The following is a 118760-nucleotide window of genomic DNA, read 5'->3' as shown; positions in this document are numbered from 1 at the left end:
TGTGGTCAACACAGTCAAAGGCTTTTGCATAGTCAGTGAAGCAGAAGTAGATGTTTTTCTAGAACTCTCTAGCTTTTCCATAATCCAGTGCATGTTTGCAATTTGGTCTCTGGTTCCACTGCCCCTTCTAAATCCAGCTTGCACTTCTGGGAGTTCTCGGTCCACATACTGCTTGAGCCTTGTAGAATTTTAAGCATAACCTTGCTAGCAATGTGAAATGAGTGCAGTTGTGCAGTAGTTGGAGCATTCTTTTGCACTTCCCTTCTTTGGGATTGGGATGTAGACTGATCTTCCCCAATCCTCTGGCCACTGCTGAGTTTTCCAAATTTGCTGGCATATTGAGTGTAGCACCTTAACAGCATCATCTTTTAAAAATTTAAATAGTTCAGCTGGAATATCATCACTTCCACTGGCCTTGTTATTAGCAGTGCTTTCTAAGGCCCATTTGAGTTCACTCTCCAGGATGACTGGCTCAAGGTCAGCAACCACACTACCTGGGATGTATCTTTCTGGTATAATTCCTCTGTGTATTCTTGCCCCCTCTTCTTGATGTCTTCTGCTCCTGTTAGGTCCTTACCACTTTTGTCCTATATTATGGTAATTTTTGTATGAAATGTTCCTTTCATTTAGTTATATAGTGGTATACAAATATTTTTATAAATAAGTAAATAATAAAACAATACATTGGCATTTATTATTGTCATCTGAAGCTTTATCTCTCATTCTTTATGGGCTCTGTAACTTCAGAACTGGATAGTTAACTATTCCAATACGGTTTAATGAAGAGGAAACTGGCAAAAGAGGTGGGGGGAAATTGTTGAAGAAGAAGCATGGTTGTTCTCATATTGGTAACAGGATTTGACTGATTTCTATCTATGGCACTACAAATAAGGTTTTTAAACACCAGTAATGGCTAAAAGTATGAACAAATTAGCCGTGGGGGAAAAAATGGATTTTAAAAACAGTTTTTCTTGCTAGAATGCCCAGCACTATTCCCACTACTTTGCCCTCCATGGGAAGTGTATTGGCTTGTCACTGCCAATTATCACTACATTGAGATACCTTCCAATAACTCTCTGAAACAAAGTACATAATTATGGAATTATGGAACTCAATGAGTTTCGGGGGGGGGGGTAGAGATTACTAGTGGATATAAATTGTTATTCTTGCAAAGGATTATTGCATCTGAACCAGGAAGCTGTATCCTGATTCTTTTTCATACATAAGAAGAAAGGGGAGGCTTCAGAATACCAGTGTGTGCTTCTCTATGAGTATGTTTTACCCATAGTGAATTGAGCAGAACAGAAGGTGAGAGGTAGCAGGGTGCCAAATTATGGGTTCACACAGGGTGCTGCCAACATTTGAAAGATCGAAGTCTGCCCATGGGTCCAAGGAAGGGCTTCTTGGCATTTTTAATTTAACAATTCTAAAATTGTTGTTGTTGTTGTTGTTCAAAATATAGTAATCAAATTAATAGAATTTACTATGAGTTTCCTTGTTAAACAATATACAACATTTATGCAGTCACTGAAATTTACTTTCCCTATTTATACATGCTTACAAGGAACAACTAGGCTTTGAAACATTTTTATGTTTTAAATTATATTTTATTAAGTTTCAACATTTTTAACATATACAGTCAAAACACAGTTTCATGTTTTATTTTTGTTGTCATCCCCCGCATTTTCCATGGCGTTGTTGTTTCTCTCCTCCTGCTGCACCCTATCTTCTACCTATTAAATCATAACCACAATATTATAATCTAATCTATTATATTTCTAATCCATTTTTGAAATCTGTTTTTCTTTTCCTTCAAGAAAAATCTTTTCAAAATCAGAACTTCATTCTATAAACACATTTTTAAATAGCTCATTAATTTCATAATATTGAAACCAATCCATTACCCATTCTATGTTTTCTTCAAACTTTTTCAATTTGCATACATTTCCAGAAAAATACAGTATGTCTCTATATCTGCCCCAATTCTCCATCATATTAAGTTTCTTTTGTCTACTGGTTTCTATAGGGGATAGCCATGAAGGTGTTTCCCTTTCAAGTAGATCTTGGAATCTTGTCCACATTCCATATGCTTTGAATCATTTCTACTTCTTAGATGCAGGAACATGATGGAATTCATTGATGTCATTGTGTCTACTCTGTTTCTCTCATTTTTTGGCAAATGGATTTATACCACTATCCTGGCTAAACTAAAGGGCTTCACTAATTCTGAGCTATTCCAGGGCTAGCTGGATGCTTTCCCAATCTGTACCCACAATCACTCTTCCAAATTCAGTGGAAGAATCCTTAGTGGAGAACTATCTTGCTCTGCAGTCACAGATCCTGTGGAGAAGAAGGGATAAAGCTCCCCAACATCAAGTGTTTTATAAGAGTGAAATTTCCTTTTACTGCAGACATCATAAAAAGATAAGCTCCCAGCTGATTTATCTAGGAATATTCCTAATCTTTTAAGCTTTCCGTTCACTTTCAGGCGGGTCCAATGCTCTGTCCGAGCCCAGTAATCTTTCCCATCATCACATCCTATGACCCAGTAGCCATTCTCAGGTGACAGGGTGATCTCCCCCTTTCTAGAAGCGGTTGCAGAGGCAACTCCCAAGTCCCAGGTTTTCTTCTGACCAATCTCCACCTCCCAATAATGTTTGCCTTCTGAAAATCCACATTTTGCCAGAATGAATGTGCGGGAGTCAAACCGCTCCTCCCAGTCAGAAACCTTAGAAACATTTCCTGTGTTCCAAACACTTTTGCCATCTTCAGACACTTTTAGCTTTGGGTGAGCTGTCCTGGGGTCCAAGATCACATCAACTGCAGCAAAAAGAAAGACCTTGATTCAAAGGCACAGATTTAAATGAAGCGTATAAATTAATGTATAAATTAAGTAAGGCTGTCTGTGGGCATCTCTCTTTTAAGTCTCCCGTCTATGGACCACAGTCTCAACTTTATGTCAGACAGATGCATATTCCTGCATTGCAGGGAGTTGGACCAGCTGATCCTCAGGGTCCCTTGCAACTCTACAATTCTAGAATTTTATGATATGTTGACTAATACAAATATCTATCCAATTTTTTTTTGCATTGCATGATTCACCCTCTCTCTACAACACTCTCTAAGCACATTCTGGTCACATTAATGATGGTCACCCTCACTTTTGCATGTGCTTACCTGTCAGTCCATTTCCACATTGATCTACCCTTCCCGTATACCTATTAAAACACATTGTATAAAGTGTTTCCCCTCAAAATGTGCATTTAAAAATGTCCATGCTTTTCTTAAGCCAAACAGTATTAGATAAGTAAACTAGTCCAGTAGTTGTGGATCTGAACTAAACTCCAGTCAGCCCCAAACAGTATGACCAATAGCCAGGGATGTTGGGATTTGCAGTCTAGCACCAAATGGCAGTACACAGGTTGAGCTACCCATTATAGGATGATTTGAAGAAGCCAAAATCCAATATACATTCTGCACATGATTTTGTATCCTCCTCACCTCTGTAGCAGCGGGCATCCGAGAATTCTGTGAATAAAATAATGAACAGAAAGTTTCATTGGCAAAAATGTGATGGGTACTTTTACCAGTGCTTTCTTTCTTTAAAAATGTTTGGGGTACTCTCATTTTGACTGAAGAAAATCACCATTTTATAGTTCAAATTGGGGTAATTAAATACAGTAAATGGACAAAAGTACAAAGATTCACAAAATGTTTAGGAGTATGTGTAGTACCCCTGCGTCCCCCCAGAAAAAAAGCACTGACTTTTACTCATTCTAAAACCTACAAAACAGGCACAATTTATTTTTTTGCTCAGCTACAATATTTCTCCTCTACCCTTCCATGGATCCTAAGGCAGTATACAAAAGGGTGAATAAACCTATTCACACATCACATCAACGCCATGGGTCAGATCCAGATTTAACCATGCTGAGAACATACTGTTTGAAATCAGTTGGGTTTAACTTAGTTCTGACTCAATTACATCTTTTTGATTTCAATAGGTCTTTGCTATGTATGACCCAAGCCTTCTTCCACTGTGGTAAAAGTGTGTGGTGGGTCAGGAGGTGCATGTGTAAGCCCCACGCCCCCACATCCTTGTGTTCATGGGCTCCTATCTGATTCCAAGAAAATCAGTTTGTAATCTAGAATTAGTAACAAATACTTGTACCCAAAGGACCCCTTTCACAGATGGAAGTCTTCTTCTGTCAAATGTCTAATTTATGTTTTGAATTTTGTATATTGTATATCATTGTTGATGCTTTGATACCTCTATAGGATATACATTTTATAATAAATAGGATACTCCTTCCATCAGAGGAAAGGAACCTTTGGTTCAGGTTGAGTCAAAATTGAAGGGTTTGCGGGGAGGAGGGTAAAGGGAGAAATGTTTTAGGTTTCATGTGTAAGCTCCACACACCCTTATGTACATGGGTTTCTAATTTAGTCATCCCTTTGAAGGTCTAAAGGGGGCTTTAATCTGCTTTCAGATGAACATACATGTAAGCTTAGTGTGCAGCTGAGAACTCTGCCTTGTTAGGGCAACGGATTTGGATGATGTTTAATTAAATGCTCAAAGAAGCTGTCTTCAAACCATTTTCACCCCATGCACTAAGTTCTGGAAGATCCTGTATGTGGATGGATATTGTGGGTGGGTGGGTGGAGTTGTTTGTGTTTGTTTGTTTGTTTGTTTGTTTGTTTGTTTGTTTGTTCAATAAACCACCATTTATCAAAGGACCACAATCAATACAATTATAATAATACATATTTCATTAAATATATATATTCTAAAAGCCTAAGTTAGTGTCTACTCATCTGAGGCACAACTATAAAGCATAATATAATATATTTCTAAGATGAGGAAAATGCAGCACTAACAGCTTTTTCAAAACTCTGCACAGATACAAAATGAAATTTAGCAACTGCTCAAATCCCCTTATGTCCAAAACTGATGAAGATTTGAAAATGCAAAAGTAAGAAGTGTATCTCCTCTTTGAAAGACACCTTTTTTGGTTAATTCCTGGACTAAGTGCAAAGAAAACGGGGGAATGAAGTGGTTGTGGCATGTGTGGTATTTTTTATGATTCAGGAATATTTATTTTCTCAACACATATACAAAACTTTAGACTACTTGTCTTTTTCGATCTTCAAGATTTTTGCAAAGGAAAATTTGCATGGCTTACAAATGAAGAACCTCATTCAGATTAAAAAAGAAAATCATATTCCAAAAAAATCATTTTATAATGTCTTCGATTATCAAGTTATCTAGAATTAGTAACAAAGACTTGCACCCAAAGGACCTCTTCCACTGACAGAAGAAGACTTCTGTCAAATGTTTAATTCATGTTTTAAAATTTGCATATTGTATATTTTATTGTTGTAAGATGCTTTGATACCTCTATAGGATATGCATTTTAAAATAAATAAACAAATAAATAAATAAATAAATAAATAAATAAATAAAAATACCCCTTCATCAGAGGAAGGGAACCTTTGGTTCAGGTTGAGTCAAAATGAAGGGGAGGAGGGTAAAGGGGAAAATATTTTAAGTGGGTGCATTGCTTGCATCGGTGATTTTTTTCTTAAATCTTCGGTGTCAAACGTGCCTCTTTTCCAATTTATAGAGACAGAGAGCACTGCTAACTGCCATGTCAAGCTGCTCAGTAAACATATATGGGATGGCAAAATGGAGGACTTCACTTGGATTCTGCACGTTCAAGAATGGAAAGATTTTCCAAGACCTACCTTTGTCTGCTACTAATTCATCTGCAAAAGGGGGAGGGGTATGAAAAAAAAAAGAATTACTTTTCTTTTCCAATTTATAGAGACAGAGAGCGCTACTAGCTGCCATTTCCCCTCAGCAGTTTATGACAATATCACTGTGTCAGTATGGCTGCTTGGCAATGACAAAGCATTTGTTGTACAGAACCAAACTAAACTGGACACATAGTTCTGGGGCATGCATAAAGTTCCAGCAGACCCAAGGTATTCCCCCCAACACACACCTCCTACCACATAGGATGGCAAAATGGAGAAAGTCATTTAGCTTTGCATTTTCAAACCTGAAAGATTTTGCAAGACTTTGCAAGATTCTGCACTAAAAGCAATACAATGTGAGTACTGGTAACCATTCAAAATCAAGGTGCCTGTGACACATCAAAATTGGAAATACACTTTGGAGGAATCTACACACATATAAAAACCATATGCTATAGCTCTGGGACAAGTTCAAAGTTCTAGCAGACGCAAGCTGCTCAGTAACCCCACCCCACCCACATCCATAGGAAGGCAAAATGGAGGAAGCCACTTGGATTCTGCATTCCCTAAAAGGGAAAGATTTTGGAAGACTTACCAATCCTTTTCTTTAATTCATCTGCAAAAGGCGGGGGGGGTAGAAAAAAAAGAAAGAATTACATTTCTTTTCCGATTTATAAAGACACGGAACACTCCTAGCTGCCATGTCAAGACCAAGTATGGCTGTTTGGCAATCACACAACATTCATTGCACAGATCAAAACCAAACTAGACACTTGATGACCCCATTTTCATCAGATAAATGTTGGAGGGTATGATATAGTTCTGGGGCATGTTCAAAGTTCTAGCAGACACAAGCTTCTCAGTAAACATATATGGGATGGCAAAATGGAGGAAGTCACTGGGATTCTGCATGTTCAAGAACGGAAAGATTTTGCAAGACTTACCATTCTCTGCTACTAATTTACCTGCGAAAGAAGCAGGGGGAGAAAACAAAGAAAGAATAACTTTTCTTTTCTGATTTATAGAGACAGAGAGCACTACTAGCTGCCATTTCTCCTCAGCAGGTTATGACAATATCACTATGTCAAGGCCAAGTATGGCTGCTTGGCAATGACACAGCATTTGTTGCACAGAACAAAACCAAATTAGGCACGTAGTTCTGGGGCATGCACAAAGTTTCAGGAGACCCAAGCTGTTCCCCCCAACACACACCTCCTACCACATAGGATGGCAAAATGGAGAAAGTCATTTGGATTTGAATCATCTGGAAACGGAGGGTGTGGGGAGAAATAAAAAGTGAAATGCACTAAAAACAATACAATGTGATTACCGGGGACCATTCCAAAATCAGGGTGCCTGTGACACTTCAGGATTTATAGAAAGATACTTTGGTGGAATCTACACACATATAAAAACTATTCCGGAATTGCTTTTTTAAAAAGAGTTTTTTTAAAAATACATTGAATTTTTCATAAGGCTTACCATTGCCATCTAGCGTCACATTGTCTATTGCACTTAAAACGTTTGATTAGCAGCTGTATAGCTGAGTCTTTATCTGAATTAGGAATTTATATTAAATGATTTTTTTCTTCTATTACTATTAAACATTGTTCATTATGAAAATAATAAATATTTTTTTTATAAGAAATCAATGTCCCTGAGCCCCAGGTCTTGATGATATTTCATAAATATTTTAGATATTTTCATACAATCCCCCACCACCACCACCTTAGCCTCTGATATATAACATGCAAAATTCCCCTGCAGAGAGGTCCGTCCTCAAAACCCAGTACAGTCATACCTGAAGTAATATGCTTCAGGATAAGTTGCGCTCCACGGTGACTCGGAAGTAACGGAGCACGTTACTTCCAGGTTTCACTGCTCGCGCATGCGCAGACGGTAAAAAATGCGAACGGGGCTCCAGAACGGATCCCGTTCGCATCCCGAGGTACTACTGTACTCTGAGAAGGTCTAGCTATATTCAATTCAGTGTGCAAGAGCCCCACACACTCTGTAGCCAAACTTTTAAAAAGAAGAAAAGAAGAAGATGAGGAGGAGAACTATGAAATACTGAAATATCCTCAAGCACAGCATTAGACTTCTCTAGTGCAATGAAAAGTTAGGAAAATATATGAGAAGAAACAAGTGACTAAGATGTGAGGTCAAGCTACACAACTGAAAATCCACATTTTTTCTTTATGAAAATTCACCAACATTTCAGTCCTTATTTCTCCTAATATACACATTTTTGAAGGCAATTTCCTTTAATATGATGCATTATTTTCACTAATATGTGTATTTTTGGGGTAGACGTTCCTCTAATGTATTTCTGGTTGAAGAAATGAATCCACATTAAAATGTAAACCACATTGAATTTCCCAACTATCCGTTGGGGAAGTGACTCTGATTGCCTGAAGCAGCTTTTAAACTGTACTCATTTTAGCAGTTTAAGGAGCAATTACTGGCTGTAGTAAATACGTATTGATTTAACTGGTAAGCATTTCTTCTCTCTATCCAAAAACACACCACTCATTTTTCTAAACATAGGTACAAAAAAGGAAGGTTTCTGTAACAGTTCACATCTACAGTTAAATGACGTTAAGAAAATGATAGATTTAAAATACTTACGTCTCCTTTTGTGCTTAAGACAAAGAAGAAGGCAGATGGAAAGCAACAGAATTATTAGGAAGGGTCCTAGCCAGGGGAAAGTGGTAGGATAAAGGGCACCTGAAACACACATTAAAATCTCAGTTACAGCCACATATTTCTCCTGAAGAAGATTTCAAGTTGCAAAACTAACCTAACCAGAGTCTGCCTTTGCCACTCACCCTCATTGCCCCAAACTCTCCTGAACTTCCTATTTTGGGAGGGATTGATCTGAAATTGTGCCGGGGGGGGGGCTTCAGCTGTGACCTGCCTGCCTCTCTGCTGAATAGTGGATATGGGATAGAAGCCAGATGACACTTCAGCCATTATCCCAGATGATAACTGATGAAATTCTGCTGAGCAGAACTACAGTGGTACTTCCAGTTACTAACTTGATCCATTCCGGAGGTCTACTTTTAACCCAAAACTGTTCTTAACATGAGGTGCGCTTCCACCAATGGCGCCTCCCACTGCTGCCACACCGCTGGCGTGTGACCTCCGCACACACCCCGGGGCAAAGTTGGCAACAAGGGAATCTACTTCCAGGTTAGCAGAGCTCGTAACCCAAAGCATTCATAAGGAGGGTGGTACGTAATACAAGGTTCCACTGTACTGTCATAGATAGTCTGGATAATCCATTCAAAGAGCCTGGTGTACTTCAGACGCATCAAAATCAAATAAATTTCCCAAACTCTCTCTTCCTATAGTACATCTACTGAAAACACATTGAAAGCCTTTAACCTCTTGGCACTTTTGCTTCACCCCTACTCACCAGAGATCAGGATTTTCGATTCACTCTCCATCTCTAGCAGTTCATTGATGATATTGCAAGAGGCTTCATGGTCAACTCTTAATTCTGTTGTAATGGAACTGGAAACACTGAAGTTCCCTGCCTTGGTCTCTGTGATTGTAGTGTCTGACTGCTTACTTCAGACTTTCCCTTCACTTTCCAGCCAGAAAGCCTTGGGCTCTGGGTACCAACCATTGGAGCTGCAGGTGAGGCCAATCCCCCAGCCTTTATAATCCACCAAGGCAATGGTGGGCTCTGTTCCTTTTGCTGCACAAGAAGAACACCACATATTAATTTTCCATTGCTCCAAGTATCATAGAACCTGTCTAGGGTTTCTGCACCAGGAATGATACTTTATTACAGTCAGTTCTTACAGTACACATTTTCCATTGCTCCAAGTATCATAGAACCTGTCTAGAACACATGGATCAAAGATCTGAAGAATAGGACTATACCTTTACCTTTACCTTTACCTTTACCTTTACCTTTACCTTTACCTTTACCTTTACCTTTACCTTTATTTCACCACACCAGCAGAATGTATGTATTGACTAAAGCTGTTTTCTATAGGCAAACTTATCTGAAAATGAGGAATGTGGAGGATTTTACTTTTGTTTTTATATAATATGTTTTATGTTCTTACACTATTTCAGTTTAGATCTGATAAAAGAAATGTATTGCATATATAGTTATATATATATATTTTTCAAAAGCTATCTGTCTCTATTGCAAGTAGACAGATTATGTTTCCCCCTCCCCACACACACACACATCTTGTCAGCATTTCAGATAATCGAATACACTGCTCCAATATTGTTAAACCACAATACTAAATTTTAAAAGTTGCAGGTAAATTGTGTTGTGTAGCACCATGTGTGCATGTCACACAGTTACTGCTCTTTCTGTTCTACACCACTCACTAATCCACTTTCCTCATGTAAATGTTGATACAGAGTTTTTCACAACACAACATATTGAGGTATAAGAAACATTCCCAAAATAGGAAACTGCATTCTCTAAAGTGAAAAACAGGTTTTGTAGAAAGGGTCTAGAATTGGCTGGTAATACATATGTACTGAAATGAATGACTATGTGGGAGATCCATATTTAACTAAAGAGCTTGAAAAGCAGGACAAACCCTTCAAGTTGAGAGATGGTCAATGACATCCCCAGCTGAGAAGACCAGGAACATGAAGGGGGAAAGTCTGAGACGTACCATGGCAGAGCTAACTCTGTGTGCCAAGGGATAAATATCACTTGCTAGTGTCAAATGGGAGTGGCAAAGGAGCAGCCATTTTATGTCCATTACAAATGAAAGAAGCAATGACAAGCATTCAGGATTGTGTGGCTAGGAAGGATCTCTGCAGAAAGGAGCATGTTGCCTTCATTCTTCCTTCTCTCAAACACACACACACAAACACACATTTATATTTGTAAACTTACATTTTGCATAGAAGCCCCTGAAATTCACTATCACAAATATATTTGCAAATGTGGCTTGAAAGTTTCTACATGAAGGTAAACTAATTCTATATATATCCTAAATGGAAGCAAGTGAAAAGCCTTGCTCCTTTCACCTGACCACCAATTCATCATTAAACAAACACATTCCAATAACTAAAAGAATGAAATGCAATTTTTTCTTACCTTCTTAGCAAACTGAGATTTGTTCGTCAGTTACTGTACCTTCCTCCAGCTTCAGGTGGATCTGTGTTACGTTAATTATTTACTTTTATTTTCCTGCTCTGCATCAAGATAAGTAACTGCCAACAATATGCTTTACGGTTAATGGCCCTGTGACAGTCAGCACCTGCCTCCAAAGGATAGAGTGTCCCATGCAAACACTAAGCTCCACAGATACTTGTAGAGCTAATGCAGTGATGACAGGGCTTCATTTGAAAGGACAGTCCTATATGAATGACTCTATCCCAAGTCTGGTTTAAAGATAACCTTAAGAAGGGAGAACAGAGACCTTGAAGTACTGCAGCAACAATTAGCCTCAGGACAACAGCCCGACAGTCACACAAGTCTCCTGGTCACGTCCCTCTTTTCCTGATTTGTTTATGCTACTAATGTTAAAGGAGGAGATTCAGCAGCATATGCAGGCACACAGCTCATTCATTCTAAATCACGATAGACCAGGCAATCTGAATTAATGCAGTGAATGTGCAGCTTAGCCCTGTTTATTGCCTTGCTTGCTACAAATCTATTTCTACTCAGCTATAGTTTCTTCTCAATAATTTGATGTGATTGGCACCCACATGGAAGAGTGCGCTTTCAATAGTGAGGTCATCCTGTTGGAAAGTTACAGTGCCTGCTGTGGCAACTGATACCAGGGACACATGTTTTCCTGTGGTTGTACTGCTGTAGAGGCTCCATGGTGTTTATTCTCTCTGTGCTCCTCCTAGCAGTTATTCCTCCTCTGGTCACTGCTGTGGATGTACAACCTGACTGTCTGACTCTAGGCACTGCGGTCATCTGCAAGGGATTCCGATGTGACTGGGTTAATGTTGGCAGCCTTCATGTCACACCTACAGACATGTGATATACACAACTACATTTACTCTTAGATCCTGAGATTGAGAAATGGCATCTGTCAAGAGCACACAATGTCAAGTTCTCATGGGCTTTCCTTCTGGAGGTATGTCTCATTGTGCCACCACCAAGGGGTTCTTTAGAGCAGGTACAATGGAAATGTTAGCGCAGCCCAAGGTGTACTTGCTGTTTACAAGGTAGAACAGCACCTGAGCCCTTGAACTGGTAAGCAGTGGCTTTGCAGGATGGTTCCACTGTCCCCAATGAGATCCACTGATGGATACCTCTTACAATAGTCTCCTGCTGGTGGAGAAGCCTATTGGCTCTCTCCACTTGTTAGAATTCAGAGTCCAACATCTTCTGAAGGGTATCAGGTTTGAGAAGGCTGATTTAAATCCATATGACAGATTTAGCTGTGCCACTCTCTTATAGTTTACCAGTATATTTAAATCTCTGCTTCTAAACACACACTGTCTTTTGTTGTGGGTGTAAGACTTTCTAGTAACTCCCTTTTCACTGTCCAGCTTTCAGATACATGGTTCTCAAAGTTTCCTTCAGAACTTTTATTTTCTTCACCTTTTTTGCTCAATGGTAACATGACATGCAGCGCACCCAGTAACTAACAAGGCTTTCAGCTAAACAGCTGGTGAAATCCAGATATGTGCTTATGTAAGATTTACTATGTGTAGCTGCAATATATATGTGACTTGTGGACTTGTTGGATATTGTTGGTGTGTGTGTATAATTACTAGAACCACATTATATGAGAATAAGAATGGACTCATTTCCTATTGGCTTGCTAAAGTATTATCATTATCATTGTTGTTGTTTTGTATTTGAATTTCAAACTTCATGAGTCTACACATTTGAAAGTGAAACCGGGGCACCCACATTTGTTGCTGTCTGTAACCCCTGTCCCTGAACTGGCAGGTGAGTGTGGGCACAGGTTTTGAGAATTAGGCCCTAAGTCACATGATCATGCTAGATTGCATTTGGAATAAGAGTATGCCTTGCCTTGCCCCATCATGTCCCTACCACCCCATTTTAACTCTTACACTGGCTTATGTTTCACCAGTGGGGATTTATGTTGATATATTTCTCCAGCTCAGCCATCACAGGGAACTTAACCAGCACTGCAATGGCTCAGCTGGGAAAATCTAAAAATAATAGCAATAATAATATATTTATATGTCACCCATCTGAGTTACCCCAGCCACTCTGGGTGGCTTCCAACAAATTAAAACACGATACGACATCAAACATTAAAAACTTCCTTATACAGGACTGCCTTCATAGTTGTTTATTTCCTTCCCATCTGATGGGAAGGTGTTGCACAGGACAGCCACAACTGACTAGAAGGCTCTCTAAACTCTCTTATATGGACAAATCCTGGGCTTGGACTGCACTGCTAATTTGGAATATAGGATAATCTCCAACATTCTCATGTGTGAAGGAGAGATTGGTTCCTTCATCTTCCTATATAACAAACCAATAGGCAAAATACATTTGCCACAATTTCTATGCTTCCTATGATATCCATATTTATAGGCCTAGGATGTCAGCAAGCAGAATTCCCAGGTATTTTTCATAATTCCATCTACCTGTGGTTACATCATTTAACCTTTGACATTACCAATGACATTGCAATCAGACACAACCAGGAGGATATGGTAGGATTTGAAGGTTAAGTGTGCATAACAGTGGGAAACCAAAAAAAGGTTCCTTGCATGGTTAAAAGCAGGAAAAGAGTAAATAAAATAATAAACAAAAAAAATCTGATGGAAGTCTTCTCAGATCTTCTGGGGGCTGTAAAGCTTCCAAATTCCTCCAGCTCTAGCACTTGCAAACTTCTTCCATATTATCAATTCCCATAAATTGTCATGCATTGTGAGGATGCAGCATCGGCATGTGAAATGTTTGAGGTCTCTCAGGCAGGTTGCATGTACAATGGAGTAATAGTTGCATAGGCTGTTGTTTCTATATTTCCAGATGGTGATGGCTTGGAAATTTGAAAAATAATAATAATAACAGTTACCTACTGATATTGGCTTTTTGACAGAAGTAATTTGGGGCCAATTGTTGTTATGGCAAGAAAAAACTGCTAACCTACCCAAAGAATATCTGGAATATACTTGTAGTTTTACACAGTATTCCAGGGTCCTTAGTACATAGGAGGGGGTGTGACTGGGGCAAACTACAATAGCCTACTGGCAATACCAGGCCAATGCAGAGCTTGTCTGAGGACCAGGGAGGGAGTTTTGTTAGAATAAAGTTTTCGGTATGACAGTGTAAGTCCAGCAGGTCCCTGGCAGGGTTCCCCAGCTAGCTTAGCCCTCCGAGTCCTGGAGCAAGTGTAACAGACAGCCCCCTACCCCTGAACAGCCCTGGGTAAACTAAACAGAGACAGAATTGAATAAGGTCTACTGCACTAAGACAGATCACTCCAGATTTGGCTGAGACATTTTACTCACTGCTGTTTGGAGGAGTCCTGTAAGTTTGGCATCTGAAAACAAATTCAAGTTAGTCTAGTCACACAGTAAAATTTCAAGGATGTGTATAAGTATGTGTTCTTATATGTATGTGTACAATCGTAACATGTATCAACCTTTTTTTTAGGAGTGGTTCATCCCTAATCATCAGGCTCCATCATTTGCTTCAAATACAGCAATGCCCACGCAGCTCCTCAAAGGCCACTGCCATCACTGACTCCTCCTGCTAGTAATGAGCTTCTTCTTCAGGGGAAGGTGCCTGAGAATCAGTCAGCACTGACACAAACACACCTCACAGGCCCCATTCACTCACCAAAGTGCCAATTTGCTTTCCCAGTTTGCTTTTCCAGAGCAGAAACACCTCTCGTTTACTATGTCAAGACTGGTTTCTGCTCTACTCTTCAAAAAGAAGAGGCAAGGTGTGTGTAGCTCCTTGGATCAATGTCTCAGCTCACACTTAGCCATACAATTCACCTGCTGTACCTTCACTCTTGCTTTTCCTGGGTATCACCCAGGTCTATGCATTAAAGGGTTTGACAGAAACAGAAAGTATGAGTTCTTCATCCGACAGTGAGGGTCAGAACAGGCATTTTGGCAGGGTCTGATGAGAGTTATAATCCAACAGTGTGTGGATGGTTCTTCTTTTTCTTAAATAAGGGAAATGTTTAAAGCATAATCTTCTGAGATTTGTGTATAGGTTTTTACATTAATCGAACTTTTAAAGTTCACTTGTAATAACATGAATATGTCTTTTAAAATAGGTAGGAGTATAAGATTTTGTGGACTTGTATAAATAGGTATAAAATAATGGAACCAGGAGGGGTAATTGGAAGGAAGTCAATTAAGATGTATTATTTTGATTGTTGCATCAACAACAACAACAAAAACAGTGTCTGAATGGAGGAGCTATCCTAAGAATGCATCTGACTAAGAGGTCAGAGAGGGCAACAGAAACAGTTGTATACTATAGGCCTGCAAAAATAGCTCTCTGGAAATGAGTAACACATTCAAATTCAGCGGTTCTGGTAAAGCTACATTGAGAGAAGCCTTCCAAAACAGCTATGTGGGCATCTGTGCTTGTTGAATCTGTCATGTGGGTGAGGAACCACAGCGAGAGCATTCTCTCCCACAGCCCACAACTTCTATAAATAAGCCCATTCTACCAAATAATGCGTTACAATTTTTGTAGGCAGGCATGAACCAGAAGCTTCACTTAACCGCAGAAAAATCTAGTTTCTCCTGGAGACATAAGGGTTTACATATGAGCTTATTGGAATGCAGCAGCATAACAAAATAAAACCACTGTACCTTTCATTAAGTTTGGAGAGTGAAAGGGTTTTTTAAAACTTAATTAAATTTGTGGTTTTCATGTTCCAGAACATAATATTTGTATCCTAAAACTAAATTCTGCCTTTCACACAGAAACCTTCAAGGGATTGTATAGCAATGCTAAAAAGTTACACCTGAATTCAAAGTTCTTAATCATTCATCAATAGGAGTACAGCATCTAGATCAAGGGAAGTAATAGTGCCACTGTATTCTGCTCTGGTCAGACCTCACCTGGAGTACTGTGTCCAGTTCTGGGCACCACAGTTCAAGAAGGACACTGACAAACTGGAACGTGTCCAGAGGAGGGCAACCAAAATGGTCAAAGGTCTGGAAACGATGCCTTATGAGGAACGGCTAAGGGAGATGGGCATGTTTAGCCTGGAGAAGAGGAGGTTAAGGGGTGATATGATAGCCATGTTCAAATATATAAAAGGATGTCACATAGAGGAGGGAGAAAGGTTGTTTTCTGCTGCTCCTGAGAAGCGGACACGGAGCAATGGATCCAAACTACAAGAAAGAAGATTCCACCTAAACATTAGGAAGAACTTCCTGACAGTAAGAGCTGTTCGACAGTGGAATTTGCTGCCAAGGAGTGTGGTGGAGTCTCCTTCTTTGGAGGTCTTTAAGCAGAGGCTTGACAACCATATGTCAGGAGTGCTCTGATGGTGTTTCCTGCTTAGCAGGGGGTTGGACTCGATGGCCCTTGTGGTCTATTTCAACTCTATGATTCTATGATTCTATGATTCATTTTAGATATTTCAAACACACATTACAGTCACATGATTAAGTGAAGCGCATATCTCTCTTCCTAGTTTTTTCAGCAGAAACATGTATATACTCGGTTTTAGAGCATTTTTCCACAGTTCAAAGTCTGCAAACTTAACTCATCAGACCAAAAAAGATAAAGTTGCTAAACATTCTGCAGATCCTCTGATTGTGTGCTAGACTTGTGGCATGATTCATGATGCAAGTGTGGTTGTCATGCCCCCCGGGCCAAAGAGAGAAAAGAATTATCTTACACTGAACTTCTTCAGAGATCAGGTTTCTGCTATTGTCCTTGACTGCAGTTTCTTCCCTAAGAAAAACAAGAGGCAAATGCATTTGTGATGCTGCATATTTACTGGTTCTGTAGGCAGAAAGCCTTTTCTGAGGATGAGATCTGCATTCCTTCACACAACCATGAATGATACAAAATGCAGGAGATCTGAACTTTTAAACTTGGTTTAGTCACATGAAGCTTTACATCTGATAAGAACAGAAGCTTCAGTATGTAAGTGTTTAGGCAACAGCAGAAGACTCTTGTTAGTTCATTCATGTATTTTCTTCCCCTGTACCATGTCTCTCTGCTATTTGTCCAACAGTGGCAGTGGGGAGATGCAGGAACCTTGCCAGAAAAGAGTTTAGGAGAAAGTGTAAAAAAACAAGAAGCAAAAATCCTCACACATTCTCAACAATAGGGTTGAACAAAGTGCATGAAAAAAGATCATTTTCTATGTTACTATGAACTTGTTTTTGGAGTGCTTGAAATATATTCCCATTTTCTTTGTTTCTAAGCTGCTCTGAGCATGATTTTTGTGTGTGGAAAAGCAGCAAACAAATAAAGTGAATGAAGAAATGAAAATCTTACACATAATCGTAAGGAAAGTGTTCAGTATTAGCTCTGTCCTGCCTTGAAGATCTCTGAAGACACAGCACTAAAACAAAAAAGAAGAAAGGCAAAGAAGCTGTCATAAATTAGGGCTGACATATGTCTGGATTTCCCCAAACATTACTGGGATTTCAAAGGCAGAATTGACGTCCAGGTGGAATTTCTGAAAGGCGGTGCTTTGTCCTGGATCTTAGGCTAGTCAATCAAAAAATTGCTTTCGGGGGGTGTTTTAGTAAAGGCAGGGGGCAGTTCCATGAAGGAGGAGTGGCAGTTGAAGCCACTCCTCTAAATGAACAGTCCGTCAAATGAATATAAACTATTTTCCCTAACAGAATTCAGTTTTGTACTTTCTTTTTGCTAACATATGGATGTTTGTGCACAATTTCTCCCACACACAGATCTATGCACACGGATATTACTCTCCAACATTTTTGGTTGGAGACGTGCATTGCAAGTGTGTGTTTTGAAGGAAAACTGTGTTTCAGTTCACATATTGTTCCTGTAAATGTGAATTAGGTAAGGTCACTTCAAATGGGAACACTTCAAATGGGCTGCTGCTACATTGTGAGTGTTTGGAGTGTAAGGCCTCTCCCTCCTCAGGCCAATTCCATCTGGCCTAGGGGGCGGGGCCCAGGCTCACCTTCGCCACGGCTTTAAGAGGCCTCATTGAGGCCAGGGACATCGCTGCTGCTGCATCGTGAGTGTTTGGAGTGTAAGGCCTCTCCCTCCTAGGCTAACTCCATCTGGCCTAGGGGGCGGGGCCCAGGCTCACCTCCGTGATAGTTTTAAAGACACTGGTGCTGCTGCAGCAAATGCTAAAGATGTTTTATATATTTTAAGGTGTTTTAAACGTGTTTTTATTGCTTATTTTGTTGTACCACCGTGAATGGTGGTTTTTATCTATGTATTTTTGTTTTGTTCCATCGTGTTTTGTTTTGGGGTGGGATATTGAGTGGGGTGGGGATTGGTTTTTGTTTGGGCATAATTGTTTTTTGGTTGTTTTGTTTCTCTATTTTGTAAATGGAGGTTATTAGGAGGCTTGGGATTGCTACCGTGGAGGGGCGAGGGAAGTTTGGCGGTGGGGGCAGATGTTATAGGCGAAGGGGATCGAGATACGGATATGCTCGTACCCCTTCCAATCTGCGCCCCATCCTGAGAGACGAGGGTAGGGTGAGCAAGGATTACTCACCTCCTTCACTGGTGTTGTGCAATGCCAGGTCTATAGGCAACAAAACCGCCACCCTGCGAGATTTCTTTACCTCGCAGGGGGTCGACCTGGCTTGTGTGACGGAGACCTGGGTGCGCGAAGGGGTAACTGTTACCTTACGAGAGATGGCGCCCCCGGGTTTCTCCGTCCTCCACCAGTCACGGACTGTGGGCCGGGGGGAGGGGTGGCATTATTAATCCGGGAAGATCGTTCTTTCAGGGCTCTACCATCGCCATCGATCCCCGGCATTGAATGTGTTGGCCTAGTGTGGGGCAACGAGGAGAGCTTGGCTGTCTGGCTGGTATACCGGCCACCTAGCGCACCAGCAGCCACCCTGTCAGGCCTGCTGGAGGCGGTGGCCGGCTGGGCCTTGGAGTTCCCTAACCTATTGGTATTGGGAGACTGCAACTTCCATGCTGATGCCGCTCCCTCCTCACAGGCTCTGGACCTGGTGTCTTCCATGGCGACACTAGGGCTCTCCCAGTTTGTTTCGGGCCCCACACATCAAGCAGGCCACACGCTGGATTTGATCTTTGGTGCTGGTATAGATGTGATCATGTTTCCTTCGATGAAGGTGCCATGGTCTGATCACTACGCTCTGAAAGCCAGGATTGACTTTCCACCCCCACCCTGCTTAGGTGGTGAGCCGATTTGGGCTCGCCCGCAGAGGCTGATGGACCCTGATAGATTCCGTCAAGCCTTGCGGGACCTTGCTCCCCCAGGCGACTCATTGACTGAGCTTGTTGAGGGCTGGAATACCCAGCTCCTGGCAGCCATCGATGAGATCGCACCTAAGCGCCCTCTGTGACCCCGCAGAAACCGGGCTCCCTGGTTTACCGAGGAGCTTCGGAAAATGAAGCGGGACCTCAGACGGCTAGAGCGAGTATGGCGGGGTGCCCATGACGGAGCCTCAAGAACATCTTATAGGGTTTTTATGAAAACCTATGAGATGGCTGTGAAGGCCGCTAAGAAGTCTTACTTCTCGGCCTCCATTGCATCCGCTAGCTCTCGCCCGGCGCAATTATTTAGTATAATTCAGTCTTTAACGTCCCTTGAAGGACAGCCAAATTTAAATAACAATCTGACACACAGTTGTGAGGCATTTGCGAGCTTTTTTGCGGAGAAGGTCCTGTTGCTCCGCCACGACCTCCCTGCCAATTTGGATAAATAAAGGAACTGGAGGCCCCTCGACTGTCCTCGGGTCCAGTATTGGACCATTTTGACCGGATATCCCCAGCCGATGTGGACAGACTCCTCCGAGCTGGAAAGCCCACCACCTGTCCTCTTGACCCGTGCCCATCATGGCTGATTAGAGCGTGTCTAGACAAGGTGCGGGCCCCCCTGGGGGATATCATCAATTTGTCCCTTGGCACCGGGATATTCCCAGGGGAACTGAAGGAGGCAGTGGTGCGTCCGCTCTTAAAGAAAACATCATTAGATCCCTTAGATCTATCCAATTACCGCCCGGTCTCGAATCTTCCATTCCTGGGTACGGTGATTGAGAGAGCGGTTGCTGAACAGCTTGGTAGGTTTCTGGATGAAACATCTGCTCTGGATCCATTCAGTCCGGCTTCCACGCTGGTCATGGGACCGAGCTGGCTCTGGTCGCCCTAACAGATGATCTCCGCAGGCAGCTGGATCGAGGCGGGTCGGGGCTGCTGATTCTTCTAGATCTGTCAGCAGCCTTCGACATGGTCGATCATGAACTCCTAGACCACCGCCTTGCCGACGTGGGGATCCAGGGCACAGTATTTTAATGGCTGCGCTCGTTTCTCTCTCATCGGGGACAGAGGGTGGCGCTCGGGGGGGAATTGTCATCGCGCCACTCCTTGGTATGTGGAGTGCCTCAGGGTGCGATTCTCTCCCCAATGCTTTTTAACATCTTTATGCGCCCCCTCGCCCAGCTTGTCCGGAGTTTTGGGCTGGGTTGCCATCAGTATGCTGATGACACCCAACTCTATCTGTTGATGGATGGCCATCCTGACTCGGTCCCAGAAACACTGGCAAGATGTCTGGAAGCTGTGGCTGGATGGTTACGTGGGAGCCGGTTGAAGTTAAATCCTTCGAAGACAGAGGTCCTCTGGCTGGGGCGGGACGATATGGGATTGAGGGGGCAACTCCCATCTCTTGCGGGGGTGCAATTAGTGCCAGCACCGTCCGTCAAGAGTTTGGGTGTAATCTTCGATACCTCCCTCTCTATGGAGGCGCAGATTACAGCTACAACAAAGGCGGCATTTTTTCATCTCCGCCAAGCTAAGCAGTTGGCCCCTTATCTCTCTCGCCCTGACCTAGCCACTGTGATCCATGCGACGGTCACCTCCAGACTGGATTATTGTAACTCGCTCTACGTGGGGCTGCCCTTGAGACTGACCCAGAAACTCCAGCGGGTGCAGAATGCCGCGGCGAGACTCCTTATGGGGTCTTCGCTGCGAGATCACATTCATCCGGTACTATACCAGCTGCACTGGCTCCCAGTGGAGTACAGGATCAGGTTTAAGGTGCTGGTTTTAACCTTTAAAGCCCTATACGGCCTAGGACCCTCGTACCTACGGGACCGCCTCTCCTGGTATGCCCCACAGAGAAACCTACGGTCTGCAAATAATAATATCCTCAAGGTCCCAGGCCCCAGAGAGGTTAGGCTGGCCTCAACTAGAGCCAGGGCCTTCTCGGCTGCGGCTCCAATTTGGTGGAATGCTCTGTCACAAGAGACTAGGGCCCTGCGGGACCTGACATCCTTCCACAGGGCCTGCAAGACAGAGTTGTTCCACCAGGCCTTTGGTCAGGGCGCAGCCTGACTCCCTCCTCTGGCAACCTGCACAGAATCTTGCTTAATCAGTTGCCATTAATTTGATTTTAATTGATTTTTATAATGAAATACTTTAGAATGTTGTGATTATCTGATTGATTGATTGATTGATTGTTTGATTGTTTGATTGTTGTTAGCCGCCCTGAGCCCGGCTTCGGCTGGGGAGGGCGGGATATAAATAAAATTTATTATTATTATTATTATTATTATTATTATTATTATTATTATTATTATTATTCCTCACCCCTACACAGTTATCAGATTTGCTGAAACTTGAAAAATCAACCCTTTTCATGGTAGATTATCATAGTTTCAGGTTACCATCACTCACCTTTCTTCATCACTCACCTTTCTTGACCAAAAGGTAGATCAAAAGTACCAACACCAGAATGGCACCACCCACACCTCCAAATATAATTCCCCAATTTGACCCTGCTAAAAAAAGAAGAAGAACCTGAATTAGATCAAAAAAGAAAAGGGAATATTCATTTAGTTTCCCTCACAAAGCCAAAATTAGCCCCACCTAAATCAGGCTAGGCTTGCCATACGTCTGGAAAATTCCAGATATGCAAGGAAATTGGATGCCTAAGATGCCGTCCTGGGGGAATTTTTTGAATTTTAAGAGATGTCTGGAATTTACTGTAAGTATGGCAACCTGCCCCCCCCCATTTTCCCCCATTGAGCAGCAGAAGGAATGACCCCCCCCCCTTATGTGGGAGACCCAAAGCGTGCTTGTGCTCCCCACCTCCCCATATGCAGCATCCCCAACTGAGGAGTAGAGGAGCATGGAGGAAGGTGGGAAAAGGGTGAGAGTAGCCCCGAGCTCCTGCCAGCCTCCAGGGAGGAAAAAATAGACAGTTATTCTACTCCCACCTTCTTCTCCCCTCAAGAGCCGCAGCGTCCATAGCTGCGGCCTCAAGGACAATTGCTCCCCTTTCCAGGACACAGAGCAGGAGGCGACGAGCCCATCAAAAAGGGAACAGGGCGCCTGTGGCTACTTCTTTAGATTTTTTTTTTGTTTGTTTGTTTTGGGGGGGGAGGCTGGGGTGTCAGGAATTTTACCTTTAATGGCAAGACTAAATCAGGCAGCACTACTCCCTCATATCTTTTGAATAAATAAAATATTTAGCCATTTTTCTCTGTATACCAAACTGGCTCAATTGATGGCAATCATTGGTCAAAAAAGAAGATAAAAATCAGACACTAACATCAAGAGTGCTATCAAACTTTCTACAGTGACAAAAAGATTCTATTAATGTGGTCTTAGGGCATTAATGGTCTCTGTTGGGAAATGATAAAAAATATGTTTTATTTTCATGATTGTGTTTGAGTATAAATTGCATTGTGTTGTTTTTGTGTTCAGATTTAAAATGGCAAACAATCAAATAAACAATCAATCAATCAAATAAGTATTTTTACGCACTAATGCTGCTTATTTACCACTGGAATCATTATAACCTGGGCAGGAGAAAAATGGAAAATATCAGAAAAGCATGGCTCATCATCCCATCAAGAACAGCAAAGCTCTAATTGTGCTCTATCAAGTCAGTGGTGCCAAACTGAACTGTGGATCAGAATTCAACTCCTGATTGGATCACACACTTCTCTGGATTTTGTAATGCAGTTTTGCCACAAAAGGGGCCCACAGAAATATGTTTTTTAATATAACATGTGTATGTTATTTGGAAATGCATTGAAAAACACTGAAAAATGCATATTTTGAGGAATGCATACAAAATGTGTATATTAATGTGCATCATAACAATGGATTTGATTTGAACTAAAAAAAATCAATGGTTATGACTAAGAACCATTTGTTTCATTGGGCCTACTCAAAGTATAACTTAGCTGGAAGGAAGAACACATGTAACCTTTCACACACTCTTTAGAAAAACACGATGTGCCAAAAGAAAAGAAACAAGATGGACTTAGGCTGATCTAAGCCCCATCCCTAGAGGCTAGACACATAAATCATGAATATTTTTAACAGGTTACAAAAGCATCAAATAATAATAATAATAATAATAATAATAATAATAATAATAATAATATATTATTTATACCCCGTCCATCTGGCTGGGCTTCCCCATCCACTCTGGGCAGCTTACAACAAAATATTAAAATACAATAGTGTGTCAAACATTAAAACCTTCCCTAAACAGGGCTGCCTTCAGATAAGCTGTCTGACAGTAATACCTATTTTTAATACGCCATTAAGCAGTGTTCCTGGAGAAGTGCTGTCATCTCCATGCTATTGGCCAGATCCTCCTACATCTGTTGCATAGATGCAGAACAGCACCTACTTTCATTTAGATAAATATATGAATGTGCTCCAGGGAAGTCTGAACATGTTCTGTGGCTGTGATTAACTTTTGTCATAGAGGAATAGAAACCAAATGGGTGGTGAATTAAATGGACAGTGCTGAAATATGGCATGACTGGCTAGTTGGAACTCTAAACGGGACTATCCCACCATGCAATGTTCTCTTGCAGGTCCCTTCCTAGTCTCATCATTTCTACAACCTTACCTGGCTGGAGAATCAGATTCTGAGCAACACTGAGGGCAGATGTCTTCACTTGGTTCTTTGCATCCTTCTGCTGGTAACCACAGGAATACTGGCCAGCATTCTTCAGCGATGCACAGACTAGGTATTGAGCACATTGAGATGTTGCTTTCTTGAATGAAACAGGAGCCTCATCTTTACATAAAAAAAATCTGGTTGGCACAACCTCTGATGGAGCCACACATAGTGCTATGATAATGTCCCCTTCATGAACCAAAGTTGCATTCAAGAATAAATCAGGAGCAGGAAGTTCACCTAGAGAACAAACGAACGGAAGAAATAAAGAGCATAAATGAATACATAGAGTAAGTGGCAATGGTTTTGCAATAGAGAGTGAACATTTGAGTAATCATGTGGAATTAGATTGCTTTACAACCTTTATTTTTTGTCTTATTGTATTTCTTTTTAAGCACTGTTTTTTCCCCATAACTGTTTGCTGTATACTGCCTTTAACTATTTCTTTTTGGGGAAAGTGTATCCCAGTGTTCTACTCTGTTTTATATATTTAAAGTATTTTAATGCCACCTCCATTTTAATTTAGAAATTTGGGATTGTAAATAGTTAGGTAAGAAAAAGTATCTTATGAGGCAATCATATATCAAGTTTCCAATAGGATGAGTATTTTAGGATACAGCAACTCTCCAGCTCCAGCCCATAAAGGTAAAGCGACCCCTGACCATTAGGTCCAGTCAAGACCGACTCTGGCGTTGCGGCGCTCATCTCGCTTTATTGGCCGAGGGAGCCGGCGTACAGCTTCCAGGTAATGTGGCCAGCATGACTAAGCCGCTTCTGGCAAAACCAGAGCAGCACACGGAAACGCCGTTTACCTTCCCGCCAGAGCGGTTCCTATTTATCTACTTGCACTTTGATGTGCTTTCAAACTGCTAGGTCGGCAGGAGCAGGGACAGAGCAATGGGAGCTCACCCCGTCATGGTGATTCAAACCGCCAACCTTCTGATCAGCAATTCCTAGGCTCTGCAGTTTAACCCACAGCGCCACCCGCGTCCCGAAATTTAGCATTAAACATTGGGTTCGAGTAGAGGAACACACCCACCATTCTCTGCAATCCTGCACACACTAGTGTATACAGTCTTGCACAGTCTCAAACTTACCTGCAGAAGTGCAAAGCTCTGAATCTTTGTCATCACCCAAACACCAGTGCTTTGCAAGCAGAACACCTGCAATAACATCCATGTGATAGGTTTATAATATGTTTTAACAAGTAAACACAAGGGCAGAGCAATTGTTTAATCATTCTCCTGACCTGCTATTTTTTCTGCAGCCTTTTTGAACTGGCTTAAGTGTTTTCTAGCAATCCCTGGTAGTTTCCAATTATGCAAACAATACACATATAAATAAGAGTCAATACCATATAATTGCCAGAGCACCTCCTATTCTGGTGCAGTTGTTGTTGTTTTTCTGGGTGCAAAGGGAGTGCATGGTGTGTGAAAGAGATTAAACAAGCATGTGCAAATGCAGAGCTGAGGGGAAACCAATGAAATTGCCCTTTCCCCTGTGTCCATGCTGTTCCTTCTACCAACACTTCTGTATTTCTATATTTACATTATGTTGTGTAACCCAGTCATCATTGTTAAACTGAAATCCTTGGTTCTCTTACAGATACTACTAGAAGAAGAAGAAGAAGAAGAAGAAGAAGAAGAAGAAGAAGAAGAAGTTAGATGTTTTCATGAAATGTCCTCCACAAGTTGAAGAGGAAGGCCTTGTTTCAGTTTATTTTTTAAAATGTATGTTGAAAACAGCTTGGCTTTTCTGTAGTCCTCAGGGGCAATCCTATCACAAGATCTAAAGACATGGGCAGCTTAGGATGCAGCAGATCTCTCCCTCAGTTGGTCTCACAATGCAGAAAGTCCCTCCAGATCAGATAAAGATATGCTCATCACAGCTCAGATAGTTAAACTGAGTCCTCCAGAAGGCTGTTGCAGGGATGTGGCAAGCAGCAAGTGACTTAGACTGAAACCTAAGCTCATTCAAATCAGTCTTGAGTCCTGGTAACCTCACACAGAATAGTATTTTTAAGGCTTCTTTTTCCACTGCCTCACGTAGGCAGAGCAGGAGTCCTTCTGTTGAAAATGGTTTGGATCTGGTGCATTTACAACTTACCCTTTTCTTTCTTTGTAGGACAGCATTCATATACATTCACACACACACATACACACATTGTCTTTTAAAAAAAATACATTAGTGTTTATAAAGAGAAATACAAAGACCATTGTCAAATATCTATTTTTAAAATCCAAACTAAAACATTAATCCAAAGGGGGGAAAGAAAGGAAGAACAAGGAAGAGATAAAGAAAAAATAATAATAAAGGAATTAAAAGAGGGAAAAGTTAAGAAGCTAAAGAACTTCTGATTCTTCATCTGATGCTACATAAAAACATCACTCATTTCATCCACTCCAGTGTAACACCAATAATGCCACCCTCTTTAAACCATTTTCTTCAATCCTCATATCCAAATGACATTATTTCATTTTCTTTTCCACACAAAAAGTATGGGAGAGGTTTCTAATCTTTAGTAAATGTTAAAAATGGCTTTTCACTGATAAAACATGTCAATTTCGCCATCTCAGCTAAGTTCATTAATTTTGACAACCACACATACACAGACTTCTAGGAAAGCTCTGATGGGGATTATGGAGTTTATTTTCCCCAGATCTTTCAAGAGGTTGACCATATCCATGAATTCCCTTCCCAGTTTCCCAAACTTACAGAGAACCCAGAAGAGATTCATCAGGGCAGAGCAGAAGTTGGCTTCCCAATCCGATGTTTGTCCACTCTTCCCCACCTCTGACTCTCAGCTCCTGCTACTTCTCTCACAGATGAGACGGAAATCATTAAGACTTTTGCAGCATGCATGCTTCTATCCCCTCCCCTGGGGAACACCCCCACATGTAACTGCAGTTACCACTTAAGGATGTATAATTTTATATCTTTCCTTCTGGTGAACTATTCAACGTATCTATGACCCTCAGGCACATTCATTTAGAGATAATATTTAATGGTCAGAAAGGCAGCTTTTCATCTGTTATCCTATTTCCCAGCACCAGAAACCCGTCTGAATATGAGTAGATTAATTCACATGATAGAGAGAAGATTCAGACATGAATTGCTGTGAAAAATTCATTCTAGGGAAAGAAATAGGAAATCACCCTCCTCCCACCGAGGACAGTATTCCCTCAGGATAAAGTGGATGGGGCTGCACACCAGCATCTCATGCCCAAGATGGAGCTAAAGCATGTACACACCCATGCACACAAACCACCCCCTAGGTAACATGGCCTATAAAGAGGGGAGAGTGCCTGGGCTGCATTGTGTGCGTGAATATTGGGTGTGTGAAGGTGTAGTCACCCTGCATGAGATAGAACCCCCGGGTTTCTCCGTCCTCCACCAGTCATGGACTATGGGTCAGGGGGGAGGGGAAGCATTGTTAATCTGGGAGGATTGCTCTTTCAGGGCTCTGCCATCACCATCAATCTCCAGCATCGAATATGTTGGCCTAGTGTGGGGCACCAAGGAGAGCTTGGCTGTCTGGCTGGTGTACCGACCACCTAACACACCAGCAGCCACCCTGTCAGGCTTGTTGGATGTGGTGGCAGGCTGGGCCTTGGAGTTCCCTAACCTACTAGTTTTGGGGGACTTCAACATCCATGCTGATGCCACCCCCTCCTCACGGGCTCTGGACCTGGTGTCTTCCATGGCGACATCAGGGCTCTCCCAGTTTGTTTTGGGGCCCACACACCAAGCAGGCCACACGCTGGATTTGATTTTTGGTGCGGGTATAGATGTGATCATGTCCTCACTTGTGGAAGTGCCATGGTCTGATCACTATGCTCTGAAAGCCAGGATTGACTTCCCGCCCCCACCCCTATTTGGGCTCACCCGCAAAGGCTGATGGATCCTGATGGATTTCGTTAGCCCTTGTGGGACCCTGCTCCCCCTGGCGGCTCACTAGATGGCGGCTCACCGTTCTTGTCAAGAACTGGAATAACCGGCTCTTGGTGGCCATGAATGAGATTGCACCTAAGCACCCTCTGTGACTCTGCCAAAACTGGGCCCCATGGTTTACCAAGGAGCTCCAGAAAATGAAGCTGGACCTCAGATGGCTAGAGTGAGTATGGCGGCGTGCTTGTGACGGAGCCTCAAGAACATCTTATAGGACGCTTATGAAAGCCTATGAGATAGCAGTGAAAGCTGCAAAGTTTTAGATCTCAGCTTCCATTGCATCTGCTAGCTCTCGCCCGGCACAACTTTTTAGAACAACCCTAGAGGAACAGCCAAATTTAAATACGAATTTGACCCATAGCTGTGAGGCATGTGCGAGCTTTTTTGCGGACAAAGTCTTGCTGCTACTCCGTGACCTCCCTGCCAATTTGGATACAGTAACAGAACTGGAGGCCCCTCGACTGTCCTCGGGTCCAGTATTGGACCACTTCAATCACATACTCCCTGCTAATGTAGACAGATTCCTCCGAGCTGGAAGGCCCACCACTTGCCCCCTTGACCCGTGCCCGTCCTGGCTGATTAGAGTGTGCCCAGACGAGGTGCAGGCCCTTCTGGCTGAGATCATCAATCAGTCCCTTAGCACAGGGACTTTCCCAGGAGAGTTGAAGGAAGCAGTGGTGCGTCTGCTCTTTAAAAATAATAATCTCTAGATCCTTTAGATCTATCCAATTACTGACCGGTTTCGAATCTTCCGTACCTGGGTAAGGTAATTGAGGGTGGTTGCTGAACAGCTTGGTAGGTTTCTGGATGAAACATCGGCTCTGGATCCATTTCAGTCCAGCTTTCGCTCTGGTTACGGGACCGAAACAGCTTTGGTCGCCCAACAGATGATCTCCGTAGACAGCTGGATCAAGGCGGGTCGGGACTGCTGATTCTTTTAGATTTATCAGCAGCCTTCAATATGGTTGATCACGAACTTTTGGACTACCACCTTGCCGACGTGGGGATTCATGGCACAGTCCAACAATGGCTGTGCTCCTTTATCTCAGGGTGGGGACAGAGGGTGGCGCTAGGGAGGGAGTTGTCGCCGTGGCACTCCTTGCTGTGTGGAGTCCCGCAGGGTGCAATCCTTTCCCTGATGCTTTTCAGCCCCCTTGCCCAGATTGTCCGGAGTTTTGGGCTGGACTGTCATCAATATGCTGATGACATCCAGCTTTATCGGTTAATGGATGGCCGCCCTGACTTGGCCCTGGACACACTGATCAGATGCTTGGAAGCTGTGGCTGGATGGTTGCGTGGGAGCAGGTTGAAGTTAAATCCTTTAAAGACAGAGGTCCTCTGGCTGGGTCGGGACAACATGGGGTTGGGGGGCCAACTCCCATCTCTTGCGGGGGCTCAGTTAGTACCAGCACCTTCTGTCAAGAGCTTGAGTGTAACCTTCAATGCCTCCCTTTCCATGGAGGTGCAGGTTGCAGCCACAGCAAAGGTGGCATTTTTCCATCTCCACCGTATCAAGCAGTTGGTCCCTTACCTTTCTCGCCCTGATCTGGCCACAGTGATCCATATGATGGTCACCTTCAGGCTTGATTATTGTAACTCTCTCTACACGGGGCTGCCCTTGAAGCTGACCCAGAAACTCCAGTGGGTGCAGAATGCCGTAGCGAGGCTCCTTACGGGGTCCTTGCCGTGGGATCGCATTCATGCAGTGCTTTAACAGCTGCACTGGCTCCCAGTGGAGTACAGGGTCAGGTTTAAGGTGCTGGTTTTGACCTTTAAAGCCCTATGCCGCTAGGACCCTCACACCTATGGGACCGCCTCTCCTGTTATGCCCTGTGGAGGACCTTAAGGTCCACAAATAACAACACTTTGGAGGTCCCAAGCCACAAGGTGGTTAGATTGGTCTCAACTAGGGCCAGGGCCTTTTCAGTACTGGCCCTGACTTGGTGGAACGCTCTGTCACAAGAGACTAGGGCCCTGTAGGACTTGACCTCTTGATCCCTAGTCCAGCAGTTTCTGATCTTGGAGTGGAAAGAGCAACAGTTTTGTAAGGCAAGTGACCCTGGTCCTTCCTGCTGTCTGGCTACAAGTTTCATCTTATTACATTCTATCTCAGCTGTGAAGGATTCAGCCATTCTCTTCATATCCCCATGGAAAGGGGCTCCAGCTTCCCTGGAGATGTGGAAGTAGTAATTTCTGTAAGCCTTTAGATTTGTTTCTTTCTTGGGAGGAATGAGGTGTGTAATAAGAATGCCTTTGTGGAAGAATAATAATTTGTAGATGAGAACTATTTAGGAGCCAGGAGGGAAGTTGCCAGAGGCTGGATTGGTTTTACACTGGTGTGGACAGTCTGCAATCCATGAGCACAACAAGCCCATCACATCTCCTCCTTTGGCTGACCAAATTATGGAAGCCCTATCCACCCATCCTACAATAAACATCCTCAGCTTGTTTCTGATTTTAACCTTTTAATATGGTTTTTATTATATATTTTTCTGTACAATTGTTGTAAATCACTCTGATATTTTCATATGACTATCAGTATATCAATATTTTTCTAAATAACTAAAGCCAGGCCTTCAATGGAACAAATGGGAGCTTCACATGGGCCCCCAGTTGTCCCTTTGCTGGAGCAAAGCATGCCTTGCTCAAGGAGAGGGGAGAAGCTTCTCCTTCCCAGTGTAGCTCTTTGAAGCCATGTTGTGCTGTTCCTTTGAGTCCTTAGTTTTGGAGGTTGAAAGGAGTGTCATGAAGTGGCTTACAAAACATAGGGCTGCCAATTCCCCTTTCTTTGTGGTTCCCATGTTTGGATAACGTCTGAAGGGATTTTAACAGAATTATGTCATGTGATGGACAGGTGGGATGCCCAGTCCATCTATCAAAGTTGGCTAATGGGGTTGGACCCCAAAAGGTTCCCCACCATGATCTACCAGCTGAGGATCCCTATATAATTGTTTTTCTATCTGTCTACCGATTTCTCTACTCATTTACATAGAATGTGGTCTTTGTAAACATAGCACACACCGGGTGGATAACATATTATAGAAATACAGCACAATACAAAGCAACACAATAGGTCAACAATTTACTTGGCAGTAATACAAATAATATTTTAAAACATAGGCATGTTAAAATAAGCAGAAAATAATATAAATCCCAGTAGATAAAAGGCTATACACTGAAGATTTCCATTAATACTATGCAGAAACCTTTGCTGTATTGCTTTCAGTACCTGCTGTAAAAACTTCTGGCAAGCTAACCAGACATCATGAACCCAAGCCATTTATTGGAACCTTAAAGGTCAAAACCAGTACTTGAACTGAACTTAGTAAAATACTAAAAGCATTATTGTAAGTGAATAAATGGATGAGAGAAGGAGGGCAGACATAGAACAGTCTGGAGGCATTTTTTTTTTCTTCCAGTGGGATTTCCTAGTTTCTAGGTCCAGCCAAGGAGCAATTATACTTCTCCATGAAACAGGTGATGATTGGTGCTGAGACCAGGAGAAGAAGCACCAATGAGGAGCAGAGAATCCAAATATAGGGAGATATTGTCTGACCTGGATCGAATAGAAAAAGATCAGAAAGATTTGGGTAGCTATTCAGATATGACCAGAGGCAGGGAGATAAATCAACAAATAGACATTAACAAGTTCCCTATGGTTTGATTCTTGTTGGAAGAATGTACAAGTGTATCATAGCACTTTCCTACTCTGATTATATAACCCTATTGATTCTCTCAAATACTATCTATCTATCAATCACTCAATCAATCAATTTTTATTGTATATAGCCAAAGGCCTTTACAATGGACAACAGAGAATAAAAGGAAATTTTCATCTAAAATCATACACGTAACCTGTAGCAGTTTGCCACATATAATAAAATAGTAAAAGAAGGGCAGAGCAATGATTTAAGAATTCTCCTAACCTACTGTTTTTACTTCAGCTTTTTTTGGAGTGGCTTAAATGTTTTCTAACAATCCCTGGAAATTTTTAATAACCATATTCGTGAATTCCGTTCCTAGTTTCCCAAACTTACAGAGAATCCAGAAGAGATTCATCAGGACAGAGCAGGAGTTGGCTTGTCAATCTGACGTTGCCACTCTTCTGACTCTCAGGTCCTTCTAATTCTCTCACAGACGAGATGGAAATGATCAGGACATTTGCAGCATGCATGTTTCTGTCCCCTCCCCCAGGGCACACCCTCAGATGTGGCTGCAGCTACAAGTCAACAATGTATAATGTTTACACCATTCCTTCTGGTGAACTATTCAATGTACAATGGTACCTCAGGTTACAGACGCTTCAGGTTACAGTCTCTGCTAACCCAGAAATAGTACTTCGGGTTAATAACTTTGCTTCAGGATGAGAACAGGAATCGTGCAGCAGCAGCTGGAGGCCCCATTAGCTAAAATGGTACCTCAGGTTAATAACAGTTTCAGGTTAAGAACGGACCTCCAGATCGAATTCAGTTCTTAACCCGAGGTACCACAGTATCTCTGACTCTCAGGCACATTCACTTAGAGAATATTTGATGGTCAGAAGGGCAGCTTTTCATCAATCATCCTATTTACACACACACCCCAGAAACCCCTCTGAAAATGAGTAAATTAGTTCACATGATATAGAGAAGAGTCAGACATTAATCTCGGTTGAAAATTCCTTCTAAGGATATAAATAGGAAACATTTTTCCAGGATAAAATGAACGGGGCTGCACCCCAGCAGCTAATGCCCAAGGTACACACCCATGCACACAAACCACCCCCATGTAGCATGGCTACCCCCATGCCACAGGGCCTTGATCCCTATTCTAGCAGTTTCCACTGAGAAACTGGGTAGAGCAAGTCCATTCACCCTTTTGGCGTGGCAGCATTGTGGGACAGCAGAGGCTTCACTAAGGCCTCAACAAGGGAATTGTGACATCAGTGTTCCATCAAAATAGGTGACAGAGGCATAAGCTCTCACCACCTATCAAGAGTCGAACCCCAGCCTGCACCCTGGATAGGCAAATCGTGATGCAGGCTCGGACATGGGCTGGGCCAGGGGGGCAGGCTTCCCTTGGGTCCGGTCGCTGGTCATTTAAACAGCCCTCACCTGGGGCCCTACCTGCTTTTCCTTCGTGGAGTTCTATCTGCCCTTTTTCACCTTGTGACCATGGCTGCGCCTTCAAAAAAACAAACCCCGAGATCATTGCTGCTTGTTTTGCCTCGCCTCACCAGAGCAAAATCACACCTGAGCTGAAATCACTTTAAGCTGAACCAATTGTGAAGTCATTAGCTGCGAGGGTTTTGAGCTCCAGCTCTGCCCGGTCTGCTGGCTTCACAAGCAGCAGAGAGTGGTGCCGGAGCGATCATCAGTGGCGTGGAGAGTGGCAACAGTGGCATGTGCACTTGGGCTTCAGGGTAGCAGTGGTGTAATTATTTTGGCCAAGGAGCAGCAGCGGCTCAGCTAGTGAAGTCTCCATTGTGCAGTCTTTGAGTGTTCGGCCCATGGGCTCAGCTGGCTGGAGTGGCGCTACTTGCCTTATCAAAGCAGGTGATTGGCAGTAAACAAGAAACAAGAACAAAGTGTCCTGTGATCGGTCAGCGCCATTTTAGATTTTTTTATTTTTTGTTAATGACTTCTTACAGTTTTATAGTATGACTTTATGTTTGATTGCTATATGTTTGTTATATATATGTTTAGTTATTTTGGTGATATATATTTAGTCATATACAGTGGTACCTGGGGTTACATACGCTTCAGGTTACAGACTCCGCTAACCCAGAAATATTACCTCGGGTTAAGAACTTTGCTTCAGGATGAGAACAGAAATCGTGCTCCGGCGGTGCAGCAACAGCAGGAGGCCCCAATTAGTTAAGTGGTGCTTCAGGTTAAGAACAGTTTCAGGTTAAGAATGGACCTCTGGAACGAATTAAGTACTTAAGCCGAGGTATCACTGTAGTGGTATACAAATATTTTTATAAATAAGTAAATACTGTAATAAAACAATACATTGCCATTTATTATTGTCATTATTATTGTCATTTATTATTTATTATTGTCATCTGAAGTTTTATCTCTCATTCTTTATGGGCTCTCTAATTTCAGAACTGGATAGTTAACTAGTTAACTAGTGAATATTCCAATATCGTTTAACCAAGAGGAGACTGGCAAAAGAGGTGGGGGTAAATTGTTGAAGAAGAAGGATGTTGTTCTCATATTGGTAACAGGATTTGACTGATTTCTATCTATGGTTCTACAAATGAGGTTTTTAAACACCAGTAATGGCTAAAGGTATGAGGAGGAGTTTGGATTTGATATCCCGCCTTTCACTCCCCTTCACGAGTCTCAAAGCGGCTAACATTCTCCTTTCCCTTCCTCCCCCACAACAAACACTCTGTGAGGTGAGTGGGACTGAGAGACTTCAGAGAAGTGTGACTGGTCCAAGGTCACCCAGCAGCTGCATGTGGAGGAGCGGAGACGCGAACCCGGTTCCCCAGATTACGACACTACCGCTCTTAACCACTACACCACTATGAGCAAAGTAGCAGTGGGAAACATTTTTTAAAAAATGTAAAAATGGATTTTAAAAATGCCTAAACAATTTTTTTACTAGAAAGCGTGTTCTCCTTCATGGAGAGCACGTGTTGCGGTGGGGGCCACCAGGACACTCCAAAGTTGGGGGCGGGCTAACTGATCGTTGGCCACTGATGCAATTGGGGCTTCCCTTGTTGTTGGGAAGAAATTAATGTTGCCATTTATTGATTGACAGCCAGAAATGCTAAAACTCCTTGCATGAGGCTAGGGGTTCCTCTTTTCGCCCGTGCAGTGGATTGATCACAGCGAAGGGAGACGGTTGTATTTTTCTACAAATTACCTTGTGTCTTTGGCCTGCTTTAATTGCGTTAGCTTCTATTTAATTGATATTTTAGTCCTATTAAATTTTCTTTTTTCTGTGTAATATTTTCTTTTACTTTTACTCTGCTTTCCCCTTTGGTCTTTTAATTCCACCCTCCCCCCTCCCCCCCAGCTTACCTTAACGTTGAAGCCTTGGGCAGCCTTTGTTAGGCCTTTTTCGGCGGCGCCTGGTGCCTCTGGCCTTGCCAGGCCCTTAGGAGGCCTTGCTGTGAGCTCCGCCCGCCCTATTCCTTAAAGGGCCGGTTTTGGCCTTGTTAGCCTGGCAGGCCTTCCCTGCGAAGCAGGGCGGCCTGGTGTCTGCCAGGGCTGCAGGGAGGCAGGCGTGGCCTAATTGGGGCCTGGGAGCAGGCCCCCTTGTGATCGCCACCTTCCCTGCTTCTTTTTGGCGGGAGCGCCATTTTTGAGGCCTAGTTTGCTGGGGTACTGCAGCACTTGTTTTTATTGCATTATTTTAGGCTGACATTGCAGCCTGTGTAATTTAATTGTAAAGAAAATATTTTAGAGACGAGCCATTGTGGCTTAGTGGCTAGAGTGCAGGACTGGGTCCTGGGAGACAGGGTTCATATACTTCACTTAGCCATTGTTATAACAAAACAAATCAAAATAAATTTGGGCTTCTTGAGGGGGTGCTTCCCTCTAAAAGGGCAAGCAGGGGTGTCTGGACAGGTGGTGGGCTGCCTCAAGTCTGTTACCTCATTGGAAACATTTATATCTGGCCTAGCAGGTGATCCTAGGGCTTTGCTTGAGAATTCGATAACCTCTGGCAGCAATTTCCGGCCTGAATAGCGTCCCCATGTGGTGCACGAAGCATTGGTTTCACCGGTTCCTCACATTGTTTAGTTTTTTGCAGACTATGGCAGGGCCTTTGCAGATGCCTCCAGAGCTTGTCTCTCCTGCAGAGGATGACTTGCTGATGCCCCAGGTGCCTTCTTCCAGAAGGAAGCTCTTCGGAGGCGGCAGTCCAGAAGGAGTGCAAAAAGGAGCAGGGATGATGCTTACACTTCCTCACAGGTACTTCATTCCTGGGCTCTGATGACGATTAAGACGTCACCTTGGACCTCTATGGGGTCAGGGTGAGGCTGTCCCAGGTTTTTAAGGATCATCCTGGTTAGCTCAGTGGGTCAGCACATGGTGCCAGTAATGCCTAGGTTGCAGGATTGATCCCTGTATGGGACAGCTGCATGCTCCCCCATCGTTCTAACTGGACAAAAGCCGGGTTGCAGGGGGCCGGGCAGAGGGCCTTCTCGGTGGTGGCACCTGTCCTGTGGAGAACCCTCCCACCAGATTTCAACTACCAGACATTTAGAAGACATCGGAAGGGAGCCTTATTTAGGGAAGCTTTTATTTTTTTATTTTTTGCAGTTTCCTTTTTTTTTTAAATAATTTTTTATTGATTTTCCAATTTTATCAACACAACAACACTAAACAATACATACAACAACAGACACACACAAAAACATAAATCCTACTTTCTTAACCTCCTTTTCGTAAGCCTCTTTTCTCGGACTTCCCCATACCTTCCCCTTTTTGCATCCTAGTTTTACAATTTTTCAGCAACTCTTTTAGCCAATTAAAATTTAAACTTATTCTCCTTTTCAATATCACATTAAATCAAAAAGAATAAATATAGCTGTAATTATACATCTTCCTTTCCCTTCACACTTTAACACTCCTCGATTTTATAGCGATTTTTAAGATATACTTTAAACTTCTTCCAATCTTCCTCCACCGTTTCTTTCTCCTGGTCACGGATTCTGCCGGTCATTTCTGCCAGTCCCATAAAGTCAATCACTTTCGCCTGCCATTCTTCCAGCGTGGGTAGCTCTTGTGTCTTCCAATACTTTGCTAGTAGAATCCTTGCTGCCGTTGTGGCATACATAAAAAAGATCTTGTCCCTCCTTGGCACCAGTTGGCCCACCATACCCAAAAGAAATGCCTCTGGTTTCTTATGAAAAGTACATTTAAGTACTTTCTTAATTTCATTATAAATCATTTCCCAGAAAGCTTTAATCTTCGGGCAGGTCCGCCAAAGGTGAAAGAAGGTACCTTCAGTCTCATTACATTTCCAGCATTTATTATTGGGCAAATGATAAATCTTAGCAAGCTTGACTGGGGTCATGTACCACCTATAAATCATTTTCATAATGTTTTCTCTTAAGGCATTACAAGCCGTAAATTTTATACCTGTGGTCCACAACTGTTCCCAGTCAGCAAACATAATGTCATGTCCTAGGTCCTGTGCCCATCTAACCATTGCTGATTTAACAGTTTCATCAATTGTATTCCACTTCAACAGCAAGTTATACATCTTTGATAGGTTCTTAGTATTGGATTCTAACAATTCAGTTTCTAATTTCGATTTTTCCACCTGGAACCCAATTTTCCTGTCTTGTTTAAAGGCCTCCATTATTTGATAATAATGGAGCCAATCTCGTACCTTGGACTTTATCTTCTCAAAGCTCTGTAATTTAAGTTCGCCACTTTCTATTTCTAAAATCTCAGAATATTTTGGCCAATTAATTCTCGTGTTTAGTTTCTTCACCTCTTTAGCCTCCATTGGTGATAACCACCTGGGAGTTTTGTTTTCCAACAAATCCTTATACCGAGTCCAAACATTATATAGTGCTTTCCTGACAATATGGTTTTTGAAACCCTTGTGCACTTTAACCTTGCCATACCAGATATATGCATGCCAACCAAACATGTTATTAAAACCTTCCAAATCCAGAATGTCTGCGTTTTCAAGTAGTAGCCAGTCTTTCAACCAGCAGAAAGCTGCCGATTCATAGTACAGTCTTAAGTCTGGCAGGGCAAATCCCCCTCTTTCTTTTGAATCAGTAAGTATCTTAAAGTTTATTCTGGGCTTTTTGCCCTGCCAGACAAATTTAGATATATCTTTCTGCCACTTCTTGAAACAATTCAGTTTATCCACAATTTGTAATGTCTGAAACAAAAATAACATTCTAGGCAATACATTCATTTTAATCACTGCAATTCGTCCTAGCAAGGTAAGCTTCAAGTTCGACCATATTTCTAGATCTTTCTTAATCTCAGTCCAGCATTTATCATAATTGTCTTTAAATAAATTCACATTTTTAGATGTCATATTAATTCCCAGATATTTCACTTTTTTTGCCATAATTAGTCCAGTTTCCTCTTGGAACCTCTCTCTTTCCACGTTTGTTAAGTTTTTTTCCAAAACCTTGGTTTTTTGTTTGTTCAACTTAAATCCTGCTACCTGACCAATATTTAGGGAAGCTTTTAATGTCTGATGCATTACTGTATTTTAATATTTTGTTGGAAGCCACCCAGGGGAAGCCCAGCTAGATGGGCGGGGTATATTTATTTATTTATTTATTATTATTATTATTATTATTATTATTAGGGAGTAGACTAGAAGATTGTTGGTGTCCTTTCCAACTCTATGATTCTATAAGTAGCAATTCACTATGATGGGAATGTTAGATGCAGGGCTGCCATCATCCCCACAGCTTGCTGGGATCGCAGGGATGGGGACGTGTGTGTTGGTTTCTGCTCTCTTTCACTGTGCAGCGAAAGTGCTTGTCACGAGACAGGTGTTTACATTCCACAGTCAGTTGCTGTTGGGTTTTCCCACGGGAAAGGAGACTGGATGTGACGTACACTGGTTTCCTGTTTTTCACTGTTCTTTGCAGTTCAGTTGGTGTTGTTCTCTCCGTGCTTTAGAGGAGAGAGGATGCTTTCTCTGCTCCGGCAGAGGCAAGATGTCTTTCTGTAACCTACCAGCTTTGAAATGTAAATAAAGCAATATAGAGTATGTTGGCACGTACTTCTCATCATTCCGCTGTGCACGGGATACTGAATATTCAACATATCTGGTTATGGGGCCCAGAAAAACGCCCAGAAGTCGAATCGGAGTGCCGGCAAAAGGATTGGAATGCAGAGGGACGGATCGGACGGTATCTGCTCTGCGCGTCAAGATGATTGATGAGGTATGTGCTACTGCTCCGGGCAGCCTGCCAGCTTCTAATTAATGGCTTTATGGCTGGACTTTGAACTTTTATGGCCATTTTGCCGAGCACAGGCAAAGGCTCAAAGGAAAAAGCTCCTATGCTGGGGAAATCGAAAGTAATTTTTAAAAGTGCTTTTGGAATAAAGCAGCTGCAGAAAACAGTGACGCAGCTTGATTTAAGGTAGCAGAGAGAAAGCACTTTTGAACTTGCCTTTGGAATGAGGTTTTGAAGCAGCTGTACACAGACGCAGCTTGTATAAAGCAGCTTGATTTAAGGCAGCAGAGATGACGCAGAAGGCTAATGCCAGAGTCATGATGGCTAGCTGCAGAAGGCTGGCTGAGGCAAGTGGGGAATCTGAAGCCAATCAGCCACATGCTCAGCTCAGAGTAGCCTGTGATACTGCCGTGATTCAGAATGAAGCAGACCACCAGGGTGGTAGCTGCATGGGTAAGGGGGAGTCTTCACAGACGTCATCCCATAGTGCAGTGGAACCACCAGATGGCGCCAAAGCTTTGAAGGCAGTGAAGTGCTACTCGTGTGGACGTCTAGGCCATATGAAGAGGGAATGCAGATCTCCCAGGGCCAAGACAGAGCAGCGCAGCGAAAGCTCATCGCGTGGAAAAGGCCGAGGCAAAGGCACAGGTCCGGTGTCCAGGACAACGCAGCACAAGGCAATGGTCTCACGCTTCACTCCAAAGGTTGCAGAGGTCCAGAAGACGTCTAGATCTTTCTTCGTTGTTGATTCAGCGGCGACGCATCACATGTGCAACGATAAGCGACTGTTCGTGTCTTTTACACCGCAGGAAGGTGCAATTCACCAGGCGGATGACCACACAATCCCCAGTAAAGGCTACGGAACTGTTGTTCTTAACAGTTTGGACTTATCGATACAGGATGTGCTTTACGTACCGGATGCCAAACATAATCTGCTCAGCGTTGGACAGCTGAATGAGCGGAAAATTGACGTTTCCTTTAAGAACAAAAGGTGCATCATCACAAAGAAAAATGATTATGTATTGCATGCTGAATATGTTGATCGTTTGTATGTTTTGTATTATGATGATGTTGTGCAGGATGAAACTTGTTGCATTGCAGGTACTAACAAAAGTTTGCATGCAGAATGTATTCATGATTTTCATCGAAAATTTGGTCATTTGAATTTTGAGGCAGTATCAAAAATGCCTGCCTTGGTTGAAGGTATGACTATTAAACCCTGCAGGTACCACATGAAGTGCAAGGCATGCGCAGCAAACAAGGTGAAAATGGCTGCGAAAGGTAAGGTGTCTAGTAGGCAAGCTACAGAACCATACCAGGTTGTTCATGCTGATTTGGTTGGACCACTAGCGCCCTCTTTGGGTGGAAACAGGTACTTTATGGTTCTCATTGATGCATTTTCCAGGTATATTTATGTGTACAATCTCAAGCAGAAATCAGAGGCTTTTCCTAGGTTCAAGGAATTCTGTGCTTGGTTGGAAAATGTGCATGGCAAGAAGATAAAAATTCTTTTCACTGATCGCGGGGGAGAATTCACTTCTCAGCAGTTTGAAGCTTTTCTGACTGAGAAAGGAATTCAACACGATTTGTCTAGTCCTCATTCGCCATGGCAGAATGGACTTTGCGAGAGGGCAAATCAAACATTGCTTCAAGGGTTAAAAACCTTGCTGCATGATGCCAATCTTCCAGAGAGTTATTGGGCCGAATCTCTCTCGTGTTTTGTTTACAGTTATAATCGCAGGTTATCTTCAGCGATTGGTTGTACCCCCTATGAGAAGATGTTTGGCAAGAAACCATACATCAAACACATGAAAATTTTTGGTTCTGACATGTGGGTTCACTCGCCACAAAGCTCCAAGTTAGACAAGCGTGGATTGCATGGTATCTTTCTAGGTTATCAGAAAGGGTCTTACAGAATAATGATGACTGACTCTAAGACAATTAAGCTCACAAGAAGTGTTGAGTACAATGCCAAGTGGGGGGAGAATGTGGGAATTTTCCAATGTTATCCTGATGACAGTGATGAGACTGAGGATAGTCAAAAGCAACTGCAACAACCCACACCCACTGATGAAGGTTCTGATTCTGAGTCTGAAACTGAATCGGGTGATTCAGAGGATTTCAAGAGTGCGAAAGCCTCTATGCGACCCTCTGAAAGCTCTGATCAAGAATTGGAAGAACCATTGTTCACAATAGGTCACTTTTCTCCCAAGAAGGAAGAGAAGAGTGTTGAGGACTTAAGGCTAATTCGCAGGTCACAGAGAGCCACGAAAGGCAGACCTCCAAAGAGATTTGCTGATGAGTTTGCTAAGATAGCAGTAACAGCTGTTAAAAGCTCCAAGAAGGTATTTGAACCTTCAAGTTTCCAAGAAATCCAGGATTTGGATTCAAAGGAAGCTGAGCCATGGTTAAATGCCATGAAGGCTGAGCTTGATTCCTTGGAAAGGAACAAAACGTGGGAACTTGTTCCAGTAGTTCCAGGAATGAAACTGCTTGGAAGCAAATGGGTCTTCAAAGCGAAGACTGATCAAAATGGCAAGATAGTCAGACACAAAGCCAGACTGGTAGCCAGAGGTTTTGCACAGGTACCAGGTGAAGACTATCACGAGACCTACTCACCCACAGTGAGGTATGAGAGCATTAGGCTTATGCTCAAGCTAGCTGCAGAGGAGAATCTACACATTAGTCACCATGATGTGAATACAGCTTTTCTGTACGGATCTCTAGGTGAATCACTTTATATGCTTCCACCTGATGGCGTACAGGTAAAACAGGGATATGTTTGTGCTCTGAAGAAGTCCCTTTATGGTCTCAAACAAAGTGCACGGTGTTGGCACACAAAACTCACTGAAGTATTGTTTTCTCTAGGTTTTAAGCAAGGGAAAGCTGATCCATGTGTATTTGTCAAAGAGGAGGGGCAAAAGAAACTGTATTGTTTGTTTTATGTTGATGATCTTTTATTCTTTTGGAAGGATGTCACAATGTACAATAACGCCCTAGCTCAACTGAAAGAGCACTTTGACATGAAAGATCTTGGTGAGGTAAACAACTACCTATCTCTGGAAATAGAGAGAGATCAAGATGGTAACATTCTAGTACACCAGTCACGGAAAATTGCTGATGTGTTAAGCAAACTAAACCTGATGGATGCTAACCCTGTAGACACACCGATGACAACAGGTTATCAGGTAGATGACACTGGAGAAGCATTTTCTGACACTACACTGTACAGAAGTGTGCTAGGCAAGCTAAACTTCATTGCCAGATGTTCAAGACCAGACATTGCTGTTAGCTGTAATTTGCTAAGCAGACAAGTCAACAATCCTACTGTTAAGGATTGGAAAGCTCTGAAACGCATAGCGCAGTATTTGAAAGGCACTATGAATTACAGACTGAGATTTAACAATCAGAAGTCTAGTGGTCTTGAGATATTTGCAGATGCAAGTTTTGGAAGTGACACTACAGACAGGAAAAGTACGTCTGGAGTTTGCTATATGTACAATCAGGGTCTATTTGATTGGTCATGCAAGAAGCAAACAACAGTTAGCTTAAGTACTTGTGAAGCTGAACTGAATGCACTGTCTTATTCACTTAAAGATTGTGAATGGTTGTTACAATTGTGCAAAGTCATGAAAATTCCTGTCAAATGTCCAATCCAGGTTTACCAGGACAACAAAGCATGTTTGGCTTTGCTGAATTCTGAAGGTTGTAAGCAAAGCACGAAGCACTTGCAATTGAAATTGCAACATGCTAGGGAACGTATTCAGAAGGGATTCGTAACGGTGTCCTATATGCCAGGTAATGAAATTCCTGCTGATGTATTGTCCAAGATTGTATCAAGGGATCAACACTGTACCTATGTGCAGAAGTTGGGTTTGTACTGATATTGTACGAACATGCTGCCCAGTGATGTTCACAGAAAGGGGGAGGATGTTGGTTTCTGCTCTCTTTCACTGTGCAGCGAAAGTGCTTGTCACGAGACAGGTGTTTACATTCCACAGTCAGTTGCTGTTGGGTTTTCCCACGGGAAAGGAGACTGGATGTGACGTACACTGGTTTCCTGTTTTTCACTGTTCTTTGCAGTTCAGTTGGTGTTGTTCTCTCCGTGCTTTAGAGGAGAGAGGATGCTTTCTCTGCTCCGGCAGAGGCAAGATGTTTTTCTGTAACCTACCAGCTTTGAAATGTAAATAAAGCAATATAGAGTATGTTGGCACGTACTTCTCATCATTCCGCTGTGCACGGGACACTGCAATTTCAACAGTGTGGACCACTTGCACAGCTCCACATTTCAAATGGAAATTCCCTGAGCAGTAGAACCTGAAACTGGTGTGCAGGAAGCTGGCCCGGTGACAGCTTTATTGTTTAAGGGTTTCTGGATAGCGTCAGCCCTGTAAATTTTACACATCATGGTGGCAGCACAAGGTGCCCCCTGCCCAAGCGGGGGCTGGGAGCTGGCAAGCAATAGCTCCTTATCTCTGGCCCATATTCCCATAAAATTATCTCCCTTGAAAGCCTGGCTAAAAGGTATCTAGATGGGTCAGCGACTTTGTGCTTGTGGGAAGGGTTTTCTCAAGGTTTAGGATTCCTCTGGCTTTTTTAGCCAGTGGCTCGGAATACAGCAAATCAAAAGTCAGTTAGAGAGCCACCTAAGGTAGCCAGAAAGAAGGTTAGAAAGCATTGGAACGTATGGTGGGACCCCTAAGAAAGCCCCATATAATTCCATCTGATCCTTATTTATCGCATCCCAAAGGCACCTCAGTGAATGACGCTATCCTTAAGGAATTGTTTTGCGTCTTTGGAGCAGGTGGTTGAGCTTACCACAAAATTGGAAGAGGTGCCTTGTTGGCAATATGCTATACTGAATTGACTGTTAGGCTGCTGTTGGTTCACCCATGATTTTAAGTGGTTGGGCTTTAATTGGGATGGGGCTCCTTATATTGATAAGGCGATGCCGATGGGTTGCGCAATAGACTGTGCAGCGCTCGAGTCCTTTAGCGCCTTTCTGGATTGACCAGTGTGAGTCTATACTCATTTAACTGGGGGTACCATTTTTTGGATTATTTTACTGGCTGGTTCACGTAACACCAGCCTCTGTAGGCTTGCTAGACACCCTTTATTCCTCTGAGGAGCTGGGTGTTTCATAGGCAGTAACGTATTTGGGGGTTAGCTGGATACCGTTGCTCAAACATCTGCTTGCCTGTGGTGAAGCTGTTTACCTTCAAGGAAGTTATTCTTGTTATACTTCTTTTGAAGCAAGTGTTGCTTTGTCAAATCCTATCATTTGCTAGGTCATTTAAATTTTGCACGCAGGGTGGTTGCTCCAGGCTGCCCCTTCCGTTCCTGCTTGGCCAGGTTGTCTCATGGCCTGGGGTCCCTTCTTCATCATGTACACTGGCCTTGAGCCTGGCAGGGCAAGCCAATCATTATTTGGGGATCCAGAGGGATATTGTTGCTCAAACATACCGGTTGCCTATGGAGAAGCTGTCTGCCTGGAAGGAAGTTATTTTGTAATACTTCTGAAGCAAGTGATGCTTCATCAGATCCGATCTTCCTGGGTCATTTATTTAAACTTGCATGCAGATTGGTTGTCCCAGGCTGCCCCTTCCGTTCCCACTTGGCCAGGCTGTCTGCGGCCTGAGGTCCCCTTACCTTCGTGTACGCTTACATGGCAGGATACCTTGAACCTGCACAGCGATTTTCAGGTTCATGCTGACGCTGCTGGATCTTTGGCCTTTGGTTTTTATTTCAGGTGCTGCTGGTGTGCAAAGCCATGGCCTCAAGCCTAGTGTGGTGAGGCTACCATGTGACCTAACTTTGCTTGAGTTTTCCCCATTGTAGTAGCAGTTCACATCTGGACCAGGAGTTCACTGACCGTCAGATCTGCTTTTGGTCGGATAACCAGGCAGTGGTGAGCATCTTGGCAGAACAGTCCACATGCTCCAGCAGAGTCTCCGCCCCTCCGCTCATGCTTTTGAGCTGTACTGCTTAAGGTTTAATATTGTGCTTGCTGCTCACCTGTTTACGGGATCCTCTAATGATATTGCTGACACTCTATCCCATTTTCAGATGGAGTGCTTCAGATCCTGGGCTCCAGACACTCAGCTATTGCTGGACTTTTCCGGACCACCTGTTGCACTTTGACAACAATTAGTAATTACAGGGAGTAGCAGCTTCCATTCCCCTTCTGCTTTTTAGCTCTTATGAGAAGGCCTGGACTGATTTCTTAGGGTTTTAGTTGACAGCCCTTGGCCTTCAGAGGAACTTGCCCCCATACGCTGAGCACATCCTGCAGGATTTGGCCCACCTGCTACAGATTGGATGTGCTGAAAAAACTATCAGAATTCAGTCCGCTGCAATGTCTGTTATAGTGAAGCTTAATTTTCAGAGACCTTGAAAAAAGTTTGTCGTGCACAGGGCCTTGGACGTTTGGAATAGGCTCCAACTCCATAGGATGGCCCACCTCTTCCAATTGGGCCAAATGGCCAGGATGCTCAGGATCCAACCGACGGCCATTTCCTTTTTCTGCAAAGCCTTTTTTAATAAACACCCTTGCGCCAAATTTGTGGTGCGCAAGGCTGGGGTAGGCTGGGCACTCTATCCCCTGTGGTAAGGAAGCCTATAACTTTTGATTTGCTGACCAGCATGCGCTTAAAGTTGAGGAGCATTTGCTGGTTCAAATATGTAGCACGGCTTTTTTCAGCCGCCTTTTCTTTAGCCTTTTTGGCGCCCTGAGGGTAGGTGAGGTGGTATTGGAATTCACCTGTGGCAGAGAGTCAAGGGGACTGCTTTTGCAGGACGTAACTTTATCCCCTTCGAAGGTGGTCCTGTTTATCCGGAATTCGAAGACAGACCAGTTAGGCAGGGGTGCCACTCTTAGGCTGCCTGCCACTGGGAATAAGGGTCCTTGCCCGGTGGAGGATACCTCCAGGTATTTGGATCTCAGGCCACGGGGGAGGGTCCATTCCTTATTCATGAGGATGGCGCCCCATTGGCTAGGCATCAATTTGCTAAGGTGATGTGGAAAGCGATTGCGGCTTGTGGTTTGAAAGCAGCAGGTTACGCCCCTCATTCTTTCCGCAATGGTGCTGCCACTACAGCAGCTCATTGGGGACTGTCTGTAGAAAGAATTAAGAACATGGGCCTTTGGAAGTCCAATGCATTTTGTGGATATGTGCATAGACATCGTTGATCACCCATACTTAATTTTGCTTGTCTTCTCTTAGGTGTGGCTGCTGTTCGCATTGTGGGCCACAGCATTGACTACTGGGCCGGTATCAGAGCAAGGGAGTCTAGACTTGGACTCAGTCTTGGCCTTCCTCAACACGCGCAAGTGTCTTGGCTGTCCAGGCGTGGAATGCTGTGGGCCGAATTGCTTCCCCTTGTTCGGAAGCATGTGAGGTTGGAGGGGCCCCCTACAGCTATCGTGCTGCAGTTAGGGGGAAATGATCTGCCTGCCACGGACTGTTGTTCTTTACGTTTTACAGTTCAAAAGGACCTGGCTAAATTGGCAGAGTTTTTACTGGGTGTGAAAGTTTTTTGGTCCCAGTTACTGCAGAGGCGCACCTAGCGTGGCAGTCGCTGTCCAGCTGCCACTGAAGGAGCCAGAAAGCGCGTTAATAAGGTGGCAATGAAAACAGTCATTGCTCATGGTGGTTCCGTGATTGCGCACCCCAATATCACCTTCAAGGAGGCCGTCCTTTTCAGGGACGATGGTGTGCATCTTTCCCCGTTGGGAAATGACACAAGGTTAAATTCTGTTGTGTTGGGTTTGAAGGTGGGGTTGCAGCTGTGAGTGGTTGGCGGCGAGCTTGAGTGCTCGGTGGCGGTTAGGCATTGGTTTATGGTTTGGTTGGTTGAGGGGCATGGATTGGCTGTGCCTGCCCCTCTAATGCTGCTGCTGCAAGGGATTCCGTTAAAGGAATTGGGGGCTAACTATTGCTTGTCCACTCTGTCAAGGGGGCTCGGGCCATAGCAATGAGCTCCTGGTTGCATTTGGGGTGAGGGCAGGTTCCCTGCTCCGCGTAACCCCCAAGTGTATTCCCCCATTCTGACTTTCGCATCGTGCGGAATGTCAGTCTGTCCCCCATGGTGGGGGCAGATAGTCGCAACCAATGCCTGGTTGCATTTGGGGTGAGGGCAGGTTCCCTGCTCCGCGTAACCCCCATTCTGACTTTCGCATCGTGCGGAATGTCAGTCTGTCCCCCATGGTGGGGGCAGATAGTCGCAACCAATGCCTAAGCAACCACTCACAAATTTGTATTTTAATAAAGTTGTGGCCAAAATTATGCCAAAAACCTTAAACAAAAATTCTGTGTGATGTGTGAGTTATTGGGGTGGACCAGGGGACCTCGACACGCAATGCCCAGCACTATTCCCACTACTTTGCCCTCCATGGGAAGTGTCTTGGCTTATCATGCCAAGTATTATTCCTTCAGAAGACTGGATCAGAGATTCTTCCAAAGGGCTTGAGAATCTAATATGGATTATCTGTAATGGACTCCTGTATTCTGAAGGCTTGTCAAAACTACAATGTCATCTAAACTAGCAGAAGTTCTATCCACACGTTGCTTCCTGATCTGTACTGTAGGCCTATATAATAACTGCCAATTATCACTACATTGAGATACCTTCCAATAACTCTCTGAAACGAAGTACATAATTATGGAATTATGGAACTCAAGGAGTTTCGGGGGGCGGTAGAGATTACCAGTGGATATAAATTGTTATTCTTGCAAAGGATTATTGCATCTGAACCAGGAAGCTGCTTCCTGATTCTTTTTCATACATAAGAATAAAAAGGGGGGCCTTCAGAATACCAGTGTGTGCTTCTCTATGAGTATGTGTTTTACCCACAGTGAATTGAGCAGAACAGAAGGTGAGAGGTAGCAGGGTGCCAAATTCTGAGTTCACAAATCTGCCCATGGGTCCCAGGGAGGGCTTCTTCCGGAGCAGCCTGTGATTGCCTGCCTACTTTACAGCCTGTGCCTTCCCAAAACCTGACATTTTAAATTTAACAATTCTAAAATTATTATTATTACTCAAAATACAGTAATCAAATCAATAATATTTACTATGAGTTTCCTTGTTGAAGAATCTACAACATTTATGCAGTCACTGAAATTTACTTTCCTTATTTATACATGCTTACAAGGAACAACTAGGCTTTGAATCATTTTTATCTTTTAAATTATATTTTATTAAGTTTCAACATTTTTAACATATACAGTCAAAACACATCGCCCACCCCCATTTTCCATGAAGTTGTTTCTCTCCTTCTGCTGCACCCTATCTTCTACCTATCAAATCTTAACGACAATATTATAATCCAATATATTATATTTTTAATCTAACCATTTCATCTTTTGTCTCCCATTCTAATATCAATCAATATCAATATCTGTAACCCGAGGTACCACTGTATAAACAGATTTTTAAATAACTCATTAATTTCATAGTATTGAAACCAATCCATTACCCATTCTTGGATTTCTTCAAACTTTTTCAATTTGTATACATTTCCAGAAAAATACAGTATGTCTCTATATCTGCCCCAATTCTCCATCATATTAAGTTTCTTTTGTGTACTAGTTTCTACAGGGAATAGCCATAAAGGTGTTTCCCTTCCAAGTAGATCTTGGTATCTTGTCCACACTCCATATGTTTTGAATCATTTCTACTTCCTAGATGCAGGATTCATTGATGCCATTGGGTCTCCTCTGTTTCTCTCATTTTTTGGCACCAGTATTTATACCACTATCCTGGCTAAATGAAAGGGCTTCACTAATTCTGAGCTATTCCAGGGCTAGCTGGTATGTTTTCCCATTCTATACTCATAATCACTCTTGCAAATTCCATGGAAGAATCCTTAGTGGAGAACCACCTAGCACTGAAGTCACAGATCCTGTGGAGAAGAAGGGATAAAGCTCCCCAACACCAAGTGTTTTATAAGTGTGCAATTTCCTTTTACTGCAGACATCATAAAAAGATAAGCTTCCAACTGATTTATCTAGGAATATTCCTAATTTTGTAAGCTGTCCATACACTTTCAGGCGGGTCCATTGCTCTGTCCGAGCCCAGTAATCTTTCCCATCATCACATCCTATGACCCAGTAGCCATTCTCAGGTGACAGGGTGATCTTCCCCTTTCTAGAAGCGGTTGCAGAGGCAACTCCCAAGTCCCAGGTTTTCTTCTGACCAATCTCCACCTCCCAGTAATGTCGGCCTTCTGAAAATCCACGTTTTGCCAGAATGAATGTGCGGGAGTCAAACCGCTTCTCCAAGTCAGAAACCTTAGAAACACTTCCTGTGTTCCAAACACTTTTGCCATCTTCGGACACTTTTAGCTTTGGGTGAGCTGTCCTGGGGTCCAAGATCACATTAGCTGCAACAAAAAGAAAGGCCTTGATTCAAAGGCACAGACTTAAATGAAGCATATAAATTAATGTATAAATTAAGTATGGCTGTCTGTGGGCATCTCTCTCTTAAGTCACCCGTCTGTGGACCACACTCTCAACTGTATGTCAGACAGCTGCATATTCCTGCAATGCAGGGGGTTGGACCAGCTGATCCTCAGGGTCCCTTGCAACTCTACAATTCTATGAATATGATATGATGACTAATACAAATTTCTATCCAAGCTTTCTGCATTGCATGATTCACCCTCTCTCTACAACAATTATTCTATATTCCTCAGCATATCTCCTTATGCTTTATCCATCTACAACATGTTTAATGTGCTAAGCACATTCTTGTCACATTAATGATGGGTCATCCTCACTTTTGCATGTGTTTACCCGTCAGTCCATTTCCACATTGATCTACCCTTCCTGTATACCTATTGTATAAACACATTGTATAAAGTATTTCCCCTCAAAATGTGCATGTAAAAATGTTTGTGCTTTTCTTGAGCCAAACAGTATTGGATAAGTAAATTAGTCCAGTAGGTATGGATCTGGATTACAATTCCCATCAGCCCCAAACAGTATGACCAAAGCAAGGGATGATGGGATTTGCAGTCAAGCACCATCTGGCAGCACACAGGTTGAGCTACCCATTACAGGATGACTGGAAGAAGCCCTAGTCAACAAACAGCAGTTTGCAGAAGTTGCTGATTTCTCTCCAATATCCATTCTGTTTGCACATGATTTTGCATCCTCCTCACCTCTGTAGAAGCGGGCATCTGAGAATTCTGTGAATAAAGGAATGAACATAAAGGTTTCATTGGCAAGAACGTGATGGATACTTCTACTCATTCTACAACCTAATCAATCAATGCCATGGGTTGGATCCAGATTTAACCATGCTTAGAACATACTGTTTGAAATCAGTTGGGTTTAACTTAGTTTCGACTCAATTACATCTTTTTGATTTCAATAGGTCTTTGCTACGTATGACCCAAGCCTTCTTCCACTGTAGTAAAAGTGTGTGGTGGGTTAGGAGGTGCATGTGTAAGCCCCACGCCCCCCCCCCCATCCTTATGTTCATGGGCCCCCATCTGAGCTTGATGCAATGAGCATGAATGTCTAAAGGGGGCTTTAACTTGCTTTCAGCTGAACATACAGGGAAGCTTTAGTGTGAGAACCCGGGCAGATACGGATCGTGTTTAATTAAATGCTCAAAGAAGCTCTTTTCATACCCTTTTCACCCCATGAACAAAGGTCTGGAATATCCTGTATGTAGATGGATATTGTGGGTGAGTGGGCGGGTGGGTGGATTTAAAAAACCACCCTTTGTCAAAAGACCACAATCAAAACAACTATTATAATAAGTATTTCATTAAAAATATATATTCTAAAAGCGTAAGTTAGTATCTACTCATCTCAGGCACAACTATAAAGCATAATATAATATATTTCTAAGATGAGGAAAATGCAGCACTGACAGTTTTTCAAAACTCTGCACAGATATGATATGAAATGAAATTTAGCAGTTGCTCAAATCTCCTTATGTCCAAAACTGATGAAAATTTGATAATACAAAACCTTGAAGTGTGTCTCCTCTTTGGAACACACCCTTTCTGGTTAATTCCTGGACTAAGTGCAAAGAAACGGGGAAATGAAGTGGTTGTGGTACGTGTGGTATTTTTATGATTCAGGAATATATATATTTTTGCAACACATATAAAAAATGTTAGACTACTTGCCTTTTTCGATCTTCAAGATTCCTGCAAAAGAAAATTTGCATGGCTTAGAAATTCCAAGAAAATCAGTTTGTAATCTAGAATTAGTAACAAAGTACCCTTAACACAGATGGAAGTCTTCTTCTGTCAAATGTCTAATTTATGTTTTAAACTTTGCATATTGTATATTTTATTGTTGTAAGATGCTTTGATACCTCTATGGGATATGCATTTTATAATAAATAGGATACTCGTTCCATCAGAGGAAGGGAACCTTTGGTTCAGGTTGAGTCACAATGAAAGGGATTGCAGGGAGGAAGGTGAAAGGAGAAATATTTTAGGTGGGTACATTGCTTGCATCGGTGCTTTTTCTTGAGGCTTCGGTGTCAAAAGCATCTCTTTTCTGATTTATAGAGATGGAGAGCACTACCAGCTGCCATGTCAAGATCAAGTATGGCTGTTTGGCAATGACACAACATTCAAATAGGTGGTGCCCCAGGGACGGGCTGCTTAAATGGGCAAGGGGTGGATCTAAGGAAAGTCACCCACTCTGACAGCTCCACCCTCTGGCACAAACTGAGTCTCAGCCTTCCTCCCCATTCGCTGAAGCAGGGTCAGGCTAGGATCCGGGGGGGGGGAGTATGCCCCCACCACTTGTCAGGAAGGGCACCACTGTTCCTACTCCCCCTTTGGGGTCCCAGAGAAGCCTCTGACATCCCACAATGCCGCCACACCAATCAAATCCAAACTAGTTCTGGGGCAAGTTCACAGTTCTAGCAGACCCAAGCTGCTCAGTAACCCTCCCACCCCACCCACATACATAGGATGGCAAAATGGAGGAAGTCACTTGGATTCTGCATGTTCAAAAACTGAAAGATTTTGGAAGACTTACCATTCTCTATTATTAATTTATCTGCAAAAGAGGGCAGGGGGAGGAAAAAAGAAAGAATTACATTTCTTTTCCGATTTATAGAGACACAGAACACTCCTAGCTGCCACTGTCAAGACTAAGTACGGCTCTTTGGCAATGACACATTTATTGCACAGATCAAAACCGAACTAGACACTTGATGCCCCTGTTTTCATCAGAGAAATGTTGGAGAGTATGATATAGTTCTGGGGCATGTTCAAAGTTCTAAATTGCTCCAAGCTGCTTGGTAAACATATATGGGATGGCAAAATGGAGGAAGTCACTTGGATTCTGCATGTTCAAAAAGTGAAAGATTTTGCAAGACTTACCATTCTCTGCTATTAGTTTATCTGCAAAAGAGGGCAGGGGAGAAAAAAAAGAATGAATTACATTTCCATATATATATATATATATATGCTTTCGTAGATTTTCACGGGTACAGGAATGCAGGTTTTGGTGTCCTCGGGTGTCTTCCCGTGTAAAAGTTGGGGTGTCTAGGCGACGTTTCGACGAGGTCTCACTCGTCATCTTCAGGCTGGTGCTTTCGGCTTCTTGTTACTGGAACAGAGCGGGATCTCAATGTTTGAGTTCCTATAAATACTGTAGAGGGGGTGTGGTGTCTAGCCTCCAATGTTCTGGGCAGAGAGGAAGTTCCCAGGCTAGTGTGCCTTTTCTTCTTTTGTTCCTTAATTACTTGAGAGATACCTTGAGTGATTTCTTGAGTGATATCCTGAGTACCACTTAGGTGGGTCATTAGGTGTGGATTAGTTGCTAAAGTCTTTGTGTCTTGACCTCTTGAACTTTGTGAAGAGTTTTCCTGAGAAGATGGCTGTATTGCACTTAGTTGTGCTTTGGCTTGGCTTCGTGTATAGGGGCGAGCTGTGGTTTTGTGGCTTGTGTAGGAACTCAAACATTGAGATCCCGCTCTGTTCCAGTAACAAGAAGCCGAAAGCACCAGCCTGAAGATGACGAGTGAGACCTCGTCGAAACGTCGCCTAGACACCCCAACTTTTACACGGGAAGACACCCGAGGACACCAAAACCTGCATATATATATATATATATATATATACACATATACACACATTTTTATTAATTTTTAAACATATTTCCAACAGTCATTTAACATAACTTCTTATCTTATACAATATTTTAGACTTCCGTAAAGAATCTCTGAAGACTTTCCATTCTTTATCACTTGTTCTGCATTTCTTAGTTTCTCTATTACTTTTAATTATCATTAACTAATAATTCTCTTCATAGTCTTCCTTGCAATATTTCACATAATCCTCCTTACAGAACTTCTTGCGGTCCTACTAGCCTAATCTGTTTATTACAATTCCTTTCAAACCAGGTCCCGCAGGTTTCAAATCCTTCCTGTTAATTTATCTAATTCTGCATAGTCCATTAATTTCATTTGCCATTCTTCTTTCGTCGGTAATTCTTCTTGCTTCCATTTTTGTGCCAATAATATTCTTGCTGCTGTTGTTGCATATAAAAACAACTTACAATTCTGTCTGTTATTATCCTCCCCTACAATGCCAAGTAAAAATGCTTCTGGTTTTTTAGTAAATGTATATTTTAACATCTTTTTCATCTCATTGTATATCATCTCCCAGAACTTTTTCACTTTCTTACATCCCCACCACATGTGGTTAAAAGTTCCTTCTTTTTCTTTACATTCCCAACATTTATTACTTATTTTATACATTTTAGCTAATTTCACAGGGGTGATATACCACCTATACATAATTTTCATTACATTTCTTTGCATTGCAAGCAGTAAATTTTAATCTTTCTTTCTACAGTTTTTCCCAATCTTTTAACTGTATATTATACCCAAAATCTTTGGCCCAATGTATCATAACCAACGTTACCTCTTTATCTTTCAAATGCCATTTGAGCAGCAATTTATACATTTTAGACAAAATTTTATAATCATTATTCAATATTTCTATTTCAAAATTTTGATTTATTATAATCAAATCCTTTTTCCTTCAAATCCTGTTTAAACATTTCATCGACTTGGCAATAGTGCAGCCAATCATATCCTTTAACCTCTTCATAGGGTTTCAGTTTCCATTTACTTCCTTCCTTTTGTATTAATTTTTCATACGTGACCCAATTTTTACTCATATTTGTCTGTTCTACTAGGTGTCTATACCTATTCCATATTTCAAATAGAGATCTTCGGAATATATGGTTACCAAATCCTTTATGGACTTTTGTCTTGTTATACCATAAATATGCGTGCCAACCAAATCTATTATCATAACCCTCCAAATCCAACAAATCTGAATTTTCTAACAACATCTATTCCTTTAACCAATAGAGGCAAGATGCTTCATAATACAATTTCAAGTCTGGCAGGGTGAAGCCCCCTCTTTCTTTAGCATTTGTTAACAACTTACCGTATATTGAATTCTTGGTTTCTTCCCCTGCCAGATATAACTTGAAACCATCTTCTGCCATTCGTTAAAAATTGCTGCCCCCTTGATTTTTGAAATTGCTTGATATAAAAATAACATCTTTGGTAGCACATTCATTTTAATGTCAGAAATCCTTCCCCATATTTCCAGGTCTCTTTTAATTCCATTCCACACCAGTGTATAATTATTCTGAAAAAGGTCTATATTCTTTTATCTTAACCATATTCCTAAATATTTAACTTTTTTGACAGCTTCTATGCAGATCTGTTGCTGCAACATATCCACCAAGTCTTGTTTCATATTTTTAACTACCATTTTAGTTTTCTTTTTGTTCAATTTAAAACCTGCTACATGCCTGAATTGTTCTATTTCTTCTAATACTTCTTTAGCACTGGTTAACGTTTCTTCTATTGTTAATACCAAGTCATCTGCAAAGGCTTTCACTTTAGTTCCTTTCGACCGACTGAAATTCCTTTTATTTTTTCATTTCTCCTTATTGTCCTTAGGAAGACTTCCAGTACAAATTTGAATAATAATGGTGATAGTGAGCACCCTTGTCTTGTACCTTTCGTAATTTCAATATTTTCTGTTATTATATTGTTTACTATCAGTTTTGCTTTTTGTCCTCCCAAAGGACAGGTAGACCTCCTATTCCTTCCTTCAGCCTTGCCCCAACCTGGCTCAAAATGAGGAGTGTGCAGCTGCACAGGTACAAGCCCTCAGTCAGCCTGGACTTAGGAATTCATAAAGCTGAAGAAAACAAACCAGCCTGTGGTTTCCTTGTCTTCAGTATGGAGCAGAAGCAAGAGAGGCAGTTCAGCCGGGAGGATAATATGTCCTGTGCTGTACACCATCCGATTCCCTCCACAAAAGTTCCTATCATTGCCAAGAGGAAATTCCCTCATCAGCACTAAAATGCCTGAGAGGATTTGGATTCAGAAGGTGTACTGTGACGCACAACGTTGGTCTGGGGAGATTTGATCAGGTGCATCTGAATCATTGTCTGCTCGCCCCCAGCCCCCTTCCTAACCACAACAATTCCTCTGTCTTTTTTTCAGTACTAATCCTCCTTTCCCTATAACACTTCCTTGTAATGGTACTTTCTTTTCAAATCTGAATGGAAGTTTGCATGCACAGCTTTGCTTTAGCTTTAATCACTGTACAGCAGTGCTGGTTTTCAGTGCTTTAAAGCATAAATGTACATGCATAAATTCCAGAAGCACATCATTCGATTAACTCAAGCAGGAACCTCACCTGGTATTATTCTTCTGCTTTCTTCACCATATCTACTTTGTGAATTCTTACGTTTCTCTGGAAAAGGAACACAGAAAGGCAATGCATGTTTCTGGGTGAAATGGGCTCTATGTTTTCCATTACTAATACAGGATGAGAAAGTAGCTATAATTATGCTATATTTTTAAGAGTGTGTGCCACATCTGAGAATCCTGGTAGTCTAAATGCAGAAGAGCAAAGGGAGGCACATTTCTCCCAAAGTGGTAGAGAAAAGACAGGTTGGCCATCCTATTCCTCCCCTCAGCCTTCGCCCAACCTGCCTCAAAATAGCCAAGGATGAGGGTTGTGCAGATGCACAGGGACAAGCCTTGGAGTTTGTAAAGCTGAAGGGAACAAACAGGCATGTAGTTTGGTTGTCTTCAGCATGGAGCTGAACTGGGAGAGGCAATTCAGCCTGGGGGATATGTGGACTGTAGGTGTAAGGGAGGGGCAACAAGTCGAAGTGGGACTGAGCCACAAAGCTCCTTGAGGGAGAATCAGAAACAAATACCAAACAGGGAGATCAGATACCATATTTTTCACTCTATAGGATGCACCAGACGATAGGACGCACCTAGTTTGGGGGGGAGGAAACAAGAAAAAAAAATCTGAATCCCAGAAGCCAGAACAGCAAGAGGGATCTGGCTTCTGGGATAGCCTCTTGCTGTTCTGGCTTCTGGAATATGTGCTGGGATAGCTGGTCTAGCTTTGCGCGAAGCCTCTGCAGGGCAAGGGAAGCCTTCATCCCCATGCCCGGCGGAGGCTTTGCGGGGCCATCCAAAAGCTAGAATAGGTAGAGGGAGCACTGCGCAGCGCTCCCTCTAGCTGGTCTAGCTTTGCGCGAAGCCTCCGCAGGGCATGGGGAGCCTTCATCCCCGTGCCCTGCGGAGGCTTCTGGGACAGCCCACCAAGCCTCCAGAGGGCAGTGGGATGAAGGCACCCCGCTGCCCTGCGGAGTCTTTGCGTCAGTAACCCCGAAGCTAGAACAGCGAGATGGAGCGCTGCGCAGCGCTCATTCTCGCTGTTCTAGCTTTTGGGACAGCCCGTGAAGCCTCTGGAGGGCTGTGGGATGAAGGCACCCCGCTGCCCTGGGGAGGCTTTGTGCAGCCATCCCCAAGCTAGAACAGCGAGACGGAGCACTGCGCAGCGCTCCATCTCACTGTTCTGGCTTCGGGGACAGCCTTTGAAGCCTTCGCAGAGCAGTGGGGTGAAGGCACCCCGCTGCCCTGCGGAGGCTTTGCGCAGCTAACCCCGAAGCCTTTGCAGCACAGCGCGAGGTTCCGCTGCGCTCCAAAGGCTTCAGGTGGCTATCCATGAAGCCTGGAGAGCGAGAGGGGTCGGTGCGCACTGACCCCTCTCGCTCTCCAGGCTTCAGCAAAAGCAATGCATAGCCTCCGGAGTGCAGAGGGAGCGCTCCCTCTGTGCTTTGGAGGCTTCATGTTGCTTTCGCTGAAGCCAAGGAGCCTGCATTCGCTCCATAGGATGCACAAACGTTTCCCCTTAATTTTTGGAGGGGGGAAAATGCATCCTATAGAGTGAAAAATAGAGCGAAAAATACAGTACTTATTTGTAATTGAAACTGAGTGGGAGCCTACAATATTTTGCAAAATCGGGTCCTTCGAAGTATGAGTCATTGATACATTTTAAAAATCATAGAAACAACGGATGACACAAATACACCTAAAATAAAAGTGTTTCCTTATTTTCATGAAATATTTCATATTTATTCATTTTGCTGCACAGGTTCAGCCAAATTTGAGAAGCATTTTGGCCAAGCTCACAATGCAACATGAATGAAAGGGACAAGATATTTGCGAGGGGAGTCATTTTGGCAAACCAATAAGTGAAATGGAATAGGAATTCCTATCCCAGCCCCCAGCTTCAGAACGCCTTTTAAAAAAAAGAGAGGCAAGTTTTTTAAAAATATGCAATTTCCTCATGGTGAATACTTCTGCATTCTCCCTCTGAAACATTTATGGCGTCATTTTGAGGGTTCATTAACAACTTCTGAAACTAAACTTAAAGACCTAACCATGATTTCCCACCTGTAAACAAAGGGGAAATTGAAGAAATCCCACTCCTTTTATCAAACATATATTTACCTTTAATTAAACAAATCAAGATGGCAAGAATAGCTATGAAGGCTACTGCAAGCAGTGCCCAGGAAACAGAGTTCCAAGCAGAGCAATTTGAGGTAGAGTTTCCTGCAAAACAGAAATGTCATAGAAATTAATATAACATTTATTTATTTATTTATTTATTTATTTATTTATTTATTTATTTATTTATTTATACCTCACCCATCTGGCTGGGTTTCCCCAGCCACTCTGTGCAGCTCCTAACAGAATATTAAAAACACAACAAATAAGGTAGTAAAGGAATTACACCTTTCTAGGCTGCATTGCCCCATATTTTCATTTTCAGTGTATCAGTTATATGGGACAGTTAACACAGTATAACAGCTCGGCCCAAGCAGAAGCAAATTTCTTTGCTGAGGACTTAGCATGCTCATCCCAATAGATTTTACCATGTCTCACATTTTGGAGCATTGCATGTTTAAATATGTGGACCGTGGCTAAGGACAAACTCACTTTCTCTTAGTTTCTCATTTCTCATTTCTCTAATCTTCCCTTTGGCCCATTTTCTCATCAGTTTGTTTTGGAGAGCTGGAGATATATAGATAGATAATCAGCACACAAATTTGTGCAGATTCTTGTGCATTTTTCCTAATACACATATTTTTCCTTACAAAAGCTGGCCTAGTATAATCTATTTTTGTACATTAATCTCCCTAATATAAATATTTTTGTATTTACTTTCCCTAATATATGTTTTAATATGCAATTTGTCACTTACATGATTTATTTAATAACTTCAAATACTATTTAATATAATTTTACACATGCCATGAGCTGTGCCCCCCCCCCCCACAGGACAGAGTAGTCATCATTACCTGAAGCAGAGAGACTTACGGTATATAGAAATTGTGCTCCTTTATTATGTGATGCTCTTAAATGTCCAGATGGAGCTTCGGGGGGAGGGGAATAGTGAGTGAATTCTTCATAACCAATAGAAACCTTTGAAATCCTACTACAACACCCTGTGGTAGAAAATTAGTTCAATTCCTTTTCAAAGTATGGGAAGGCCCTATCAGAATGGGTGCTGTCAGGGAACTGCCATCGGAGCCAAGAGTGGAGGTAAGGCTCCCCAGTGACGCAGGAGAAGGGCCCGGCAGGAGGAGAGAGAGAGAGAGCACTTCCTCTGGGGAAGGGAATCAGCGTGACACCAGGAAGAAAGGGGAGCCTGAGAGGGCTTCGGAGGGAGGGCTCCGAGACTCTTCCACCGAGACCAGCGGGGAGAGCACAGGACCTCCGCTAGGCACGCCCGCGCTGCACAGAAAGCTTCCGCGCAGGGAAGCTAGGCGGAGACTTGGTGTCAAGGAGTTTTTATGTTGGAAGAAGTTCAGGAAACGCCCACTGACGGATTCTGCCAGTGACTGAGACAGCCACGGAGTAAGGGCTGTCCAGCCAGGGAAAGGTTTAGCTGGACAACGCAGTCTGGAGCAGTTGCTACTTACGCACAAGCAACCCCAATTCCCATTACAGGTGCCTTGTGGCCCCTTGTGATATGTGGACTCCATATGAGTTGCAGAGCAGTCTTGTGAGGTATTGTGGGCCTATCTTATTGCAGTTGCTGCAATTGCTTCAGTTGCTGTGGCCAGCAGTTGTAGACAGTTTTGTTTTATCTGTCTGTTGAGCTGAGCTCCAGATCCTTGCCCTCTTCACTAATTCTAACTTGCTGATGGTTGGCTGTAGGAAAAGTCTTGCCTTAGGTATTTCTTTTCAGGCTGTGTTCTTCATGTTTTTTTACCCCCCAAAAAAGTTTTCAATGACTTTTTTTTTTCATTCTGTAAATAATGCAGCCATGTAAATAATCCAGAATGTGATCTAGATCAAGGACTTCAAAACAGTTTATCCTTGAGTCCCCACTCCACCCCTCCCATTGGTGCTGTTTGTTCCTGGTAAAGGTAAAGGTACGCCTGACCATTAGGTCCAGTCGTGGCCGACTCTGGGATTGTGGCGCTCATCTCACTTTATTAGCCGAGGGAGCCGGCGTACAGCTTCTGGGTCATGTGGCCAGCATGACTAAGCCACTTCTGGCAAACCAGAGCAGTGCATGGAAACGCCATTTACCTTCCCACCGGAGCAGTACCTAATTATCTACTTGCACTGGTGTGCTTTCGAACTGCTAGGTTGGCAGGAGCAGGGACCGAGCAATGGGTCCGAGCAACGAGCTCACCCCGTCAGGGGATTTGAACCGCCGACCTTCTGATTGGCAAGTCCCAGGCTCTGTGGTTTAACCCACAGCGCCACCCGTGTCCCTGTTTGTTCCTGAAGATGCTGCAAAAAACACCTTCAGGTCTGGTTGGAAAGGAGTTGGCAAGTCCTGTTCCCTCCCCTCATAATCTAGATTGTGATGTGAAACACTGCAGCTGCTTTTTCTTCAGATGAAACCTGTATAAGCACAAGTTTTGGTTATGCATATGTGAATAATGTAGTTTGTATTTTGTTTCTTAATGACTTCAACAGGAAGTCACAAATAAACACTTCTAAAAAAAGTTTAAAGTTTCTGATGTGTTTTAATGAGATTTAAAGTTGATCCTGAACTACAAAAAGGTATAGATTTGGTTGCTTGGATTCCCTCAGCATCTGTAATAGGAGCATAGCCCTGAAAGCAGGCACACATTTCCTGATTCTGGTAACCAGATATATACAAGTAAGGGTTCCTTGATGAGAATTATGGGAGGTGGGGGAAAGGCCCATTAATTTGTAGGAGTCCATCAGCTATGAAGCAATAGGAGCCTCAAGCACATATGAAGTACTGGTTCGTAGCCTGCATTTAAGTACTTTACCAAGTCTATGACAACACAGCACATTTCTGGTGTTTCTCTGAAGCTTTTACCTAATAAAGACATTGGTGTTCCCAGGATTACAGCACAGAAGGAAGCAAAAAATTTACATTCCGTGAGAGCCAAGTCTCTTGTTCCTCTTGTTCCTCTTGTTCCTCTTGTTCCTCTTCAGGCTGTTCTGATCTGAAATAACAGCAACAATGCCAGCAAAAATAAATTTGTGCCAATAACATGAAATGGCTTTCTGTAACATTCATGCAAATGCAGCCCACCTAATTCAAAATTAAGGAAGAGCACATTTAACCTGTTTTGTATAACTGTAACTACCACACCTATAACTGTAACTACCACACCTATCTGCCTTTCTACCAGGCTGTTTCAGAGAGATCAAATATTTCTGGGACTGACCTTTCACTGAGGATGAACTGCTATAAGAAATGTGGGGAAAGCTTTTTTTATATAAAATCACCACCATAATCTCAATCATCTCCATCTTTTAAGAAAATAGTACAGTGGTACCTCTGGTTAAGAATCTAAATCGTTCCTGAGGTCCGTTCTTAACCTGAAACTGTTCTTACACTTTAGCTAATGGGGCCTCCCGCTGCCACCGCACGATTTCTGTTCTCATCCTGAAGCAAAGTTCTTAACCCGAGGTACTATTTCTGGGTTAGTGGAGTCAGTAACCTGAAGCGTATGTAACCTGAACCATATGTAACCTGAGGTACCACTGTATTAGCAAAAATAAGACAAACACAACCCATTTTACAAACAAGAGGTCACTGACACAAATAGTGCAACAAGGCTGGTGCACACTGCTGATTACTCTGCAGCCAGTGCACTCCCACAGATGGTGCGAAAAGCCGTGTACATGAAACATTAACCACATTATAGATCTACCCTGAACTTCCTCATGGAAAGCTGCATTTCCCTCAGACCAGCTTCAAACGGAAATGAAAAAAAGAATGACATAGCTGCATTTTAAGGCAGTAATGCGTATACAACCAGAGTATGTAACCATAACCACATTTAACAATTTTCCCAGTAGAATTATAATACAATCTATTACCTTGTCAAGTGCTAAAAATGTACCTTGCATTTTTTATCCAGGGTGTTCTTATTGATATCATGGTTTTATTGAGTCCCAGAAACTACCAGGAGGGCGAAAGTTCAATCAGTGACACAATTTAATATCCAAGGGTGTGTGAACTAACTTGCATATAATGAGAGAGAGACCAAGAAACAGGTCATAATCCAAAAATATTTCATGAACTGCTCACCACCCACCCACCTTTTAAACCATATATCACCCATTTTCATGTTATTTGGAGAGAGAAAAACAACAAGGAAAATGTACCTTTTCCTGAGCATTAGACGTAATCCCAAATTTCAGTCCCCAGCTACTGAAATGAGAATTGCATTCGACATGCATGTTGTTGTGGCACAAATGAAAGTGAGAGTAGAGAAATCATAAAGCACAACATGATGTGAACATTGACCAGGAAAATTTAAGGATTAGTTACCTATTAATCATCCAGCTATTGTACACAGATCTTTGTTTGCAAGAACACCCTCTTGACACACATGAAACTGGTTTGTAACTGAGACAATATGCTAGCAGAAACCACCTGTCATTATGTTGGGTAGCTTGTGTTTGAACAGAGAGCTTTCTGGGCCTGTGTGCACATTTGCAAATTACAGACACTGTGCTGTGGCTCTCCACATGTTGCAGCAGTTCAACTTTCATCAGTTCCGGCCAGTATGGATGATGATGAGAGTAGTTCAGGAACAGTTAGAAGAACACAGGTTAGTTACCTAAGGGGTCCCTTTTTCTAAGGATTGGATCTGCCCCCCCCCAACTCTCCAGATATGTTGTCCTCATGTCAAATTGTACTCAGTAGTTTATCAAGTACATTGGGACATTTTTTATAACTTGTTTTTTTTAATTGATTAGGAGTAATATTATATGGAGATCTGGAAAAAGAAATTTAACTTGGCAATTTCTCACTGCAACACTACAAATGTAGAAGGCACTATTACTCCAAGGCTCTCTTAACACTTCCTCACCTGCCAGGAAAACACTGTCCCTGACTGACCATGCCTGAGGCATGAATGCTTTCTTGTGCCCTCAGAGACTGCCTGGCTTGGGCAGATGCAGCCAACCAGCCCAGGACAAGGAAACCCATGAAGTAGAAGCCAGGACAGCATCAAACAACATTCTAATGTTCTCTTCACTAATATATATGTATTTTTATACATACTTTACCTCAGTGTTAGCATTTTTGTAACTGCATGGCAAAATTTGGAGCAGTGTGAATTTCAAAGGATGCCCGTGCTGTGGTTCTCATATTGTTTCAGAAAGCATGAATTTTGTAGGTAAGCCTTTAAATACAAATTGAATTGAATTCTTCCCCCATTCCTAGGCAGGAATCACTAGGCCAACGTGCTCCATGGCTGGCCTCTTCCATGCACCTTCTGCTTTTCCCTCATTATGTTCCCCATTCTCTCCTCCTTACCCCTGACCTCTCCCCAATTCTCCCCTCACTCCTTTATTTCTCACACATTTGTTCCCCCAATCCTTCACTTCCTAATGTGCTGCTGCTGCTTCCCTCTGAGGCTCTGACTCCTCTGCCAGCAAAAAACATTGAGTGGGGAAGTGTTTTGTTTGCATTTTCTGGTGTTTACGTTGCTGGTTCCCCCTAAACAGCTCCCCTCCATTTAAAAAAGGAAGTGTTTCTTTAAAAGGAGGTTATCTCTTTGCTTGCTTCCCGCCCCACTCCCTGTGATAAAAAGGCAGTGATTAGTTGGACGGGGGCTTTGAGGGGGGCTGCTTCTGTGCCACAATAGGAAAATGGAAGGTGGGAAATTTAACTGGCCACCTTATGATGAAATGGGAGGTTGAATCATTGTGCCTAAACTGCTACCTATCCTAAAACATTTACCTCAGATGCCAGTATACCCGAATGGGTGAGTTCTGCATTATACCAAACCCCCAAAGTGATTCCTGTAATTGTGGGGTGAGGGGGGGGGAAGCTTGTCAGTAAACAGTGCAATCAAATGTGTGTCTACCCACACACTTCCCACACTATTTTGGGCATCGCTGCTGGAGAGGCGTGTGTGGCAAAACTGTCATTGCCCTATTATGATAAACAAAGGCAGGAAACTATTGGACCGTTCAGTGGCTCATAGTGTGGTAGCACTGAATGGTCGGGTTATCGAGCACCCAACCATTAAGTTCAGCAAGTTGTCCATCTACTGTGAAGATGGTGTGCATCTTTCCAATGCAGGAAATGATGTTTGGCTGGGTGATATAATTGATGGCATTAGGGATTTCTTTCTTTTTTTAATTAATTTTTATTCAAATTTCCAATAACCAATCCATTTATAATTTAACATCCAATTTAACTTATACATTCTTTTTGACTTCCATCAGCCTATCTGACAATTTTCATATTTCTCACAACTTCTCACATTTCATACATTTATGTTGCACTTTAACATTCCCTATTTTATCTTCTCTTTTAAGCGACATTCCAGTTTATTTTTTCACAAAGCTTCTTGAAATCCTACAAGCGTTATTTCCTGATCGCACACAGTTTTCATATACTCTGTAAATTTGTTCCAGTCCTCGGTGAATCTCTGATCGCGTTGGTTTCGAATTTTCCCAGTTAATTTGTCCATTTCTGCGTACTCCATCAATTTCATTCTCCATTCTTCCCTCGTTGGCATTTCTTCCTGTTTCCACCTTTGGGCCAACAAAATTCTGGCTGCTGTTACTGCATATCTAAATAACTTCACATCTTTCTTTCCAACATCATTCCCTACCATACCAAGTAAAAATGCTTCTGGTTTCTTTACAAAAGTGTATCTCAACATTTTTTTCATCTCATTATAAATCATTTCCCAAAAGCATTTCACTTTCTTACATTCCCACCACATGTGATAAAATGTCCCTTCTTTCTCTTGACACTTCCAACATTTATTACTAACTTTAAACATCTTTCCAAGTTTCACAGGAGTTATATACCATCTGTATATCATTTTCATGACATTTTCCTTTATCGTAGTACATGCGGTGAATTTCGTTCCCTCTTTCCAAAGTTTAATCCACTCTTCTAATTCTTTGGCCCATTGAATCATAACCGTTTTTACTTCTTCATCTTTTGTGTGCCATTCAAGTAATAATTTATACATTTTTGACAGTGTTTTTACATCACTATTCAAGATTTCTTGCTGAACCCTCGATTTTTTCCCTAAGAAACCTTTTTCTCGCATATCTTTTTTAAACATTGCATTCAATTGGAAATATTGCAACCAAACATTCACCTTTTCTTTAACCTCTTCATATGGTTTCAGATTCCACTTATCTCCTTCTTTGGTTATCAAATTTTCCTATGTGGCCCAATTCCCTGTCATATTGACCCCTTTCGTACTCATTATTTCCAATGGCGATAGCCACATTGGAGTTTTAGGCTCAATAAATTTTTGTACCTATTCCACACTTCAATTAACGTTCCTCTAAAAATATGATTTCCAAAACCTTTCTGCACTCTGTTCTTATCACACCATAAATACGCATGCCACCCAAATCTATTGTCATATCCTTCTAAGTCCAACAGTTCTGTGTTCTCTAATTTTATCCATTCTTTTAACCAGCAAAGACAAGAAGCTTCATAATATAACTTTAAGTCTGGCAGGGCAAAGCCTCCTCTTTCTTTTACATCTGTCAATATCTTAAATTTAATTCTGGGCTTTTTGCCCTGATGGCATTAGGAATTTCTTGCAGGTGTGAGGGTATTGGCCACGAGCCTTTTGGCTTGAGTGGCAGTTAGGCATTGGAATATTTCTGGAGAAGAGAAGAGGGGAGGTAGCATCATCACCTGCAACCACCTACTGGTGGTTAACTGGACTTCCTGCAGATGGGCTGGAGTCAGATATAGTCAGTTAGATCCAATGCCTAAACCAATATCGCTCATCATCTGTAACCTATAAAGTTGTTGCCTTTTTTAGCCCATTAACCTTAAATTGTTGTGTCTTTATTCATCCATGGGGGGCGGGGCGGGACCTTGCCACACAATGAGGAGGAGGGGGAGCTTGTCAGTAAACAGTGCACGCAACTGTGTGTCCATCCATGGGTAAGCAGTACTGAATTCAATGGGGCTTACTCCCAGGAAAGTCAGGGATTCCCACACGGTGGGGTCAATGTTGCCAGCCTTCATGTCATGTTTGTAGACATCTTTGTAACTCAGAGTTGGTTTGTCAATGGACCTGGTGCCTGAAGACAGCTCCCCCCAGAGCACATCCTTAGAGATACTGCCATTTCCATTCTGTGGACCAAGCCAGCATAGATGTGCTTCAGGTTAAGAACTTTGCTTCAGGATAAGAACAGAAATCAGGCTTCAGCAGCACAGTGGCAGTGGGAGGCCCCATTAGCTAAAGTGGTGCTTCAGGTTAAGAACAGTTTCAGGTTAAGAACGGACCTCCGGAATAAATTAAGTACTGAACCTGAGGTACCACTGTAAACTGCAGATCCCTATTAAGTGTACTGCTTCTGTTTCAAACTTTCATGCAAATTAGGAACATGGAATGGTGTGCTATGCACAAAGCATCTCATTCTGAAGCGTAGGAAATTCTGTGTGAGCAGCAGAAACCTCTGTCCGGTTTGCACAAAGAGGAACTGCTGCTATATTTGTAATGATACTTCTGTTGGGGGTCTGCCTTTGCTGTGAGTATATTAAGGGTTAACAGGGAAACCATTTAAAGTGGAGTGATTTATAATATAATATAAAGAATCATGTTTATTTATCTAGCCTGTTGTTGCTTGGAGCATTTTAAAAACTGCAATTATATACTTCCGGGTTGGCGCCATCGCCGAATGGCGGACTCCCTCCGAGCTCCGGAGGGAGTCTGCTTGGCAGGGGTTGGGTCCCGCCGTGCCGGCGATGCGGGGACCCTCAAAAACCATGGGCGCAGATGCCCATGGACCTGGTGACTCGGCGGGCACCATTTGCGCCCCCGACCCACGAAGGAGCCTTTTTAAAGGCTGGGAGCGGGGGACGGGGGGTGGTGTGGTGCAATGAGTCCACTGCTTCCCCTGCCGAGTGAAGCCGCATGCCATTCGACGGAGAGCACCGACTTCTTTTATTGAAAATTTGGACTAAAAATAACAACCCGTGAGTAATTTAATCGGACCTAAAAGGGAAAAATTGTTTTTTGAATTTGGATCGAGCGGGGGAGGTGCAAAAAGGAAGTCCGTCTCCCCCCTGTTGTAGATGATTTGAAGCAAGGATCTGATAATTAAGGTCGAGAGAAGAGCTCGTTTTTTGATAAAAGTTATTAATTTTACGATGGGAAATTACAAGTAATTGTGCTGGAGGAGAAGAGAGATTTGCGACAACTAAAGTGCAACCCCCCCGGAAACTGGGAGTGATCCGTTATGAGAGAGCCTGGCGAAGAGATATAGAAATTTTGACAGCTGTCAAATTAGCTGTCAAAGTGGGAGAATAAAAGAGAACTTTGTTTTGATGACTTTGCTGGTTAGATTCGTTACAATTTGGATATAAACTGTGGAAAACAAGGGTAACAAGTTAACTTGACTTTTGGGTGTGATTTGGAAGGAAATTAAGTTACCATAATCCCTCTAGAGGAGGTTTTGGGACATCGCAAGAATGGTGGCAAGTGGAAAAATACTCATGGAATTGAACAGGACTTTTTATCTCCTGGGAAAGCTGCAAAAATGAAGCATTATTTTGTCTACAGAGGTCTCTGCATTAAAGGAGACAATGGATATATCTATTGAAGAATGGAAGGGACTTGACATAAGTCTTTGTTCCTAAATAAATAAAGCCTCTGTAGAGGAACTAGAAGTTTTTGAATCAGAAGGTTTTTGCAGCGGAACAGGAAAAGAAACCTGAGGAACAAGAATTGGACTAAGCTGGAAGTTGGAGCATTTGGGACATCCAGACTTTAAAAGGATTAAGAAACAGAATTCGAGTTTTACTCTTAAATATAGAGGTCTGAATGGAAGAAAAATGGACTTTTTTGAGAGTTTCTCTAAGATTGGATGTTTAAAACTAAAGACTACCAAAAAGACGGCAAAGTGGAATCGAGAGAGATTTGGACATGGACGTGGGGTCTCTAGGCTGGCAGCAGATAGATTGATGGACATTGGGGATCGAAACCGGGAAAGGGGGGAGGGAGATTTGGAATCCAAAGGCTGTAAAATTATATTTTGAAGTCTCTTTTTTATTTTCTTTTGTTTTGCTGTATGTGACAAAAAGTGGAATTCGTGGAAGGGAATTGGGGTCAACCTTAGGGGAAAACAAAAAATATAAGAGAAAATGGTTATATAAGATGAATTAAATTGAATAATGGGCTAAATAATAAGTTTCAAAATAATAATAAATTTCAAACTTGGGGTAAGAGCTTGTTGAACTAATCTAATGGAAATGGAATACAAGAGGGGGAGGGATGGGGAAGTCCTGGAAAGATGTTAATGAAAGTAAGGTCTTAAATGTAAATGTTTCTTTTTTCTTTTCTTTTTTTCTTTTTTCTTTCATGTTTTGGATTTTTTGGAAATTTTAATAAATATCATTTTTAAAAAAAACTGCAATTATAGAATAGTCGGGATTATAATGAAAAAAGAGTCACAATTACAGAGTTGCTAAATTCCTTTTCCCATCACTGTCAGTCATCCAAGGACTTGGATACAAAAAACAATTGCTGGGAAATTGTGAGTGGAGATTCTTGTTCAGTCTCATTTTTGTGTTTGCAAAGTACTACTGTAGTGAGGAGGTATTTAACAAAAAATGGGAAAAGTTTAAAATTTATTTGAAAAGCTGTTGTAAACAACTACATACATTGGTAGGATTGACAAAAAACTTGTAGTAACAATTTGAACTATGGATTGACAAAGGATTTATAAAAATAGAGTTATGATAGAGTTGTAGAGGGGGAAATCATTACATTAAGATCCACAGTGGGGAGAGGGAAGTCAGAAGGGATGATATGTTTTTTAAAAAAAATTCATTTTTTAATGTAAAATAGAAAATACAAAAATAAAAATTATTTTTAAAAGTGTTACTGTAGAAATGGGATTTTGACTCTCTTCTCTTTGATCAAACACTCCAGTGTCATATTCCAAACTCCCTCAAATGTTCATTTAATTTTAGTGCATAGTAATGGGAAATAATAATGGGGAAATAAATGATATCACAGTATGTTTGCATCGTATACTGAGTTGTGATTTCAGAGTAATGTAAGTCTTTATTTGAGGTGCAAATCTAAATATTCTCAAGGATTCATGCATCTGAATGACACTGCTGCCTTTCAAAGAGGTCAAAATCAGTATTTTCTTACTACTTAAAAGCTTATTACAGTATGTTCACTTTTAAAGGTATTCATCTCACAAGGCAAGAGACTTGTCCCACCCCAGGTAAGGGTTGCTCTCACTCTGGGAGGTGTTGCCCTTTTTGCAAAACAAAAAATGCTGTTTCCACACCATGTCTTTGCCACTATTATCCTGTTAATATAGGTGTGGGAAGTTTGGGAAATGGGTGATACCTCCTTAAAAGGGTAACATGTGACTTGGACCCTAGACAGAAAGGAAAAACAGCTTTAGTTTTTTAAGGATTGTTTTTTGGTGTGCAAATTGCTCATCCAGTAGAAGTATATTTAAAGGGCCTTCCCTCTATGTAGATATTTAAAGGCAGCTAAGAACCAAACTAGATGTACACATATTTAACAGACTGGCACACTTCTAGTTTAGGCTAGAGGGGCTTGTTTATGAGCAGAATTATGTGCAGTGGTGTGGCATGGTGGGGCACAGGGGTGGTTGCCCCAGGTACAAAATTGTTAAGGGTACGAAATTCCAACACCCGGTGATGCTTCAATACAGCTGTGTACTTCTATCACTGGGCTCCATTGAAAACAGCTTCTCCATGCAAACCAGAAGTGACCTCTGTAGAAAATGGAATGACTCTTCTTATCTCTGTGGTTGTGATGTGGGTGCCATTAGGCAGTTGAATGCACAGGTGTATTCCATCTATTTCCATCCCTCTACATGGCCCTGGGCACTGGCAACCCATGCTATGCCACTGACTATGTGAACCTCTAACAGAGTGGGATCTGAATATATTACCTATCTAGGTTTTTGTGGAGCACAGCCAGTTCATCAAGCACATGCAGTACATACTGCTCTTGTCCTTCTGACTTGCACTCTTTATAAAGATTTGAGAAGTACAGTTATCACTCTTCTATTATCGTCCATTCCTGGGGACCCAACCACTGTTACAGTGTCCTTTCTCTTGGCAGACCAAGATAAGCAGCTGACAGCAAAGGTTGCAAGGTTTTTAGCTGGGGCAATTAGAATAAGATCCATTATTTGACCTTTATCCTCTGTAAACCACATTTTGTCTGTTTTATTGCAATGGCTGGTGGCTGATGCAAATAAAGATTCATTCATTCATACTGCTGATGGCAGTGCAGGAGGTTATTAGAAACACATGACTAGTTAGTATTGATTAATAAGAACTCTTGCACAATAGCTATATAGGTGAATGCCAATATACTATTAGAGGATAGTATATACTATTAATGCTAGTAATATCAGTTGTGTCCTAATTCAAGGTACACAATCATACTCAAGTTACGTGATATACTTTTTTAAAAAAACCCTAAGGTATTCATCTCACAAAGCAACAGACTTATCACACCCCAGGTAAGTGTTGCTCCCATTGTGGAACACAGGGAAAAGGAGTTTACCCTTCTGCCCCATCATGGTCCCAATATCACTTAGCAGCAGCTGCTATTTGCATTAGAAGCTAATTTCCATTTGGTATGAACGAGAACTATCTTCCTGATGCAAATAGAAGCTCCAGAAGAATGTTTGGGAAGATAACAATGAGAGGAACTGCTCACCACAGTACAAATCCTGACTGGAGTCTCCATTGATTGGGATTTTGCAGTGATGCTAGGAACCTTTAAGTTTCAGGTAAGAAAACTACAAATGAAATAGTTTTTATGGAAAACTGTAATTTTCTTGGTGAATGAAGAATGAAAATTTTCTGTGGGGATACATTAATGCTACCCAAAATGCTTTGAGTTTATTTCCTCCAGGCTTCAACTACTTTGAGTGCTGCTGATTCCTCCTCCTCATTTCTGTATTGTTTGGAGTTTTTTTAGAAAGGGGGACTTGGAGAACAGACTCCAATGAAGATTTCAGGATACATGCAGGTAATTATGCTAATTATGCACTCTCCTATCAAACTGAGCCATGGCAACCCTAGCTCCTTATTAGAAGGAATGACTGTAACAAGTGGGAAGCCGCAGCGAAGTATCTAAGGTAAACCTCGCCGCTAACATTAGGCTTATAGTGCTGTTTAGGGCTTGTGAGTAGGAAAATGACACCTTTGTATTTCTCAACCCACAGAATGCTTAGGTTCAGGGGCAACAGCCCCTCCCCACTTCTGTTTATGTGGGAACAGTTTCTGCTAGCCATCCCAGCATAATTCTCCCTAGAGGATACTTTAAAGTGTTAGGGGCTCAAGAGGCTTTGACAGCCTCATGGTCCTGGAAGCCAATAAATAGTCTCAGTTCTCATTTCATGTTTTATAAAATATATACCCACTTCTGCATACCTGGGAAGTCCCAGAGTGCACTGAAGCCACTACTTTAAATGTGGATGGCCCTGTTTCACTTTCAAAATGTGTAGTTTGAAGTTCAAATACAAAACAATGACAATGATAATACTTTAACAAGCTGGGTAGGAAATGAGTCCATTCTTAACCTCAAATAAAGTGGCTCTGGTAATACATATACCCTTCCAACAAGTCCACAGGTCACATACACGTTAGAGCTGCCCATTGTAAATCTTACATAAACTTGATTTCACCAGCAACCTAAATTAGTCAGCAACTAATCATCTAAAGCAGCAGAAGTTCTATCCACACGTTACTTCCACATTCTGATCTGTACTGTAGGCCTGCATTGTAACTGCCAATTATCACTACATTGAGATACCTTCCAATAACTCTCTGAAACAAAGTACAGTGAATAACAGAACTCAATGAGTTTATTGGGGGTGGGTAGGGATGCCCAGTGGATATCACTTGTTATTCTTGCAAAGGATTATTGCATCTGAAGCAGGAAGCTGCATCCTGATTCTTTTTCATACATAAGAAGAAAGGGGGGCCCTCAGAATACCAGTGTGTGCTTCTCTATAAGTATGTGTTTTACCTGCAATGAATTGAGTAGAACAGAAGGTGTGAGGCAGCAGGGTGCCAAATTCTGGGTTCACACAGGGTGCTGCCAAAATTTGAAAGATCAAAGTCTGCCTATGGGTCCCAGGAAGGGCTTCTTCCAGAGCAGCCTGTGACTGCCTGCCTCCTTTACAGCTGGTGGGACTGTGCTTCCCAAAACTTTTAAATTTAGCAATTTTAAAATTATTATTATTATTCAAAATACAGTATTCAAATCAATAGAATTTACTATGAGTTTCCTTGTTGAAGAATCTACAACATTTATGCAGTCACTGAAATTTACTTTCCCTATTTATACATGCTTACAAGAAACAACTAGGCTTTGAATCATTTATATTTTTTAAATTATATTTTATTAAGTTTCAACATTTTCAACATATACAGTCAAAACACAGTTTAATATTTTATTTTTGTTTTTCCCCCACCCACATTTTCCATGGCGTTGTTGTTTCTCTCCTTCTCCTGCACCCTATCTTCTACCTACCAAATCATAATCACAATATGATCTATTATATTTCTAATCTATTCTAACCATTTCATCTTTTGTCTCCCATTCTAATATCTGTTTATACATTTTTGAAATCTGTTTTTCTTTTCCTTCAAGAAAAAAATATTTTCAAAATCAGAACTTCATTCTATAAACACATATTAAATAACTCATTATTTTCATAATATTGAAACCAATCCATTACCCATTCTCAGATTTCTTCAAACTTTTTCAGTTTGCATACATTTCCAGAAAAATACAGTATGTCTCTATATCTGCCCCGATTCTTCATCATATTAAGTTTCTTTTGTGTACTAGTTTCTACAGGAGATAGCCATAAAGGTGTTTCCCTTTCAAGTAGATCTTGGAATCTTGTCCACATTCCATAGGCTTTGAATCATTTCTATTTCTTAGTTGCGGGAACATGATGGAATTCATTGACGTCATTGTGTCTACTCTGTTTCTCTCATTTATTGACACCTGGATTTATACCACTATCCTGGCCAAACAAAAGTGCTTCACTAATTCTGAGCTATTCCAGGGCTAGCAGGATGCTTTGCAATTCTGTACCCACAATCACTCTTCCAAATTCCATGGAAGAATCCTTAGTGGAGAACTATCTAGCTGTGCAGTCACAGATCCTGTGGAAAAGAAGGGATAAAGCTCTCCAACATCAAGTGTTTTATAAGAGTGAAATTTCCTTTTACTGCAGACATCATAAAAAGACAAGCTTCCAGCTGATTTATCTAGGAATATTCCTAATCTTTTAAGCTTTCCATTCACTTTCAGGCGGGTCCATTGCTCTGTCCGAGCCCAGTAATCTTTCCCATCATCACATCCTATGACCCAGTAGCCATTCTCAGGAGTCAGGGTGATCTCCCCCTTTCTAGAAGCGGTTGCAGAGGCAACTCCCAAGTCCCAGGTTTTCTTCTGATCAATCTCCACCTCCCAGTAATGTTTGCCTTCTGAAAATCCACATTCTGCCAGAATGAATGTGCGGGAGTCAAACCGCTTTTCCCAGTCAGAAACCTTAGAAACATTTCCTGTGTTCCAAACACTTTTGCAATTTTCAGATACTTTTAGCTTTGGGTGAGCTGTCCTGGGGTCCAAGATCACATCAGCTGCAACAAAAAGAAAGGCCTTGATTCAAAGGCTCCTACCTTGGAGAGAGTTGGACTAGCTGATCCTCGGGGTCCCTTGCAACTCTACAATTCTATGAATCTATGATATGATGACTAATACAAATTTCTATCCAAGCTTTCTGCATTGCATGATTCAACCTCTCTCTACAACAATTCTTCTATATTCCTCAGCATATGCTTTAGCCATTGGCAAAATGTTTAATGTGCTAAGCACATTCTGGTCACATTAATGATGGTCATCCTCACTTTTGCATGTGCTTACCTGTCAATCCATTTCCACATTGATCTACCCTTCCTGTATACCTATTGTATAAACACATTGTATAAAGTATTTCCCTTTTCTTGAGCCAAACAGTATTGGATAAGTAAATTAGTCCAGTAGGTATGGATCTGGATTACAATTCCCATCAGCCCCAAACAGTATGACCAAAGCAAGGGATGATGGGATTTGCAGTCAGGCACCATCTGGCAGCACACAGGTTGAGCTACCCATTACAGGATGACTGGAAGAAGCCCTAGACAACAAACAGCAGTTTGCAGAAGTTGCTGATTTATCTCCAATATCCATTCTGTTTGCACATGATTTTGCATCCTCCTCACCTCTGTAGAAGCGGGCATCTGAGAATTCTGTGAATAAAGGAATGAACATAAAGGTTTCATTGGCAAGAACGTGATGGATACTTCTACTCATTCTACAACCTAATCAATCAATGCCACGGGTTGGATCCAGATTTAACCATGCTTAGAACATACTGTTTGAAATCAGTTGGGTTTAACTTAGTTTCGACTAAATTACATCTTTTTGATTTCAATAGGTCTTTGCTACGTATGACCCAAGCCTTCTTCCACTGTGGTCAAAGTGTGTGGTGGGTCAGGAGGTAATTTTAATCAGTTTTGGACATAAGGAGTTTTGAGCAGCTGCTAAATTTCATTGCATATCATATCATATCTGTTCAGAGTTTTGAAAAAGCTCCACGCCCCACATCCTTATGTTCATGGGCTCCTATCTGATCTTGATGCAATGAGCATGTATGTCTAAAGGGGGCTTTAACCTGCTTTCAGCTGAACATACATAGAAGCTTTAGTGTGAGAACCCTGACGGATTCAGATCGTGTTTAATTAAATGCTCAAAGAAGCTCTTTTCATCCCTTTTTCACTCTATGAAAAGGTCTGGAAAATCCTGTATGTAGATGGATATTGTGGGTGGGTGGGTGGATTTAATAAACCACCCTTTGTCAAAAGACCACAATCAAAACAACTATTATAATAAATATTTCATTAAACATATATTTTCTAAAAGCATAAGTTAGTATCTACTCATCTCAGGTACAACTATAAAGCATAATATTATATAATATATTTCTAAGATGAGGAAAATGCAGCAGTGACAGCTTTTTCAAAACTCTGAACAGATATGATATGATATGCAATGAAATTTAGCAGCTGCTCAAAACTCCTTATGTCCAAAACTGATTAAAATTTGATAATACAAAAGCTTAAAGTGTATCTCCTCTTTGGAACACACCTTTTTTGGTTAATTCCTTGACTAAGTGCAAAGAAATGGGGAAATGAAGTGGTTGTGGCACGTGTGGTACTTTTATGATTCAGGAATATATATTTTTGCAACAGATATAAAAAATGTTAGACTACTTGCCTTTTTCGATCTTCAAGATTTCTGCAAAAGAAAATTTGCATGGCTTAGAAATGAAGAGCCTCATTCAAATTAAACAAAAAAACAAATTCCAAGAAAATCAGTTTGTAATCTAGAATTAGTAACAAATACTTGTACCCAAAGGACTCTTTCCACAGATGGAAGTCTTCTTCTGTCAAATGTCTAATTTATGTTTTAAACTTTGCATATTGTATATTTTATTGTTGTAAGATGCTTTGATACCTCTATGGGATATGCATTTTATAATAAATAGGATACTCATTCCATCAGAGGAAGGGAACCTTTGGTTCAGGTTGAGTCAAAATGGAAGGGATTGCGGGGAGGAGGGTAAAGGGAAAATATTTTAGGTGGGTACATTTCTTGCATTGGTGCTTTTTTCTTGAGGCTTCGGTGTCAAAAGCATCTCTTTTCTGATTTATAGAGATGGAGAGCACTACCATCTGCCAAGTCAAGATCAAGTAGGGCTGTTTGGCAATGGCACAACATTCAAATAGGTGGTGCCCCAGGGGCAGGCTGCTTAAATGGGCAAAGGGGAAAGCCACCCGCTCCGACAGCTCCACTCCCTGGCACAATCTGAGTCCTAGCCTGCCTCCCCATTCGCTGAAGCAGGGTCAGGCTAGGATCCAGTTCCTGATAGGTGGGGGGTTATGCCCCCACCGCCTGTCAGGAAGGGCACCACTGTTCCAACTCCCCCATTGGGGCCCCAGGGAGGCCTCTGCCATCCCACAATGCAGCCACACCGATCAAATGCAAACTATTTCTGGGGCAAGTTCAAAGTTCTAGCAGACCCAAGCTGCTCTGTAACCCTCCCAACCCACCCACATACATAGGATGGCAAAATGGAGGAAGTCATTTGGATTCTGCATGTTCAAAAACTGAAAGATTTTGGAAGACTTACCATTCTCTGTTATTAATTTATCTGCAAAAGAGGGCAGGGGGAGGAAAAAAGAAATAATTACATTTCTTTTCCAATTTATAGAAACACAGAACACTCCTAGCTGCCAAGTCAAGACCAAGTTGGCAATGACACAACATTCATTGCACAGATCGAAACCAATCTAGACACTTGATGCCCCTATTTTCATCAGAGAAATGTTGGAGGTATGATATAGTTCTGGGGCATGTTCAAAGTTCTAGCAGACCCAAGCTGCTCAGTAAACATATGCGGGATGGCAAAATGGAGGAAGTCACTTGGATCCCTGGATTCTGTATGTTCAAAAACTGAAAGATTTTGCAAGACTTACCATTCTCTTCTATTAGTTTATCAGCAAAAGAGGGCAGGGGAGGAAAAAATAGAATGAATTACACACACACACATATATATATAGACACACACACACACACACATTTTTATTAATTTATGAACATATCATTTCCAGCAGTCATTTAACATAACTTCTTATCTTATACAATATTTTAGACTTCCGTAAACAACCTCTGAAGATTTTCCATTCTTTATCACTTGTTCTGCATGTATTAGTTTCTCTATTACTTTTAATTATCATTAACTGATAATTCTCTTCATAGTCTTCCTTGCAATATTTCACACAATCCTCCTTACAGAATTTTTTGCTGTCCTACTAGCATAATCTGTTTATTACAATTGCTTTTCAAATAGTTCAAATATTTACTCCAGTCTTCTAAGAATCTTTGGTCCCACAGGTTTCAAATCCTTCCTATTAATTTATCTAATTCTGCGTAGTCCATTAATTTCATTTGCCATTCTTCTTTTGTTCTTGCTTCCAGTTTTGTGCCAATAATATTCTTGCTGCCATTGTTGCATGTAAAAACAACTTACGACTCTGTCTGTTAATATCCTCCCCTACAATGCCAAGTAAAAATGCTTCTGGTTTTTTAGTAAATGTATATTTCAACATCTTTTTCATCTCATTGTATACCATCTCCCAGAAGTGTTTCACTTTCTTACATTCCCACCACATGTGGTTAAAAGTTCCTTCTTTTTCTTTACATTTCCAACATTTATTGCTTATTTTATACATTTTAGCTAATTTCACAGGGGTGATATACTACCTATACATCATTTTCACCACATTTTCTTTCAAAGCATTGCATGCTGTAAATTTTAATCCTTCTATCCACAGTTTTTCCCAATCTTTTAACTGTATATGATACCCAAAATCTTTGGCCCAATGTATCATAACCAACGTTACCTCTTTATCTTTCAAATGCCATTTGAGCAGCAATTTATACATTTTAGACAAAAAATTATAATCATTATTCAATATTTCTATTTCAAATTTTGATTTATTATAATCAAATCCTTTTTCCTTCAAATCCTGTTTAAACATTTCATCAACTTGGCAATAGTGCAGCCAATCATCCACATATCCTTTAACCTCTTCATAGGGTTTCAGTTTCCATTTACTTCCTTCCTTTTGTATTAATTTTTCATATGTGACACAATTTTTACTCATATTTGTCTTTTTCACACTCATTGCTTCTAATGGGGAAACCCACCACCGTGTTTTATGTTCTAATAGGTTTTATACCTATCCCGTATTTCAAATAGAGATCTTTGGGATATATGGTTACCAAATCCTTTATGGACTTTTGTCTTGTTATACCATAAATATGCGTGCCAACCAAATCTATTATCATAACCCTCCAAATACAACAAATCTGAATTTTCTAACAACATCCATTCCTTTAACCAATAGAGGCAAGATGCTTCATAATAATAATACAATTATAATAATACAATAATAATAATACAATTTCAAGTCTGGCAGGGCGAAGCCCCCTCTTTTTTTAACATCTGTTAACAACTTATATTGAATTCTTGGTTTCTTCCCCTGCCAGATATAACTTGAAACCATCTTCTGCCATTCCTTGATTATTGGAATTGCTTGATATAAAAATAACATCTTTGGCAGCACAATCATTTTAATGACAGAAATCCTTCCCCATACTTCAAGATCTCTTTTAATTCTATATTCTTTGATGTTAGCCATATTCCTAAATATTTAACTTTTTTGACAGCTTCTATACAGATCTGTTGCTGCAGCATATCCACCAAGTCTTGATTCATATTTTTAACTACCATTTTAGTTTTCTTTTTGTTCAATTTAAAACCTGCTACATGGCTGAATTGTTCTATCTCTTCTAATACTTCCTTAGCACTGGTTAACGTTTCTTCTATTGTTAATACCAAGTCATCTGCAAAGGCTTTCACTTTATGTTCCTTCCAACTGACTGAAATTCCTTTTATTTTTTCATTTCTCCTTATTGTCCTTAGGAAGACTTCCAATACCAATATGAATAATAATGGTGATAGTGAGCACCCTTGTCTTGTACCTTTCGTAATTTCAATATTTTCTGTTATTATATTGTTTACTATCAGTTTTGCTTTTTGTCCTCCCAAAGGACAGGTAGACCTCTTATTCCTTCCCTCAGCCTTGCCCCAACCTGGCTCAAAATGAGGAGTGTGCAGCTGCACAGGTACAAGCCCTCAGTCAGCCTGGACTTGGGAATTCATAAAGCTGAAGAAAACAAACCGGCCTGTGGTTTGCTTGTCTTCAGTATGGAGCAGAAGCAAGAGAGGCAGTTCAGCCGGGAGGATAATATGTCCTGTCCTGTACACCATCCGATGCCTTCCACAAAAGTTCCTTTCATTGGCAAGGGGAAATTCCCTCATCACCACTAAAATGCCTGAGAGGACTTGGGTTCAGTAGGTGTACTGTGACGAACAACGTTGGTCTGGGGAGATTGGATCAGGTGCATCTGAATCATTGCCTGCTCGCCCCCAGCCCCCTTCCTAACCACAACAATTCCTCTGCCTTTTTTTCAGGACTAATCCTCCTTTCCCTATACACTTCCTTCTAATGGTATTTTCTTTTCAAATCTGAATGGAAGTTTGCATGCACAGCTTTGCTTTAGCCTTAATCACTGTACAGCAGTGCTGGCTTTCTGTGCTTTAAAGCATAAATGTACATACATAAATATCCAGAAGAACATCATTCGATCAACTCAAGCAGGAAACTCACCTGGTATTAGTCTTCTGTTTTCTTCACCATATCTACTTTGTGAATTCTTACATTTCTCTGGAAAAGGAACGCAGAAAGGCAATGCATGTTTCTGGGTGAAATGGGCTCTATGTTTTCCATTACTAATACAGGATGAGAAGGTAGCTATTATTATGCTATATTTTTAAGAGTGTGTGCCACATCTGAGAATCTTGGTAGTCTAAATGCAGAAGAGCAAAGGGAGGCAAAGGGAGCCTTCGCCCAACCTGCCTCAAAATAGCCATGGATGAGGGTTGTGCAGATGCACAGGTACAAGCCTTGGAATATGTAAAGCTGAAGGGAACAAAAAGGATTGTAGTTTGGTAGTCTCCAGCATGGAGCTGAACTGGGAGAGGCAATTCAGCCTGGGGGATATGTGGACTGTAGGTGTAAGGGAGGGGCAACAAGGCAAAGTGGGACTGAGCCACAAAGCTCCTTGAGGGAGAATCAGAAACAGGGAGACCAAACAGGGAGATCAGATACTTATTTGTAAATGAAACTGAGTGGGAGTTTACAATATTTTGCAAAACCAGGTCCTTCGAAGTATGAGTCATTGATACATTTTAAAAATCATAGAAACAATGGAGGACACAAATACACCTAAAACAAAAGTGTTTCCTTATTTTCATGAAATATTTCATATTCATTCATTTTGCTGCACAGGTTGAGCAAAATCTGAGAAGCATTTTGACCAAGCTCACAATGCAACATGAATGAATGGGACAAGATATTTGCGAGGGGAGTCATTTTGGCAAACCAATAAGTGAAATGGAATAGGAATTCCTATCCCAGCCCCCAGCTTCAGAACGTCTTTAAAAAAAGAGAGGCAAGTTTTAAAAGAATATGCAATTTCCTCATGGTGAATACTTCTGCATTCTCCCTCTGAAACATTTATGGCATCATTGTGAGGGTTCATTAACAACTTCTGAAACTAAACTTAAAGACCTAACCATGATTTCCCACCTGTAAACAAAGGGGCAATTGAAGAAATGCCACTCTTTTTACCAAACATATATTTACCTTTAATGAAACAAATCAATATGGCAATGAAAGCAACAATAGCTATGATGGCTACTGCAAGCAGTGCCCAGGAAACAGAGCTCCAAGCAGAGCAATATGAGGTAGAGTTTCCTGGAAAACAGAAATGTCAAAGAAGTTAATATAATATAATTATTATTGTTGTTATTGTTATTTATTCATTCATTCATTTATACCCTGCCCATCTGGCTGGGTTTCCCCAGCCACTCTGTGCAGCTCCTAACAGAATATTAAAAACACAACAAAGAAGGTAGTAAATGAATTACTTCTTTCTAGGCTGCATTGCCCCATATTTTCAGCAAATGTCTTTGCTGAGGACTTAGCATGCTCGTCCCAATAGATTTTACCATGTCTCACATTTTGGGGCATTGCATGTTTAAATATGTGGACCATGGCTTAGGACAGACTCACTTTCTCTTAGTTTCTCATTTCTCATTTCTCTAATCTTCCTTTTGGCCCATTTTCTCATCACTTTGTTTTGGACAGCTGGAGATATATAGATAGATAATCAGCACAAGAATTTGAATGTGCATTTTTCCTAATACACATATTTTTCCTTATAAACGCTGGCCTAGTATAATCTATTTTTGTACATTAATCTCACTAATATAAATATTTTTGTATTTGCTTTCCCTAATATGTTTTAATATGCAATTTGTCACTTACATGATTTATTTAATCACTTCAAATACTATTTAATATAATTTTACACATACCATAAGCTTTGCCCCCCCTCCCACACAGGACAGAGTAGTCCTCATTACCTGAAGCAGAGAGACTTGAGGTATTTAGAAACTGTGCTTCTTCATTATGTGATGCTCTTAAATGGGGGTGGGATAGTGAGTGAATTACTCATAACCAATAGAAACCTTTAAAATCCTGCTACAACATCCTGTGGTAGAAAATGGGTTTTCATGCAGTCAGCTCCAGGTTCAATTCCTTTTCAAAGTATGGGAAGGCCCTATCAGAATGGGTGCCTTGTGGCCCCTTGTGATATGTGGACTCCATATGAGTTGCAGAGCAGTCTTGTGAGGTATTGTTGCTGCATTTGGCTTCAGTTGCTGTGGCCAGCAGTTGTAGACAGTTTTGTTTTATCTGTCTGTTGAGCTGAGCTCCAGATCCTTGCCCTCTTCACTAATTCTAACTTGCTAAAGGTTGGCTGTAGGAAAGGTCTTGCCTTAGGTATTTCTTTTCAGGCTGTGTTCTTCATATCTTTTTACCCTCAAAAAAGTTCAAAATGACTTTTTAAAAAAAAATTCTGTAAATAATGCAGCCAGTTAAATAATCCAGAATGTGCTCTAGATCAAGGACTTCAAAACAGTTTATCCTTGAGTCCCCACCCCATTGGCGCTGTTTGTTCCTGAAGATGCTGCAAAAAACACCTTCGGGTCTGGAGTTGGCAAGTTCTGTTCCCTCCCCTCATAATCTGGATTGTGATGTGAAACACTGCTGCTGCTTTTTCTTCAGATGAAATGAGACCTGTATGAGCGCAAGTTTTGGATATGCATATGTGAATAATGTAGTTTGTATTTTGTCTCTTAATGACTTCAACAGGAAGTCACAAATAAACACTTCTAAAAAAAGTTTAAAGTTTCTGATGTGTTTTAATGAGATTTAAAGTTGATCCTGAACTACAAAAAGGTACAGATTTAGTTGCTTGGATTCCCTCAGCATCTGTAATAGGAACATAGCCCCGAAAGCAGGCACACGTTTCCTGATTCTGGTAACCTGATAGGAGGTGGGGGAAAGACCCATTAATTTGTAGGAGTCCATCAGCTGTGAAGCAATAGGAGCATCAAGCACATATGAAGTACTGGTTCATAGCCTGCATTTAAGTACTTTACCAAGTCTATGACAACACAGCACATTTCTGGTGTTTCTCTGAAGCTTTTACCTAATAAAGACATTGCTGTTCCCAGGATTACAGCACAGAAGGAAGCAAAAATTTTACATTCCGTGAGAGCCAAGTCTCTTGTTCCTCTTCAGGCTGTTCTGATCTGAAATAACAGCAACAATGCCAGCAAAAATAAATTTGTGCCAATAACATGAAATGGCTTTCTGTAACATTCATGCAAATGCAGCCCACCTGATTCAAAATTAAAGAAGAGCACATTTAACCTGTTTTGTATAACTGTAACTACCTGCCTTTCTACCAGGCTGTTTCAGATGGATCAAAAATTTATGGGACTGACCTTTCACTGAGGATGAACTGCTATAAGAAAGATGGGGAAAGCTTTTTTATATAAAATCACCACCATAATCTCAATCATCTCCATCTTTTAAGAAAATAGTACAGTGGTACCTTTGGTTAAGAACTTAATTCGTTCCAGAGGTCCATTCTTAACCTGAAACTGTTCTTAACGTGAGCTACCACTTTAGCTAATGGGGCCTCCCACTGCCGCCGCGCGATTTCTGTTCTCATCCTGAAGCAAATTTCTTAACCCGTGGTACTATTTCTGGGTTAGCGGAGTCTGTAACCTGAAGCGTCTGTAACCCGAGGCACCACTCTATAAGCAAAAATAAGACAAACACAACCCATTTTACAAACAAGAGGTCACTGACACAACTAGTGCAACAAGGCTGGTGCACACTTCTGATTACTATGCAGCCAGTGCACTCCCACAGATGGTGTGAAAAGCCGTGTACATGAAACATTAACCACATTATAGATCTACCCTGAACTTCCTCATGAAAAGCTGCATTTTAATGTTTTTCCCCCTCAGACCAGCTTCAAACTGAAATGATAAAAAGAATGACATAGCTGCATTTTAAGGCAGTGATGTCTTTACAACCAGTGTTGCGTATGTAACCATAACCACATTTAACAATTTTCCCAGTAGAATTATAATATAATCTATTACCTTGTCAAGTGCTAAAAATGTACCTTGCATTTTTTATGCAGGTTGTTCTTATTTATACCATGGTTTTTTGAGTCCCGGAAACTACCAGGAGGGCAAAAGTTCAATCAGTGACACAATTTAATATCCAAGGGTGTGTGAACTAATTTGCATATAATGGGAGGGAGACAAAGAAACAGGTCATAATCCAAAAATATTTCATGAACTGCTCACTGCCCACCCCACTTTTAAACCATATATCACCCATTTTCATATTACTTGGAAAGAGAAAAGCAACAAACGAAATGTACCTTTTCTTGAGCATTAGAAGTAATCCCAAAGTTCAGTCCCCAGCTACTGAAATGAGAATTGCATTTGACACGCAGGTTGTTGTGGCACAAATGAAAGTGAGAGTAGAGAGATCATAATGTGCAACATGACTTGAACATTGCCCAGGAAAACCTAAGGATTAGTTACATATTAATCATCCAGCTATTGTACAAATACCTTTGTTTGCAAGAACTCCCTCTGACACACATGAAACTGGTTTGTAACTGAGAAAATATGCTAGCAGAAACCACCTGTCATTATGATGGGTAGCTTGTGTTTGAACAGAGAGCTTTCTGGGCCTGTGTGCACATTTGCAAATTGCAGACACTGTGCTGTGGCTCTCCGCATGTTGCAGCAGTACAACTTTCATCAGTTCCGGCCAGTATGGATGATGATGAGAGTAGTTCAGGAACACTTAGAAGAACACAGGTTAGTTACCTAAGGGGTCCCTTTTTCTAAGGATTGGAACTGCCCCCCCCCAACTCTTCAGATATGTTTTCCTCATGCCAAATTATACTCAGTAGTTTATCAAGTACATTAGGACATTTTTGATAACTTATTTTTTTAATTGATTAGGAGTAATATTATATGGAGGGCTGGAAAAAGAGATTTAACTTGCCATTTTCTCACTGCAGCACTACAAATGTAGAAGGCACTGTTACTCCAAGGTCGTCTTCAAACTTACTCACCTGCCAGGAAAACACTGTCCCTGACTGACCATGCCTGAGGCATGAATGCTTTCTTGTGCCCTCAGAGACTGCCTGGCTTGGGCAGATGCAGCCAACCAGCCCAGGACAAGGAAACCCATGAAGTAGAAGCCAGGACAGCATCAAACAACATTCTATTGTTATCTTCACTAATATATATGCATTTGTATTCACACTTTACCTCAGTGTTAGCATTTTTGTACACATTATTTGTCTGGAGAATTGCATGGCAAAATTTGGAGCAGTGTCAATTTCAAAGGATGCCCGTGCTGTGGTTCTGACATTGTTTCAGAAAGCATGGATTTGGTAGGTTCGCCTTTAAATACAATTTGAATTGAATTCTTCCCCCATTCCTAGGCAGGAATCACTAGGCCAACGTGCTCCATGGCTGGCCTCTTCCATGCACCTTCTGCTTTCCCCTCATTATGCTTCCCATTCTCTCCTCCTTACCCCGACCTCTCCCCAATTCTCCCCTCACTCCTTTATTTCTCACACATTTGTTCTCCCAATCCTCCACTTCCTAATGTGCTGCTGCTGCTTCCCTCTGAGGCTCTGACTCCTCTGCCAGCAAAAAACATTGAGTGGGGAAGTGTTTTGTTTGCATTTTCTGGTGTTTACGTTGCTGGTTCCCCCTAAGCAGCTCCCCTCCATTTAAAAAAGGAAGTGTTTCTTTAAAAGGAGGTTATCTCTTTGCTTGCTTCCCGCCCCACTCCCTGTGATAAAAAGGCAGTGATTAGTTGGACGGGGGCTTTGAGGGGGGCTGCTTCTGTGCCACAATAGGAAAATGGAAGGTGGGAAATTTAACTGGCCACCTTATGATGAATGGGAGGTTGGGTCATTGTGCCTAAACTGCTACCTATCCTAAAACGTTTACCTCAGAGTGCCACTATACCCGAATGGGTGAGTTCTGCATTATACCAAACCTCGAAAGTGATTCCTGCTTTTGTGGCATGAGAATGAGGGGGAGGGGAGCTTGTCAGTAAACAGTGCAATCAAATGTGTGTCTACCCACACACTTCCCACACTATTTTGGTCATCGCTGCTGGAGAGGCGTGTGTGGCAAAACTGATATTGCCCTATTACGATAAACAAAGGTGGGAAACTATTGGACCGCTCATAGAGTGGTAGTGCTGAATGGTCGGGTTATCGAGAACCCCACCATTAAGTTCAGCAAGTTGTCCCTCTACTGTGAAGATGGCATGCATCTTTCCAATGCAGGAAATGATGTTTGGCTGGGTGATATAATTGATGGCATTAGGAATTTGTTGCAGGTGTGAGGGTATTGGCCACAAACCTTTTGGCTCAAGTGGCGGATAGGCATTGGAATATTTCTGGAGAAGAGAAGAGGGGAGGTAGCATCATCACCTGCCCCGCATATTGAAGGGTATTCGATTAAAGGATTCGGGGGGGCTGTCTGAAGCCTAGGGAGGTTGGGGCCTAAGGAACGACCCCTATCAGTGACCCCCGGGGGAGCTCCTAGTTGATGTGCATCAGCAGGACTCCCCCTACTGGTGGTTAACCCTTCCTGGACTTCCTGCAGATGGGCTGGAGTCAGGTATAGTCAGTTAGATCCAATGCCTAAACCAATATCGCTCATCATCTGTAACCAATAAAGTTGTTGCCTTTTTTAGCCCATTAACCTTAAATAGTTGTGTCTTTATTCATCCATGGGGGGGGCGGGACCTTGCCACACAATGAGGAGGAGGGGGAGCTTGTCAGTAAACAGTGCAAGCAACTGTGTATCTATCCACAAGTAAGCAGTGCTGAATTCAATGGGGCTTACTCCCAGGAAAGTCAGGGATTCCCAAACGGTGGGGTCAATGTTGCCAGCCTTCATGTCATGTTTGTAGACATCTTTGTAACTCAGAGTTGGTCTGTCAATGGACCTGGTGCCTGAAGACAGCTCCCCCCAGAGCACATCCTTAGAGATACTGCCATTTCCATTCTGTGGACCAAGCCAGCATAGATGTGCTTCAGGTTAAGAACTTTGCTTCAGGATAAGAACAGAAATCGGGCTTCAGCGGCGTGGCAGCAGTGGGAGGCCCTATTAGCTTAAGTGGTGCTTCAGGTTAAGAACAGTTTCAGGTTAAGAACGGACCTCCAGAATGAATTAAGTACTTAACCTGAGGTACCACTGTAAACTGCAGATCCGTATTAAGTGTACTGCTTCTGTTTCAAACTTTCATGCAAATTAGGAACATGGAATGGTGTGCTATGCACAAAGCATCTCATTCTGAAGCGTAGGAAATGCTGTGTGAGCAGCAGAAACCTCTGTCCAATTTGCACAAAGAGGAACTGCTGCTATATTTGTAATGATACTTCTGCTGGGGGTCTGCCTTTGCTGTGAGTATATTAAGGGTTAACAGGGAATCCATTTAAAGTGGAGTGATTTATAATATAATATAAAGAATCATGTTTATTTATCTAGCCAATTGGTGCTTGGAGCATTTTAAAAACTGCAATTATATAATAGTCGGGATTATAATGAAAAAAGAGTCACTCTTACAGAGTTGCTAAATTCCTTTCCCATCGTTGTCAGTCATCTAAGCACTGTGAGTGGAAATTCCAATAGTGCTACTGTAGTGAGGAGGTATTTAACAAAGAATGGGGAAAGTTTATAATTTATTTGAAAAGCTATTGTAAACAAATGCATACATTGGTAGGATTGACAGAAAACTTGTAATAACATTCTGAACTATGGATTGACAAAGGATTTATAAAAATAGTCATGATAGAGTTGCAGAGGGAGAAATCATTACATTAAGATCCACAATGAGGGGAGGGAAGTCAGAAGGGATTGTATGTTTTTGTTTTTAATTCATTTGTTTATGTAAAATAGAAAATACGAAAATAAAAAATATTTTTAAAAGTGCTACTGTAGAGATGGGATTTTGACTCTCCTCTCTTTGATCAAACACTCCAGTGTCATATTCCAAACTCCCCCAAAAGTTCATAATTTTAGTGCATAGTAATGGGAAAAAATAATGGGAAAATAAATGATATCACAGTATTTTTACATCATATATTGAGTTGTGATTTCAGAGTAATGTAAGTCTTTATTTGAGGTGCAAATCTAAATATTCTCAAGGATTCATGCATCTGAATGACACTGCTGCCTTTCAAAGAGGTCAAAATCAGTATTTTCTTACTACTTAAAAGCTTATTACAGTATGTTCACTTTTAAAGGTATTCATCTCACAAGGCAAGAGACTTGTCCCACCCCAGGTAAGGGTTGCTCTCATTGTTGATGTTGCCCTTTTTGCAAAAAAAAAAAAAATTCCATCTCACTGCTATTTCCACACCACCTCTTTGCCACTATTATCCTGTTAATATAGGTGTGGGAAGTTTGGGAAATGGGTGATACCTCCTTAAAAGGGTAACATGTGACTGTACCCTAAACAGACAGGAAAAACAGCTTTAGTTTTGTAAGGATTTTTTGTGTGTGTGCAAATAGCTCATCCAGTAGAAGTATATTTAAAGGGCCTTCCCTCTATGTAGATATTTAAAGGCAGCTAAGAACCAAACTAGATGTACACATGTTTAACAGACTGGCATACTTCTAATTTAGGCTAGAGGGGCTTGTTTATGAGCAGAATTATGTGGTGTAGCCATGCAGCGGTGTAGCATGGTGGGGCACGGGGGTGGTTGCCCCAGGCACAAAATTGTTAAGGACACAAAATTCCAACACCCGGTGCTGCTTCAATACAGCTGTGTGCTTCCTATCACTGGACTCCATTGAAAACGGCTTCTCCATGCAAACCAGAAGTGACCTCTGTAGAAAATGGAATGACTCTTCTTATCTCTGTGGCTGCGATCTCCTGGGTGATGTGGATGCCATTAGGCAGTTGATGGACAAGTGTACTCCATCTATTTCCATCCCTCTACATGGCCCTGGGCACTGGCAACCCATGCTATGCCACTAACTATGTGACCCTCTAACAGAGTGGGATCTGAATATATTACCTATCTAGGTTTTTGTGGAGCACAGCCAGTTCATCAAGCACACGCAGTACATACTGCTCTTATCCTTCTGGCTTGCACTCTTTATAAAGATTTGAGGAGTATGGTTATCACTCTATTATTGACCATTCCTGGTCACCCAACCACTGTTACAGTGTCCTTTCACTTGGCAGACCAAGATAAGCAGGAGACAGCAAAGGTTGCAAGGTTTTCAGCTCGGGCAATTAGAATAAGATCCATTATTTGACTATTTACCTTTATCCTCTGTATACCGCATTTTGTTTGTTTTATTGTGATGGCTGGTAAAGGTAAAGGGTAAAGGGACCCCTGACCATTAGGTCCAGTCGTGGCCGACTCTGGGGTTGCGGCGCTCATCTCGCTTTATTGGCCAAGGGAGCCAGTGTACAGCTTCCGGGTCATGTGGCCAGCATGACTAAGCCGCTTCTGGCGAACCAGAGCAGCGCACGGAAATGCCGTTTACCTTCCCGCCAGAGCGGTACCTATTTATCTACTTGCACTTTGACGTGCATTCGAACTGCTAGGTTGGCAGGAGCAGGGACTGAGCAACGGGAGCTCACTCCCGTCGCGGGGATTCAAACTGCCAACCTTCTGATCGGCAAGTCCTAGGCTCTGTGGTTTAACCCACAGCGCCACCCACGTCCCGTGATGGCTGGTGGCTGATGCAGATAAAGATTCATTCATTCATACTGCTGATGGCAGTGCAGGAGGTTATTAGAAACACGTGACTAGTTAGTATTGATTAATAAAAACTCTTGCACCATAGCTATAAAGGTGAATGCCAACATACTATTAGAGGAGTGCTAGTAATATCAGTTGTGTCCTAATTCAAGGTACACAATCATACTCATGTTTCATGATTTTTTTTAAAAAAAAATACCTAAGGTATTCACAAAACAACAGACTTGTCGCAACCCAGATAAGTGTTGCTCCCATTGTAGAACACAGGGAAAAGGAGTTTACCCTTCTGCCCCATCATGATCCCAATATCACTTAGAAGCAGCTGCTATTTGCATTAGAAGCTAATTTCCATTTGGTACGAATGGGAACTTTCTTCCTGATGCACATAGCAGCTCCAGAGGAATGTTTGGGAAGAGAAGAATGAGAGGAACTGCTCACCACAGTACAAATCCTGACTGGAGTCCCCATTGATTGGAATTTTGCAATTTCAAAACAATATGCTATATTGTGTTCAACAATATCATGAGTTGTCTGGAAAAAATATACACTGTCTTTAATGGATTCCTGACAAAGGAAATGGACTGAAAATTATAAACTAGTCAAACGCTACACAAACTTTCATATTTGTGTTCAATTTAGTGGGTTGTTTTCTCATTTCTACAGGTACGCTTACCAAACCAAACATATTTCTGGAAACCTCACCCAGTGATGAAGCAGATGAAGTTTTGGTTAAGTGTCAAATACCACCAGTCTCTCCTTTTACGAGAATTATTCTCTGTGAAGACGGGATAGAAATCAAAAGTCAGAAGCAAAAGGATGCAATATTTTTATATAAATTCTCTTATAAAATAGCAAGAGCAAGTACAAGACAGCTTTCTTGCATGTACCAGAACAAGGATAAAAACAACCAGGTGAATAATTCCTCTCCAAGTGATGCCAGGAACCTTTATGTTTCAGGTAAGAAAACTACAAATGAAATAGTTTTTATAGAAAACTGGTAATTTTCTTGGTGAATCAAGAATGGAAATTTTCTGTGGGGATACATTAATGCTACCCAAAATGCTTTGAGTTTATTTCCTCCAGGCTTCAACTACTTTGAGTGCTGTTGATTCCTCCTCCTCATTTCTGTTTTTTTTTTATTATTATTATTATTATTTAGAAAGGGGGACTTGGAGAACAGACTTCAATGAAGATTTCAGGATGCATGCAGGTAATTATGCTAATTATGCACTCTTCTCTCAAACTGAGCCATGGCAACCCTAGCTCCTTATTAGAAGGAATGATTGTAACAAGTAAAATGCCACAGCAAAGTATTTAAGGTAAACCTCGCCCCTAACATTAGGCTTATAGTGCTGTTTAGAGCTTGTGAGAAGGAAAAGGACACCTTTGTATTTCTTATCCTTCATAATGCTTAGGTTCAGCGGCAACAGCCCCTCCCTGCTACCCGCAGCCTTGCCTTTACTGCTGTTTATGTGGGAACAGTTTCTGCTAGTCATGGCAGCGTAATTCTCCCTACAGGATACTTTAAAGTGTTAGGGGCTCAAGAGGCTTTGACAGCCTCATGGTCCTGGAAGCCAATAAATAGTCTCAGTTCTCATTTCATGTTTTATAAAAAATATACCCACTTCTGCACACCTGGGAAGTCCCAGAGTGCACTGAAGCCACTACTTTAAATGTGGATGGCCCTGTTTCACTTTCAAAATGTGTAGTTTGAAGTTCAAATACAAAACAATGACAATGATAATACTTTAACAAGCCGAGTAGGAAATGAATCCATTCTTAACCTCAAATAAAGTGGCTCTAGTAACAGATAAACACATATACCCTACCAACAATATCCAACAAGTCCACAGGTCACATACACGTTAGAGCTGCTCATTGTAAATCTTACATAAGCACATAAGCTGGATTTCACCAGCTGTTTAGCTGAAGCCTTCTTAGTTACTGGGTGTGCAGCATGTCATGATACCATAGAGCAAAGGTGAAGAAAATAAAAGTTCTGAAGGAACCCTTGAGAACCGTATATCTGAAAGATGGATGGTAAAAAGGGGAAGTTACTGGAAAGTCTTACACCACAACAAAAGACAGAGTGTTTTTAGAAGCAGAGATTTAAATATACTAGTAAACTGTAAGAGAGTGGCACAGCTAAATCTGTCATACGGGTATAAATCAGCCTCCCCTAACCTGATAGCCTTCAGAAGATGTTGGATGAAAGCTCCCATCATCAGTGAAGTTAACCTGGCACCATCATTAACATCCATTTGTTTTTGGGATAGAACTATTGACCCAGGTATTTGATAGAGTCTTATGATTCTGCTGTTTATTGATTGTAAATGTGTGTGCTGCTTAAGTTCTTGCTTATGTTTTATTGGGTCTGTTCTATGGCTTATTGAATTTTCAGTAAATGGGGTAAACATTTGGATTGGATCAAGAGTAATTTAGTTGCACTTCCCATTGAAACTAGTGAGACTAATAATGACTGTCACATGGATTTAAATGGGAAATAAGTGTGACTAATGCACAATCCTATTAATGTCTACTGAGACGTGTCATTAATTTATTGAGGTTTACTTCTAGGTAAGTAGGTATAGGAATGCAACCTAAGTTAGTCAGCAACTAACCCATTATGTTCAGTACCTCCTGAGCAAAAAGCACAAAGGGCATTTCTTTCGTCCAGCTGCTCTAAATGATATTGTAATAAATGTGAATCATTTTTAACACCTTGGCTGATCTTCAAATATGCAGTAACCCATATGTGATTATACCTTTGCAAGCACCATAGAAATGGAGTGAATTCTCAGCTACAGCAGAAGTGGTAAGAAATGCAATTACATCTTTCACATTTATAAAGTTATCCACTTTTATCCAATTAACAGGTACCTCAAATAATGCCGGTTCCTTAGGTAAGTGAGTTTTACTCTAAAACCCAAATGCCACAGGACTCTTGCTGTAAGCTTTCTTTGGCTATCTGATGAATTGATGTTCCATCACTGGGTGAAGATGCAAAAGTCCCATGAATCACAGAGCCCAGCAGGCACTGCTATCTATTCCAGGGCTCCTGAAAGCCACTGAGAAGACCCTATGCCGAATCCCTTATGCAATGATATTCTAGCAGGAAGAATAGGAAGGGATGATTCTCATCTCAAAAGGAAAGAAATTATATAGGTCATTTTGAAGCCATAGATTATACAGTCATACCTCGAGTTGAATGTGCTTTGGGTTGAGCGCGTTCGAGTTGCGCTCTGCGGCAACCCGGAAGTAATGGAGTGTGTTACTTCCTCTTTTTTTATAATAATTTTTATTGAGATTTAAGATCACCCACCAACACCCACCAACACCAATAAAACATCAAATCTTATTACATATATCCGTAGAGCTGTTGACTTCCGTCCTTCCCTTCCATCAGTTTTCCTATTCTATTCTATAGTTCACAGTTTCTTTGATTAGATATTGCAACATGACATAAGATTTACTTCAATCCTGTCAACGTTTTCAAATTTGTACAGTTCTCACTTATATAAATCAAAAATTTACACCGTTCTTTTTGGTACTTTGTCTCCTCCTGATTGCGAATTCTGTGTGTCAATTTAGCCATCTCAGCATATTCAACCAGCTTTATCTGCCATTCGCCTATTATCGGCATCTCCTGTTGCTTCCACTTTTGAGCTATTAGAACTCTAGCTGCTGTTGTTGCGTACAGATATATCTGGAGCGTGTTACTTCCGAGTTTTGCCGCTCGCGCATGCGCAGATGCTCAAAATGATGTCATGCCCATGCATGGAAGTGGCCAAATGCAACCCGCGCACGCGCAGACGCGCCGTCGCATCTTGCATTCCATTCAGGATGTGAACGGGGCTCCAGAACGGATCCCGGTCGCATCCCGAGGTACCACTGTAAAACCTAAGTGATCAGAGACTAGAAGATTGGTTGGCTGACATCCTGTTTCTTATAAATTTGTAAAAGGCAATACAAATTGAAAAGTAAAAAAAAGAGAGAGAGAGAGAATTTTTGTATAACCCATCTGCTTTCAATTCACAGGTTTTGAAATTTCCTTAGGTAAGTAGTTTTTAATCTATTCTAGGGTTGAATGTGGCCATATGCCCTTTGAGGCAACTTTTTGAGGGTCACATGCCATTGGTGGGTGAAACCAGAAGCAAAAGTGGGCAGAACAACACATTTGGATTTTATCTTTCTATGCACACACACCTGACTCTACAACCAAGGCAGATAAGAAGCATTAGAGTTCAGTAATACATTCCAGGCAGCCAAGAATCACTCAGGATGATGCAAAGCAGGGCTGGTGAGGGTTGTGGCCTGGGGAACACCCCTAGGGCTAGACATTTAGCCCTTGCACCTGAGGTTTCCCCAACCCAAAGCCTAGTACATCTATTACTTGTTACCAGACTTTTGCTTGCAAACCTCCTTGTTGATCCCATGAGTTGCTCTGTTGTAAGTTCCACAGCAGCAGACACACTGTATCATAACCATGTTTCAGTGGGCATGTCTGAAATCACAATGATCAAACTGTGGGTACTCCATGCCACAGTTCTTGTGAACTGCCCTGAGATCTTTTGATGAAGGGAAGTATATAAATCTAACAAATGAAAATAAAAACTTATTTTTAGCAATTCAGACTTTCAGGGTTTACTATCATTGAATGTTGCTTGATGTATCCACCTTTACTATGCATGCACCATTGTATAACATGTTTCCTTTTGCTGTCTTAGTTTTTCCATCCTTTTGAATAAAGTGGGTTGATGCATGCATTTTTTTTCCCTGCCCTTAGCATTAGGATTTGGAATTACAACTGCTTCCATCTTTATCTGTGCTGCACTGTTTTATGTGCTGGAGAAAAGAGGTAATGATCAAGCAAAATATAGCAATCATAATTAAAACTAATTACTAAAATGAGTCCTTTGCAATCCTGCCTTGCTAAGATTTATGTTACAACCAACTTACTTCAGTATAGTCTTATTGCACAGTCTGTTTCTCTGACAGTGGTGGATGTGGGTGATGCCTCTGACATGACACTGTGCACACATTCATCTTATTGCTTGATTCTCCTGGATGGGCAACATATGCATAATAATGTTCCGGCATGCTGTCTGCATGTCCACTCCAGCAATCACACTGCAAGGTGTGTGCACATATAATGAACAAATGTCATGTTGAAGCAATGACCGCTACTGTCCCTGATATTGGAGGAACAAGTGGGATGATGTCCCAGGGAGGGGCAAGTTTTGAATAGCTGTCCAGAACTTTCCCCATTTATGTCTGCCGCCTTATGGTTCAATGTGTCTTATAATTGTGGTGTTACGTCATAGCAGCTATGAAGAGATTGATCTAACATGATCCAATGTACACTGTATCTCTCTCTCAGGTATAATCCAATGGAGAGCAACCAGGTAGGTGTAATGAGACTTTAATAATTATGCCTTCAATTCAGTAAAGTGTGATTCTATATGCAGGAAATATAGTAAAGCACCTTTGTTCTTTAGAACAGCATATTCTGGGCAACAATTTCTTTTCTGGATATCGGTCATGCCTAAACTTGCTTCATATCGTAACTGGAACTACTGTAATGCTTTCATATCTTCTCCTGGGTTAAATAGAAATTAGGGTACTCATTTGCAAGCAGAGACAACTTCCTCTATTCCTCACAGTAATAAAATTGGAGAAGAAGTAGCAAAACTTGATGGGTAAATTCAGACAGTCATTTATCAAGTAGTAATGTTGTACGGCACTATATCTAATCATATTTTTAAAAATGAGTTAATATAGTGAAGCGCCTGCTCTTTAAAGAAGGGTCAGACAAGATGTTGTATGGGGGCAGTTTGTTCTCCACTTGAGCTGGGGCTCTTAAGTTTCTTTCCACTCTTTAATACTTGTTTTGTGAGCACAACATCCATAGGTAGATTTAGGGAAGTGTGGGAAGCTGATTCTCCATGGGAAGAGAGAGAATTTGGCTTTAAATGAAGTTGCCTGCTGGAATGTTATTGCAAGATACATTAAGATACCACTGTATTGGTACCTCGGGTTAAGTGCTTAATTCATTCCGGAGGTCCATTCTGAACCTGAAACTGTTCTTAACCTGAAGCACCACTTTAGCTAATGGGGCCTCCCGCTGCCACCGGAGCAAAATTTCTGTTCTCATCCTGAAGCAAAGTTCTTAACCCGAGGTACTATTTCTCGGTTAGCGGAGTCTGTAACCTGAAGCGTATGTAACCCAAGGTACCACTGTACTGCTTGATTGTAGAAAAAACCTCAAAGCAGTTTACAAAAGAGATAAAACAATAAAATTTACAGCAATAATTTAAAGTATACAAAAAGTTAAAACAGTAATAGATTGAAGCTAATTAAGACACACATCAGCTCTCTAAACTTTTTATGTCTGTCCACATACACATTTGAAACAAGAGAACTTCTCTCTGCCCCTCCAGCTTTATATATCTCACAAATCTTTGCTTTCCACAGACATCCAGAAAGAGAAAACCAAACACGTAAGGATATGCTTTATCATCTCTTTCTTTCTCTTCCTCTATTGTCTAGATTGAAGCATATGGTCAAGTGATGTGAGGTCTGACACTTGCTCGCAAGCAAGCAAGCCAGCTGAATCTACTGTGCATTTCCCTTATGTCCTCATGTTGCAAAGGCAAGCATGAACAGGCAGAATTGTGTGGTAGGGAGCTGTGGCCCTCCAGGTGTTGCTCTCTGATCATTGACCATGCTGAACTGGATTGATGCAAGCTGGTGTTCAACCATGTCAGGAGAGCCAAAACCTGCCCTAATAAGCTTGTGAGCCCTCCTTCCCACTACCACTTCCCTCTCTCATGAGAAAAAGGAGCTAACATGGAGTGGGAAAGAGCATGGCTCCTATATTTGATATCCCCACCCCTTCCAATGTGGCCAGTACATGCCAAATTGAGGAGGGCCTGCTCTTTAAAATCCAAACATGGTAGAGCATCCTTCCTTGAATTAGTGTCCCATCACTGTACTCCTGTATCCCTATCATCCCTGTTACAATCTAGGCTGAGGGGGAAATGAGATTAGACACCACTGTTTGGGCAGGGTCAAAGATTATGTTTTATAGTTTTCATCCTAACTATTACTGCTAAACCCCAGTATTGCTTTTCTCCCCAGAAGGACAACCAGTTAGTTCACTGAATGATGAATCAGAGCAGAATCCCTTGCATGTTTACTCAGACATAAGCCTCAGTCCGGTCAGTGGGATTTACTGCCAGGTGAGTATGCATAATGTTGCAGTCTTGGTGAATTGCAGAGCAATTCTCATCAGACTGATCCCCCAAACCTATAACAGTATTTTTCAGACCATTTGATACATCGTGGGTACTTCCATATGTTTCCATCTCTTTTAGGCCCAAACTGGATTTGACTGAGCAGCTACATTTGTTTATGACATGCATCTACACATTCACATAAAAACGGTGGATGTTTAATTTTTACAACTCTTGTGAATTTAGGTTGTGATCCTGTGTGCACTTACCTGTTGTCCATCCCCACTTGGGACGTGTATAGGATTGCATTCCAAATATGCATGCTGGCATGCTCCTGTCTGCTGGTGATAGTTTACCTCTCACTGGTTACTCCTCCTGTATGTCTCCCCCACCCCCAACTCACACATACCACTTGGTGCGTTTCATGGTTTTCAAAGAGGAGAGCACTAATATAATCTGTCACTTTTCCCCCCAAGGCAGAGGCACCCAAAGGAATTTTGCATCGAGCCTATAGCCATGTAAGCTTTAAGAAGAGACAGGAAGCTCATCCTGCTCTGGGAAGGTTCTATGAGGTCAGTATATACTCAGAGCATTCATCTTGTATCTATATGTATGCATTTTTTAGCCCAATTTATTTTTGAATAGCTGTGTGTTGATCTCGGAAAGATCCGTATACAATGCTTTGCAGGTGTTGCAGTGCCTGGCCTTTACTTGCCCCACACCTGACGTTATATATGATGTCAGGTGTACGGCATATGGGGAGGACTTGGGGGCCTAATAGGCCCATGGACAAGAGATTCGCTAATCCTGTTATATCCTATTGTGAATATCTCTAATGGAGTCAGTGCAAAGTCGGTGTGTGGGAATCACATGCTGATGTTTTATCCACATGCTTGACATTTCATTTATTCATATGAATGACAGAATTTTATTTTGTATTTTTGTTTTCTGTTTTGCTTCCTAGGAAGAAGTATGATTCCCAGATGTGGGGCTTAAATAACACAAACTATTCCAAAACCTAAATCTCAACATCCTGAAAAGTATTTTCATTTCTACTGCATGGAAGATTCTGCATATTGAACTTATGCATGCAAAGATTACCAATTCTTTACAACAGATTCTGTGAGGCTTCTCACAGTTTTTGAAGTTTTCATGTTGTTCATTATACAGATTCATTATGTTAACAAGGTTTGTCATAACCTTAAGTAATATAATTGTTCAATTAAAATTATTTTGATTTGGGCTTGTTGGTGTGTTTCTTCAAAAAAATTGAGTGCTCAAGCTCCACCTACCCCCCCCCCTCACCCTACCTCCACATAGAATAACCAGACAGGACAACATATTTGGGGGCAAATAAGGCCATGACTTTATTGATTACAGATGTAGAGGTTTGGTGTAGGCATTGAGTATAACTGTTGACTTCCAGCCCAGGAGGGGAGTCCTATGACATACATCAAATAGGAATACTGCCGTGGGATCGCCAATTTGAGAAGTGCTGTGGCCCAAGCCCCCACCTGGACCTCTGGACAGAAGCAAGTCCTCCCAGATCCCTTTAACAGCATACCCTTTCCTTCGGAGGGGTAGGCAAAGGTTACAACCTCCCCTCCAGCCAAGACAAAGATTTATTTGATGCCTAAATTGCCATTGTTGTTGTTGTTTAGTCGTTTAGTCGTGTCTGACTCTTTGTGACCCCATGAACCAGAGCACGCCAGGCACTCTTGTCTTCCACTGCCTCCCGCAGAAGTAGGTGAAAACCAAAAAACGGGAGACAATTGGCCTGGTAGGAGAATTCCTGCCCAGCTTCGAAAACAGAAACCAACAATATCCAAGTACCAAACAAGCTTAATAATGGTGGGGAGGTAAATCTGGTGGTCCATCCCCCCAGGAATGTCCTGCTTCCAAGCCTGCTTGTGATTGTCTGAATTTTCAGGCAGGCTTGGATTCCAACCAGTGGAGAGAGCAGATAGGCTTCTCCACCAGCAGGAGACTACTGTAAGAGGTATCCATCAGAGGATCTCATTGGGGGCAGCAGAGCCATCCTGCAAAGCCACCGCTTACCAGTTCAAGGGCTCAAGTGCCGTTCTACCTCATAAGCAGCTAGTACACCTTGGGCTGTGCTCACATTTCCATTTTACCTGCTCTAAAGAACCCTTTGGTGGTGGCACAATGAGGCATATCTCCAGTAGGAAAGCCCATAAGAACTTGAAATTGTGTGCTCTTGACAGATGCCATTTCTCAATCTCAGGATCTAAGAATAATGTAGTTGTGTACATCAAATGTTTGTAGATGTGTGTCATGGTCCGGTCTATGGGTGATTGAAGTCCCAGCTGAGGATGTCAGGACCAGGGGCAAGATGGCAGGGTGGGAGCAGGAATGAGAGTCCAGAAGCCGGGGGTCCGAGGGTCAGGAAGCAAGGAGTCACAAAGTCATGGGTCCAAGGATCAAGAAGCAGGGAGTCAGGAAGCTGGGGTCCAGGGATCAGGAAGCAAGAAGCCCAAGCCAGGAAATGTGTTGCTGTGGGAAAGAGCCAAAGGGAAATGCTGACCTTATATCCCTTCCTGACTCTTGCCACCAAGTGCAGTGAGTTACCAAGCAGCCTCACCTGTGCGGCCACGCCTTCCTCTCCAGAACAAACTTAGGAAGGCCCCAGTCCTGCAAAGTCCTACTGGTCACGGGGCCTGGCTTCTGTACACACTCCTGACAATGTGACATGAAAGCTGCCAACATGAACCCAACCACATAGGAATCCCTTTCAGATGACCACAGTGCCTGGAGACAGTCAGGTTGTGCATCCACAGCAGTGACCAGAGGAGGAATAGCCACTAGGAGGAGCACAGAGAGAATAAACGCCATGGAGCCTCTACAGCAGCACAACCGCAGGAAGCAGAAGTAGGGTAGAAGTAGATTTGTAGCAAGCAAGGCAATAAACAGGGCTAAGCTGCACATTTACTGCATTTATTCAGATTGCCTGGTCTATCGTGATTTAGAATGAATGAGTTGTGTGCTTGCATATGCTGCTGAATCTCCTTTAACACTAGCAGTATAAACAAATCAGGAAAAGAGGGCATCAGTTTGCATGTTCTGATTTATACATTACATGTAGATGCAGATTTTGAAGCAATTGCTATATTTTAAAAAGAAATTCAACACAGCTCATCAAAGAACAGATTTCTGTGACCAGGAGACTTGTGTGACTGTCGGGCTGTTGTCCTGATGCTAATTGTTGCTGCAGTACTTAAGGTCTCTGTTCTCCCTTCTTAAGGTTATCTTTAAACCAGACATGGGTTAGAGGACCATTCATATAGGACTGTCCTTTCAAATGAAGCCCTGTCATCACTGCATTAGCTCTACAAGTATCTGTGGAGCATAGTGTTTACGTGGGACAAGCATAGTGTTTGCATGGGACACTCCTCTATCCTTTGGAGGCAGGTGCTGACTGCCACAGGGCCATTAACTGTAGAGCAAATTGTTGGCAGTTACTTATATCTCTGCAGAGCAGGAAAATGAAAGTAAATAATTACCTTAACAAAGGTCCGCCAGAAGCGGGAGCAAGGTACAGGAACTGACGAGCGAATCTCACCGTTTGCTACGACGGTAAGAAAAAATATTTCCAGAATTACATTTCATTCTTTTAGTAATTGGAATGTGTTTGTTTAATGATGAATTGGTGGTCAGGTGAAAGGAGAGAGGCTTTTCCCTTGCTTCCATTCAGGATATATATAGGATTAGTTTACCCTCGTGTTGAAACTCTTCAAGCCACGTTTGCAAATATACTTGTGGTAGTAAATTTCAGGGGCTTCTTTGCAAAATGTAAGTTTACAAATATAAATGTGTGTTTGTGTTTGTGTTTGTGTTTGTGTTTGTGTTTGTGTTTGTGTGTGTGTGTGTTTGAGAGAAAGAAGAATGAAGAATGAAGGCAGCATGCTCCTTTCTGCAAAGATCCTTCCTAGCCACACAAGCCTGAATACTGGTGGTTGCTTCTTTCATTTGTAATGGACATAAAATGGCTGCTTCTTTGCCACTCCCATTTGACACTGGCAAGTGATATTTATCTCTTGGCACACAGAGTTAGCTCTGCCATGGGATGTCTCAGACTTTTTTGTACCTGCAACTTTTAAAATTTAGTATTGTGGTTTAACAATATTGGAGCTGGGCGTTCGATTTCCTGAAATGCTGACGAGATGTGGGGGAAAGCATCATCCATCCACTTACGATAGAGACAGAGTAGATGGCTTTTGAATTCATTTTTTTTACAATATATGCAATACATTTCTTTTATCAGATCTAAACTGAAACAGGATAAGAACATAAAATGTATTATATAAAAACAAAAGTAAAATCCTATACATGCCTCATTTTCAGATAAGTGTGCCTATAGAATACAGCTTTAGTTGACACATGCATTCTGCTGGTGTGGTGAAATGCACAGCTATAATTCCCTTTGTTTTATTTAATATAATAATAAATTACAAATATACCTATTTGTGGAGAAGGAGTAGAAGAAAAGACATAAGGGGACACTGGAGTGAATGTATACTATTTAAGTAGCAATCTCCTTTTCAAGTTGCTTCCAACTCTAGAGGAAAGTGAAGAAGGACTTACCAGCACCATTGTCACTTTATTTGTGCTCAAAGCAATACACATCAAACGCATGACCAAAAAATCACTATCCATATTAACCCATAAAAGCAAGTGAGCCCAGGCCAGAGAGTCCGTATCATTGATTTCTGACAGAACTACCCAATTCACCTGACAGAATCATTGAGGCAGCCCCTCCCCCAGTATCCCTAGGGCTACTGTCTTCCTTGAGGAAAATCAGAAACTGGGATGCTCAGGCTAGGGAGCATGGCAAATCAGCTCCTGATAGGTGGCCTGAGAAAACTACTGGGACAGCCCCTCATTCACCTTCTCTGGGGCTATTAATGTCCCATCTGCCCTGAGAGATGGCAAGAAAGCTGAGGCCAGGAACAAATGCCATGAGTTGTCAGTCAACCTGAGAGGTCTCTGTCAGTAATTAATAAATGGTTACCAGTGGATCTTGCAATTTTATATTTTATTTCTTCCTTTCAACAGTTGTACAGGTATAGTCCTATACTTCAGATCTTTGATCCATGTCTTCTTCATCAACGACTGTTTGCATCTTGATCTTTCTTCAGATCTCCCATGTGCTAATTGCAGGTAAGCAAGCTACTTTTGTAAAGTTTACTGCAGTGAGCACCTCTGAGATAATACTTGTGGGCAAAGCACAGTACGAGTTGTTTAATGAAGGACAATCCACCATTTTCCGAGGGAATACATTCCACTGTTTAGAAACTCTTACTGTCTGAAAGTTCACCTGTATTCTGCAGAATAGAGTGGAACTATTGCTTTTCTTCATCATAACATTATACTTCAGTTGATACAGCTTTTTTTGCTACTGCATGACAATGTTGACTCATGTTCAGATTGTGGTCCACTAAAACCCCTAGATCCTTTTCACATGTACTATTGGCAAGCTGGTTTTACCTGCCTGAGTGCAGAACCTTACTTTTGTCCCTATTGAAATTCATTTTGTTAGTTTGGGCCTAGTTTTTCAATCCATTATGTTCAATTTAAGATTACCAGATGTCCCCGTTTTCCAGAGACAGTCCCCAGATTTGCAAATCAGTCCTCTGACAAAATAGTAGAAAGTTGAAAAGTGTCCCCAGATTCATTGAAAAAATCTGGTAACCTTAGGTCAACTTGAATCCCAATTCTGTCTTCAGTGGCATTATCTACCCCACCCAGTTTGGTGTCATCGGCAAATTGGACAAGCGTCCTCTCAATTCCTTCATCCAAGTCATTTCTAAATATATTAAAAAACAACAGACCCAGGATTGAACCCTAAGGCATCCTACTTGTCACTTTTTCCAGGACGATGAGGAATTATTAGAGAACACTCTTTGGGTTCAGTCCATCAACATGCTACAAATCCACCTAACAGTTACCTCATCCAACCCACATTTAATCAGCTTCCTCACAAGATTATCATTGTTGAAGTCTTGGCTAAAATCTAGGTACACTACATCCACAGCATTCCCCTGATCCACCAAGCTTGTAACTCTATCAGAAAAAAAGAAATGAAGCTTAGCATGACTTGTTTTTGAGAAACCCATGCTGGATCTTTTATTTCATCACCATGTTTTTAGGATGTGAAGATAGAGAGCATTCATATTTAGAGTAGGAGTTGCACAATCGGGGCCAAGGGATTGGATATGCTTAGCAGTAGGGGCTACCATGGTCCTAGCTATTGGTGATGGGTACCATATCCTTCCAGCCCCCAAAAAGAATTCCATGGAGGAATCACTGCCAGTAGTGGTCAGTTTAAGGTGATCTTTTGGTTTTCTTTATTCCCCAAAGGTCAATATGAAATCATTCCACCCCAAAAACCTATAGTTGGTTTCCTTGGAAAAGAAGTGCTCCTGCCATGTCAACTAACATCAAGGGTACCAGAAAGCACCAACATCCAGGTCCAGTGGATCTTGGATAAATCCTCAGAAAAAATTGACGTGAAATCCTACTATGGTCAAAACAGGCAAGAAACACAGGATAACAGATACCGAGATCGAGCTGAGCTTTCCCGTACTGATCTTAATAAAGGAAACATGTCTCTGATTCTGAAGAAAACCCATCTGTCTGACCAAGGAAACTACACCTGTATGCTCTTCCTTGGAGACTGGTATAATGAAGTGGTGGTTGAGTTGCTTTTGGCAGGTGAGTTTATTCTTATTATTCTTATTATTAGGGTTGCCAAACTTCTGGGGCTGACCTGGAGTATCTAGGTTTGCCTGCCCCATTCCAGGGTGCAGAAAGAGGACTTGAATCTTCAGGTAGGCAAGAGCACCTTTGGGGGAATACCATGTTTTTAGAAAACTCTGAGTCCAGCTTGCAAGCTTCAACTCTGAAGAAGCCAATTGCTATATTTTGCATATGGAGGGGGGTGTCTGCCAATTAACCTCCTTCTCCAGGGCTCTGTGATGGGAGAGAAATCAGAGGAAGAAAAGGAAATGGGCTGGGTTCTAGAGGAGGATGGGGTTAAGAGTATGCATGGACACTTGGCACAAGATGCATGGCTGCAGAAGCGAGAGGAGCACATGAAGAAAAGCAGCAGCAGCAGCCAAGCCTTGCTGCCCCCACTTCCTACACCTAACTCCTGAATGTTCTTCTTGAGCACCTCAGAGGACACAGGGACATCATCATGTGCTGTGGGCCATATTAAGCATACATTTTCAGAAATACAAGTTGTCAAACCTAAAACTGTAGAACCCAGGTCAGTAACTCATTCATTCAGACTTCTCCATCTCTTCGCAGCCATGAGCACTACTCACAGGACTAATCGTCCTGTAGCTCAACAATACAATACAATACAAAAAAAGGAATTTTGAATGATAGCTTGGCACAAAATGTGTACTGTAAGAACTGACTGTAATAAAGTATCATTCATGGTGTTTGGTCAGAGTGCAGAAACTCTAGATAGGTTCTATTATATTTGGAATGATGGAAAATTAATATGTGGTGTTCTTCTTTTGCAGCAAAAGGAGCAGAGCCCACCATTGCCTTGGTGGATTATAAAGGCTGGGGGATTAGCCTCACCTGCAGTTCCAACGGTTGGTACCCAAAGCCCAAGGCTTTCTGGCTGGTCAGTAAAGGGAAAGTCCGAAGTAAACAGTCAGACACTACAATCACAGAGACCAAGACAGGGAACTTCAGTATTTCCAGTTCCGTTACAACAGAATCAGGAGTTAACCATGAAGTCTCTTGCAAAATCATCAATGAACTGCTAGGGATGGAGAGTGAATCGAGAATCCTGATTTCTGGTGAGTAGGGGTGAAGCAAAAGTGCCAAGAGGTTAAATGCTTTCACTGTGTTTTCAGTACAAGTACTATATAGGAAGAGAGAGGTTTGGGAAATTAATTCAATTTTAATGCTTCTGAAGTATACAAGGTTCTTTGTTTGACTGGATTATCCAGATTATCCAGAACTGTAGTTCTGCTCAGCAGCATTTCATCAGTTATGTATAATCTGGGGTAATGATTAAAGTGTCTTCTGGTTCCCATATCCACTATTCAGCAGAGAGGCAGGCAGGTCACAGCTGAAGCACCCCTATTGCCACAACTTCAGCTCAATCCCTCCCAAAATGGGAAGTTGAGGAGAATTTGGGGCAATGAAGGTGAGTGGCAAAATCACACTCTGGTTAATTAGTTTTGCAACTTGAAACCGGTTAGGTTAGTTTTGCTGTAACTGATATTTTAATGTATGTTTCAGATGCCCTTTATTCTGCCACTTCTCCTTGGCTAGCACCCTTCCTAATCATTCTGTTGCTTTTCATCTGCCTTCTTGTTGGTGCTGGGTACAAAGTCAGACGTAAGTATTTAATCTCTTTTTCATAATCTCATTAAACTGTAGGTGTGAACTGTTACAGAAACTTTCTGTTTTTTGGTACCCATGTTTATAAAAATGAGTGGTGTGTTCTTGGATATAGAGAAAAAAATACATACCAGTTAAATCAATACGTATTTACTACAGCCAGTAATTGCTCCTTAAACTGCCTTAAATTGAGCATAGTTTAAAAGCTGCTTCAGGCAATCAGAGTCACTTCCCCAACAGATAGTTGGCAAATTTAATGTGGTTTTCATTTTAATGTGAATCTACCTGCTTTGGGCTTAGCAAACCAAGATGAAAATTTATTGAATTTTGTGATTCATTTTTTTCAACTAGAAATATATTAGGGGAAAGTGTACACAAAAAATGCATATATTAGTAAAAATAATGCATCATATTAAAGGAAATAGCCTTCAAAAATGTGTGTATTAGGAGAAATAAGGACTGTCAGATAAATAAATTGTCTGGTTTCTATAATTTTCTATACTTTGTTTCAGAGAGTTATCAGAAGTTATCTCAATGTGGTGAGTAACTGACAATGGCATATTTTATACATATCATTTATGTAAGGGACACAGAGTTAACTAGAATGTTATCAGGAGAGATATAAAGGATCATAATCAAATTCCCTGACACGTCTGTTTTTCTTTCCTTGGGTGAAAGCAAATTCCACCTCTACAGAGGATCAAGCCTTATTCAACTATGGCTAACCACGGAATATTCTGTCATTTAGCTTTTCTGGGATTTCATTTGCGTTTTTAAATATTTATTTGTTGATTTTAAATTGTATTCATATGTTCTGTGAATTAGTTATATTCACACTTTTGCTATCTGAACTTCTGATGAAGGGCAGTCAAGATACATTTTGAGTATCGAAGTTGTCTCTAATAATAATAATAATAATTTATTATTTGTACCCTGCCCATTTGGCTGGGTTTCCCCAGCCACTCTGGGCGGCTTCCACAGAGACCAAAAATACACTAAAATGTCATACATTAAAAACCTCCCTGAACAGGGCTGCCTTAAGATGTCTTCTGAATGTCAGGTAGTTGTTTATCGCTTTGACATCTGATGGGAGGGTGTTCCACAGGGCGGGCACCACTACCAGAAGGCCCTCTGCCTGGTTTCCTGTAGCTTTGCTTCTCGCAATGAGGGAACCGCCAGAAGACCCTATGCGCTGGACCTTAGCGTTCAGGCAGAACGATGGGGGTGGAGACGCTCCTTCAGGTATACTGGGCTAAAGCCATTTAGGGCATTAAAAGTCAACACCAGCACTTTGAATTGTGCTCGGAAACGTACTGGGAGCCAATGTAGGTCTTTCAAGACCAGTGTTATGTGGTCTTGGCAGCCGCCCCCAGTCACCAGTCTAGCTGCCGCATTCTGGATTAGTTGTAGTTTCCGGGTCACCTTCAATGGTAGCCCCACATACAGCGCATTGCAGTAGTCCAAGCGGGAGATAACTAGAGCATGCACCACTCTGGAGAGACAGTCCGCAGGCAGGTAGGGTCTCAGCCTGCATACCAGGTGGAGTTGGTAGACAACTGCCCTGGATACAGAATTGACCTGTGCCTCCATGGACAGCTGTGAGTCCAAAATGACTCCCAGGCTGCACACCTGGTCCTTCAGGGGCACAGTTACCCCATTCAGGACCAGGGAGTCCTCCATACCAGCTCGCCCCCTTTCCCCCAGAAACAGTACTTCTGTCTTGTCAGGATTCAACCTCAATCTATTAGCCGCCATCCATCCTCCAACCACCTCCAGGCACTCACACAGGACCTTCACCGCCTTCACTGGTTCTGATTTGAAAGAGAGGTAGAGCTGGGTATCATCTGCATATTGATGGACACCCAGTCCAAACCCCCTGATGATCTCTCCCAGTGGCTTCATATAGATGTTAAAAAGCATGGGGGAGAGGACGGAACCCTGAGGCACCCCACAAGTGAGGGCTTAGGGGTCTGAACACTCATCCCCCACTACCACTTTCTGAAAATGGCCCAAGAGAAAGGAGCGAAACCACTGAATAACAGTGCCCCCAGCTCCCAGCCTCTCTAGACGGTCCAGAAGGATGTTATGGTCTAAGTGACGGACAATTAAAATCATACCCTCCAACATTTCTCTGATGAAAATAGGGATGTTCCAATTCTTGATGATTTTACTATTTATATCCCAGACATCTGACTGGGTTGCCCTAGCCACTCAGCTTTCAACATATATAAAAACACAATAAAACTTTTTTTAAAAAAAAAAAAACCACCTTCCCTATACAGGATTGCCTTCAAACAGCTTGGGAGTCAGATAATTCCATACCCTCTAACATTTCTCCAATGAAAATAGGGACATCCTAAGGAAAAACAGGACATTCTGGGATCAAATCAGAAACCAGGACAGCTTCTCTAAATCAAGGACATCCCTAGAAAATAGGGACACTTGGAGGAACTGGTGGATGAAGTCATGCTCAGACATAGTATACCTGCTGAGATCAATAGGCTCAACTGAAATAAGATAATTTACTATAGTGAATCTACTTTGATTATGATTTGTTAGATATAACCAAGAAGTGGGGGAAACTATGAAGGCGTGGCGTAGCTAATTGGATTGGACCCCAATTAGCCGTAGCTTAATCGAACTGCAGCCCGGCACGCTTCCCTCTCGCTGCTTCGATCCTCCGATCGCCACAATTGCAGAGTAATAACACAGCGTGCTGTTGCTCCTCGGTGTTTAGAAGATCAAACACACTCAGTCATTAGTGTGTTTAAATCACAGTCTTTATTTAAGCGGTAAAACAATAAAAAGGCCTCTCTTGGTTTTCCCGGGACTCCAAGCGCTCATGGCTGCTTCCGTCCCACAAAGAAGCAGAGACAAAACAGGCAGTGGAATCAAGCCACTCCCTCTAGTCACGCCTCAGGAATGGAGAGACGTCACCCAGAACTCCTTAACCCTGTGAGTTCTGAAACCATCCACAGAAACCACAATGGCTATAATTAATTTCTAGTTGTTTTGGAGAGAAGCATTAAATGTATGCTTTCTGTTTCTGGAGATGACACCTACCTTAAATATTGCCACTGGAATCCCTGGTGACCTTAGTGGCTAGGAGTGCTTTGTATCACCTTGGGCAGGTGCTACAACTAAAATCATTCCTGAACTGTGATGGCTTGACTGCAAGAGTTCAATCACTGGAAATGCCAAGACCGTAGTAATTCAATCTATACAGGACTTCTCTTGTGGTTGATCTGGAAACTACAGTTATTGCAGAATGCTGCAGTACAGTCTGCACTGGCTGGAACTTTGTTACAGAGCCAAGTTTAAGGTACAGTATTACTATTAGTATATAGAGTCATTAACAATTTGGAACCACTTTACATGCCAATTTGAATGTTTCAGTCTGCACAACTTGCATTTTTGCAGACGCCACAAACTTCTTTATTTCAGCAACTCTCCCCAGATATATATATTTAGTTATCTATGCTCTGTTTCATTGATATTTATCTTCTGTATACTTTGTAATCAATCTTGCGGGTTTCAACTGAGTTTAGCTGTGTTTTACCAATAGTTTCAGTGTGTACATCACTTTAAAAGCTTTATGATTGTGGTCTACGAATCTTTCTAAATAGATACAGAGTGGCATATAATGTTCAGTAAATAAATGAATAATGTTGCAATGCATCTTGTTTTCTGCAGAAAAACAGATGACTGAAGCACAAGCTGGTAAATGCCTCTAAGAGAGATTCACTTCTTCTATAGTACTATTCCATAATTGTTTATATTTTTAGCATATGCCTCTACCCTAGCAGTATTGTTTTCAGGCTGACTAACAGTAACACTTTTTTAAAAGCCCAGTAAAGAGTAGCAGGAGAAAAATAGCAAAATTTTAACCACAATAAATGAGTAAACCACAGAATTTTTTTTTTTTTAAATGATCTCATTACCTGGCAAAACTTAATGAGCTGGAATAGCTATATGACTGGATGGTCATACAGTAGCCCTGGTGACTGAAGCTATTCAAAGCAGAGGTTGGGTTGAGCAAGGAAGGAATAATCCTGTCACATCCTCAAGATAACTTGTCAAGGTAATGCTTTATATACCATATCTTGTATTATTAATAGTAGTTGTGTTGGCAATAGTAACTAACAGGCAGAGTAGTAGAAGGGACTCTCCCCACATAAGATACCCCTTTAGCTATATTGGTGGAAGTAAATTCTTGATTAATCATACTTACATGGATGTATAGAGTGTGTATGACTAACATTTTGCTATCACTCTTTTCAGACCGAAATCATGTAACCGAAGCAATAGGTAAGATGAGATTGTTTCTCTTTTCTCAAGCTCCCTTTTATATATAGGCAGGATATCTTCTATACTTGCAAGATTTCAAAAGTCCAACTTTCTGCAGTATAGGTTCATGGATTCATCTCCTGTCTAGGCATTTCGTATTGCTATGACGTTTTACTCCTGGAACCATGTTCAAACTGACAACTGCAAGAGGCATTTCAAACTGAAGGCATTCCATAATGCTAACAGTTTGGAGGGTCTTCCAGATATATATAAAAAGGAAAAGATGAAATAGATCTATTAGCTAGAGAAGAGAAAACCAAGTAGAAGGAGATATGTAATCATGTTTATATGTTTGGGGAGGGGGTTAAAATAGGGAGAATAATATATGTATTCTTCTGATTTTAACATGTGACTTATAAAGTACCAGGAATTCAAGTGGTAAAGTAAAACATCGCGTGCAAGCCCTGCCACTGCCTATGTATGGTCACAACTCAAGCACTGAGTGTCTCAAGTAATTTTCATGGCAGATTTGCAAAAAGCCATCTTCTGCCTCCTGCTTTTTTCAGATCCACTGCTAGAGAGAACTCTCACGTGCAGAAGCTAAGTAAGTCAGGACGAGCCGTTTCCACCCCAGCAGGATTGCAGCCCAATCCCCCCACACACACTGCCTCTCCCCTCTGCCCCTGGCTACAGCTCTCCTGAGCTTGGCTGATGAGCTGGTCATCACTTTCCTCTCTCTCCCATGTGAGTCTCTGGGCAGACCCACAATATGCCTTTTGGAGCACATCCAATGGAGCACAGCCAGCGCTTCCAGGGTGAAGAACATCTGCCAAATGACAAGCAAAGAGGCCCAAGATTTTGTTTTGATTTTGGTTTGGGGTTTTTTTGTCTTCTGTGCTCAGTGTAAAACTTCTACTTTGCTTATTTCCCCTTTTCATCTTAAACCTCTTTTTTTTTAAGAAGAAGAAGAAGAATTGGATGAAATTGTCAGGCATGCCCCCCCCCCATTCAGTTGGGATGAATCCTTCCAAAATTAAAAAGAATACCTACTGCAAAGTTTCTGCAAGAGTAGACTTTGTGTTTGAGGTAGCTAACAAGAAGTCACATAAATTGCCTTGTTGTTTTACAGGCATATATGAAAACAGCATATATGAGAGAAGTACTTCTGGGAAAGAAATATTCCAAATTATGGACAAATAGGTGCAGGGTTGTTTTGTGCTGGGCACAAACCAAATTAAAAGGAATTTGCTCCCCTGTCTGTGGTTTTGAGAGCTAATTTTATTATGAAAATAGCACACATCATACAAGTATCCATAGGAAGGTAATCTGCCCAATTGCAGGAGGACAGAGGCTATAAAATTACGATGGATGGAGGATGGGCTGCTTCAGGCTAGTGTTCTGCTCAAATTGTACCAAGTATCCCAGGAACTGAATGAAAAGCTGGGTACATGCGTGCTAAGATATATTCTTTTTCATTTATTGTTGTAGAAACTGAGAAAAAAACAGGACAAGCAAGTGAGTATCCTTTGAATGAATAACTAGCCACAAAGTGCCTGTTGTCTTTGATAAACTGCAAGCTTCTTTCCTGCACTTATGGGAGCCATTCTTACCAGCTCCTTGATACACAACCAAAGGCCAGCAGCAGACTTGGGTTGGCGCTAAGAGAGTCCTTGGGGTTTTCTCTCTCTTCCAGATCTCCAGATAGGAATTTTGGAGGAAGGGTTGGATATACATTTCAAAATGAGTCTACGAGCTGAAAATAGAGAGAATGTACCTACTTTTATAACCTAAGAAAATCTTTAATTAAAATTATTTTCAAAATAGAAAATAAATATAATAAATTTTAATAATAAAAATTATTTTAAAAATAGAAAATGAAATAAACAAATCCATGTTCCTAGTAGAATAAAGAGCATGGGGAACAAGCTCACCTATTGACTGCTAAATCAATAACTTTACTGGATGTTGTGCTGATGAATCATTCATTGTTCTTGAGGCAGTGAAATAACTCATTATCATAAAAGTTTATATGTGATAACAACAGTTTGCAATATATACATTGGAGGGACATGGCTGCAGTGGGGAAGGAGGAGATGAACACCCAGGAGTGGTGAGCACGAGGGGTGGATGCCTGGCAATGGCAAGGAATCAGGGGGTCATGGGGAACAGCATTGTGGGTTTTGCATCTAGCATGCACTGAAAGCAATGTATGACCTATATGGATTTTCAGTTCACTTCTTCTTGTTTCATTCACTTCTTGTTTATTTTCTTAACTCTTCATTGTATTAATTCAAGTCATTCTTTTATAGGTGTTTTGGAACTAGAACACCGTGTTGGTGAGACAAAATTTGATGTATGGATTTGGAGTCAGGGATTAGGGATTGAATTAATAGGGAAGGAGTAGGACGGTGACATCCATTTTGGTAGGAGAAAGTACTGTATTTTGCCAGTCTGGCAGAATCCGAGACCTGGGAGAAGAAAGGATTGAAGAAGACTGGAAGAAATTTAAGATTTATTTACAAAAATATTGTAATTTGGTTGAATGTTAAGAAGGATGCTTGATCATAAATAATTGGCCACCACTAAATTAGACTGGAATTTGATGATAAGTGAGATTAAGGAAAACATAAACCTTTTAGAGAATTGCTAGATTATATTTAAATGAGTGGATATAAGATTGTAAACAAGATGATAATTTGCTTGAAAAAACTTTTTAACGATGTAAGTGGGAGCAGGAGACGTGAGGAAGTCCAAAGAAGTTATGAAAATTTGTTATGATATAAGTAATGTTGTTTATTACCTGTGCATTTCTTTTATATAAAAACCTTAATAAATATTTATATATATATAAAAAGAAAGTACTGTATTTTGCAATTTGGAACAGAATTATTTTTTGCTAACATTTATTTCATGTATAGTTAGTACTATATAGAATTCCAAATATATAATAATATTATGAGTTTACACAGCAATATATTTTTCTTAGGTTGGATCCAGATTAAGTTAGTTGCACTTAGTCCACCTTTAAATCAATGGAACAAATAGGTCACCATGACTAATTGCTTACTTTAATTTCAATAGGACCTAAGTGTGACCAAGATCACATCTGCACCATACATTTAAAGCAATATTATACCACTTTATCAGTATTGGCTTTCCCCAAAGCATCTTGGAACCATTATTTGTTAAGGGTGCTGGGAGTTGTGAGGAAACACACACAACCACTTTTCCTTTAAAGCCCCAAATGGCCTCGGTCCTGTATACCTGAAGGAGCATCTCCACCCCCATCGTTCAGCCCGGACACTGAGGTCCAGCACCGAGGGCCTTCTGGCGGTTCCCTCACTGTGAGAAGCCAAGTTACAGGGAACCAGGCAGAGGGACTTCTCGGTAATGGGGCCCGACCTGTGGAACGACCTCCCATCAGATGTCAAGGAAATAAGCAGCTATCCTATTTTTAAAAGACATCTGAAGGCAGCCCTGTTTAGGGAAGTTTTAAATGTTTAATGCTGTATTGTTTTTAACACTTGATTGGGAGCTGTCCAGAGTGGCTGGGGAAACTCAGCCAGATGGGCGGTGGGCGGGGTATAAATTATTATTATTATTATTATTATTATTATTATTATTATTATTATTATTATTATTCCCCTCACAGAGCTGCACTTTCCAGAGGATTGATGCTTAAACCACCGTGGGAATTGTAGTTCTATAAGGCATCTCCTAACAGCTCTCAGGATCCTTAACTGCAGTTTCTAGGATGCTTTAGGGGTATTCATGGAATAATAATGCTATAAATATAAGTTGAGAATGTGGACTAAGTTTGTCATGATGCACAACGCCATATATTTTGACAATGATATCACTAATTGGAATATTATTTCACTTCAGGTCAACTCTCCAATGAGCTGGGTAAGGCAGATGGCTTTTGATGAGGCAATGATTGTTCTGTACTGAAGTATTGTTTTCTAGTATGTTAATTGGGTCTAAATCACTTTATTCAATTCTGAAAAATTCTGGGTTGTTCACTTGTTTCATAGATGTTTCTCTGTTCTTTATGATTGATAAATTTTCTCTTCTGCTTCTAGCGGTTAGAAGAGTTCAGCAACACGCAGGTAAGGAAACTGTCATGATTAGGCTTAATGCATGGATGTGCATACATGACTCAAATGTCATCACTCAGTGACTTTTCACTTGTGGTCCTTTTTCATATGAAAACATCACAACAGCAATGGATTAATTCAATTTGTGCTTTCATAGTTTTAATTAAGTCTGAGGCAATCAGAATTCAACAGCAGGGAGTCTAAAACTGTCCTATCCTTGCTCCAGTTGTATGAAAGTGCAGAGCTGACATGCACACAGACCAGAGAGGAACTGAGCTAACAGATTTCTTTAGGACTGTACTTTGCATGTGGCTGTCTGTATAGAAAAGTTAGCACTTGAGCTCTTTCTCATGTGTATTATTATTAATCTCAAAAGAGCCCAGGGCAGAAAACAGATACACAATGTAAAATTAAAAACAAAACAAAAACATTCTGAAACAGGGGAAGGGGTGATGAGGACACCTCTACAGCCATGTCTTCTTATTGAGTTCCTACACAAGTGTGTTGGCATTTCTATATAGACAAACAAATGAAGTTTCTGTATCCAAGTTGTGCAGTAACTATGATTGGTCAGCTATGAAATAAAATGTGTTTTCTACAGCAGATTGAAACATCTACTGCTCCAGAACTAAAAATTGTTTCCTTTCTCCCTGTAATTGCTTCCCTTACAGTTGCTGTCACTTTGGATTCATATTCTAAACATCCAGAAATCAGCATCAGTAAGAATAAAAAAAGAGCCAGCCTTCAAACTCTCTCCCCAGAGAAAGAAGAAACTGCTATGGGAACTCGGATTTTTGTGGGGAAAGAAGGATATGCTGCTGGGAAACACTACTGGGAGGTGGCAGTAGGAGAGAAGTTGGACTGGGAGCTGGGGGTGCTGACTCAGGCTGAAAGGGACAAATTCCGAAAGAAAAAGGTTGCTAAGTCCTTTGGGGAAGGCTGCTGGGCTCTCAAAAGCAGCCAAGGAAAATTCTTTTCCAGTCCATGTGAGAAAGAGATTGAAAAGAATCAAAATGTGTCTTATTCAGTGATTGGTTTGTTACTGGATCAAGAAAAATGGGAAATCTCATTTTATAACTCCAGAGATGCCTATTTCCTTATAAATTCTATCCCCATTAAATCCAGGGACAAATTGTACCCATTTTTAGATTGTGGCAGTGCTTCAGAAAACAGTGGTCCAAAGCCATCAGACAAAAGCAATGCTTCAGAAAACAGTGGTCCAAAGCCATCAGACAAAAGCAATGCTTCAGAAAACAGTGGTCCAAAGCCATCAGAGAAAAGCAATGCTTCAGAAAACAGTGGTCCAAAGCCATCAGACAAAAGCAATGCTTCAGAAAACAGTGGTCCAAAGCCATCAGACAAAAGCAATGCTTCAGAAAACAGTGGTCCAAAGCCATAAGAGAAAAGCAATGCTTCAGAAAACAGTGGTCCAAAGCCATCAGAGAAAAGCAATGCTTCAGAAAACAGTGGTCGCAAGTCATTAAAGAAAAGAGTTTCAAACTAGGCAAAGAAGAGAAAAGAAGAGTTCTAAGGGAAGAACTGTTAGCATGAAATGCCCAGGCTTCACAAGGAGGGTAGAATAATGGAGACAGTACTAGCACGATTCAACTGATGGATATTTTGCTTTGCTTTTGCCATTTCTTTTTCTTTTATTTGTTTTTAAAAACCACTGCTATGGGTGTACATTTACGGCACCAACTCAAACACCATAACGTATATTTTCCTTCATCTTTGTGTATGAGCCTTTGTCATATTTGTAATTAAAAAATTTAAAAAATACTAAAAACGGAGTTTGTTGGGAGTTGAATGCTAATAGTGAGGTCCTCACACACACCCCACAAGTGAAAGCCTTTATGTAGTAGAGTTCATGTGCAAAGCAGGCGGCAGAGTAGAGACTGAAATGGGACGATCTGTGTTTAAGGAAGAGTTGAGATAAGTAAGAAAGAAGGTGAAAGGGAACAGAGAGTGAATGTGAAAAGGGGGAAACAAAAGGGATTGCAAAAAAGGAGGGAATGGGAGACATGGAAAATGGGTTAAAGGTTAAAGCAGGAGTATGCAACTGTCTGAAGAAGAGGAGGGGATGATGTCTTCATAACGGGCAGAAGGTAAAAAGAGTGTTATGAGGTATATGACTGAACAAACATGCTTGTCCACCACACACAGCAACTCAATGCACAGGTCTATGAGGATTAGTACCTTTTGTGTGGAGTCAATATGTGACTAGAATTATCATTTTAACAAAAACAAAAAGAACTTGTCACAGTAGGAAGTAGGGAAATATTGGTTTATTACATGGAAATGAAAAGAGACAATGCAGATTGATGCTGCTTCATACAGCAAGTAAAGACACCTTAATCCTAAAGAGCAAAGAGAGTCCCTAACTAGACACTGGGTGTAGTTGTGTGCTGCAGACTCCCACTAAATGAAAAGGGAGGGGTATTCCTGATCCAGAAGCAAGCAGAACACAATGTGAGGGATTTGAGATCTGCGCCTTTTGAAAAAGTTAAGTTTTCCCTTCAAGGCAAAAGTGTCTCTCACTCATTCCTTGGTTTGTGTTCAAGTAAAGCATGTGATTCATAAATTCACTTTTGAAACAGAATTTCATTTTCTGTCTGAAGTCTGGTTCCTGCATATAGGAAAGTGACAATTAAACTTTCTTGTAAATACTGTACAAGGATTTGTACGCTGATCTTTACTGCTACTGTTAAGGGTCAGGTATTTGCTATACCTTCCAGGTCATGTCTTAGATAGGAGCTTGTACCAGCATCACAGATAGTTCATGAGAGGTATACTTCATATTAAACTCATGCTAGCTGCACTAATGCCATAATCCATTGGTTTTCAACCAGTGTGCCATCTATTGGTTGGAATACTTTTGTTCTTTTAATCTAGAGGGGAGAAAGTGTTTTGGATATTGAAAAGTTAAATTGATTTTGGTAGGGAGGAGAACTGCATGCAACTGGAAGCAAGTGTTCCACACACGTTTTAAAACACTGGTGTGTTTAGCTTGTTGACAAGGGATACACAAATTCAAAAAACTATGTCTTGTGATAAGCTTTATATATGGAATGACTCTTGTCTGAAAATCATACTTGGGCCCACTTACATGGACAGTCTTCCCCTGTCCAAATATGTGCACAAAGTGTGTGTTTGTTTGTTTGTTTGTTTGTTTGTTTGTTTGTTTCAGTGGAACTATGCATACTAAATAAGCACTAGAAGCCCTACCGTTATGAAAAAAAGAAGGTTAAAATCTGCAGGCCTGGCAACTCAAAATGTTATCAGTTGCCATTGATTGTAACTTTTTGTATTTTATTCTAATCTAGGTATCTGTATATATATATATGATCTGATAACGTGGATATTCTTTCCTTGTACTTTGTTATTTTAACTCATGCGCAACTACTCATTCTACATGCCTATTTTATAGTTATGTTTCTTATATGTTAGTTTTCTTCTCATTACCATTGTCTTCTCTTTTTTTTATATTTTATAAAATGAAATAATAATTAAAAATTTCACCCCCAAAAATGAAAAGAGAAATCTATATGTTTTAAACTTATTACATTCTTTTAGGTTCTTAGCATTAGGAAAATGTGGTGAGATGAGTTTTACAAACAGTATTTCTTGTGACTAATGTAACACCACAATGACAAATATAACATTTATTTATTTTTTATTATTATTATTTACCCGCCCTTCACCCTAAGGTCACAGGATGGGTTACAAGATTAAAAACAACAACATGAAAAACAGTTTAAAACCACTTACAACCACAAAAATGAGGCGGTTCCTAAAAATATACACCTCAAATGTCAAAGACCAGGATAAAGAAATGGGTATTCAGCATTTGCTTGAAGTTGTACAGTGGTACCTCGGGTTACAGACGCTTCAGGTTACAGACGCTTCAGGTTACAGACTCTGCTAACCCAGAAATAGTACCTTGGGTTAAGAACTTTGCTCGTGTGGGAACAGAAATCACATGATGGCGGTGCAGCAGCAGCAGGAGTCCCCATTAGCTAAAGTGGTACCTCAGGTTAAGAACAATTTCAGGTTAAGAACGGACTCCGGAATGAATTAAGTTCTTAACCTGAGATACCACTGTATGATGAAGGCACCAGAAGCACCTTTGCTGTTCCTGGTAGCCTGAGGCTGCATTGAAGACGAGAGTCTGCCCTGTGTATGTCTGTTTAATTACTGTTCACATTATTCCATTCACTCCCTTTGCACTGTAAAATAGAATTTGCTGGCTTTGAATGTTTCACTCAACAACAACACACTTGAAAGAAATCAGAGGGGAAAGTTAATATTGTAGTGCACCACTTACCTTTGCATGTCCTCCACACAGCAGCTACTAATTAGTTGGTTATAAGTGGACTGTGGTGTATTAATACAGAGTGACAAGTTGGGGGGGGGTTGTCAGCAGAGACAACCATAAAATCATAGAACAAATTACAGGGCATAAATTACAGGCATAAAGTTAAAATTCCTATAAACAATGATACTTTTGTGTTACTCAATGAGGGCAAAATATTGAGTGTGTTCTGCTAAGAGTTGTGAAGTTGCATGTGCTCAGAATGTCTTGTTTTTCCACCCAGAAGCTCAAGGTCTATGAATTATTAGTCCGATAAAGGATTCCAGGGAGCGTGGCCCTGTACGAAGCCTAGGGAGGTGAGGGCCTAAGGCATACCCCCTATCAGTGACCATGGGGGAGTTCCTAGTTGATGTGCATCAGCAGGACTCCCTCTACTGGTGATTAAACCTTCCCGGACTTCAAGCGGACAGGCTGAAGTCAGATATAGTCGGTTAGGATGAATGCTTAATAATGAATTTTTTACTATTTATACCCCACACATCTTACTGGGTTGCCCCAGCTGCTTCCAACGTATATAAAAACATAATAAAACACTGAACATTTAAAAAAAAAACTTCCCTATACAGAATTTCCTTCAGACAGCTCGGGGGTCGTATAACTCCATCCCCTCCAACATTTCTCCAATGAAAATAGGGACATCCTAAGGGAAAGCATGACATTCCAGGATCAAATCAGAAACTGGGATGGTTTCTCTAAATCAGGGACATCCCTGGAAAATAGGGACTCTTGGAGGATCTGTATGTATATAGAGGCAGCTCCAAATCAAGTAAATCAATAAAAAATACTTAACTAACTCAGGTTCTGCAACGCCAAACCCCATGCTACACCCATCCTGGCTACACCCATGCTCGTGTAGCAGTGCTACTCAGCCAGGGAATCCTGCTGGCATCCCTGGTTGAATGTCCCTTCTCAGTGAAACTTGACTAGCACCAGATCTTCTAACTCTTAGATCCCCCGTGAAAACACTGTTGTTCTCTCAAGCATATAATGGAAAGGGGGCATAATGATGGCAGCAACCATATTTTTCTCCCTGGAAGAGAAGGCAACTGTGGCCTTATTAAGAACACCCAGACTTTCAGCCTGTTACAAGTCTGTGGATCTGAGGTGAGGGAGAAAATATGAGACATTAAAACACAGCTTGGATTTATCTTGTAAAACTAGGTTTTTAAAAAGAATCTTTGGAAATTCTGCCGAGTCCACCTGAGAAAGCACCACTGAAGAAGTTGCTACTCTTCCATCCAATGCCACATGGAGTTTTCTTTCAACTTCATCATAATCGTTCAATATATGTAGCTGTTAGTGTTCCTTTTTCAAGAACTGTTATATAAGTCATGTACAGATACATAAGAAGAGCATTGCTGGATCAAACCAAAGGCCTTTCTAGCCTAGCTTTCTGTTCTCACTGTGTCCAACCGCAAGATACATGTTTGAAGCCCACAAGCTGAAGCAGAGTGCAAGAGCAGATACCCTTCTCTGCAGACATAGTGACCACATTACAGGCAGAGATGAGTCTGGATAGTATCTGTTTGCAAAAGCTATTAAAAAAATTATTACGCTAAGAGGTTAAACAGTACGTTAACAAAAACCTCAAAGGAAGAGAAAAAATGAGCGAATCTCCCAAAATAAATGTTATGTTGTAGCAATGTGGTCAGTTCTACAATCAGCCTAAAATACATTCTAAAGTTTGTTTGTTTTTTATTGTTCCCCTTCTGAGGGTTTTGCCAACACAACTTTCATACTTTCTCCTAATCCATGTAATTAGTGAGATTTAGGTATTGTTATTATTACTATTAATTATTTATTCAGTTTATATACCACCCTTTATCTAAAGATCCCAGGGTGTTGTACAACATTAAAACATTAAAAATACATTACAGAACATCAATGATAAAAACATAGTACACTGACAGACAGCCTGAAATGAAAAACTGCCTGACAGACAGGTAAGCTTCCTATTAAAATCTGGCTGGATGAGCTG

At 41.4% G+C, this 118760-nt stretch overlaps 5 protein-coding genes across 12 annotated transcripts; 2 read left to right on the top strand and 3 right to left on the bottom strand.

Annotated features, from left to right (window-relative positions):
• Window positions 1-13013: 13013 nt before the first annotated feature.
• On the bottom strand, window positions 13014-31835 carry LOC310829701 (uncharacterized protein). 3 transcript variants are annotated; one of them, XM_083708439.1, is made up of 8 exons: window positions 31772-31835; window positions 24884-24949; window positions 23736-24026; window positions 21556-21642; window positions 17174-17240; window positions 16566-16621; window positions 14200-14231; window positions 13014-13727 (listed from the first exon to the last, which is right to left on the bottom strand). In XM_083708439.1, exons 1-8 carry the CDS (start codon window positions 31791-31793, stop codon window positions 13656-13658), a joined length of 693 nt encoding a protein of 230 aa, XP_083564565.1. In that variant the 5' UTR covers window positions 31794-31835; the 3' UTR covers window positions 13014-13655. The 3 variants fall into 3 exon arrangements, with proteins under 3 accessions (XP_083564565.1, XP_083564564.1, XP_083564566.1); XM_083708438.1 differs by lacking the exon at window positions 31772-31835 and adding an exon at window positions 26502-27087; XM_083708440.1 differs by lacking the exon at window positions 31772-31835 and adding an exon at window positions 26502-27087 and having other exon boundaries at window positions 21556-21639.
• Window positions 31836-47921: 16086 nt separating this feature from the next.
• Window positions 47922-83180, bottom strand: LOC310829686 (butyrophilin subfamily 3 member A1-like). Of its 3 annotated transcripts, XM_083708416.1 has the most exons (10): window positions 83022-83180; window positions 81768-81870; window positions 79856-79966; window positions 78818-78874; window positions 55331-55387; window positions 51977-51997; window positions 51630-51650; window positions 50762-50782; window positions 49781-49807; window positions 47922-49000 (listed from the first exon to the last, which is right to left on the bottom strand). In XM_083708416.1, exons 2-10 carry the CDS (start codon window positions 81778-81780, stop codon window positions 48456-48458), a joined length of 873 nt encoding a protein of 290 aa, XP_083564542.1. In that variant the 5' UTR covers window positions 81781-81870; window positions 83022-83180; the 3' UTR covers window positions 47922-48455. The 3 variants fall into 3 exon arrangements, with proteins under 3 accessions (XP_083564542.1, XP_083564543.1, XP_083564544.1); XM_083708417.1 differs by lacking the exon at window positions 78818-78874; XM_083708418.1 differs by lacking the exons at window positions 51630-51650; window positions 78818-78874.
• Window positions 71970-76385, bottom strand: LOC310829704 (E3 ubiquitin-protein ligase TRIM39-like). Its single transcript, XM_083708444.1, has 4 exons — window positions 76058-76385; window positions 74796-75732; window positions 73742-73768; window positions 71970-73120 (listed from the first exon to the last, which is right to left on the bottom strand). Exons 2-4 carry the CDS (start codon window positions 74857-74859, stop codon window positions 72576-72578), a joined length of 636 nt encoding a protein of 211 aa, XP_083564570.1. The 5' UTR covers window positions 74860-75732; window positions 76058-76385; the 3' UTR covers window positions 71970-72575.
• Window positions 83181-85890: 2710 nt separating the features above from the next.
• On the top strand, window positions 85891-96823 carry LOC310830478 (uncharacterized protein). Its single transcript, XM_083710256.1, has 12 exons — window positions 85891-86090; window positions 86934-86972; window positions 89070-89363; window positions 89566-89659; window positions 91197-91309; window positions 92445-92462; window positions 93193-93264; window positions 93787-93811; window positions 94881-94906; window positions 95547-95647; window positions 96118-96213; window positions 96606-96823. The coding sequence occupies exons 1-12, from the start codon at window positions 86060-86062 to the stop codon at window positions 96615-96617; spliced, it is 921 nt and encodes a 306-aa protein (XP_083566382.1). The 5' UTR covers window positions 85891-86059; the 3' UTR covers window positions 96618-96823.
• A 2224-nt stretch (window positions 96824-99047) lies between these two features.
• Window positions 99048-114833, top strand: LOC310829597 (butyrophilin subfamily 3 member A3-like). 4 transcript variants are annotated; one of them, XM_083708296.1, is made up of 11 exons: window positions 99048-99235; window positions 100723-100819; window positions 102020-102373; window positions 103192-103476; window positions 103925-104023; window positions 104539-104565; window positions 107720-107746; window positions 108308-108334; window positions 109802-109828; window positions 110623-110736; window positions 113082-113212. In XM_083708296.1, the coding sequence occupies exons 2-10, from the start codon at window positions 100753-100755 to the stop codon at window positions 110715-110717; spliced, it is 1008 nt and encodes a 335-aa protein (XP_083564422.1). In that variant the 5' UTR covers window positions 99048-99235; window positions 100723-100752; the 3' UTR covers window positions 110718-110736; window positions 113082-113212. The 4 variants fall into 4 exon arrangements, with proteins under 4 accessions (XP_083564422.1, XP_083564423.1, XP_083564424.1 ...); XM_083708297.1 differs by lacking the exon at window positions 110623-110736 and having other exon boundaries at window positions 99054-99235; window positions 109802-109832; window positions 113037-114833; XM_083708298.1 differs by lacking the exons at window positions 109802-109828; window positions 110623-110736 and having other exon boundaries at window positions 99054-99235; window positions 113012-113212.
• Window positions 114834-118760: the final 3927 nt, after the last annotated feature.

The sequence above is a fragment of the Podarcis gaigeae genome, assembly GCF_964106915.1.
Source record: "Podarcis gaigeae genome assembly, chromosome: 13".
In the NCBI taxonomy this organism is placed as follows: domain Eukaryota; kingdom Metazoa; phylum Chordata; class Lepidosauria; order Squamata; family Lacertidae; genus Podarcis; species Podarcis gaigeae.
Note: the sequence above shows the minus strand (reverse complement) of the source record. Positions and strands in the feature narration are given on the sequence as shown.

Coding starts and splice junctions, on each gene's coding strand:
- LOC310829701 (XM_083708439.1), bottom strand. CDS start 31,793: ATGAATCTCTTCTGGATTCTCT. Junction 24,950..31,771: donor GAATCTCTTCTGGATTCTCT/GTAAGTTTGGGA, acceptor ATGTTATTGCAG/GTGTTCTGCTTGCAAAGCAC. Junction 16,622..17,173: donor CACTTTCCTTACGATTATGT/GTAAGATTTTCA, acceptor TGTTTTTCTTAG/GGAAGAAACTGCAGTCAAGG.
- LOC310829704 (XM_083708444.1), bottom strand. CDS start 74,859: ATGAGGCTCTTCATTTCTAAGCCATGCAAATTTTCTTTTGCAGAAATC. Junction 73,769..74,795: donor AATCTTGAAGATCGAAAAAG/GCAAGTAGTCTA, acceptor CTTTATTCACAG/AATTCTCAGATGCCCGCTTC. Junction 73,121..73,741: donor AGATGCCCGCTTCTACAGAG/GTGAGGAGGATG, acceptor TTTTTGTTGCAG/CTGATGTGATCTTGGACCCC.
- LOC310829686 (XM_083708416.1), bottom strand. Junction 78,875..79,855: donor ATTGATTTGTTTCATTAAAG/GTAAATATATGT, acceptor TTCCTTTTCCAG/AGAAATGTAAGAATTCACAA. Junction 55,388..78,817: donor AAACAGAAGACTAATACCAG/GTGAGTTTCCTG, acceptor TTCCTTTTCCAG/AGAAACGTAAGAATTCACAA.
- LOC310830478 (XM_083710256.1), top strand. CDS start 86,060: ATGATACTTCTGCTGGGGGTCTGCCTTTGCT. Junction 86,091..86,933: donor GCTGGGGGTCTGCCTTTGCT/GTGAGTATATTA, acceptor TCACTTTTAAAG/GTATTCATCTCACAAGGCAA. Junction 86,973..89,069: donor AGAGACTTGTCCCACCCCAG/GTAAGGGTTGCT, acceptor TCATTTCTACAG/GTACGCTTACCAAACCAAAC.
- LOC310829597 (XM_083708296.1), top strand. CDS start 100,753: ATGTCTTCTTCATCAACGACTGTTTGCATCTTGATCTTTCTTCAGATC. Junction 102,374..103,191: donor GGTTGAGTTGCTTTTGGCAG/GTGAGTTTATTC, acceptor CTTCTTTTGCAG/CAAAAGGAGCAGAGCCCACC. Junction 108,335..109,801: donor TCATGTAACCGAAGCAATAG/GTAAGATGAGAT, acceptor TTATTGTTGTAG/AAACTGAGAAAAAAACAGGA.